Raw genomic sequence first — 144179 nt, forward strand, 5'->3', positions numbered from 1 at the left:
TACTGGGGTGTGAAAAGACAGCGGTAGAAGGCAGTTTCCTCCAAGAGCATTCAAGCTGTGGAGGTGTTTCAGAGGGAAGGGGAACAAACAACAAGCAGAAGAGCTTCAAGGAGCTGGGCATAGAATTGATATTAGAGAATAGAATTGATAGTAGAGATAGTCAGGTCAGAATAGGAGTATGAACCTGTACTGTAAGAGTCCCTTAGAATTGGATGTAAAAACTAGCAGAGGACAAATTCTGCTCTGAAGGAACAGTAACGCTTGTTCCCCTTATAAACCCACATCATGGCTTTTCTTTAATATGTCCTTGTAAGCTAATTGGGGCTAAAAGTTGTATATTGGCAGTTGGTTAAGAGGCCAGAAGAACATGGATATAGAAGCATGCAGCAAGAAAGCCCACCACACTCCCCTATCCAGGAGCTGTGTGCACTTCCCTGCTCTCCCCCGTTTCTGGCTGTCAGTTGCACCTAGTCGGATACAGTGAGTCATAAATCACCTTGGCAAGACATGTGTCACCAAGCAGAGTGTCTTCCGTGTGTCGAAAGCACAAAAACCTGCTTGCCACAGCCTGGGGGCACGAAATGAGGGGAAGCCGAGCTGTCCCGCAGACTGAGTGAGACCCAGGGTGCTGGCAGCATTGTAAACCTCCCCTGACCTCACACAAACCCAGTAGCCCAGCTCCATGTAAGAGATGCTAATGTGCATTTATATGTATTTATATAATAGAAATGATAAAGACCCTTTTCCTGTGCTTTTAACATCAACGTGGCTCTAGGACTGTGGCACACTAGGGAATTCTGTAACATCCCCTTAAAAACGGAATTTAAAAGTCTACAGAATGACTTTCTAATGAGAATTAGGAATAAAACTTCTCAAATGAATTTCAGGGCCATGGTCAGTACAGTGGAAAAGTACAATATACCATTATGATCTTTTTAGCATAAAAGTACTGTTAATTTACCAAAAGATATTGGACCAAACCCTGCAGATACCATGTAAGTTACTAGATCTGAGAAGGTTTCTTTGCTCGGTTTTAGTATTTTTATTTACTTAAATAACTGTAGTTTCTTCCTAAGTGCATCTTGCTAAATTTTCCTTCCAGTAGAGTGATTCTAGCTGAAATAAGTTTCATTACATTATTCTTTCACTTCCTTCTTTAATCTGATGATTCAAAGACAGGTATGCAGACTCTGACCAGCCAGGATGCCAGATACATGCTGGGGAGGACAGAATATCCTTTTTTCTCATCAGTTTTCTTATGGGGCCCACACACGCGAAACTCAAGTTGACAGTATATTTTTGTGGCACTTGCCTTTGGTGCACCAACTCAATACTGAGGTTGCTGGAAATGATAATAGTGAGCTGTACTCGTCCCATGGGTGGCATCTGCTTTCCCTTTTTGGAGGTAGTATTGCATAAACAATGAAGTGAGCCGAATTTAGACTTTGATACATAGACTTGCCATCTAATTGGTGGGACTGAGCCAAGATTAAAAAAATACAGACATTAACAGAATAGTGTGATTAATGGCTCTGGGGAAATAATTTTTAGAGCTGTCTCGGTAGCAGTACCTGAGAGAGAATTTACGGGTTTTCGGGTTTAATTATATAAAAAACCCACATGAAAAGAAAAAGACATTTTTCTTCTCTTCTGCATTGGGTTTGCCCATCACACCTTCCAATAGAGATGGTTGGATTTTGCCTTTGATTCCTGGAGGAATACACTGCTAATAACTAGAACCAAGTTTATCCTTAGATATGTACCCCAGGAGAAAAGGTTATCCAGGCTGTTTGCAGTGCTAGCAACTTATCACTGTATTTTTCCTTTTTATTCATATAGGCACAGACGTGAAAGATTTATTTCCTTCTTAAATGAAGATCTGAGGCTGGATTCAGCCCATATTTAAGTCTGTAACTTCTAATCCTGTTGATTGATTTTATTTCTTCAGTAATCCATGAGGATCAAGAGTCATGGAAAAGAGGGAAAGAGGATGTTTGTTAAACACAACTATATGTGCCTTAATACACAAACAGTAAGACTAGAAAATACTTTTCTTGTAATTAAATGCAGTCTTACGCCCTCCCCCGAAATTCACTGCTTTTCTTCAGGGCAAATATCTATGTGTAATACACACTTTCCTGAATCAGGTAAAGCTTCCAGTGGTGGTAAAGCAGAGGAGCTGATATGCAATGGACAAATTACATGTAAAATTAGTTTTGACAAGCTAAGTGAGATCACTGCTTATGACAGCCCACCTTACTGACCATACTGAAATTCCCTAGATGCATCCCTGAGAATAAAAACTGCTTAGCATAAGAAGTCTAGATATAGAAGCCCAACAAATCCCATGTGAGAACATTACTGGAGCATGGAGGATAAACTCATGTTTACCCCTGCCATGCAAAATTAAGCAACAGAAGTACCTGAATATTTTATGGGACAAATTCTTATGATGTATATTTATTCACGATAGCCAGAAATTCCTGAAGATATTTACTTAATCTATGGCTAAAACTTTGGGTCAAACCAGTGCTAAATTAAGTCTTACAACACTTCAGATGATGATGGGCAAATATTACCTGTACTTAATTTGTAGACACAAAAGATGTTGGAGGTGGTGGTAGAAGCAGTATATGTGTTACTTTTATTACAGTATTACCTCAATCAGAAACAGACCTTTGTGGTAGAAATTGCACAACTATCATTAGATACAACTCATACCTGGAAAATCAACACAAGTTAATTAATTCCACAGCAAGAGAGGCACATTTTGAGGTACACACTATGCCCAGAAGTTGCTAGAAACCTGGCAGTGAGGATGGACTCAAAGAGTGATGGAGTAAACAGCAGCACAAAAAAAGTATGGACTAGCACAAGAGAGTACGGCCTGAGGAAATGCTACTGGAGTGAACGGACTTCTGCTCTTTGGTAAGGGGACTACTAAGCAGTGTGCTGGAGAGGCATGCAGGCACCATTAAGGATCTGCCCCAGACCAAGTCCAGTGTCATAAATTACTGTTCAGAACAGAATCTAGTATTAAATATATGTAGCTTTATTTTTTCAGCCTGAGTGGAGTGAAATGTAATGCAGTGTTAATAGTCTCAAAGTATTAATAAAGAAAATTTAGATCAGTCAAACTATAATTTTAATAATTATTAAACCAGTTAACTATTGTACCACACAGTGAACAATTACAGGTGTCGTGTGAGACTGAATTCTTAGCAGACACCACAGATTATTGCAGTACAATTTCAGAATCGCTTTTTTAAAGCGTTCTTAATGAAACTGAATAACTGAAAAAGCCAGAATGTGTTTTAGGCTGCATAAATGGACCTTCATTCATGTTTAAAAAATAAAAGATATTGAGGTGATGCATAGTTACAGCAACCCTGACAAAACAGCTCAACTTCAAGCATACTATTTTCATAGCCAAAGTGATTTCTGAAAAGCCTTACAAAATAAAGGACATGCCAGTAAACCTTTCATGTTATTTACACAAATTATCATGAGAAATGAGCATTCACAAACTTATCTATATTTCAAATTAATTATGTTCTCTTTTGCAGTCAGCATCAGTATTTCATGAAGAAACTTGTTGGAACCAGAGAGTAATAATTTATAAATAAATGTTTAATTCATCAATTAAATGTATTTTTTTTTTTTTGTATTCTTAGTTGCAAATTACAGTGATAATAGGAACAGACCTAGAATATGTGCTATGAAGCCTTTAACCATGCCTTGCACTACTTACCATTCAGGACAAGCCTTTCAATTCAGAAAGTGCTATTCAGCATTCGCATTACCAGGCCCATTGTCCAAAACCTCTGCTAGATGTACCATTTGTCTCTATTGTGGTAATAAGGAGATTCCTGGCATTCTGGCATTAAGAAACCAGAAGTAATATATTAGTTTTACTTTTCCTCTGCTACTTAAAAATGAACACATGATAGAGTACATAGCTTAGAAGACTATGAAGACAGTATCCTATTGAATGACAGCCTGTCTGGTTGATTTACATGGAATACCAAGTGCTTGTATGAGAAAAGGTTAAAATTAGATTGACGAGCAAATGTGCTACCAGACTGCTGGCTGACAAATGGCAAAGTTATGCCAACGTATTACTTATTCTGGAGGCACCCAAGAAGCAAGCAGGAGGATAGTAATTCATGTGCTAGAATACATTCACATTTAGCATAAACAGAGAGTCCTCAGGGTCTGCAACAGGAACATATTAGCTATATGTAATTTATGTCAACAAATAAGTCAGTGGAACAATTTCATTATTAGATATGGAATTTGAATGACTTGTGTTTTCTGAAGTCAAGAGAGGGCTGCTCTACTGTCATTTAAATTAGTTCAGAATAATGCCCTGTTGAATGACTACATTAGTCTTCCAATAAATTGACTATTGTGCTACACCCTTCTTCCTCCCACCAGTCACACAATGAAAATACAGATTAGTCATGTAGCTTTTCACAGTGGTTCTTAGATTATAGTCTGATTGTTTCTTGGTCACTGTAAAGAGTAGTCTAGGTCAGTGGTGGTAATTCCTCTGTCTTTCTCCTTGCTTTTCAGCAAGTTCTGCTGAGATCCAGGCAGTCAGCTATAATAGAGCTTGTTCACCAAGAAATGTGAACTAAGGAAAAATTTTAACTTGCCCACCTGAAGGAATGTTCCTTAAAATCCAGCACTGAATATGCATCCCAAACTGGCCTTGGTGCTCTGGGCACTGAGCAGATCTGAAAATACAGCTCTATGAGAGATGGGTGCTAAAATCAATTAGTCAGAGAGGCAGGGCACTTCTGTAAGCATTAGCTTTAACAATTAGCAGCTAGATAATGGTGCTAATGTCAGGTGTGTCTCAATTTTGTCTGTAAACTGGAGATACCATTCTAAAGAGATAGAAACAAATTACTAGCAGCTGCTACTTCTAAACTCGTCGTATATGGGTTAATTAGTTTCTACTTAAAATATAAAAAGCTGTTGCTTTTTTTAAATGGACAACACAAAACTGTGTATTTCTCCCTTTGGAGATAATGGAAATTCTGCAGCTTACTCTTGTGGAATTGCAGGTTGGCTATAGAGTGAATTTTTCAATATGTGAACATGAATCAAATAGGAATTCACAGAACAGACAATATGGGCTTGAACCTTCATTGGAGCAACTTTTTGACATTTTGTTAATATGAAACTACACTAAAGCTTTAGCAGACCCAAACCCATTTGCCAACCTGTTTCTTTAGGGAAAAGTGTTCTTACTCCCTTTGAAATCGCCATGACAGACAGCATGTTAGGGGAGGGAGCTAATTGTCTCCATTAGTCATCACCTTGTCAGGATGACTGGCAGTCAGTAGCCTTCAGGCTTGCTTGAAAAGCTAAAGCTAGTTAAGATCTTTTTAAGTCTGGGCTGGAGAGACACCTCTAGACCCGCTGCCCCTCAGTGACACCTGAAAAGCTGGTCCAATATTTTATGCCAGGTCTTTAATATGTCTGGTAGTTTCTTCCTCTTCCAAAACTACTTTCAAGTAGCAGGGGAGGGGGGAAAAAAGGGAATTCAAGGTTTGAATGGCAGCAGGGTCTCTTTCCAGCCTCCTCCCCCTGCGATATTATTCTTGCAAGTGATTGATGACCAGGGCTATGCAGGAACAATTTGTTACTAACTAAAATAAACCACTAGAGTGCAAAATAGCCTCTATAAAAAGAGTAGCCATTACTGGAAAAATCTCTGCTTTTTAAAGCTGTGACGTATTGAATGGAATTTACCGTCAGAGCCTTTACAAGTAGCTGTTGGAAGCAGTTATTAAAGTAGGTATTAGGCTAGATTCAGATCTTGTGCAAACAGTTGTAGCTCTCTCAAACACAATCACACTGACAGGCTGGTTTCAGTCGTTTAGGCAAGAGAGAAGCAAAAAAGTGAGAGACGCTAGTAGAGCATCTGCTAGTTAGATCAAAAAAAGTCTGTCTTGTTGGCAGAGCTATTGTCCTTTGGTCACACCAATCCTAATTTGAGTCCTGCTTGCAGCAGCACATAAAACCTGTGACAAACACAGTCATGCTGACATTGAGGTGGGTGCCAAAAAAAGATAATCACAAGTACTCGAGACTGCAAAGAAAAAAAAAGATAAAACACAAAAAACCCCCACAGACCCAGCAGGTCTGAAATTAAATAAAATAAAATTAAAAAATAGGATGTTTCTTTTTCTCCCCAATCCTCATTCAGTATAAAAAGCAATCCTCAAAAATTGCAAACACACGCCTGGATCAGATCCTTTTCCAGAACTTCAAGTCTGTGTCTGTGCACTGTTTAGCCCAAGGCTAGGGCGTGTGCAAAACAGAGAAATACTTTATATCTCCAGACTTACAGTATTTTTATTCATGACTGTCTATGAACTCTCCTATTTGTTCTGGTTGCTGTTTGGGTCTTTTATTGTGCCTGACAGAGCAATTCGGCTTGGTCTAGAAGTGATTCATCTAATTACTTTGAAGAGCGACAAAATCCTCAGCAGAAATTAACAAATGCTTCTTGTAGTCCACATCGAAGAGCAGGATTGTGTAGGTCAGTTGCTGGCCTTGCCTGGGGCACTGATGAAGCAGCATAAGCATAACACTGAGTGTGCAGCAGAACCAGAGGTGAACACAACTGGCTAAAATGCGTAGGCAAGCCCATTCTCCTTGGCCAAAAAGGATGCTACAAAAAGCCTCTGAGACTTGAAGCACTGACATACTCTGTGGGTTACAGTTATTCATTATATTATTCATTATACAGTTATTCATTAGATTCAAGCTGTGCTACAGATAGAGACAAGGCAGCAAAAATAACTATTTCTGTTGTCCTCTCCTGCCCCATCTGTATTAGTAACCTGGATAAATACATAAGAAGTCATCTGTAAGGACCACTGAAAGCTCTTCTTGAATTAACTCTGCAAAAATATGCAGCCTTTTCTGTACCACCCCAAATATTTCGCATAGGTCTGTTTTGTAGCACAGATTTTTCATTTAGCTCCCAAGATACCAGTTTATTTTCAGAACTTTATTTACTTCCTGAAAAGGTATTTGTTTCTTTTACACTGTTTTGAATAAATGTATTTTCAACTGTCTTGGTGCTTATGAGGATATAATACTAAAAAGAATGCTGCCAAGAGTATATGCAAATAGACTGGCTTTGAGTTAATGAGAAAAAGGTTTCTTGGTCTGGCCTGGGTTGAATCCTTGCAGTCAGCTTGACTTCTCCAGAATTCTCTTGCTGTTTGGCTCCTCTTGTGTTCGTCTGTCACATACATGCTACTTGTCAATTCTCCCTGACCCTGCCTGGAGCACTTGTGGTTTTGGTGATGTTGTGGTTTTGATTAGATTAATTTTTTACTTCCCTCCCCCCCTTGCCTGCTGTGCAGTGAAGGCACCCTCACACATTGCATTAACCAAAAGAAAATGATGGCTTTTTCTTTTCCCCCTCTGAAAAAGACAACTCTATTGCTCTCTTAATGACGAGTAAAGCCACATAATTAGAAATGTGAGCGCTTGCGCTGCATTGTGCAAAGGCAGGATGAGGTTTTGCTTTTAATAATAGGTAATTATAAATGCACCATAATTAGATATTAAGGAAGGGAGTTCACCTTTCTTATTCCAGCTTATAACGAAGATGCCCTCTGGTGGCTCCAAGGTAAAATGTTATTTAAGCTCTTGGGTAAGGACAGCAGCAGCGGGACAGCTGTGGGCTGAGATCTCCCCAGTCTGTCCCCCCACCTGCACCAGCAAGCAAAGGCAGCTGGAGCAGAGAGAGCTCCTCTGAGCCCAGGGCTCTGCTCTGCTCACTCACCTGTGTGAGACCGATTAAAAAAGGATGGGTCCCAAAGGTTGGGTTTGCTGATGAGGACAATGCTGTTTAGGAAATTAATTGCAGCCTTGACACAGGGCAGCACGGCACACTGCAGGGCTGATCAGATGATCACCATCTGGAATAGATGAGCTGTGCATACACTTACTGTAATACATGAAATGGTATGGTTTGTCCCGAATTGTTTTCCCAGAGATGACTGGATAGTTTCATCTGCAAAATATTTTCAGGAGCGGAATTCCTGGAACTGCCTAATTCTGTCTTTTTAAAAATTTTTTAATAGCTGAAATCCAGATTTTTAACACTCTAGTACAAAATTCACTCTAGAATGCTAGAATGGAATGTAAGGCTTTGCTGTTCCTAGGGTCACTACAGCGAAGATGGAGCTAGATCACTCTGTTAAATACTTTACTAAGAAACAACTTAAAACCCAAGGGTTTCCACTCTTCTACTTCCACTACTTCTCTACTGCTGTCTTTGTTCAGTAAATTCTGTGATTCAAGAGCTCATGGCACAGTGGCAATGGGCTTTTTACTATGTGAAGCCTGTGCCTTGCTTGATGAGCTGCCTCCGTCCCACTCACGTATGAACCCTCTGCCTATGGACAGCTGGAACTTGTTGAACTATAGAAAGTGAGACGAGCAGAGCTGAAGGAGGTCATGAACTCAGAATACAAGCAGCTGGTAACTTCTGGAGCACTGTATTCTACCTAGCTGCACTTGGCCTCTCTTAAAGCTGTTTGAAACCTAGTTTTCATTCTGGCACAGTCAGCAGCACTTGGAGGTCCTGAATACCCACCCCTCCAACTGCACTTCACCAATGACTTCTTGGCACAAGGAAGACCTGGAGTACATCACCCCCTTGCTCAGTCTGTGCCATATACCCCCTCCCCTCTCCTGCAGCTGCAGCTGCCTCTGCAAAAAGGCCCAGCTCTGATCCAGCCCAGCTGCAGAATCCTGCCTCAGACTGCCAAAACAAAGCTGTGAGAAAGTCTGTGGAGAGATAAGAAAGGTAAAATTACAGGCGGAGGTAGAGCTGTTGAGACAGGGGTGCCAGCAGCTCAAGGATTTAGGAGGGAAAGCAGGTACAAAATCTAAAGGAAGAAAAGAGTGAGGCTAGTCAAGAAGCACCAGGTATGTTTGCTGGGGCAAGCAAGTAGTGACCACGGCACTGCTGGAGCTTGGCAGAAAGTGGAAATGTGGGTCTCCCGTGTGGAGCTGGGGAGAGACCCTTTCCCTCCTGCCTGGTGGCTGCCTGGCCTGCAAAGGCACTGCAGGACCTTTGCTGGGTAAGCGTACTCATGCTTAGCCTAATGGCTTGTGAAATCCTACTTTTCTTTGCTGTGAGCTAGTCTATAAGTAACTGGTTTATGCACCTAGTTATGTATATTCTGCTTAAAGATTATCTTTGAGACTGGCTAATGATACAAACTGATACAAAAGCAAGGCTATGACAAATACCTGTAAATACATTTGCGTAATTTTTACATTCCTTGGAATGTTAGGCTCTAAAACAATAAGGCTGCTTAGAAAGCTGCTTGAGCAGGTTGATGTGAACACCTGTAGTGTGCATGTGGGATGTTTTTAGGCTGCCACATACCTTCATTCTTCACGTTCTCCAAAGATCTTTCCATCCCAGTGAAGCTGTCGAAAGAGATCAGTTTATTCAGCTGCAGGGAGACCAACAAAACACAGCAGAATTCAGAACATCACTGATGTTAACTACTGAGCAAGGGGATATTGTTGAAAAAGGCAAGATAACTTCAACAGTTAAAGCTTGGCTGCTGACAAGCTGTCTTTTCTTCTTGGACATGGAAAAATACTCCAGTAGTATATTTTCCTGTGATATGACTTCTTCTTTACTACAGAAATGGGCCCCACAGGTTTCTGAGATGGTTGATGCAGTTAGAGCTGTCCTGAAAAGGAAAGACTGACTCATTCCACATGCAGGCTTTTCCACACTCCCTCTGGTCACCACACTGTAAATCTTTGCTGTTCTGAATTCAGCTTGGCTTTTCTCAGCTGGAGGAGAAATTGCCAAACAGAATAGGTTTTGTATATCCTAACCCCTATTCTGGATAGAATTAATGGACCAAGTCTGAAAGCCAAAAGCCTCAGATTTGTTTGGGTTAATCAATGCCAGAATTTGTTGGCTAAGGAATGACACAGATGATCTTTCACAGTTGAAAGAGTATGTCAATGTTGCAAGTGTTTTGGAAGGTAATAGCATACATGTCTTAAATGCCACCAAATAACACACTGGCTTTCACAAGATGACACTGCTGGACAGGATAGGATTGAGTATCTTATTCCAATGCATGTGAAAGTTGGCAAATGCTTTTGGAGCAGTTGATCAAAGCAAAAGGAACAAGTGCAGTGAAGTGTGCACAGAAGTAGGAGTACAAACTCATATAAATATTCTGGCACACAAAACGCATTTCTCATATGATGCTTCTGCAGAAAGTGAGGTGGCAGAGCTTTAGTCAATCATCAGGTTTGTCTGGATTGGTGGATGTACCACAGTGTAAATTAAAGCTGGGAGGAGAGAGAAAACCACTTTTTTTTTTTTTTTTCCCCCCCGAGAAAAACTGACAAAGAGTACCAGGAAAGAGCTCCACAAATATTCTAGCCTAATACATGTAAACAGTCATTAACAGGGCTCAGCTATCAACAGTACTTTGCCACTTTGCCACACTGCTGTTAATGCATCACTTGCACTCGTCTTGCACCTGTCTAGTGCAGAAAACAGAGAAGATTTTGTTCAGTGCCTAAAGAAAGGCTACTTTCTAATCACTAACAGCCAACAAGCAATAGGGTCTGTGCATGATCTTGCAAAGAACACTTGTACTGGTACAAAATCATCCTACAAGAAAATGATGCTTGGAAGTATTTGTTAATAGGTAAAAAAATTATTCACAGCATGTTTGCAGGTAGGGTTCAAAACAGGCTGTGTGCAACAGGATGGAGCCAATGTTTGAACAAGCCAGTTGGTAATAAATAGGAGCTTTATTATATATAACAAAAGTATATTACATGAAGACATTGCCTCACTTGGAGTATTGTGTGCAGTTCCGGTGTCCTCAGCATAAGAAGGGCATGGAACTGTTGGAACAAGTCCAGAGGAGGGCCACAAGGATGATCAGGGGAGTGGAGCACCTCCCATATGGAGACAGGCTGAGAAAGCTGGGGCTGTTCAGCCTGGAGAAGAGAAGGCTGCATGGAGACCTCATAGCAGCCTTCCAGTATCTGAAGAGGGGCTACAAGGATGCTGGGGATGGACTCTTCATCAGGGACTGTAGTGACAGGACAAGGGGTAATGGGTTCAAACTTAAACAGGGGAAGTTTAGATTGGATATAAGGAAGAAATTCTTTACTGAGAGGGTGGTGAGGCACTGGAATGGGTTGCCCAGGGAAGCTGTGAATGCTCCATCCCTGGTAGTGTTCAAGGCCAAGCTGGACAGAGAGCCTTAGGTGACATGGTTTAGTGTGAGGTGTCCCTGCCCATGGCAGGGGGGTTGGAACTAGATGATCTTAAGGTCCTTTCCAACCCTGACTATTCCATGATTCTATGATTATTGCAGATTGCCTGATAAAAATGATACAACCTTGTATCAGGTAAAGGGTATGAATCTGAAAGTATCCATTCTTACCAAATATACTTGGGGCTACAGTAAGAGACCTAAGTTTACAATATGGCCAATTAGAAAAGCAAATAGATGGCAAAAAGCCTTTCCAACCTGCATTATTCTGAATGTACTACATACAGCTTTTGTGAGGTAGTATTCATATTTAATTCCAAAAGACTGCTTATTGATCTGAGATTAATTCAGTTTTGTGGTGAACAAGAATAATGTAACAAAACCCTTTAAAAGTCTTCTTCTCATCCATTACATTTTATACAGGCAACACAGTGGGCCACTATTTAAATTATCATTAAATGCTTAAATTTTTTTCAGTTACAAGTCTAAATGTGTTTAATACCACACAGTGTGAGGGGTTGGGTTGCTTGTTTTGCTGGGGCTTTTTTTGCTTCATTAATGGTGAGAGCCATCATTATTCAGGATGTCCTTATTGCATAAGCTAATGTAACCTCTAAGTGAGTCCCTTTCACTAGCCCCACCGGAAAAACACGTATTTTCAGAGGGCTGGAGCACCTTTCCTACAAAGACAGGCTGAGAGAGTTGGGTGTGTTCAGCCTGGAGAATATTCCAGACCTCAGAGCAGTCTTAAAGTACCTAAAGGGGGCCTTACAAGAAATCTGGAGAGGGACTTTTTACAAGGGCATGTAGGGACAGGACAAGGGGGAGTGGCTTTAAATTGGGTTAGATTTAGGTTAGATATTAGGAAGAAGTTCTTTACTGTGAGGGTGGGGAGGCACTGGAACAGGCTGCTCAGAGAAGTTGTGGCTGCCCACCCAGCAGGCTGCCTGGCCTGTTGCAAGGTCAGTGGAGCCCTTGGTATACGTCAAAACCATGTGTATAGTGTAAAGGACTGTCTCTCAAAGGGGAAGAAGGTTCTCCAGGACAGCACAGCCTGCGGCAAACAAGCCTCCCCTTTGCCTATCCAGCACTGGTGGCAAGTCACAGGAACCCACTGGATCACCTAGCCATTGCTCTCTGCCACTGGGTGCACCCCTGACTGCCCAAGACTAGGTCAAAGCCCCTCTCCTGGCACACTCACCGATACACAGCTATGTTGAGGACCACACAGTTGATAAAGCATTTGGCTGAAGCAATGCAATAGTTCACATTTTCCTGTCTTTTTTTCCCCAAGCCTTACTTTAGGCAGAGCAATTCTCTATCTGACATACATCATCATCAGCAGCGATCTTGCCAAAAGGGTAATAAAAATCAGAGACCATTTTTAAAGAAATGAAGTGCTTACAGATTGCAGCTGGAAGGCAAACATTTGGGATCATTCTGAATTCCAGTAAAGCATCACCTCTGCTCTCCAGAACTGGGCATGCCACCCAATGCCACTGCACATTGGAAGGTGAAAGCACTTTCAGGCAGCAGTTCAGTGCCATGAACTACCGAAGTGACCTACATCTCCACCCTTCGAGAAAACTGGCCTGCATTTACAACTACAGTGTGCAGGCCTGGCTACATGTAACACTCTGTGCAGGCTGACACAGAGGGCAACACACAGAGGGCAACAGAGTTCCTGCGTTTAAATCAGGTATCTCATCATATGTTTTTCCTAAATCTTTTCATATCTTGTCTGAAAGAATAAGTGACTTGAATGTGGTTTGAGAGAGTTAAAATTTGCTTTTACCAAAAGGCAGGAGGGAAAAACCCAGACTGTAAAGCAGAAAGCTACTCCAAGCACTTCAAAATGAACACCAAGGTTTTACCACAACCTGCTGGGTTTTCCCCCAATAAAGGAAAGGCTGAAGGAAAAAGACGATGGATTTTCATTTTTTTGGATCTTTTTTATTCAAAAGTTTTCAAAGAAATAAAACAGAAAAAAGCTAACAATCTAATCAAATTTACAGTTCAAAAATGTCTTTTGGCGTTTAACAACAAGTCCTAGGAAACAAAACTACAGAGTTATCTTGAACCGGACAAATAAGTTACCACTGGCAAGTTTGTGGCACTAGTAAAACAAAAATAAAAAATTAACTCTCTTGATCATATAGATATCTCTATGAAAATCTTTTTTTTTTTTTCAATCTGTACAAAAGGTCTTTCTTCATAAATTAATTTTTTATAATTTAATGGCTGTCTACTATGTGATGTTTACGTAACTGATTATTTCTTTATGTACAGAGGTTAAATTTCCCAAATCTTACCCAGACAATGAGTATGGCACTTAGTTCAGACATTTCTGGCAGCAGCTCTTCCCTCCCTCTAACACAGCTATCATACTGCAGTTTTAATTAACGCAAAAATATCAAGTAGTGAGAGATCCAGGTTTGGAAAGTTACCAGATACAGGCAAGGTGCTGCAGGAAGTCTGGACTTTTACAAAGCAGTAATATTCCAGGGAGCATAGAACCAATAATACCACAACTTCTTAAAAAAAGAAAAAACAAAAACACATCTCTTATGACTATGTATTTCACTAGAATCTACACTTCTCAGAGCAGCAATTTACTTTTGAAACTATGAAATGTCACCGACATCTATACTCCAATACTCACACAAAATTTAAAAACTAAAAAATACTTGAAAGAAACAACTGCTTAGCCCTAGCTCCCGAGCTAGGATGATTTGGTCTGTGGAAACAGGGAGGGCCAGCAACCTGTCCCAATACAAAAGGAAATAAACTTTGAGGTAGATAACTGATCATATACAGCTGACCAGAGAAGTACACAGTTTTGGAAGACAACTTAATTTATCATTTGATTTAAAACATATGCAATTGTAATAAAGAGCTTTAGTAGCAGTGAATTATCTAATATGTGAAGTACAAATAACTGTGTATTTATGAATCAGGAATTTCATAGTTTCAAAATTGGTTTTCTTTACACTTAACACTTGTAGTGATGATGTAAAGTGTGGCACTGCTTGGATCCAAGTCTTCCTTCATGCTTTTGTGTCCATACGTCAATTAAAATTATAAAACCTAAATGCAAATGTACAAAAAAGGCACATTCTCCTAACCGCAAACTGGTCCGGCAAAAATAAAGAGTACAGAAGACGTAATGCTGAGACAAATCAGAATTATTGGTTACTGGCTCTTTGTTCTTTGGTAAAGTTACCTTTTAAAAGTGCCAAGTCTTTTTATTTTTATTTACCTACTATAGAGAGCTAGTACCCAATCAATTATGCTTCTCCTTACATCTCAGCGTTTTGTTTGAAAACAAGTCCTTTAGCTTTTGCCATTTTGCTGTAATAGCAACTTTTCTGTTTGCTAAGTCTCAGCACAATCCTCATCCTAAAGCACTACCATTAGTATAAAGGAAGGACAAAAACATTCGGTGATATCTCCACCCCAAACTCCCTACTCTACCTATGCTAAAACTAGAACATCAAGTTAGTTTCTGAAAAAAGGCAAAAAAAGATTTTACATTGCATCATACAGCAGAGTTCCTAAATCATTCAAACTACCAGAGGGAACTATTGGCATATGGCCTTACAAACAATTTATCCTATTAAAATTTCCCCAGTCAGAAAATGTGTTTCACACAAAACATTTTTTTCCCTCTTGCATTTCACTACCTTACATATTATGTGAAAAATCATTAAAAACACTTACTACACATTAAAAAAGCCAAATTTTCAGCAATTTTTATTGACTACCTTTAAAAGCCCTATGCTGCTGTTTTACAAGGCATAATAGACCAGCTCATTTGGTCGAAGCATTCTACACCATTAGTTTGGACTACTTACTGAAACAGCTACAGCATTGAAAGATTTAAGGCAAATTGGAATTTATAGAAAAGGATAAGACACTTCACGCTACATTAAAAGAAAAACAGAAAGCTAAAAGACCAGACACTATAATTGCAACACTGCACTAAAGCAACACTCACACACTGCAAGCACAGAACATCATCTTAGATGTTTTACTATTTTAAACTTCAGAAAACCCATTTCATACGATTACCAAAAAAAAAAAAAAAAAGGAAAAAAAAGAAAAAAAAAAAGGAAAAAAAACCCAAACAAAACAAAAAAACCCAACAAAATAAAAAGGAACCAAAACACAAATTCTGTCATGCACATGAATAAGTCTTCGTGGTCATCTGTGCATACCCAGAAATTCAACTTTTTTTTTTTTGCGTCATAACACTTGATAAAAATTTTTTTTTTTACTAAAATAAACCTGTTCATGGGAACAGCTACTAGATGAATTTAAGGTTTTTCTTATGCACCTTATAGAACTTATAGCAAAAATAGTTTTAGTTGATTTCATTATAAATAACATTTTCAAGAACCTGTGCAAAACTGTCAATAATTCCTAAAGCACAATTGATCAGTAAAATCCATGATTGTTTCAGCCTTTGCACCCTTCTCCAGGCCAGGTCAACACTGGACATCTGTAACACAGAAAGGTCAGAGCTAGAGCAGAGTTACAATTGCACCCTTTTTTTCTAATGTAGCTGTTGACAAAACTAAATAATTTCCTATTTTAGACAGCTGTGAGAAGACTAAGTGAATCCAAGTATAAATTTGAGAAGTAACACAGGTGGCAATAGAGCTGCTTGGCCCTTCCCAGAATAAGGGATATCTCTGCCAGGATACAGCCTGTATTGTACTTTCCCCCCTCTTATCTTCTATACCTGTTCAGCATGCGGAGTTCCCACTGGGGAACCCTGAGACTGCATTCAAAGCTATTCCCTTCTTTGTTGTTTTGTTATTGTTTCCTTTTAATTGACCAAAAGGGCCTGAGTGCGTGAGCTTACTCCCGTGGCATCTCCAAGGCTTTTGATGTCTGGAAAAAGAACACAGCTTTCTTTTGGCGCAGCCTCAGGGAGGCTATGTACAACAGCTAATGCAGAGACCGCTACTGTGCCTCCATCACTGCTAATACTTAACAGCAACTCAGGGCTTATTAAACTTGAAGGAAGACTTCTCAATTTACTGCATTGGCTTATATTGCCATACGGATTATAAAAAAATACACAGCTAATGAAAAAAGTTTAGTCAATTGTTGAATTTCTCAACACAAAACGAAGTCTGCTATTTTAAGGCTTGCACATTTATAGATGTATATATAATTATAACATGTTTTTCTTCTCAAGTCCCTTTGACTATTTTCACATGGCAACTTTCTGAAAAGAAGCTATAAAGTGATTAAATGTAGTTGACTAAGGAAAGACACTAAGTATCTCTGATTGACTCTATCCACTTGTGCCAATATGCTAGTTGTCATTTACTCCTTATTTATCGCAATATGCATATTGACTTTTAATAGGACATTCCCAAAAGTGCTGCATGTACATTTAGACTGAAGTTTCAGTTTGACAACAGTAACAAAGCCACAACAATTAAGAGACTGCAGTGTATTTAGGGCAAGAAATAACTCTCAATTCCCTCCCCTTCACCTGTCCAAAACCCGACAAGTACCAACATGTTCCAAGGACAGAAATACCAAATGCCATATTCTGAGGCTGAAATTAGCTGAGTAATATTAACCTTCCCCACATGCCCACTGCCATAGCCACTGCTGACATAGATTCCTCCGGCTTTCACTGCATATAAATACAGATAAAAGTACTTCGCTTAAGAATAAAATATATGGAGGATTGGCTTACAGCAAATGAACAGGGTTGCTCACAGAGCTCGGTATTCTACACAGTCGTACTTATAAAATGTATCTCAGATGGGAACACATCTCATCCTTTCAGGAGACTCTTGCCTGGTCCCAGTCTATGGGAAAGACACTGACAGACTGGGAGAGAGAGGCGGGACGGCGAGATGACATGCAGGATTACACTTCATCATCTACCACAGATCTCTACTGGTAAGGAGGTTTTACATGCCCACAGGGAAGACTTAAGGCAAAACAAATAATTCATTGAAAAGCAGCTAACACCAGCCAACAGCCTTGGCATGGGAAACATGCAGCAGCCATGATTTTAACACTAGGCGATGGATAACGGGAAGAGTCTGTGGCTTTGCTTTCTCCCTGCCCTGGAAGCAAATCAAGGATACGGGCTTTCTCTAGATACCAGCATTTGGCTAGACTACAATAATAAACACAGGTCATGTGTTGCACTGTGCAGACTGTTGCCTTCTGTTGAATGTGTGAAGTTTTCCCATTGGTTTGTTTTTATCTTTACATTCTTGAACATGTAAGAAGTTGCTCTGCCAAAAATGGGAATGAGAACATGGTTGTCAAACAGCACATCTGACCTGCAAAATCCAAGGTAATGCCAAAATGTGTGTATTGTTAGATCTATATATTTTAGGGAGAATATCACACAATTGGAAATTCTTCACACATAACTGGTTATCATTTTTTAGTATCTAATAAATGCTGTGAAAGCTGTAGAAACCCCTTCTTAACAGCCTCTGGCATACTATTGTAACTGAACAGAATTTTTCACTATGAGGTCTTGGAAATTTGATTAAAATGATTCTGTATTCAAGCTGCCTGGTTTACGAAGCACTCGGAAAAAGATGAGTTAAGAAAGAATTAAATTCCAGAATTTCAAAACATGGAGGATGTGGAAGGGAACAGTTAGTGCAAACAATACTTTCACACGCTGGCAACCTACAGAAAGCAAAAATTTTGCATGGAAGGAGTTCACATGAAGTTAATTATTGGTTAGTAAAGGCCACGCAAAACCGGAGCAGGAAAGTGAAACTCTGGAGTTGGAGCCAAACAAGGATGTGGATTAAAAAGAAACTGTCAAAATTTTGGATCAAACTGCTTTTTGCTAGAATAAAGGATGATCAGGGAAATCTGCAGGAGAAAAGGTCAAGCAAGGATTTCTCCCAGACCAGCTCCTTGCCTGTGGTCTGTAAGTCAGTTGCAATGCTGCTTCCAAATCTTACATGTACCACAGAACTAGAGGATATTATACAGTTCCCTTTATCATTGTGATTCTCATAGTTTTGCACTAATTCATTGTTATTCTTGTATATAGCACACTGCCAGGATGAACAAATTAAAATCCAACATAATCCAGTTATGCTATAGAAAATTATTAAAACTCTATGACTCATAATTCATTAACTCACTTCTAGAACCTGTGCTTTCCTTCCTGGCTTGTAACTCTGGCCAAGTTCAAATTAACCTCATGCCTGTCCTCAGATTATCAATGTTATTTATATGACATTAAAGAAAGAATTAAAATTCAATACAGAGCACTGTAAGTTATGAATTAAAGTATCTTTGAATTCTCATCTTTCATGTGACAGTATGAACCCCTACCTCACAGTTACTTATTTTGCTGATACGTATATGGAGAATGGTCACTGGACGTCTCTACTGTAACTTGTTGCTGACCACTGGCTTCCTGCAAATAAAAAGGAAGACAAGACATGAGACAAAATCAGGCAGCATAAGCTGCAGTCTGTATTTTGATGTGACTCATGCAATTAACAGTCTTCAAATCTAAAGTCTTTCTAACTTTTCTCAAGTGGGGTATTCCAAACTGGAGATGTTAATTTTGCACTGATTTACATTTCAGCAAACAAAGAAATAAAATGATCAAGCAAACCTTGTGTTACCTCAGCTGCCTTGATAACTAAAATAAACCACAAACCTTTAACATTATAAAAATAAATACACAGAGCAAGCAAATAACTACTAGTACATTTTCTACCTGAAAATGCTAAAGATCATTCTGCCCCTCTCCTTTTGAGGGTCAGTGAGAAAAATGAGATCTACTTACCACATGTACAAACACTGTTGCTTTAAGTACTGTGGTGTGACTGGCACTAGGCAACACAAAGAACTGTAGTTGGGACTTTGCACACAGACCCCCAAGAAACCAGGGAATTAATTCAGCTGATAATGCTCTGGCTTATCATGGAAATGTTTTTCCTTACAGGCTCTGGAAGAGACTATCTAGGACTCATTCTGAATACAAGAGCTGCAGTATACCTTGCCTAGCTCCTCTGTTAAAGAAGTACTGACCTATGAAAGGGTGTAAGATATAGCAGACAAACTATTGTGTACCATTTAGTTATGTTTTTCAACTGGACTTGCAGAGGAGCTTTTTAGGCAAATAGCCTAATAAACAAGTATCCTGAGATGCCAGGGTAAAAATCAGGATTCTTTGCTAAAAGTTACAATCATGGTCTGTTAGCAGAGACGTTTGCTCACAGGAAAACTAAATGAAAGAAACAGAACTACAGCATACCCTGAAGTTTTCCTATTGGAAGTTAGGCTTCAAAACCCAAAGTTCATTGGAGTTATGCTCATACGGAATACTGCTCCAAGTACTGTACTGCTACAAGTACAGGTCATTCTTTGTTATACTACTATTTATATTAGTAAAGAATAATGATATTTTATAACTTTAATATACCGTCTATTCACAGTGCACTCACAGTTACAATGTTAGGCTCTAAAAAGCAGTTTTTCTAGGAATAAAACAAAACCAAACCCCCAAAACCTAGTATCATATTCACGTCTCTCATCTTTGGTCTTTTATAAAATATACTGACCTCAACAGGAACCGCTGCTGTCTGGACATGTGTATATTGGGGTATGTAGGCTCCTTGCATAGCTGTTGTGGCTGGCATGTACTAAAAAGACAGGGAGTCCGTTAAGTTGAGTTCAAGCCCAATGTAAATTTAAGAGTACTCAAAATATCTATCATGATACTGTTTAACAGATATTAACTGTTTCCCTAAAGCACTATACATGAGAAAAAGACTTTTGTGTCTGACATTAACAGGCTTTTCAGAAAAGTGAGACACCTATTTCGAGAAAACTCAAATTTAGACTTCAAATACTGCGTGAAGGACTTTTCTTCCTCTGTTAATCCAAATCATCATAATTCCTCCTGAAGAGTAAAACAACCATTTTTTCCTTTCCAATACAAGTTTGGAGCTGTCTCCTAAGTTCCTTTCATTTGGTTTGATCTATTTTTATTTATTAATTTCCAATTTCTGATCAAATAATAGACTGACAAAAAAGAGCTGAATAAGATTTAAAAATGGAAGCAGTTATTAATATTTTGCTGGATGAAAGACTGAAGGACTACTTTTCCCTATATGCAGGCTGAACATGCATACTGTGATCTACATGCAGCATCTTCTACTTGTGTAAGTTCTAGTTTGCATTCAACTGCTACATACTGTTCCAGTACTGCCTAATGAAAGATGACTCATCTGCTGTGTCAGAGGGCTTATCATCGATGCAGGCTGTAGTGACATGGTGTGGTCCATGGAGGGAGTCAGTACAGCACCCTATTAAAAAACAGAGAAAGAAGGAAATGGTTGTGGCAACACTCGGATTTTAATTACATTTTGCATTTGAAAGTCTAAGTCCTTCCGATGTTATATACCACAAGAACTCTCCTTAGACCAAGACACTGACTCAGGGAGCAGGTCTGCGGCATTCTGAATATTCTACTTCAGCAGATGTGTTTTGTGCAGTTTGGGAATAGGTTAACAACTACACTGACTTCCTATTGAACACACAACTGAAGTACAATGTGCTGAGACACCTGCTAAAAACATTTTGTAAAACACGAGTTTAACCAGATGCTAACTTTACAGCAAAAATCTACACATGTTGCCATAGATTCACTCAGGTGAAGCTTTGCAATTTCAGGCTTTAGGAAGAGATTTTTATCTCATCTTTAGGAATGAAGGCTTTGGAGGAACACTTGTATTAGGAAAATTCTACCTGTCAAATGCGAAGTTCACATACAAGACAGCTGCTAACTTAATGGCTGGATTCAGTAGAACACATTCTGGAAGAGCAGGTTAGCAACACTGACTGTCTAAATACTAGCTACTGTGATGATTTTTATCACTCCTATACCATTTTGTTAACTTCATCAAAAGTGTATGTCGAATTTTTAAACACTTGAGATTGCTAAATATGGAGGGCACATTTGTAAGGTTTTCAGAGTTATCTGAAATGGAGGATTATCAACAAATTTCATTTTACGAACCATGCTCTGCAAAAAGATATTTCCAAATACTTTGTATGACTTACGCTTGCAGAAGTGTTGATTAAGACTGATGGAGGCTCAAAACTAACAGAAATAATTGCAGTGTACTGAAAGCCAGCACTCTGATTCAATAACTAAGCCTTGAAAACAACAAAAAGAAAAAAAAAGAAAAGAAAAAACCCCGTACGGAGTATAGCTGGAAAAACAACCATGTGATCAGTGTAGATTAAATGAGTCACAGGCACATCAAACACTAAAAGAATTTCCTGTCTGTAGACTGCAGGCTTCTCTGCAAAGCAAATGAGCAAGACAGCACCAGTCTTTGTACAGGCCAAAACTGAACTTAAGTCAGGAATCTAGATCTTCATTTTCAACTATGAAATCTCATTTTGTATACCTGTGAAACTAATGCACCTTATAGCATTATAATTTATCAACTTGTGTATTTCACAGCATGGTGTGCAAGATTTTGTTTTTAAGAAAATGTGTTGGCAGAAAAGTTAAAACCTGTTGTGTGCATGTGTGTTTAGCATCAAAAACCACAAATACAACAATTAAGCTTGCGAGAGGGTGTTCTGGTTAAGTATCACCTTCTCTGCATGCATAAGAAGAAAATGTTCTGCCAAAAAGATTTACATTCTATAATCTGCATGGAGAGGTTAATTAAAGTCAAGACAATATCCTTTCTATATCTGGAAACAGACTTGTTTGCTAACTACAGGAGAGCATATATTAAAGCTCCTGTTATTATTTGTAATACTCATCTCAAGAAACCCACTAAGTCTCAGATATTACGGTACTTAATTGGCAAATGACATAGATAAGAAGCAAAATATCATGGGAGAGTATAGATTAGAATGCCTGACAGTATGGTACAGATGTCACAGCCAAAAGTGTAGGGAGACTAGCATTACTCATGAGTGGTGAAGCCAGAACCAGCTATGCAGGTTTTCTCAAGTGGGTGCCCATAATGTCATCTATATCACTACATCCATCTGTCTTTCACAAATTATCCAGTCTGAACTACTCCAGACCCATTTTAAAACCTTGGGTCTTGAATTCCAGCTCCTGACAGGTAAACAGTATGTAAAACAAAGGTATTTGCAAAGTGCTTTTCATTTAATAAGTTTCCTCAGGATGCTGACTTGGTAACTCTGATTGTTCTCATCACTTTGATACCCTGAAGGAAGCTTTCTTTTTTTCCTAACGAAGCCCCAGTTCAGGTTACTGTCATTGTTTCTTTTTTATTTGAATCCATTATTTAGTCATGATGTAATTGTCTGGAAGTAATTGAGTGGGAATTGATCTATTTCCTGTTGCTTAAAGTATGCAAAGTGTTTATACAAACAGTAAACAGCAATGAAGAAGCATAGAAACTTACTGGGTGCTGCATTATGTATGGTTGAGGCTGCATCCAAGAAGGACTCTGAACCTAGAAAAAAAAGTAGTATTTTTCATTTTAGTCATTCTTTTCCTGAATACTCCAACTGAGATACAGTAGCAATTTAACAAATAATGTTAACAAGCCCCCTCCCTTATTTATTCACTTCTTAATGCAGTCATTCTGTGGAGCAACAATGATATCTATGAAAACTGTATTTATTGTACCTGTACATCAGAAACAAGATTTGGAGACAACATACCATATGCACCTTTCAGAACATTACACTATGTTTTAAGTGCAGGTCTCAAAAACTTTATCAAGTACACTGAAAGGGTTCAGACAGATCCATGAGAAAATTGTGATGTGTTAAAAAAGGACCATCTTCGAAATTCCTCTCGGAAAAGTAGCTAGGACCTCAGAGGTTACAGAATCATTTGCCTTCTAATAAACTATTGGATTTTCAAAGGAGAAAAAGAAAACAGAAATTCTGCTGGACTCTTATTCCAGGAACAAGGAGAAGATTTAGGAGATTCATTCTCCAAAACCACTGCAGTATGAACAGGAAGACGAGAAGGTTCTGATGAGCCTCCCTGCTCTTGAAGCTAGCATGTTTTCTCTCCACAACCACTGACTACCCAAATCCTTAAATTGGGGTAGCATGCCTCACTTTGCATGAAAAGGTAAAGTAAAAAGATTAAAAGGTAAACTACTAGGTTTCACGGTTACCTTAGTTTAAAAAAACCAACAAAACCCAGCTGATTGCAACAGCTCTTTGAAAAAGTGTGCTCCAAGAAATATTTAAAGCTAGGTATTAGAATGTTTCCTCCCCAGCTCCTGCAGGTGTGTAGGATAAGGCAGGATTCTGACCTGCACTACACATGCAGAACTAACTCACCACTGCTGCCAGACATTTAAAGCCCCTTAAAAGCCTCTACCATCATTCTCAGAGTTCTGGGACAGGACAGGCAGAGAGTCTTGAAAAAAATGCAGGTGAGGTATTTTCTGCAAAAAGAAAACATTTCTTCCCGCCTTTTGCTACTGACTTTCAAATCTGAGTAATATTTTTACTTCTTCAAACAGAAGAGCAAATAGGAGTTCGAAAATGGAAAACACCTGAGCCCTCCCTTTCCTCAGGCAAGAGCTTAATGGCAAAAATACTGGTACAGCCTGACTAAAGCTTTGGCTGATCTACTCATACTATGATAGTACCTGGCTTACTACTGTCATTTGGGTATACAGGAGTTGCAGAAACAAACAATGGCCAAAGCTTTATTAAATTTGTTTACCTTTAATAAGAATAAATCTAAGAACAGGTTATACCATGCCTCAAAATAAAAAAATAATAAACCATGCTCTTATGATACGTCCTGTTCTGCAGATGACAGAATGTTGCAGGTTTCAGTGAGAAGGGTTCAGTAACGAAGACGTGACTAATGCTCAAATTGTGAAACTCTTCGGGCCAAGAACCTCCTCCCTCCCCAGTACAGAATACTTCAGTTAATTCTCAATTCCTTTTACTGCGGCACTTCAAGCATAATGTTATTAATAAGTCCATCTACAATAATTCAAGCCCCATGCCATGTCTATTTAAATAATGCTAACAACATTCCTGCAAACATACAGTATTGTGCTCTATCTCATAAGCCCAGGAAAGTGAGACTATATTCCTAAGTACGTTTCCAAGTCAACTTCCAACTTTTACTTGGATTATGAATATCTGAGAATCTTATATTGATAATTTATATTTTAATAAAAAATAGCAGATAATTCTACTGGAATATTTTTCTGGGTAAGAACTCGCTGTAATTTTTGAGGCATTGCTGTACAAAGCAGAATGATTCAATATACTGAAAAATACAGTACTGGCACTGTCTGCCAAGAGCGAACATTGTGTTGCATAAGTCACCTCAGAAATTAATATAAAGTTAATTCAGCTGCCCTTTACCCCAGAGTACAGTTTTCATTCCTACCTAACACTTTGCTCACACAAGAAGGCGCTAGACCTCCAGACTAATTAATATTACACAATTCTTCCTCTTCTCACCTGGGATGGAATGGAAATACCTGCAAGGGAACGCTGACCAAATGGCCCATAGTGCCATTAGCCTTCTACATTAATTTTCACCCAAACCTACAAAACTTAGCACATCTCTCTCACTAAAAAACAAACAGTCTCTTCTCCTTCCCCTGACATAGAGAGGTAAGAATTTTCTAAATTTAATCAGTTTTGGTGATTTATCACCTGAATCACTGATTTTTGTCTATGTGTTAAATCATAAAATGCCAAAAAAGCTAATTATTTAGATTATACTGTGATAACCAGCATGTCTCAAGTAGCAATTACAGAGCATATGTCTGGGATTGCCATACTAGTTGCATTAAACACAAGTTATTTGTAAACTGAAATGTATGATGTCCTAAAATGAGCATTCTTAGGACTTGTATCCAACCGTTCCATACAATTTCCCAACATGTTGAACTGTTTGTCAATATCCCCTAGCAGGGACTCAAGATGCCATCTATCAAAATACCTTTCCAGGAAGCTTTGGACCAGTCCCCAGGAACAAAAAATGTGCATGGCTCATGTTTTAAATTATTGTTCAAAATAAAGTAACTTTTGGGTTAGAAATACTGTTCTAGGCTATTAAATGCCTTAGTCCTAGCATAAAATCACTGAATTTGAATGCTAATGTAATTTGTGCTCCGCACTCTTTTTCAGATTTCCTTCTCTACTGTCTAGCAAGTTTCCGCACCCTTCTTAGTACAATCATGTAATACATTATTGTTGGGCCTTCTTTTGCACTGAAAAAAACCTGGAGGAAAGTTCAAAAAGCATGGAGAAATATCTCTGAAAGAGAATTTAACTGAATCAAGAAGGTTTTAAGTAAAGAATAATTACTTTAAAGATTGATTACTGACATTAAAAGAACTTGACCAAGAAAAAATGAAAAATCATACATGAAAAGCAGAAGTGGCTACAAATATCTTGGCTATCAGCACAAGTCAGTGACTTTGTTTTGCAAAACACCATGTATCTCATCATATTGCTGTGCTTCCTGAAACAAACACACAGTTTTTAAGGCCATTTTTTTCATGCTGTTCAGCATAAAGAACCGCCTTCATCAAAATGAAGCATTATTGGAGAACTCATGAAACCAGATGTAGCAATTGATACATAAACAGAAGCTCCAATGAACCATTTTAGCTACTAAGTTCCAAATACAAACCTGGTATGTGGAAACCGGAGAAGCGATGTATGGTGTAATAGACGTCTGAGTGATCATTCTGTTTGCTGTAATACTGTAGGGTGACGGATAAAATCTAGAAAATTAAGAAATATTAATTAAATGCCAGTTCTGTGCATCTTTCATAATACAGACTTTTTTTCTTCTTAAGTGTACCAGTATTTAACATACCCATTTTGTAAAGCAGCTGTGGTTGGATCATATGTGAGTGTCATTCCAGCCTTTAATAAAGAAAAAGAAAAGTGGAAAAAAAGAGTTGACAAAATTAATTTTCATTGTAAATTATTTCTCTTACTCTTTCTTTAGTTGTATTTTTTAATTGAAAATTTGTATTGAAATAGTTTATTACTATAAGTTAGGGAAAGGTCAACAGACAAAAGTAATTATATAGTGAAGATAGTCAGCAATGTTGGCTATGAATACAAGTTTCCAAGTTCCCAGCATGAGGACAAAATGCAGTCTATGAAATACCTGGCTAAGAGAAAATGTGTGTGTTTGAGAGGCAGGGCATGAAGACGATTATGTGAGGGTGTTGCCTACAATATATTAACTAGAAGAACAAATGGGGAGTGCTGTTTTTCAAAAGACACATTTGAATTTTTCTGTTTCATATAAATGAGGTGTCTAGGATTGCTAACCACAGTAAGCCTATGAAACTATTATCTTGAACATTAAAGATGAAAAGAGTTGTGATTAAAAAAAAAATTACTGCTGGACTGCACTGGTATCCTATTTTAATCTTATGAAAGTGATGGACATTTCAATGCTGCATAAATCAAAGGACTGTTTACTACATGTAAATAAAGTTACGTCTCAGGTAGTTTTATTTGAGAAATATCTCAGGCATATTCCTGACCAAGTTGAAGGAGATTTTATTGTTCACTTTAATGAGGCAGGATTTAGTGTTTCACATTTTGCCTTTTTTCCTCTTAAGAAAGATACAGTATTTTATAAAGCTGCAAGCTGTCAGGTAAGAATTGCTTGCACATTTTTAATACACCACAGAGCCAAGCCAAGAAGTCTCAATGCCTATCATTTTCATAAGTATTCGTTATTGTACACCCACACTAAAGCTTGAAGGGAGGACTTACAAGTCTCACCTCGCCTTCTCTGTGCCATGCTCTTCCATTCTGTATATATTTATTCTGATTCTGTCTCTTTTTCTGTCCTCCATCGGCAAACTTGCACAATAAAGGTTCTGCAGGAACTGAGAAGAAGGAGAATTAGTTGAAGCAGTGTCCACACATAGACATTCAGTGCTTCAAATGAGGCATGGTTTTTAAGTTATATTCCCAATCTGAAAGTTAAATAACATGGACTCATACCACAGCATCAACTGTTCTGCATAGCACAAAGACAGCTGCCACACACGAAGAGAGCATCTGAAATGCTGTATTATCTTTGATTTAAAACTCCTGCTTTAAAACCTGTTGGAAAGAAACATGATCTATATATACATCCTGAGCATCCAGCTGTTGGTCTGGGGATGAATGAGAACTACCATCTGAACTCAGAGCTTTGCTTCTTAGGAGGTACATCTAAGGAGGGTGGAGAATAAATCTGGCCAAAGGTCTTTAATACATTCCCCACCCCATCCCTTGGAGGTTTCAGTAAGGTCCCAAAACTTAAATTGCTCTGCTCATCTAGAATAGTCAAATGCGGTGACACAGTACCTCCACTTACTCTAACCAGCAGGGTGGAGCGGGCACCTTTATCTTCTGCCACCTTGAACTGAAGAAATGCCACAACTGTCCATTCCCTTTTTACCTCTGCTCTATAAACAGCATGCAATGAACCCGAAATTCTTCAAGACTTTTCTTTTGTTTTTTCCATACTGTCTCGAAATGCTATCACCCTTTTTTTTCCGTAAGACTGACCATGACTTCAATTTATAACGTCAAAATTAAAGAAAAAGAAAACTTTTCACAGTATTCTTTCCCTGTTACTAGCTTAAACTGCAATAGCTTCTGACTACCTGTAGCTGAAAGCACAGCTCTGCTACATCACACCACACCCTCCCTAATAACAGGGTGGAAGCACTATTATGACTTGGATGTGAGTGCTACTCTGCCAGTAATTCCTGACGCATGAGCTGTCTAAGCTTTACCGTGACACTCCCCCAGTCATTCCCTGTTTGGAAACACCTTCATAAGACACAGCTGGATCTGAAAACATTCAAGATTCCAAATGCAGAGTAAACACATGCGGTGGGAGGGCCACCCACAAAAGAAAACCCCCAAGAAAAATTTTAATATATCTGTATCGTGCAGCAAAAACAGCTGATGTGCTCTTCACTCTGTATGCACTTACAAGAGATGACTGAAAACCTCAGAGACTTGTAACCTGGCAAAGAGATTGACTTTTACGATTTTGGCACAAAACCAGCACTAATGGCCAAGTCATCCCTGGCTTTGGATGGCATACCTAAAGCACTAGCTCTGGCTCTACTGGGGAAAAGGTACTGAATCAATATGCTGACGGATAATTTGACATTACTTTATAAATGCTAGATCCTAGCATTGGTCGTATCACACAGCATTTTAAACCACATACAATTCTGTTGAAGTAAGAGGAGAGATAATCTCAGATGTTAGTCAATATGGGCAGAACTGTCAGGGTCTGGTCTGAAATTGTTTTGACTCTCGATTTTACACAGTGGAAAAAAAGCCCATTTGTCAGAAAGGGAGAGCTGAGATCCAATACTGAAGTTAACTGCCTTAAAGGAAAAAAGTCTTCCCCAAGCTGAGTATCTCTGGCTACTTATAAATTATTTTAAACCTACCAGTACTGTGGGAAGCACGTGTGACTTCCAAAATACACACTATAAATTTCTGGATGAAGTTAAAAGAAACTGGCATGAGAATGGCTTATAAAGACGTCAGAAAACACCTAAAGGTTTTTAGCCCTATGATTCTGTATATAGCACTCACAGGTAGTAAATACTTCATTCAAAGTTGCATTATGCTTTCATGAAAAATCAGCACAGTGAATTGGATAAAACTTTTCCTGAAAGCATTATTTGTGCTTACATTTCCCACCACTGTCTCAAGACAAATATATTTGTTTTTAGAAGTTGGAGTAAACCTGTCCAAACAGTTAGAATAAAATGCTCACAGAAAAATATTTTAAGAATGTTTTTTTTCGGTGAGCCAATAACCGAAACCAGCTAAATTTTAAACGCTGAAACATCTTCTGTTGTCCTCTGTAAACACTCTCCTGATAAATTTAAAAAGGAAGAAAAAAAAGGAGTAAGAATTATTCACATGCATTGGATTTTGCATATGCAAAAACCTGCAGCAATGACAAAAATATTCAAAAGGCATTCATCTGTGATTTGCCTGGAGTTAGTGCTCCATCTTACCGAGCACAGATCTGATCATGGGAACCCTTGTTTTTCTTGTCTTCCAGCTTCTCTTGGTCTTCAGTGTCCATAAATGAAGCCAAATGCAAGAGCTCCAACTCACCTTAAAAACCACAACCAATCAAACAACTTCCCTCCAAAAAAACCCCATGAAGATCATCTATTTAATACAGCCAACTGCTGTGAAAAGGCTCTATAGAATTTGCCTTCCTTGATTCCAGTTCAAGATCTGAATGCTGATAGTAGGAACTGCTGCAACTAACTCCAATTTTTGGCTGCTCTTCGATACATGTGACCTGAGTACTACTGCGTTCATTGCTTTCAGAACACAATGACTGATGGTCATCAGAGGGAGGGTCATGAGAAGGAGATAAACCTTCATGGGAGCCAAGTATGACCTGTTGATCTCCCTCTCACCGAAGAATGAGTGTAGCCCTTACTCTCTTCAAAATCAAATCTGAAATTTATTTCTTCAGCTTACCTTCCCTCCTATTTTTCAAATACGTGACATACTTTCTCTTGCACATGCAAACATGTATATAATAGATACATAAACAAAAAACTCCAACAAGTCCTACAGACCAGTCAAGCAATCTTTTTTGTGGTGGAGGAAGGAAGGGAGAGTCATTTTTATTGTTTAATTGTTGGGAAGTGTGCAGGCCTCAGTGATGAAGGGGATCATTAATCATTCAGTGACTTGTCTGTATGTGCAAGACAGAGAGGCATTGTATAAATATTCAGAGTTGCATTAACCACTAAAAAACTGCTGATGTAAAAGGCTACAACTTAGAGCGGACTTACTTCTAGCTAAGCTAAGCAGCTAAGACATCACATTTAGAATGACAACTCTACTGACAATAAAAAGCAACAGACACTCTTAATGATTTGTAGATGTCTGTTGAGGTGCTGCTATGGAGGCATTCTGTAACCATAAGTTTGCCTGCACTTTAACAGCAGGTCAGTCCTTTAAAACCTGTCTTTGGAAAGTCCTGACCATCTCCTCCTGCCCCAAATCACCCTCTTCTAGGGTTTTTTTACGGAAGAAAGATGTGAATGAAGTATTTGTCCACAGAGTAAATACTTCTTGTCATACACACATGCACATGTGTAGAGCAGAATTCAGTCTTTGTTCAGTGTCTACCCAAATATATACCAGGCGATCACAGAATCATAGGATGGTTAAGGTTGGAAAGGACCTTAAGATCATGTAGTTCCAACCCCTGCCACAGGCAGAGACAATGATACATATATACAAGAAAAAAACCTGATGTTTTTATGTTGGACTTTACGTTTACACCCTTAACTTCACATGGCAAGTTTCATAAAATTCTCAATAAACCCTGCTTTCAGATATTAAACAAATACAACGAAAGAGTTTAAAAATAATATTGTTTTAATAAGTTCTCAACTAAATAGCATCTTTTAGTGACTTTCATTTCTTATTTTCTAGTGACAAAGCATATAAGTCTAATGAATTCTGATATTAAAATATTGCTTGAATGATAGAGCAAGCCTGTCCAGCTAGTAAACCTTTTGCCAGAAGCTGTGCAAAATGAAAAAGTTGTGCAACTCAAGATCTCAGTAGCTTTGTACGTTTAAAGAGAAACTAAATATATACTCTTTACCATTCTCATCATCACTTAAATGCAGTGCTCAGGGCCACATTTCTTTAATAATTCACACAAAGTTAAATGATTTGTCACAGGAGCATATTTTTAGTGGGTTGATGTAGTATTTTTCTATTCCAACGCTGCTTCTTAAAACTAAGCTGCAATTATGAACTATGAAAATTAGAGCAGTAAAAGCTTCTCATCTTTGATCTAATGTGCAAAATTTTGGTTTCTCTGCCTTCAGTGTGACAATCAAGAGTAACACCAGCACTGTGACCTCTTGATACATTTTAGCAGTGGTTTTCAGACTGCGGTTCCTGGTTTATTTCTAAACGATCTGTGAAATATAACTGAGAGATAGAGTTTATGGTCAAGTAATTTAAATTCACTATATAGAGATTTGCAGTGTTCTTTCCTTTTTAAAGGTAAGCAAATAGAAAACACTCAAAAATGACTGCCACAAAGTAACTACTTCAAAGCTCCATTTTACTCCTCTCCTGCAGTAGGATCAGAATAATTTCAAGCAGCAGTAGCCACCATACCTGGTGGCCCTCTTCCTAGCCTATACTCAAGAGAACAGGCAGAAGCAGGGCTCTCACCTGTCTTCAAATACCCTCCTAAAAAAAAATAATCTGAGTGACCGGTATCTTTACCATAAGTGGGAAGAGTGGGTCATAGATAACCTGTGCTTTTTGGATCATCACCATAACCCACCATTCCTGAAGCAAAAATGGTACGAGCTGCTCATCAAAAATGCTCTCCACCTTACACACATTAAAACAAAAATTATTCAGGTTATTTCTCAGTAAAAGAAGTACTAAATAACCCATAAAGGCTGTACAACAGGCATAAAACTTTTGTAGCTTTCAACCTTCTGTATTTTTCATTTTAAATGCAACAAAACCAAATACACTCAGACTTACAAATACCTTAGGTATTCTACAGCACAACTGCTTCATGTAATCATTTATATAATTATTCTCAGATATCATCATGCTGCTGTGATATGGAGGAGATGCCTTTCATGATTTCGCCCAGCGAAATCATCATTACAGGACCAACACAAGACAAAAAGACAGTATCATCTTTAATATCATCTTTAAGTATCATCTTTAGGGAAAGGAGGCTATGAATGCTGCTCTGCCCTCACTACTCATCTTCTGCCTCCCGCTCCCTTATACTAGCCTGGTCTGTTTCCTCCAATTCATGAGCTTCACATTTCACAGAATAGTAAAGCTTTAAATATCCCATTATTCACTGAAAACAATTCTTTAAAAAGTAGAACTAAACGAACTAAATGCAAGTTATTTCAAGATTATAGCAATCACGTAATAAATATACAGTTGAGAAAAGAATGAAACACAAAAAATCAAAGTCCTAAGAGAAATGGACAGAAAATCACAGTCCACAAAACAGAACAAACTATTACAATAACTTAGATAATGGAAGTACAAACCCCAACTAGAACAAATGGTGAAACTAATGCACCACTCCTAGGAGTTTTAGGATTACACCAACTTGCAGTGCATTTGGAATTGCTCTCTGAGCTGATCTTCCTTCTTCCTCACTGAAGACAAAGGATGACATATTAAGTATCGACTATATTTCATTAATCTACTATAGCACAGGGAAATAAAGCCTGAATAGTTTGTTCATCTGGGTTCAGCTTGCTCAGTATCATCTATGCCCAGTCACTCTCTCAATTCTACAGTCAACACTTCTGTGACCACCCCGTGCTACCTCTGTTCCTTTCAGATTCTCAGAGAGCTTTTCTGTTCTGTCTTCTCATGCTCCAGGAGGTTTCAACCTATGCTTCCTGTAACTGTGTTTAACCCATTCTTCCATTTAAACCCAAACTTGATTAAAATAACAAAGCTATATTATGAAAGCACGTTTTTGTTGAACAGATGTTCTTCCTCCCACACCTATTGCATTACAGGCCAGTCTCTCCTACCCTCCACATCCTGATAACAGTGTTTTTATAGCCAGCTCTCTTTGCTGATCTTAGCCAAGTTTCTATGACACAATGTTTGAAGTTAAACGTAGTTCCAGTTCTACGATTTTATTCTGCATTTATTTGAACTTGCTCCTCTACAACCCTGAAAGATGCTAATCTATTTCAAAACATTTTCCTCACCTTTGTCCAAGAGCTTTCCCACTATATCCACTTTTCTCTCTGCAGGTAGCCCAAGACCACAGATGCCCCATGACTGCCCCGCTTTCTGGCAAACTGCAGCATATTATTATGCATAAGCTGCATCCTCTAAAAAGACTGCATTATTTGACATATGCTTGTGATGTGGTGAGGAACTACAGAAAGAATCTGAACTCCGTAAAAGCCTTTCAAAGAAGCAATTCAGCTTCACAGCACCAGCATGGAAAAGCAGAGTTGAGGCTGTACCCTAATACAACAGAATTGATGGTCTTTAATAACCAAGGTTCTCAAAACACCCTTATGCACCTAATTATTTATTGCATTTTTCAGCACCATGGAGGTATGACCTATCTCAACTGACTTTCAGACATCGAGAGTCACCTATTTCTGAGCAACTCATCTAGAAACTCTTTGCAACCACAAGGACAGCTGACAGCAAAGACACATCAGTCTCTGGAGGTGTGTGCTGCTTTACCTATTCTAGAAAGAGAGCCTAGATGAGTACTTTGCCAAGTAAGCATTCGAAGTTAAAGTTCATGAGGTGGATTACATCTTGAGACCCTTCTTTAGTTTCCATTTTCTGACAATCACCAGTTCTGTGCAAATTTATTGTCCCTAATTAATCAGACTTTTCTGGTAAACTTTCCTCCACAATGCAGAAAGTGCTCTTAGAATTGCATGCATCGACTTTTTATCTCTGCCTGGTTGAACTTGATCATATAAGGGTGCAACTCCAACTTCAGCAACAGCCCACCAGAGACAGCATGATTAGCAATGACATGCTTGATAACTTGTTCATTGAGAACACGGTAATACAACTGAAAATAAAAATGTGCAAGCTAAAAAGCACTAATAGGAAGTTCTGATAGTTCTTTTTACTGGTTCTAATTGAAAAGAAACCCCTATATGTTAATTTGAATTCTTAGTTTCTCTATACTTTTTACTCGCATTTTATGTCCAAAGCCATAGCAGCACTATAAAACTAATCACAGAGGGTGGATCAGAGCGCAGGCAGAATTCAGAGAAAATTGTTCTATGATCTCTTTGCCCCTAAAGGGATTTTCCATCTCATAAAACAGATTGCTAAATATATGAAATAGCAAAATAAATGTTACAGCCCCTATGTATAAAAGAGTTTCACCTAAAGAATCTCAGCAATCAATACCAATGCAAAGGGTTTGCCAAAGCCAAGAGAGGGAAGTCAAAACCCTGCATTAGATTAGTGTTGGCGAAGGGAGTGGTTTCCTGTGCTCTGCAGCAGCTTTCCATCTCCACTGCAGAACAGACTGCCTCGAACTCGACTACTCTTTCAGGGATGAGGCATGTATGTAGTTTTACTAAACAAGCCACATTCTTGTCTGCCTGCCGAGGACCGCTCTCCTCCTCGGTGTCAGGGTCTGGCTGCAGAGAACATTTCACCAGCGGGATAAAGGCAGCTTCAGCAACCACATCAACAATGTAATTTGTAAAATTCCCACTTGGGATTCTCAGTAAAATGGTTACCGAAAGCTGCCTGGAATGTCAGGCATGTATTCTTTCCTCCTTTATGGTCCTCTTTTCTTTCTGTTTTACTCTGCTGCTCTGAATTTCCTTTCCTCATTTTTAAGTGTTTATAGAATATACATTTTGTCTCTTAGAAACAATGCTGACAAAGCAAACAAACTGATGAGGAACTTAGTGTGACAAAAAAAATTGCACTGTGTAGCTGCTCTGCATTTTGCCTTGCACAATGTTTCCAGAAGTAGCATTCACTGACCTGCCCTTCAATCTTCCTGAAGAATCTCAAAGACTACGTAGACTTGAGAGTCACAGTTTCCCAATGAATGAAAGTGCCTGGCCTTAAGGCACTGCTGCAGAATCTATGTTTTTTTAATCAAATCTTTTATTGAAAATTACTTCAAAAAATCAACAGATGGCAAAAGTAGTTCATTTTCTGCCTCTCAAAAAAACCCCAAACCAAGAAAATCCAAACAAAAAAACACCACCAACCCAAAACAGACAAGCAAAACAAAACAAAACAAAACCCCAAAACTACCAACCAAACAAAACCCCACCATACCTGTTCATGGACCATCAGCCAAATTCTGTTCTGATACACATACAACACACACTTGTTTCCTGACTTCAACTAGGATTACGTAGGATGTAAAGCTCTGCATAACTGGCTTAAGGCTTTCCAACCCTAACTATTCTATGATTCTATAAGGCATCTTAGCTGATTGTTTTTCTGCTACGAGAGAACACTACCGGATTCCTATAAAAGGTTTATAGAAGTGATATATTGTGTTACAAGTGAGCAAGCATTACAGTCATCCAACAAGACACAGCTTAATTTTAATAAGTCTGTTTCTGAATGAGAAGCCAGATAAACAATCAGGCTTCCACTCCACAAGCTGCAACCCATTCATACATCTTGTTAGAAATATATGCAACATACCAGAAACTCCTGCTGGTGTCTTTATGAATTTTCCATTAAAATGAGCAATCACTGCTTCACATTTTTCTGTTGACTCCATCCTAAGAAAATAAAGAATAATTTGCATAAATTAAACACTCATCCAGATTTCCATGTTTGTGATTTTTTAAAGCACATTTCTTGCCTTTTCTCGCTTCATTTTGTGGCTTGCTTTCCCATGTATGAGCAACACAGAGAAGATGCCTTCTAAGAATACACAACTTCAGAGAGGTAGAACTAAACTCCATTAACATTTTATGCACTCTGAGGCCCAAGTCAGTGCCAAACTGCAAATACAATACCCTTATTTACTTAGAAATTAAGCAAATCATAATTTGGACAGCTACAGTACGAAGTACCTATCCAATCTTGAAGGAAGCAAAGACTGATTCACAATCACCCACAGCTTGATCCTTAAGAGTCTACGATATATACAACAAACATTAATGCCACTTTTGCTAAGGATTCTGATGCGTGTACATGGTTTAAAAGTAATACACGCAAATATAAGCATGCCTGACTGCATGACCCAAACTGCCTTTGCAGTTTTTACCCTATAGGTATCATCCCAACTACCTGCCCCTTATTTAGTTGTCTCTAAGTTACCTTCAAAACAGGAACCAGTAACAGAGTATCTGTGACTGCTACTAAGAATTAATCCAGCTTGAACAGGTTTGTGCACTTACGTTGTGAAAACTAGACTTAACAGGCTGGGTGGACTACTGGTGAGCTACAGCTAATCTGGGAGTGGCTCCACAGGGTGCAGCTACATCCTCGCACTGCAGTGTAGATGTGTCAGTTCTAACTGCCAGCTTGGACTAAATTGCAATGGATGACTGAGATATGCAAGTGTAACAAAGTATATTTCAAAAGAATATATTTTGCAGCTGTCTGCAAGACAATGTTTGGATAATACTGACTGGGTATTCCTTTTTATTTGTTCATTAAGTTCTGTAATTCAATTCCACAAATTAGGCCAATGACCTCAGCAGTAAAGCAGCAGTACTAAAAATTATGCAGTTCTGGCACCATTTTAATTCTGATAGCCCTTCTGCACAGGTTGTCAAAAATACAGTCATAGACAGCAACCAAAATCATCAAAATGGCAGACTGAGCACGAAGTTTTCCTCATGGTTTCAAAAATACCTTCTAGGGAATTTTCAGAAGTTTTGGATTGTTGGATCTGCATCAAACATTTTTTTTTTTTGTCTTCCATGGAACAAACAATATAATTTAGCTTCAGACTCAAGCTTGGACTTGATAAAATACATTACCATTTATTAACCTAATAAAATGCTCCCAAAGGCGAGAAATTAAAATCTTTATTTAATGGCTACATGTTTCATGGGACAATTTTAACTTGAACTAATATTTACCCAAAAATATTCCAATACCTAGTTTGCAGAAGGGGAGAAATTCTTATTAGCTATGACAGCAAACCCTCACTCTATTACTTGTGTATGTGTGTGCATAAATATGTGTACAAAAATAACCAAGTTTATACATATATATAAAACAATGCATAATACAGAACCTATTGAGAAAATACTTACTTTAACCACTTTTAAAGTCTTTAATACAAGTGAGGTTTTGGATATACACAAGTCTTTCGGACTTCTACACACAATTTTAAAACTCTTCTGGTTACATTAGAATAAAACCATTCCTAAAATACCACTGATTCAAGACAGAGTTAGTAAGCAAGTTTAGGGAGAAAAGACTCAATGCCCCTATATTTGATGATAGAAATATCCAATCTAAAGCCTCCAAATTTTGATTGCCATGCTATATTTAAAGCAGGACTTAAAGAGAGAAAAATACTAGAAAGGCACAGAAAAGGCTCTGATCAAGAGATCCCAGAACAAATAACTGAGTTAACTAGAGAAAAAGTAAGCTCACACAGACAGAACATGTGGGAGGTATCTACTAATTTATAGAAAATACTTGTTCTTGTTGATTTAGGAGAGATATTTGACACAGCTTGCAAATATTTTAAGGTGAGATTTACTGTAAGTGAATGAAAATATTTTCTTTCCCAGATGACAACATGTTAATGAGCCAGAAAATTCGAAGGGCTGACATTCAAAGGGCAATGGTGAGTTCATTTTCTCAGAGGAACTAATGAAGGGGAAAAAAAAAGGATGGGGGTGGGAGGAAAGGGGTTCCTCCTTACAGTCTCCTGTCTCAAATTCAAGCCTCAAAAGACAGAACAGTCACAGGAGAAGTCTCTGCAAATCACTGCAATCTTGCTTATTGGTTCAGGGATAGACCAGAAAAGAGAAGTACAGAGAAGAGAAGGAAGTAGTAGAGAATGAACTCTTATTCTAGATTGTTGTCCATTAAGAGCAACAGATTCAGATTTAGCCATCTAAGCAAGATGAGACACAGCCATATTTGCCTTACCAAAGGAATAATTAACAAAACCCTGCTGGTACCTCCATCTAGATCTCACTTCTCTTTAAAAGGTTGATAATTTTCAGTAATTTCTGCCTTTTCCTCCTATTCCTGTCTTTTCAATTAAAGAAAAAAGGAAGAAAGCTGCCAGCATGCTAATGCCACTGCAATACCTTGCAAAGCCAACACCACGGCTTGTCCCACTCGAGTCCCGCAGTATCCTTGTAGAGATAACCTGGCCAAACGGTTTCAGCATGTTCTCAAGCTCCTGCTCATCCATTGAAAGTGGCAAATTGGAAATGTATAAATTAGTTGGGTCTTGTTCTTGTTGCTGAAAGAAAATGAAAGCAAACTGTTATTAATGCTGCCACTGGAAAGACATTTTGAATACAAGATATAACAACAATTACATATAACTACTACTGGCACAAATTTTTACTTCTCAGGCCCCTTTTTAAAAGGCTACTCTTTCCTAGAATTAGTGACCTCCATCTTCAATCACTCTCTACAGCATTCCTGAGAAAGCTATCCTCCTCCTATTACTGCTGACAACAACATTTTTAAGGGGAGATAAAGGTGAATAATTGACTAGTTTATAGTTCGTATTACACCTTCATCTTTCAGATTTTCCTGAAAGGAAAAAAAAAAGACAAAACCAGGAATTAGTAGACAAAGCAATACAAGAATTGTGGGAAGAGCTGAAAAATGCCAGAGCTAAATGAAAAAGAGAAAATATTGGAAACAATGCATCTAAGAGTATGTACATTGCCAAAATATTACCACAAGAATAGGCTGATACAGAAGTGAGTGGGACACTGTCATCGTCTCCCACACATAATGTTTTTGAGTTTTTACCTAACTTTTACATTATGCATACAGACAAAAGTTTTCCAAAACCCTTCTATAGAAAGACAAAATGACAGAGCAGGGCAGCCTGAAGATGAGCAATTAAGGAAGAGATAAAAGTAGTCACGTCTTTGTCACTCCCCTGATCTTAGGGTATCTACATTGAGTGATCTATGTATGCGCCATGAAATTCCATCTCAAAGAAACATTTTTTGCCAAAAATTATCATTTCCAGTGTTGGTCTACAGATTTTCCAGCTGTGGTGATTAAGCATTTCTCTCATACTGCTAAATGTTGACCATGCTATGTGATGAAATAGATTCTTAAGCTACACGGAACTGTATGACTTGGCCCTGACAGTTGTGCAAAACCTTGATGTCATCATTGTGGCTCCCGTACAGTTCAAGATGCATTATATTCAGAACTTTTTGGCATTAGGAGTGATGCAATCTGAAACAAACACTGTTTTGTCGGAACAGTCCTCAGCATATTTCCATTCTGTACAAGAGGGCTAACTCATTCACAAAGAAGTTCAAATCAAACAAGAAAACAAAAAACGAAACCACAACACTTGCCTACTGGAATTAAAGCATTTATTAAAGTGATTATAGCTGCACGGGTAATGATACCTTTTTATACAGATTAGGTATCAATCTGTCCTTAAGCTGTCCTTATATTAGTAATACCTGGACCTGTGCAAAGCGTTTGACACTGTCCCACATGACATCCTTGTCTCTAAATTGGAGAGACATCAATTTGATGGGTGGACCACTCAGTGGATAAAGAACTGGCTGGATGGCCGCACGCAAAGAGTTGTGGTCAATGGCTCGAAGTCCAGCTGGAGACCAGTAACGAGTGGTGTCCCTCAGGGATCGGTGTTAGGACCAGTCTTGTTCAACATCTTTGTCGGTGACATGGACAGTGGGATTGAGTGCGCCCTCAGCAAGTTTGCCGATGACACCAAGCTGTGTGGTTCGGTTGATACGCTGGAGGGAAGCGATGCCATCCAGAGGGACCTCGACACGCTTGTGGGGTGGGCTGATGCCAACCTGATGAATTTTAACCATGCCAAGTGCAAGGTCCTACACCTGGGGGGTCGGAGCAATCCCAGGCACGGCTACAGGTTGGGCGGAGAAGAGATTCAGAGCAGCCCTGCGGAGAAGGACTTGGGGATGTTGGTCAATGAGAAAATGAACATGAGCCAGCTTCAGTGTGCGCTCACAGCCCAGAAAGCCAACTGTATCCTGGGCTGCATCAAAAGAAGTGTCACCAGCAGGTCGAAGGAGGTGATCCTGCCCCTCTACTCTGCTCTCGTGAGACCTCACTTGGAGTATTGTGTGCAGTTCTGGTGTCCTCAACATAAAAAGGACATGGAACTGTTGGAACAAGTCCAGAGGAGGGCCACGAGGATGATCAGGGGACTGGAGCACTTCCCGTATGAAGACAGGCTGAGAAAGTTGGGGCTGTTCAGCCTGGAGAAGAGAAGGCTGCATGGAGACCTCAGAGCAGCCTTCCAGTATCTGAAGGGGGCCTACAAGGATGCTGGAGATGGACTCTTCATCAGGGACTGTAGTGACAGGACAAGGGGTAACGGGTTCAAACTTAAACAGGGGAAGTTTAGATTGGATCTAAGGAAGAAATTCTTTACTGAGAGGGTGGTGAGGCACTGGAATGGGTTGCCCAGGGAGGTTGTGAGTGCTCCATCCTTGGCGGTGTTCAAGGCCAGGTTGGATGAGGCCTTGGGTGGCATGGTTTAGTGTGAGGTGTCCCTGTCCATGGCAGGGGGGTTGGAACTAGATGATCTTAAGGTCCTTTCCAACCCTAACTATTCTATGATTCTATCTCAGTGCCATTGGTGGCATATTGTATAATTTAGTAACTTGCTATCCTGGATACCACCTCTGAGTTGGGGTTGGTTTTCCCTAGTTAAAAAAAAAAAAAGGAAAGGAGTTGGGGGCTAGGGGAGGGTGAGACTGCACCTTTTAGGCATAAAAATGAACTATCCTGTTCTAAAAACTAATGAAACTTAAAAATGCGGAAGCAAATTCTATGTTTATGGACCTTCACTATTTGCACTTTTACCCCAAGACTGAACTAGAAAAGGCTAATGTTCTGAAGTTTTCTGTAAAGGTTTTTTAAGGAATTTCAGGATCAAAGGACCTATACAAGGGAAACAAGCTTCCATTACATCCTTCTGATCTGCTTTGCCTAGCCACACTGAAATCCCACATACCTTAGAAAACACAAACTTTTCCAAGTGCCAAGTGTCCTCATCAGTCCCTCTACAGTCCATCGCAAATGGCACTTGACTACCATGAATGTTTTTCCTTTTGGTATCTACTGGAAATATTCCTCCTCCCATAATAATACTGAACCTATACAGTACGCACAGAGGTTTGTGATTTAAATTATCTTACAGTATCTGACTTCTTTTTCAAGTTAGAAAAATCAGCAGAAAGACAAGAAAATGGATTCATTGAGAGGCCCCAGCTGACATTAACACTTACTGCTGGGGAGTGTTCAACCATGAGGGAAAATCGATGTTACACACAATTCAAATTTCCTCAGGAAGGAATCTGAAATGAAGACAGCTTTCACATTTTTGGAATTAGTTTGTTGCTCAGGCTGTAGTAGCCAGTTTTGTTTTGCACCTTGAGATATGCAGGCTTACTTCCTTCTTTAATGAGCACTATTAGCAAAAGCTTTATAAGAAGCTTTCAGCCACGGGCATTATAAAATTGCATTTGTAGCTATAACATAATTTTATGAAACTCTAAATAGTATTTGAAAGGAAAAAATATTCTTTATTTTTTATTATAAGCTGTAAAATGCATTGCACACAAATATCTTAAAACTTCTCTAAATAACCTAAACCTACAAGCTGGGAAATCAGACCCCTTGCATATTTTAATATAATTTGCTCATATTTTTATTCTATAATAACAAAAGGTCTAAATTACATTATAAAAATGTTCTCATTAAAAAGCCTAACAACATTGGGAGAGATAAAAAAACCTGCCCCATTTTATTCACACTAATAAAAATGTAATTTACATGCAAGAAATAAATGCTTACATTCAGAAACACCTAACAGAGAAAGAAACTGTCAACTGCAGAATGTCAGAGCAATCTGTTTTATTTAGGTAACTGGGCAGATCACATTGCGCTTCTCTTGGGCTCCTATTCTATCCTAGGGGGTTACCACACTTTTGCATTATGCAGGCATTGTATTCAGGATGAAAGATCATGAGCTTTCCTTTCCAAAAGGGACAGAAAGACCTACTACAATTCATGGTTAAAACATTAAGATCTTCCTCCATACATGCTGGGAAGCTTAATTCTTGTACCTATGCACCTAGCAAAGAAAGCTTCATGCCATAAAAATCAAACAGCATTGTGTGAGAAGGGAATGCTCTACTTTGAAAGATCATTTTCAACGTTACCACTAACCTACATTGCAAATCCCTTAGGAATGGGGTGGGGGAGAGTGAGAAGGAAGTGCATCAGAGGAAATTGTTGTAAAGAAATTGCTTTCTCTGAACAGAAAGTATATTGTGATGGAAAAATTTGACTTGTGGCCCATTTGACAATCCATATTTTGCATTAGCAACTACTGGGTTTTGGTCAGGTGCATGGATGAGTAGCTGACTGGAAAGGACTTACTTTGCTTTCTTGACCCTTCCTCTATGTTACAGTCTATTACAGCCTGAATTCTACCAGGGATTCAGTTATTTCTGCTTTTGATCCTTTGACAGGGCATACTGACCATAGTGGAAAAAGTGAAGCTTGAAAATACTTTTACGTATATCCATAGCTAGAACCTGTAAGAGGGCAGACATGGGAGAAGAGGAGCAAAAAGCAGCCAGTGGATGAGGATTTCAAACTGAAATACTGGAATATGAGCTGAAATTTCATTCATCTGCAATTCTCCCAGGACAAAGTAGTTGAAATGTCAACAAACACATTCCACAGTGCAACAGGGTTGTATCTGCACTGCAGGAGCAAACCCACAGCCATCCTGGGGAGCAGCAGCAGTTCAGCTACAGGGACAAATGAGAGCCACAGAATATCTCAAGTTGGAAGGGACTCATATGGATCATCAACTCCAACTAGGTCAGGATAGATTAAATTAATCCACAATCCACTTCTTCGCTTTGCAGGGAAAAAGCTGTGCAAACGAAACAAAACAAAAAAACCCTGCCATCTCTAAAAAGCTCATTTACAACACTGGGATAGCACTGTTGGGGTACATCTAAAGCAAGGCTGAACTCTTTCGAGAGTGCATTTGAAATTTTATATAGTTTGGTAGCAGAATAATTATTAATGTGCAAAACACCTCCTCTTGTTAATTACTTACGTCACTGTGCAGCTTCTGTCATCACAAGACTACTAAACCTTAAAACAGCAATCTGGGTACATTTTGGGAGATCATAAGCAGCAAGCAACTTCCTTCCCCTTAGAACATGCTAGATTTCCAAGCTGAATTCCAAATGGCAACCACAACTAAGACTCCCCATGCATCTTTATCCTGTCATACACAAAAGGCACCGTACAAACAGATGTTTGCGTTTATACAAGGTTTTGGCATCGAAAATGGTTAAAAAGTTAAAAATTCAGGAAGTTAGGAGAGAGACAAACTCTCTAAACTTGTACCCCCATCTCCCTGGCAAACAGCAGTTTAATACATTAAGTACTGTGACTTCCTTCCTTACCGAAACTTGCCTCACCACAGTTTAATTCACATGGTTATTACAGTTCTGTTTCAGAAGAGAAAATAATTCCTTTGATATCCAAGTTTCTAATTCTTATTCTGGAATTCAACAAAAAAATGAAACTGGCAAAAATATCTGCAAACATAACTCAACTCAAACCTTACCTATACACTGTAATTAAGTGCTTTCAAAGGTAGGGTTTTTCTCCTGGGCTTAAAATTCATGAAATCATAGAAACTTCTTTCATCTTATAAATCTTGTATCCCTTGAAAATATCTGTACCATTTTAAGGGAATTATCAAAAAGAATTACTGAAGTCAGTTGAAAGCTTCCTACCGCAGGGTAGCAAGCTAACATGAAAATAGACCACTGAACCATTGAGGGTTTGGTGGTTCTTTATTTTTAATTCTACATTATTTAGGAAAATTGCTTATTTTGAGAGTATTCATAAGTCACGCAGGGTTTCCCCAGTTAACAGAACTTACAGCAGTTCCTGAAAGTTGCTGAAAGTGCTCAATATTTGCAGAATATGGGCAATGTCAGGGAATTTGTGGGCTACTGTAAGCATCCATATTAGTGAGAAAGCTAGGAAGTCTTGGTTTTAGCTATTCACATCAAGTTTCCATCACCTTCAGCTGTGCCTCCAGAATTCCAGCAGAACATAATAATATGAAGATGCAGAACAGTGCTCTTGCAGATTAATGCGCTTCTTTCTAAAAAGTACTTACAACACTAACTTAATAAGCTGACAAGACACAGTACTTCTCATAAAAGGGATAGGAATAATCAAGTGCTAATATTCATTTCTGTAGAAAGAGGTTATCAGGAGTCTTAAATAATGCAAAATGCTCTACCATCATCTGAAAGAAATTAACGAAAACCTCCCTGTGCGTGTGGAACCATTCCTAAACTGCAAGCAAGAAACTTGGCAAAACGATACAACATCTGTTTTCTCTTGCTCTGTGTAAGGTCAGAGTGAACACATAGCCATTCAGAAACATGTGATGAGGCACCGCTCACAGCATGGAGGATCCTGGTTGATAGGCATTAAATGCTTGTCTGCCTTCCTATAGAAACTACTTTAAAATTTACAATTGGCCTGTGTCTCACTGAAATATGTCTGGTTTAGCCACAGTTTTAATACTGCCTGACCACAGGCTGTTAACAAGACAATTCAAGGGAAAAATCCCTACCATAATCTTCACTTGTTCTCCAGGACTGCATAAACACTCCATATGATGAATAAACTAAACATTTTAATTCATTTTCATAGGCACATCTGTATTCCAAAGAGGGATAAGAACTGTATGAAAAGGAATTTTTAACTACAATAAAGCACCATGTTCAAATCTGCAATCAGACTACCACTGCAGTCATACATTCCCTTTTTAATCCTTGGTATTCTTGTTTTCCCTTTGTCAGAAGGGCACGAAGGTGCTCCCTGGCAGTTCTACATGTTGATCACTGACGCCTGTGTTTTTCACAGAAAGCTGAATGACGCCGCCACACTTCATAATAGGGCACTGGACCCTCATCTGAACAAGCCACAGCACTGCTTAGCAACTGAGATAAGACTGTGGGTTGAAGCTGTGTACTCAAGGGAAGTGGTTGTTACCTGTCTTTTTTAATACACATGCAACTCCTGAAATAGTCATTTATCCTCCAGGTAAGCAAATTTTTGATTACTTTTCATTTATTTTATAATGACTTTTAAGAACTTTTACAAATAAAAGGAGGAAAATCGATTGTTCTGTTAAAATTCTGTTACAGTAGGTTTTAATTCTACTACCTACAGAAAGCATTATAACCTAGGTGGAAAGAAAACTTTCCTTACAAGACAACTGCTAAAAAGTGCTTAAGAAATCTGCTTGCATTAGCTCCTGTTTGCCTATCGTGTTCTTTGGCATTCAGAAGCCCAACTGCAGAATAAAACAACTGCAATATGCCTACCTTCACTAGTTAGTTTAAGTGCACTAGCTACCATGGTAACCTAAACTTATTTTCTTATTTTACTCTGTAGAAATGAAAACCAGTACCCAGAAGGTTGCCACAGTGAAGACAAGTACAAAACACAACACAATATTAGAAGTCATAAAAGTTAGCTATTTCTCATTTTTGCTAACTCAAAACCATGTTGTTCATCAGTGGCATAAAGGAAGATTGCCTTTAAAACATTATGTTTCATAGCTGTGGAAAAGCCTTCATTTCGGTTACAGAGATGAGGACAAGTGGCTAAGCAGCCTTTCCCTCCCAAAAAGCTCCCAAACCTGCTGTGCAGCTCACACTTTATATTGTGGCATTCATCTTTTCCAAATACGCTTGGCAAAAGCATATGCTTATCTAAAGTAATTACAGAATATAAAAAGAATGCTCCTGCATTGAACTTAATTGGAAAGAAAGATCAAGCTACCAGCCCATGGAAAGTGCTTCACAGTTCTGCATTTGTAACCAATAGTAAAAAATACAAAGATTACAAATTCATGTCATCTCTGGGTTCTGGAGGATGAACAGAAACTTACGCAATGGGCTAATATTTATCACAAACTGAAAACCACCCTCACGTAATGAGTTTCAGAGTTTGATCTGTTGCTTTCAGGGCCAAGAGACTGCTCTCCACAACAGAAATTGTACCTTAAGAATGGCAGAAGGGTCAGTAACCACGGTACAACATACTTTGCATTGTTATTGCAGCCATTCTTCTGACACAATTTGAATATGAAACAGTTCTGAAGATGGCCCTAATTTTTTGCACAAACCTAAAATATCTGAAAATAGTGTTTTGTTACTGTGAAAATTTGTGATTTGCTAAATTAGAAAATTAGTGATTTGTTACTGTGGGAACTAATACAATATAAGCAGGAGTATATCTAATTGTGTCAGTGGAAATAAAGCCTTTAAGTAGGAGGAAATTGTAACACTATAAATCTGAAGCCCTGTCCTAAAAATGGGTGACTGTGGGGAAATCTTTGAACGCATAAACAATGAGTCTTTCCCCAAAACACACATTAGTACATGGAATAGCATTCCTTGGCTCAAATTAATGAGTTTCATTGACCACAGAAATCTTCCATGTCCACAGCCTACTATCATGGGTTCTATTATAAGTAGCATATATTTACTAAAGGTAAGTTTGTGCTTCTGTAGAGAAAAAAAAATTAGAAAAACACAAATTGGAAAAGAATGAATATCACTTAAGTTACAAATGATTCTGACAATCTTAAAACAAAGTTTTACATAGAGATGAACTAAAAATCTCATTGAGAGAGAACAGAGGAGACATGAAGGAGGGTAATGGCTTCAACAACTTAGTCTGGAGGATCAGGCTCATTGAGTCTTTATCAGTTGTGCTGACTTAGGTGGTTAAAGCATTTTAAAGGGAGGACACTATACCAATTTTAAGGACACGGCTGAGATACAGTTGTGAGAACACAGGAATGTACGTTAATCTTTCTTGTGATGCCCAAAGTACATTACAAGCTCTTTGAAAATATGGTAACTCCATATGTAGAACAGTTTTAGTGCAAGCCTTTCGCTATTTATCTCAGAAATCTGTTAGCCTATCACGAACTAGACAATATGGCTATACAAATGTCACTGCCACACCAGGAAGGAAGTTTAGCACTTGAACTCTGAGCTGCCACAGCCAGGCTGGTATTCTAGCTGGCTTGCATATCTCTACATTGCTGTCAGTACAACATATATATTCTCCGTTTGACTTTATTTGTGCTGCAAACACAATCATTCTCCTCTTGGCTTCAAGTCTGCTAGATAGAAATATTAGAAGAACTATATTTTTTATTAACTATTCTTTTTCAGTAGTTCATTTTACTTTTTATATTTACACATTACTTTACATTCAGAAGAACAAGAATGATATTCAACCTTCCATCTTAAAGGGCCACTTTTCCAATCATCTGAAACACAGTTACTTAAGAAACTACAGTGGAGCTCAGCTGCATACCATTTGATGAGGCAGAACAATGTCTGAAAACTAAATGCCTCATGTTAAGCTCAAGGTCAAAAATCCGTAAGAAATTAAATGACTCAGATGTCTACACCACTTAGACCTCACTATCTCCAAAACATCCCTTACAGATCCTCAGTTTTTTAAAATCTTCATTCAAAATGCCAATATACAATAGAATTTTTTCTGTGCATCTATCTTTCAACTGTAACAACTTTTCTACTAAAGAAAATGGGCAGAGCTTTTCAATACTACTAATTAAGCTTACCTAAGAATGCACATTCTGCAAAATAAGAGCTTTTTAACCCATTACTATTGGTTTATAATCAAAGAACTTAATTACATTAAAGAAATTTCAAGAAACTAAAATGAATGAAAATAAATATTAGACACTCACTAGTTACTAACTAGTTTAGAAATTACAATAGTCTTGCAAGACATGTATCTGCTCTTTCCGTACCTCATGTCTGTAGTAATATACAGGCTATTGGTTTTCTACTAGGTATTGAAGCAAGCTGGCTTCCAATACAGCTCACATCACCTCCTGATCCCTTTCTACTGCTCCTTATACACTCTGACAAGACTGAACACCGGTAATAGTCAACTGGAAGGGATAAGAAAGGCAACAGCCCAGTATTTCTATTTTAAATTTCCATCCAAAAGCTACTCCCATGCCCTGGCAATGCAGTATCATCTTATGTAAGCTCTCCGCAGCATTATCTGACCAACAGGCATTATTGCAGGCATTTCCCTTTCAGTGGGTACAGGAAGATACTGTTATACAGCACCGATCAAAACACTTCAAGTTGTTTCATCTTAGTCAAGCACTCTCAATCCAGATCCAGAAAAAGCAGAATAACTGATGAAATAATGTCTCCTGAGCAGGGGCAGTCGTCTGACACTGTGTGCTTTCACTGACACCATCATCATGACATCTCCTGAGGTGTCAACAACAGTGACCCCCCTGGAACAGATTTAGCAGGATTTGGCCTAAAGGCACATCTTGGGCCCCAGACCCTCCTGGTCTGCTCAGCAATAGCAGAAACATAGCGGCTGAGACTAGATTTTTCTGGAGTCAGATCAACTTGGAACCAGACTGCCAAGTACAGCATGATCTTACACCATGGATAGGGAAAGCTCACAAAGTAAAATATTTAAAGTTATCTCTACAAATGAAATAACAAAGATTTTAATATGTATAATCTGAAACACTTCTATTAAACTAGGATTTATAGATGAACTTGCTGATGTAATTTTTAACTGATTAACATATAGACATTTAAATGACTAACTAACAGAAAGACACTGCAAAAAGGGCTTTACAGCAGCCAGGGTCAGAACAAGGCTTCAGCAATAACATTTTCCTTCCCCCTCAGTTGTTGCAGGTCAGGGACTACCACCACATCTGGGAGGAGGGCAAGAATACTGAGGAGCCATGCTGTTGGCTGACACCCTGGGCACAGCATAACAACGACGCCTTCCCACAGACAAATCCTGCCAACAGGCATTTACTTCTCTTTGAAACTGAAACAGTCATAGTGGTCAGTAAGGAAATCCATCAGCCAGACAGCTGAGATACTGTCCTCCCAATCCTTTTCTGTGATACTCAGGCTTAAGCCTGAGCAGTTTCATTGCAAGAAGACCACTCATGGCACAGGTGACAACATGTAAAAAGACAGATTATTAAATATAGAAGTTAACTTGTGTTTGCGTAGTGTCTTGCATGTGAAAAGTCTAATTTGCTAATCTTGCCAAAACAACTGTAAGTGACTGACACTTCCCAGCCTGGAGCATCCAATTGAAGATGGGATTTTTCAAACAAAAGCAGAGCAGCACTGCCCAGCAGAAAAAAAAAAAAAAAAAAAATCCAATGGCTCAAAATAGACCAAAAAAAAAAAAAAAAAAAGCTCTTAGTCACTTGTGTTGTGACCGTTTGTTGTGATTCTGTTTATTGGGTTCTTTTTATTAACTCAAACACACTTTCAATGTTTAGAAGCAGAACAACAAGTTTCACTGAAATGCAAACTTTATAGTTACAGATTTCCCAAAGGTCATCAGGCTTGATACACTGTAAAAAAAAATCAACCAAAACTGTCAGGTATTATGGTGCACATTTTTTCACTAATGCTGACAGAAAGAAATATTAACAATATTGCAACACCACACATGCACAGCTGTCCTGGGTTCAGCAGTAGCAGTCATTTTTCTCCTTCTTAGTAGCTGGTGCAGCACTGTGTTTTTTACTTTCGGCCTGGGAACAGCACTGATAACACCCATGTTTTTAGTTGCTGCTCAGTAATGTTTAGTCTGACCAAGGACTTTCTGAGTCTCATGCTCTGCCAGGGAGGAGGGGAAGCTGGGAGGAAGCAGAGACAGGACACCTGACCCTAACTAGCCAAAGAGGTATTCCATACCACAGCATGTCATGCCTAATATATAAACTGAGGGCAGTTACCCAGAAGAGCTAGATCATTGCTCAGGTCGGGCTGGGTATCAGTCGGCAGGTGGTGAGCAGTTGTATTCTCTTCTCTTGTTATTTCCTTTATCATTATTATTACTGGTGGTAGCAGTAGTGGTTTGTGTTATACCTTAGTTACTGGACTGTTCTTACTCAGCCTATGGGAGTTACATTCTTTCGATTCTCCTCATCCCTCCGGGAGCAGGGGGAAGAAGGGGAAGGAGTGAGCGAGTAGCTGCGTGGTTCTGGGGTTGCCAGCTGGGCTTAAACCATGACAACAGCATTCAACACTGTCCCACATGACATCCTTGTCTCTAAATTGGAGACATCAATTTGATAAATGGACCACTCAGTGGATAAAGAACTGGCTGGATGGTCGAACGCAAAGAGTTGTGGTCAACGGCTCCATGTCCACCTGAAGAATGGAAACAAGTGGTGTTCCTCAGGGGTCAGTGTTGGGACTGAGCCCGTTCAGCATCTTTGTCGGCGACATGGACAGTGGGATTGAGTGCACCCTGAGCAAGTTTGCCGATGACACCAAGCTGTGTGGTTCGGTTGATACGCCGGAGGGAAGGGATGCCATCCAGAGGGACCTTGGGACACGCTTGAGAGGTGGCCAATGCCAACCTGATGAAGTTCACTTTGCAACGTCCTACACCTGGGTCGGGGCAATATCAGGCACAGCTACAGGTTGGGCGGAGAAGAGATTCAGAGCAGCCCTGCAGAGAAGGACTTGGGGGTGTTGATCAATGAGAAACTTAACATGAGCCGGCTTCAGTATGCACTTACAGCCAGAAACCAACCATATCCTGGGCTGCATTAAAAGAAGTGTCACCAGCAGGTCGAAGGAGGTGATCCTGCCCCTCTACTCTGCTCTCATGAGACCTCACTTGGAGTATTGTGTACAGTTCTGGTGTCCTCAGCATAAAAAGGACATGGAACTGTTGGAACAAGTCCAGAGTAAGGTCACGAGGATGATCAGGGGACTGGAGCACGTCCTGTATGGAGACAGGCTGAGAAAGTTGGGGCTGTTCAGCCTGGAGAAGAGAAGGCTGCGTGGAGACCTCCACAGCATAGACCTCCATAGCAGCCTTCCAGTATCTGAAGGGGGCCTACAGAGATGCTGGAGGGGGACTCTTCATCAGGGACTGTAGTGATAGGACAAGGGGTAACAGGCTCAAACTTAAACAAGGGAAGTTCAGGTTAGATATAAGGAAGAAGCTCTTCACTAAGAGGGTGAGGAGGCACTGGAATGGGTTGCCCAAAAAAGTGGTAAATGCTCCATCCCTGGCATTGTTCAACCCTAGACTGGACAAAGCCTTGGGCAACATGGTCCGGTGTGAGGCATCCCTGCCTCATGGCAGAGGTGTTGGAACTTGATGATCTTAAGGTCCTTTCCAACCCAAGCCATTCTATGATTCTATGAATATTGCAACTGTCAGAGGAAATGAGTCAGAAAAATATACTATGGGAAAAAATAAGAAACTATTAATCAGATTACTATGGTGAATTATTAGAGCTTCTCCATCTACTGAAGACAATTAAATCAGACCTCAAAGTTCATAAGTAAAATGAATTTACATGACTTCACATTCTCTTTTCTACCCTTCTACCTAGATATCTTATCCATAAGCTGGCAGACAGAGGCTTTGAAAAATCCAGCGTGTATTTTAATGTGATCACTTAAAAACTAAAGTTTAAAAGGTCTTTATTAACAATACATAAAACCTTATAAAAAGAAGGAAAAAAGAGAAAAAGAAAAAAACATCACACCAAATGTTTTCCAGTAAGCATATATGCTTGTGTCATGGCTGTAATGAAACATGCATTAAGTATGAAACATATGGTTTCCATTTTCTTGCCCTGGAATTCATCCAAAGACATTTATGTTGTTAGCTTAACTGTTCTCCTCAGCTGAGAAGCTGTGGAAAAATCTCTCATCTGAAAAAAATCTGTACCTAATAGCTGACTATAAAAGATTTGCTAGATCTGCAGCAGACTACTTTATTAAAAAAAAGCCTCTGAGATTACTAGTTAATTACTGGACTATTATTTTTTCAGATTAGAATATATTTTTCAAAGTAAAAGAAAAATTGCTTTAAGAGGTACCATGAATTACATGAACAGATTATGTTGGTAATATTTTCTTTATTTAATAAATTTGTAGCAGTGTTTATGGCACTGTATTGGAACCGGGCCATGTGACCTAACAAGAACACATAACAAAATCATTACTAATGTATCATCTCCCTGATTTTATAGATTTGAGAAACTTAGGCAGAAAAAGCATTGCTCTGAAGATCACTTTTTGGTTAATAAGCTGATTCAGAGGCAAGGGTCAGTAAAAAGGAGAGAAAAAGAAGAAAGATCATATTTCTTTATTTTTAATAATGCTTTCTGATACAGAAAATGGTTGTCAAAGAGTCAGATAAGAATTTCAAGACACCTATCATGAACAGCCAGATTTAGATTTTACTCACGAGGGGAAAATATACTAGAAAGGCTGCATACAAAGTCACAAGGTTAAATTTTGCCATGCGGTGCTTAAAAATTCATCCCCAAATCCAGAGGCTGATAACCTCAGTAACAACAAGCAGGCAGCGTATAAAACCTTTCATACCCTTGTGTTGTAAACTATTTGAGGTATTGACTTGCTTCAGGAATTAACATGCATCTAAACCATTAAACCTGCATTAAGAACTGTAGTTCTTAAAATTTATTGCTAATCTTTCTTTTGATGAAGCCAATGGAAAAATAGTATTTTAACCCACCTTCGCCATCTGTGCTTGGACTCCACTAGCCTTTAAAGCAGAAACTGCCTTCTGAGCAGCTGCTGGGCTGTCAAAGTCAACAAAACCATAACCTGAAATATAAAGCATACTCATTAACAAGACAGCAACCAACTCATAATGAGTTCATATGCTACTAGCATAGTTATTTAATACAATTTTCCTGTTGGGGAAGAGGGTCAACTTGAACTTCAAAGCTCTTCATGTAGTCCCCAAGAAAAAAAAACAATCTACTGAAGTCCTTCAACCTTGAACTGGTGGGGAGCTACCCACTAGAACAAACCAATTTCCATGCCCAATCATTATCAGGATTTTGGCCAAATTGCTAACAAGTAGCATGGTGCTTTGCTTCATGTTACCTGGTATGTATCATCCAAGAGCAAATGTGACATCAGTTTATTTCATAGAGATCAGAGTGAAGCATAATCTGTTAATCTTTCTAAACTAAATTCTTAGTCCAGTTTGAAAATAAGTGACAACCCTCCAAGTTACGTGTAATTTACTCAAGGCTGAGAGAAGAATTTAGTTTAAAAGATGCTTATCTACTGTATCATAACTCAATTTTTGGTGAATTACTTCATTGTATGTACATAAAGTTAAATTTAAGAAGAGAAAACCCAGCTTCAGTGAAAGCAGATGAGTTTTTCCATTGTTGTTACTGAAACCAGAATGCAAAAAGTTATCCTAAAAGCATTTTCTATGCCCTATAATGCAGTCTTTAAATGTTAAAGTAAATCCAAAGTTAATTGTTTATTTCCGTATAGTTGCAATAACTTCTTTTCTCATTCTGACCAACAACGTACAGCTAATGGAATCCAGGACATCTGAATAGCCATACACTTTGGCATTTACAGACACTGACCTTAGAGGCTGCAATTTTTAATGCTACTTGGGAATTGGATGCTCAAGTCTGACGAAAAGGCAGGAAGAGTTTGGAAGCTACTTCCCCTAAATGTTATTGCAAACATCATTCTGTATTTTTCAAGCCACTTCTTTCCCACCAGTGAACTCCCTCAAATATTAAACAAATCCCTCTCCAACATCTAAGTTGGGTTAAAAGAAAACAAAAAAAAAAACCAACTATAAAAAAACTCCACAACTCTGGGGGAGTAGAAAATTGACTTCTTTCTTCAGAAGGTAATAGCATTCTCTTATATATACTGAGGACAAAAAGGTTGTATAGAGATATAACTGAACCAGCTTTGAAGTCCTTAATTTGGGAAAAACAATTCGAGCAGCCTTGTACATCAGTGCTAGCTTATTTAACCTGCCAAGAAGCTGAAGAAAGCAGCATATTGTTCTGTGTAACACGTGGTGTTGTGGACTGTTAAATCTTGACATGAAACAGAGTGAATTAGCTCCTATCAAGTTTTGTGCTGCCAAGGCAAACTAACTTTCCATACCCAAAACTAGCTTTCCATACCAATGACAGCCCAGGTTACCAACACCACCACATTGCAGAGTGAAATACAGATGAAGTTACATACTGATACCAAGCATGCCATCGAAGCTGGCTTTGCCATCTTCTAGATGTTATATAAACTCAATTGCTTGTGTTCCAGTTAGTTCAAATTCCATGGTATGTTTTCTTGGCAAGAGACAGAGATGCTGTCAAATCTTTTGGGTAAATTCCAGTTAGATATTTGCATTCTGCCTACTTATGTAATTTTAATGACATGCAGTGAGCTTCCTTAAAGCCTTACCTTGCTGAATATTGTTTCAGCAGAATGTTAGTTACTGCTTTTCACCAGTGAGGCTTAAAATCTGTATTGGAAAAGTCAGCTTAAATCTCTTAATGTGAGAATTTCTGTATCACTGACAGAGCTATTAAAGCCTTCAGGAAAGGTGGGAGTGGACAGATTAAATCAGTTAAGTGCTGTCATAGATATTAATGAATTAAAATCATTGAAAAGGGCATCTCCTCTTTCCTAGTCACAATATATGCAGATGACATTCACATACAAACTAGGAAAAAAAGCTATAGAAATTTCAGTTTCTGAACTGTCAGAATCCCTTTAATTGCTTAAGATGAGGAGCAGAGCTGAGAAGCTATGCTGCTGCTTTCATGTTCTGCACAAAACCTCTGTATTAATGATGAACAATCCTCTCCTGCCTCTGCCTATCAGCTTTATTCTCATTCAGGAGCTTCATGCTTATTAACATTGCTAAATCAGCTGACTTAATTCTTCACTTTGCTCAGAAATTATCCTCTTAATTGTAGAAAGTCTGAAATCGATATTACCACACCTTCTCCCACCATGCACATTGCTGGGATACGATCTCACTACAATTGCAATGAGTGATGAAAATAACTGAACTGATGCATCCAGCGTATCTAAAAGAGTTCTAATTTTTTTTCCAGCTGCAATTACTGTGGTGAAAATGAACCCTCGCTTTGCTCCCAATACATTCAAAAGCATATAACAAAACACAATTAAGAGTATTAGAACATATAATTAAGTGCTGCTTTAAACTACTCTAGTCAATGGAGCTGATTTCCACAATGTGTAATTTTTTCAGATGCTTAGTACAGTTGAATGGTCTTCTGTAAGATTCCCTGGTTTCTCCAGGCAAAAGGGGGAAAAGCTGCTTTTAACTCCATTTTTGTTTTTAAAATAGAGGCGAACTGCCAGCCAGCCCTTTGCATGTCAGCTCCACTCTGGCTTGGCTGCACCACTGACACAGGCTGTCTGCCAGCTCCACTGGAAACAAATGTATTGAATAAGACTAGTTCAGGAATAAAAATGGGAAGAAGAAGAAAAGAAAAAAGAAAAAGAGGGGGAAAAAAAAAGGACCCACACAGCAGCACCACTTCCCCTCCCCTCCCCCCAAAAAAAGAAAAAAAAGGTTAAAAGCACTTAAAATATTTTACAGAATCAATTAGGACTTTCGGGCGAATGTAATATAAAGGCAAATATACATACCTTTGCATTTGTTTGTTGTCTTATCCAAAATAGCCTTTGTAGATACAATTTTCCCATACCTAAAATGTATTACACATATGTAAGGAAAATGAGGAAAAAAATGTCCTACTACAACAGATACCCAATTCCATTATTTTATATCCTATTATGCTTTACTTTTAACAAAATGGAACAATATATAGACCATATACTTCTATCATGAAAAATCATACAGAGATGGAAGTGACAAGAGAAACAATTTCAAACACGATCTTGTTCTAGTCTCCCTACCATCTCAGTGGCACAGCAGAACCACAGAACAAACTAGAGGAAAAGCTTTATACAAAAAAGAAACATCAATACAGTTAAAATCCTGGTACGTACAAGAAACCACATTTTAGACATAAGCTTGGACTTAGTATATATACAAATAAACCAACGTAAAAAACATAGCCATCTCTTCTGCCCCCCACTGACAAACACAAAAAGATTAAATACTCCTATCTTGAAGATGACAAGGGTGGACAGGTTTATGAAACCTGGTCAGCAAAGGTGGTAAATGATTTTTGGTATTTTTAAATGGAAAACTGAGATGTTTTACATCTCAACCAAAATCAAACATCCCTCAGGAAAGCTGCAATTTCCTTTTTCTCATTGCCTGTTCCTCAGCTTCTCCATAACTGGCAAGCCCAGGTGCCAACCTGCTACACAGTCCAAAGGTGTTCAACCAGATAGCAATAAAGCTTAGGAAACAGGTGGAGAGCAATAGGAATACAACTGCTGTTTCCAAAGTGCTCTGCAAACTTTATCAGCATTAGGGGTTTTGAGCAATTTTAGAGCAGAATTTGTCACTGCTTGTGAAAACTTGCAATTTTCCTTCAAAGTCAAATCCTAGTTTCATTCTTAAAAAAGCAACTCCCTTGGCCAGAATCAGCAGCAGAATTGGAAATGGAGCAATGGTTTCCCAAGTTCCTTACTACAGCCTCCTATTTTTCCTGTGAACTACATTTGATACAATGCTGGGAGTATACAAGGGAGAAATGATGCAACATGAATTTGTTTTCATAGAATCACAGAAGGGTTTGGGTCAGAAGGGACCTTAAAGATCACTTAGTTCCAACTTCCCTGCCACGGGCAGGGACACTTCCCACTAGAACAGGTTGCTCAAAGCCCCATCCAACCTGGCCTTAAACACTGCCAGTGATGGGGCAGCCACAGCTTCTCTGGGCAACCTGTTCCAGTATCTCACCACCCATCCTCACAGTGAAGAACTTCTTCCTAATATCTAATCTGAATCTACCCTTTTTCAGTTCAAAGCCATTCACCCATTAAACTATTCCTGCATGCCCAGCTAAAACATCCCTCTTCAGCTTCCGTGTAGGCTTCCTTTAGGTACTGGAAGCTGCTATGAGGTCTTCCCTGAGTCTCCTCTTCTCCAGGCTGAACAAGCCCAACTCTCAGCCTGTCTTCACAGGAGAGGTGCTCCAGCCCTTGAAGCATCTTTGTGGCCTCCTTTGGACTCACTCCAACAGGTCCACATCCTTCTTATGTTGGGGGCTCCAGAGCTGCACACAATACTTCAGGTGAGGCCTCATCAGCACAGAGTAGAGGGGGAAAAAATCACCTCCCTTGACCTGCTGGTCACACTCCTTTTGATGTGTCCTAGGATACAGTTGGCTTTCTGGGCTGCAAATGTGCACTGCAGTCATGTGGAGCTTCTCATCAACCAACACTACCAAGTCTATTTCCTCAGGGATGCTCTCAATTAGAATATAAAGTAGCTTAATATTACATTAACAGGTATACCTAGGCACTGTGTACTAAGGTATGATTATATGATTATTATATGATAAGGTTCTTTATCATCATGCAAGAACCCAGAATGAACTGAAAATTCTAAGAAATGTTATCAGCATAAGAAAGTGGAATTTGGGGAAGAATTAATTTTTCCCAGTTCACCTGCTAAATATAACTTCAACAGAGTGAATATAATTTCAAGAAGCTACTATTTGAAAAGACAACTAACTCGATTTGTGCAATAGTTGTATTAGTCTTAAAAGTTCTTCAAAATATATAAGAAGCTTAATAAGTAAAGTTAAGCTTAGATTATTCAAATGTTCACCTGCAAAGTGATAGGTAGTCAAGGATGAAGCCTATTTACAAAGTACTTTCCCCCTAAAGAACATTTAAATACATGTTTCAATATAATCATCACTCTCTGTGACCAGTTTCAAGCACCTTCTGTTTGTTCAATGAGTTACTGTATGGCTTCAAATAGTTGCAAAGGGGTAACCCTGGGACAGTAGATGTTTGCTTCCTTACTGCATCTGAAAGTATGAGCATCTACACTAATATAAAATAGAGCTATCCAGCTGTAGCCTAAAAAAAAAAAAACAAACCCAAACCAAAACCAAACACAAACATCAATGAAAACCACTGCACACCTAAATCTGCTATGCTGGAAGCTGTAATAAGGCAACAGAACTTGTGCCTAGTTATTGGAACAGGTGCTTCCTTATTAGTGCCACTTATTTTTGAAATATGTTAGTCCATTTAGAAATCTCTATTACCTGTAAGTCAAAACTTCCCAAACCTTCTCCAGAACTTTCCTGAGCGCAAACTTACATGAAAAAAGGCAAACTGTTCAGAACAGTGCTCTTTAAGATCCATTGAACTCTTGTGTCCCAAGTCACTTGGCACCCAGCATTACATTTAACAGCAGCCATTCTCTATATTCTAACAGCTTCAGCAAGTTGTTAAACTGAAGAGCTACATAACCCTTTGTGGCAAGAATCCCTGAATGATGATCTTGTCCTGCTACTGTTTCAGCTCTTGAAAGTGTAGAAAGCCATGGTGGTGGTGAAAAGCTACAGCACTTGGTATCCATGTGAACAAAGTAACTGCAGCCCTCCCACAGTTTGGTCACAGAGAGGAGTGAAAGGCTGGCTCTGGACTGGAGTGGCCCGTGACAGTGAAATACACCAGCCCATAAGCAAGTGTCTGCATGTCTGTTCTTTGCAGCCATTTTATGGACCATCTTCCTGTGTGCAAAATCACTAATGATTTAATTCACTGTCCTAGATTGCATGTCTTCTGCAAAGAGCTAGCTGCCATGGAAGACTGCCAAGAAGTTTCAGCAGTGTGGGTCTAGGAACAATTCAGAGAACCAGTATAACAATAGCAGCTATCACCAGGATTTCTCTTACGATTTTCCCTGTGAATACTCCTCCCACAGCATGAATCCTCACACCATGAAGCACAGAAATGCAGTTTCGCACCTGAGCCTGGGCAGAGGGATACATCCCATCCTTGCTTCCACCCTGTGGTCTGATACCAGGGGAAATTACTCCCTGCAGTTCCTCCTAAGTGCTTCCCTTCAAATGATGACCGTCATGAAAATCTACTTCCTTCCTCTTGAATTCTGCAGTCCCAATACTGCTGTTAAAACAGGCTTTTGTCTTCGACTGCTCGTTTGTTGGGTGCAACTGCAGCTAAGACCCACTGGCAATCAGTGACCAAAAAATCACATCAGTCATGGTGCAAACTAATGTGTATTGCCTGCTTACAGAAAGGAATACAACAAGCAAGAAAAAACTTATATTCGAAAGATGTCTATGACGTTAGGTCTCACCTGAAGGTCATCATTCCTCTCAAAGCTCATGCACATCTAGTTGTCTCAGGCATCCTGCTAATGCTAATCTGCTCCAAAACCTTACCATGTGCCTAGTGAGACCTGCAACCCCAGGCAGAGCACATCTCATGGTTGGCAGAATCATTTCAACAATGATGGACAATTGATCATTCCCTGTCCTTTGAAGCGATTATTTAAAAAATATGCTTTCTTTTAGATTAAGTGCTAATCTTCAGAGATAACTGCTAATCTGGCTGGTGACAAGCAACTAGGCATTCCTTATTAAGTAGGTTATTTTTCTCCCCAAAATACCATCAAATAACTCCCAGCAGCAACAGAGTTACTTCTTTGGGGTGGAGGGTATAGGGGGTGTATGTGATTTTGGTTGGTTGCAGGTTTTTCTTGTTTCTGTTTGGTTTTCTTTGAGTGCTATTAACATATTTTCTCTTCAGTCTGAATTATCTTTGGAGATGGAAAGACATTTTCAGCTTTGCATCTCTTTTCCACAGACACTTGTACCAACGTCAACTAAGGTATTAAGGAAGAGATGATATGAGGCAGGTGAGAAATTGCCAGAGTGTACTGGTTATGTGATTAAAAGGGCTATGTTCAGCAAGTCTGTGTACAAGCTATCATTATAGTACAGAACATCAATACAAACGTATATTTGTATAGCAGATGAAGAAACTTATTCAAAAGTCAAGTTAAGAAGATACACAGTACTGCCACTTAACAGGATTATGCTTACCGCTGCCCATTACATATGCTGTGTGAAGAAATGAAAGGGTAAGCCCCACATACTCAGCTGCTCTAAGAAGACCTACTGCCAGGCAGTGTGAATGTCAAAATACAGCACTATAGATTTGTCTTAGATACTTTTGAAGTGGAAGACTTGAAGCAAAGCATCACCTTATACTTTTAAAATACCATATTGTTCAGCAATGCAAACAAAGCCAGTGCAAATAATCACAGAGAGATTTATTACAAATAGCTGTTTTATTTATTAATAAAACAAAATATTTAAAACATCTCTGAAGCCTAATTTTAACAACCTCCGTGATGTTGAAAGAAAAGGCTCCTTAGAAAACTAAGTACATGGATCAAAATGAACCATTGTTTATTTTACTCCCTTTGTACATCTGCTAGTGTAACGAACATACTTGCAAATGTGAGGGTGATAAAATGCCATCATGAGCATGACAAAGAATGGGGAATGAAGTAGCTTGAAGTCTCTGCCACAAGTGCTATTTTGAGTGTTGAAAGAACTTACTATGTGTGCCTTAGGGGAGGTACAGTAAGAACAGGCAGTGAGAGGCTTGTCTGGAATGAATTGTTGAAATCTTCATCCACAAAAGCTTAACACAATATACCTCATACTACCAAGTTCACTCACAGTGCTTCCCTTTGCAGTACTTTCACACCGTCCTCCAGCTTCTGCTGCAAAGGGTTTCTGTTCCTGATGTTGACTTGGATATTAACACACCAGAAGGATGTGTCTGTATCTCTGCTACCATGAGAAGTCCTTGACTTTTAGAGCTGCTTAGGTCCTCCATCCTGAACTACTCAGAACCTGGTGTTGAAGAACAGTGCTCCTTCTTTGCCCAAGTCTAGTCCAGCTGTAAAAAGAGCATTCCTAGAGATCCTGCTGTTGTAAGCCTTGCATTACTGTGGTGCTGTCAGAACTCCTCTGCTATGCAGAAACAACACTGCATATCTTCTGTGTTTGTTCTAGATTAATTTTCACATCTTAGCATCTTATCACTGCCCTTCATGGAATGCTCTTCATTCCTAAGAGCCAGAATCATGTGGCAAAACCAGGCACGGATTTCATAACATATAAGTGGCTCTGAGTACATGAAATCACTTGTAAGGTGAAATTGTGAAAGGAAAAGAGAACCTGGCTGAACACAAAACTTTCAGTAGAGAGCAGATTTCTCACCAGATCACCCAAAGACAAGAGTGAACACAACAAACAGGCAGATCCAGCAAGAAGTGTCACACGGGATAGCAGATCAGCTAATACTAAAATACACTGCAGTTGCTGAATGGATCCACATCAGAATAAACCTCACTTTAGCCTAGGGTAAATAAATAGAACAAAATGGATAAAGCAAATACTTCCAAAACAATACCTGTACATTAACTATAACACTGAAAGGAACACATAGGTGGGGATGCTTTGTCTATAGATCAGCTTTAAAAAATAAATAAATAAAAAGGAAAACAACAACAACAAAACCCCTTCTTAGTCAAACATGGCTTTATTCAGTGTACAACACTCTCTGTGGCACCCTGAATGTGCTCTGAATGCAGCAAATCCCTGCTTGAAAGGGAATATTACGCTTCAGTATAACCCGAAATAAATGCTGTGTGCAACTTTAAGACAGCATCCTTACCTCCCCAAACACAGAGTATTCTATTTTGAACAGTACAACTCAAAACATTTATGTGAAATTAATGGTCTTAATAGCCAAACCCACACCACAGTCTATCTCACTTGTACAGCATGCAGAAGCCCAACCCATTCATCTCAACAGAGACCTGAAGAGAAGAAACCTGAAGAGGAGAAACCTGAACAGTCCATGGGAAGGCCTCATCTATGCTGCAGTTCTCAGCTCCTCTATACCACCTGATGTAAAAGGAGCAAAGAAAATCCCCTGTAACTGAGGAAAAGAGTCAAGGGAGTTGTCAGCAAGAGCTGACTTGGTACAGCTGGCTCCCATTCCTCACTGTTCTTCCAGTGTTCAGGCCACTTCTAAGCCAACACAACAGCCAAAGGAACATAATCAGCCCCAGCAATCTTTCCTGCTGGATCCAAAAAACAAGTTCAGAGCATTCTTTAAGCAGTACAAAAGGTTTTATCTGGCTTTCATACCTCCCTTTCTCTGCTTTATCTTGGGAAAGTGCTGTACTGAACCTTAAACTCCTCTTCCCTTTAAAGCTTAGATAAACACAAGGAGTTTTTGTTTCTCCATGTAACAAATTTTTCATTTTCCAATAAGGGGAATTTCAGAAAATATTTGTCAATAAAATACCGCTAGTCCTTGTGATAGCCTACTCTAATCCTGCTATTTAATTATGGGTAAACGTTCTTCTACAGAAACTTGATAAAGAAATGTATTCAAATCCAGCAGACTACCGAGTTTGGAGAACAGAATCAAACCATATGGTTTCCATTTTTAAATTCTTCACCACATCTATGCCCTAGTGTGGAAGGAGACATTGCTGAGAACATTTAGTCCATACTTTGTTTTCTGTTGTTGGAAGACACACACTGTTCTTTGAGAAAGTTTTTGGAATCACTCAGTTGCTTTATGGCCATCATGGGCCTAAATATTTGCTACCAGAACGTGATGAGTACTTACCACCAAAAGCTGGACCAACCATTTTTAGTGCATAATTATACATTACACAAAAAGTTGCAGTTGTATTTTTCTTATTTGCAGAGTTGATGGGTACGCATAATCTAACTTAGTACGAGTTGTGTTTTCAAACTGTTACAGATCTGGCTAATTTGTTCAGTTCAGCAAAATCTCCTTTACTAGCTTCAGAAATTGAAGAACTGGGTTAACTAACTCAGCCAGATGTGTCCCATTTCAGGCATCGGATCACTATGTGCAAAATAGAGCTTCCTTGTAAAGTTAAGTTAGAGTGCTGCTTTGATTACACACTGTTAAATGGTCATGTGTTTTGACATAAAGCTAGTTCCTTTCTTATTAATTGTTCCTTTGTCTCTCTGGTACTTCAAAGAGAAAGATGGTATTTTCAAAATATCCAAGTCGTTCTCATTGTCTTTTTGTATTATTTTAATTGGGAGATAAGTAATACCTCCAAATAAATTACAGTTTATTTTTATGGAAGCCAATACCGCTTTGACTGTTTTAAAATGAATAGTTACGTTTTTTCCATTAATGTAAAACTATTTTTGAGGAGTCAGGTCTGTGTACTTTAAAAACAAAAAACCCCACAAAACAAACGAACAAACCCCCCCAAAAAAACAAAACACCAAAACCCAAAACAAAACACACTTCACAAGAAAAAAATAAACCAAAACCCCTTAGATCCTTACTTTACCAATAATTCAATAGTCTCAACAGTCTTACATGTGGCTGTAAATTCTTCACAAGATCAACAAAGCTTTCTTCACAACCTCTCTATCTTTAAATCTTCATTTAAGTTTCGCATAGTTGTGCTTTCAATAAGAATCAGTGGATAAAAGCACGTACCATCATCATTACTGATAGTTACCAACATCAGCACAGTTCATAGAGTGGTTTGGGTCAGCTTCTCTGTAACTTGCAAGCCCAGGTGCCAACCTGCTACATAGTCCAAAGGTGTGCAACCAGATAGCAATAAAGCTTGGGAAACAGGTGGACAGCAATAGGAATACAACTGCTGTTTCCAAAGTGCTCTGCAAAGTTCATCAGCATTAGGGTTTCTGAGCAAATTTAGAGTAGAATTTGTCACTGCTTGTGAAAACTTGCAATTTTCCTTCAAAGCCAAATCCTAGTTTCATTCTTAAAAAAGCAACTCCCTTGGCCAGAATCAGCAGCAGAATTGGAAATGGAGCAATGGTTTCCCAAGTTCCTTACTACAGCCTCCTATTTTTCCTGTGAACTACATTTGATACAATGCTGGGAGTATACAAGGGAGAAATGATGCAACATGAATTTGTTTTCATAGAATCACAGAAGGGTTTGGGTCAGAAGGGACCTTAAAGATCACTTAGTTCCAACTTCCCTGCCACGGGCAGGGACACTTCCCACTAGAACAGGTTGCTCAAAGCCCTATCCAACCTGGCTTTAAACACTTCAGGGATCCACAGCTCCTCTGGGCAACCTGTCCCAGTGCCTCAATACCCTCTGATGTAAATCTACCTTCTTTCAGTTCAAAGCTATTCCCCCCTTTACCTATCCCTGCATGCCCCTCTAAAAAGTTGCTCGCCAGCTTCCTTGTAGGCCCCTTTTTGGTATTGGAAGGCTGCTGTAAGATCTCCCAGGAGCTTTCTCTTCTCCAGGACAAACCACTCCAGCTCTCTCAGCCTGTCTTCATAAGAGAGGTTCAAACCGGTATTACTTTGCTACAAACGATCTTTTAGTTATGCTCAGTGGGTTACAATTCCAGATTTCACTGAGAAGTAATCAGAAGCACAAAAACTACATGAAAATCTGATATATTATCAGCTTTTACAGTTATCTGTCCTTCGAAGAGCAGATGCTTAGCATAATGAACATATATAATTTGATGAAGTGTGAACAAATGCCTTCTTAGCTTCTTGGACAGTATTAACAGATAAGCAGCATTATTTTAGGAATATATATTTGGTTTACAGTGTACAGGATCTATACAAACGTAACTACTCCTTCTAGCTAAAAAGAACCAGAAACTCAAAGCCCTACCAAACAGCAAACTGATATACAGGAAGTTCTTGGAGATAATTTTTCAGCTACTTATTTTGGTTTTCTTAAGAGTAGTTATTTCCTGGTTTAACCAAGGATGAGGTGTGGGGACAGGGAAGAAATGCTTTTAGAATCAGGAAATGTTTGCTTCCTCTTGCTTTGCAGAGGTGTGAATAATATCTATCCATTCCTTAGAAGCTGACTGGAAGTCAAGGGGACGAAGCCCTGTTAGTATCCTACAGCTATTTTTATGACATTTTGAAAAGGTTTCTCGATTGGAATGCTCCTTCCTGCACAACAAATTGAGTATCTGAAAAGCATGATCCGCTGTACAATCCCTTTCATTCAGCACAACTGTCTTTTTTAGTATCTCTGAGTATTTCAAACAGTTAAGACACGTTACAGCTGACACTAAACCAGCACTCCTAATGTGGCTTTTTAGTGTGTAGCAAATGAGCAGATTCCTAACAACTGCCTGCAGAGGTGTTTTCTCTCTCAATCTTTAATCAACAACAACAAAAAAATAAAGTAATGGCATGTTTACTTAGTCCTACTTTATAAGGTTAAGAATGTTGCAACATGTGAGAAAAGCAGTTATTCTTTAGTACTATGATGACACAGTTGGGGGGGGCGGCAGAAATAAATAATCCATAAAGTTTTTCCCCCAGAGAGCTTTTGGAGATGGAGGAGAAGGCTCTTATATGCTTCCCTGGCAGGCACTGAGAATTCAGCTGCTGCTACTTTGAGAACAACACAACATCAGTAGGAACTGAAATAATGGGAGATTAAAACACATAACACTGAAAAAAGAGAGAGGAAGAGCAGCAAAAGTGGTAGAGCCAATTTCTTGCACTGCACAGACCATCATCTTTCATATTTCATAGACACTTAAAGATTCTCATCATCCTAATGATTCTTATGAAAGCCAGGATGCTAACAGAGTTTCAAGCAAACTGAGACAAACGATCCCATTCAGTGTTTCTTGCAGCCACTGCCCCTGCACTAACCCAACCTAACTTCTGACAAGCTGAGGTGATTTAGCATAATCTCTGAACCATCTGCTAGGCTATCTATCAGTTCAGTAGCCTTGTTACTTTACAGTTTATAGGTTAAGCAGGATAAATAACCTATTAGAAAACACAAACGGATTTGCCTCTGACACACTTTGAAGTGCAAGTATTGCCTAAGTAACCATAGCTTGCTTTCTTCTCTGCTGGAGAGGATAAAAATCACAGCACTGCATTAACCAAAGTGTCTGTTCTTTCAGAAAAGGAAATTGTTTATCATCTTCTTTACAGTTTATGAAATCAACAGTTTTGCAGAGCTATCTACACACTTCGTAACTTATCTTGCCTACACTTTTAGGAGATTTTTGTATTTACCGGTTTCAAAACTCACATGTGAAGTATTTTAAAAGGCATGAACTACACAGAATTACATTTCATTTTCAAACATCTGTATGCAGGAACACAAATGCTGGTTGACATTAAAAGTGTTGTTTCCTGCCAACTTTCTACTGAGTTTGATGACCAACATTAGTGAAAGACCATTCCATGGTTTTTTTTTATAAATTATGTAGCATTGTTCTTTGAGAAAAGTGTTTCATATTTGCATGGAACATGAAGTGGTGTGCATAAATTAGACTGAATGGTTTAGAAACTGATTTGCTACTATTCTACTTCTAATATAGTATATTGTAACTTACACTGAAAGCATTATAGAAAGTTTTACCATAAGACACCGAACCAAGGATCATTGATATGAAAACAGTTTATGCAGTTATTCAGATAGTCAAAACAATAAATCTCATAATTATCATAAATCAACTACCATAGTATATATTAAGACCTTCACATAAGAAGTTACTAGTAAATGCTACAGCATTAGGAAAAAAATAAATAAACAAAAATCAAAGACATCTGCCTCTCACTTCCTGCCTCACAAAGCACGCTGCACTTCATTCAGCATCCAGTTTAGCAGGGCAAAATCTGGAGAATCCTTATTTTACAAAAAGAGATAATTAAAAAGATATTTGGAATTCTTGGCTAACCCACTTCTTAGTACTACAATCATTCTTACTCAAGAAAACCAAGGAGGACTTAAGATTTTCTGCAGGAATCTGCCTGCACATCTACTGACAAGTCTATTCAGGTATATGGGAAGGGGCTACAGTTCCCTTACAGCTACAAGATGGAAGAACAAAGCCACGTTATTTTAAGAAAGCAAATGGTAAATGGTCTCACCCTGTTGTTTTCTTACCCTAATGCTACAGAATGGACACAAATTATGCCTGGGTTAAGAGTAAAGCACTGGGCAGGAGGCAGGCAATATGCATTTTACCTACAACTGAAAGCACAAACTGAAGCAATAGTCTTTGAAAACAAATTATCACAGTTCCTGTGGCTCCCAGAAAGATTATAAAAGAGACCACAGTTTCACATAGCCATGAAAGATAAAGGGTTTTTTAAAAAAGCATAATTCATTTGCAAGCAAGATTATAAAGTCCCAACCAGGTTCAAATTACAAGTCTAGAATATTAATTCTACAGTCTAGCAATTACTTTTATCCTTTTTCCTCATACTGAGAAAAGATCATTAATCAACACAATGATTTGGGAAGATGAGAAATTAAACCAGATGGATGCTAATATGTATTTATAAGCCAAGCTCATGGCAGGTCTGCAGACATGCATGTATTGATTTACCAAGTGCTGGCTGTTTTAATCTGAAAGTAAGGCAATATTTTTGCACCCAACCATAAATCTTTGAAAATCTCTCAGCCTCACCAATTTTGCAGAGCCTATACTAACAGCTTGAAAGAATAAAACTATGAAGACTTATGAGAGCAGTTCTTGTTATTCATAACTCCTTTCTCTTCCCTGTGCTAAACAGTACAGATCAGCTTGGAAGCATAAATTACTCTTTCTACCTGAAGACCTTTTAGTTTTCTATTCCTCCTCCTCCAGCCAAGGAAGCCAAGTTCAGCTGTTGTCAGCATATGATGCATTGTCTTTTATTTTGGCTTTTCCAAGCATATTTCTTTGTCTTGTAGGAGGGAATTAAGGACAAGGCAAGGGGAAAACAAGGTTATTTACCAGCACCTCCCAATACTTTTTTCCCTTGTTTTATTCAGAACTGTATAAATCAGAAGGTGTTATTCTGACTACAATTCTAACTAGTATGAGATTACCTCCTATTTGGATAGACAGTCACCTATTAATGCCACTAGCCTGTACACTTGAAGATTACTTTTTAATTTATTCTTGCCTATTAATTTCATTCCTAGTGAAGGTTGCTAACCAAGTCTTTTACCCTCAGTTTAAACAAATAACACCCTGACAAATATGCTGGCAAAGTCCTGAAAACCATGAACTGGAGATTGCCAAAGGACATGGGCACTTTCAGCCACATCCCATTTCCTAAGCCCTGACCCATCTGTCAACTCTGAACTACAAAAAAAATCTCACATATTGTGCAAGTTATGTATACACATGTATTAAAAAAATATATACCTATATGTACACAAACACACAATGCTTTTTTCTTGCATTTGTCTTGTATGGAAGATGCTTGGTCACTGGAATAGTGCCTGTCATTGATAATTTCTTAAAAATGCATGTTGAATATTTGCCTTCTGTTTTTGTAATACTAAAACAACATAAAGGCAACAGGATGAATCCAAGACCTGGCCTGCTGGGTTAAAATACCTTCTACACCAAGATACCCATTTGTTCTTACCTGCATCTTGCACTGACTTAACTCTCCATTTTGGAAAGTTCTGACTGCCTCCCTTCTGTCTGGAAGATGAAAAAACCCAATACATTCAAATAACGTCCAGTCTCTCTAAACTGCATTTTAACAGCAGTTCTTTCATGAAATACTCATAGTAGCATCCTGCAATTAACACCTTATAATGAAGAAACTGTACAATTAGTATTTGAGTCTGATCTGCCTTAATTTCTGGTAACTTAATGTCAGACATACTAGAACAGTATTAAATGAACAAATTATTCTAAATAATTGCTAAGCCTTCCAGAGGCCTTGCCCCCTTAATAGCACGGCATGTAGGCTTTATCCCTATTTGAATCTGCTTCTCTAAGTCTCAAGTCCCAGCTGTGCTGAATAGCAAATACCTCCATTTCAATAGGGAAAATGGTTGCACTAAAGTAGTTCTCTCCAGGGGTCAAAATACTTCAGAAGGGCATTTAAGTGTCTGTATGTTACTGAGCAGAAACATCACCTCACATATTATTGATTAGAACCACGTGGCTCTGTTGAATAGATGTCTGCAGCACTATTAAGTGCTGAGATAGGGACAGAGGAGTGTCATGCATTTAAAAAAATACTATCCATCTGTTGCCAAATTTTAGATACATGAGCAATCACAAGCTAACACAAAATCTGAAGTGCAACCTTTGTGGCTGATGCGTAAGGGTGATACATATTCAGTGACACTTCCTCAGTTTCACACTGCTTAAGACAGTCTTTTGAATATTGACTGAAGTAAGCAGGAGGCAGCATTTGATTTCTGCAGTCTTACAAACAGAATGTTATAGACATGTATATGAAAATTTGCTTTTGGTAGCTTACATATACCATTTTTTTTAAAGACACCGTTAACCTGTTCTGATCCCATCACTACAGGCAGCTAGCCAAGTACAACTGGAGCCTTCTAGATCCACCGCCTACTCTGGGCCCCAAGCTGCAGACGGACCTGTAGTGCATTACCAGATTGTCCTATAGAATTTACCCAAGCTGGCTGAAACTAATGCAATTCCCCAGAACCTCCTTTCCAGTGACTTTTGTGCAATTACTATGTCAAGTGACATCACGGAAGGATAAATCCAGTGCCACAGACTGAGCTTTGGCTGGTATGCTTGAGGAAGTACTTGGATTGATGGGCTTCACAGTAAAGAACACAGACAATGGAGCTTAATCCTGACCTAGCAGGGAAAACCCAACCTGTGTGCAAAGGGGTGACTCAAAACTGAGTTGACTGGGCTCAAAAAAAATTAGGATCTTCCATTTGGCTGTATCAACTGCATGCTTAAATGAAATCTACATTGAACAGAGCAAGACATAGATTCAAAGTTTCTTAAAAGGAACAGCTGTGGTGTTCACAAACTCAAGAGCATCAATACCCACAGACGGGACTACTCAAAAAACACAATCTCATGCAGAGCCAAGTGAAATTAACCAATCACTGCATGACAGCAAATCTGACAGGCAAGTCCAAAGTCAGTAAAGTTAGTTCTGTATCACAATCTTTCTTGAACAGATTCAACAACACATGCCAACAAGAGAGCTTGTATGACACAGTCACAGGGTTCCTGGGCTTTACAGCCCTGTTTTATTATCAAGAGCCTGATACAACTATTTCTTTGTCTGCAAGAGGGCAGCAGAACTAACTCTTCTCTTAGAAGTGATGAAGTATTACAACAAAAGAAGCTATAACTCAGGTATGAATCTCAATGCCTACACTTCAGATTTTAAAATAGTTCACTTACTAATTTCTGATCAATTAATCTAAACAAGATGCTTAAAACAGTCTAAATAGAAATCTTAAAATTTTTTTTTTTTATGAAAACCAGTCAGAAGCAGGAAAATAGAACGGATACAGCTATGACACAGAAAAAACCTGAGAATCAAAAGACGGAATAGCCATATCCAATGTGAGAAAGCCACTCACTAGTAAAGAGTTAAACAGTATCTAGGTCACTCTACAGTCTCCTGCACACCCTCAGCTCACTGCGTATCGGAAATGCTGTGTGGGAAGGCCAGGGAACTAAACTCACAGACCAAGTATGACTCAGACTGCAGTAATTTAATGATATTTTTTCTCTTAAATCATCCTTGGGATTAAAAGAATCCACACCCTCAACATGAAACCAAATCATCGTGAAAGGAAGAAACCTTCACAGATCTTTGAGTCAACAAAAGGCATCTAGAAGCAAATTGATTATTAACTTCAAAGGACCGAGACATTTCCTATAGCATACTATATGATCAGAACAGCAGAAGGTGAAGAATCTGAGCCCCAGTCAGATGTTCTTCTGAAAGCCCAAGTGGGGATGATCTCAGCAATAAGAATGTCAGAGAACTGCCTGCCAAAAAAATAAAGAAGTGCTGTCACAGCCAAACACTGACCTCTACCACCAGAGGAAAGCAACTTGAGAGAAATAGCCTCATTTCCCCCACCACTGCAGAAGCTGAACTCAAGATCTGTCAAATATCTTTGGCACAAGCATGAGTAGAAGACAACTGTAAGATCCTGGAGAAGGCAGAACACCAGTGACCTAGATCCAAACACAAACCCAGTTAAATCCCTGAGGAACAATTTAAATTTCTGCAAATTCTGTCCCACTGAACAAAGCAGAAGTTGGGAAAGGACACTGATGACCAGAAGATAACTCTGCCCTCAGGAATACTCCTTCCTGACTACATAAAATTACGAACATTTACTCTTTCCTCTGCACTTCCAAGCTGCCTCCCTCCTCTTCCCTTAAGGTAAGGCACTCCAACCACCACAAAAAGAAGAGTAAAGCTACAATGTCTTCTGTCACAGGAACTTGTAACTTTTAATCTACAGAAACAGAAACTAATTTCACATTTTTCATTACAAAGATTTAACTAGTTGTGCTGGGATGATACAAACAGCAATGAATTCCTTTTTTGGAAGGGTTTTTCTTAATACATCATAAAGAGCATAGCAATCTAATTATAAAGAATTGAGCATCTGGCTTTACAGCTATATATTTATATGTATTCTGCTTTGTTTCTAATTAAATTATTTAACTTTTTATCCCATAAGATAAAGAAACTAACAGTGTTCCCCAAACCTATATCCACTATGTAAACATCACTAGGACGCTCGGTCTGTAACCAGTTACCTTCGAAAGTAAAGTCTTGGTGCATCGCACCCTTCAGCTACAACCATGAAGTAGTTCAAATCCCTAATATCCTCCAATTAAGCAAGGGGTTCAAACCCAAATGAGTTCAGGTGAGGGCTTTATCTTGAGAATACAGCATCACTTTATCACTGAATTTTGAGTAACAATAAAAAGGGCAATATCCTTGACAGAAAAGACGAAAAGAGTCATCATAAATGAAGCAGAATTCCTATGTTCCGTCCTGACTTAATACTGGGTCTGCTTCCGGTCATTGCTTCAAGTGCAATTTACTGGTTAAATGGAAACCAATTAAGAAAAAGATTCAGTTCTTCTTGGTTTTCAAAAAGTAACCAGACTCTATCTACCAAAGAACATCTTAACTCAGGGCCTTTCTGTGTCTACTGAAACCTCTCTACTTTTGGCACCTTATCAATTCTACTGAATTCAGATGGCCAAAACAATGAGCCTGTGCTCCTTAGACTACCACTTCAATCTCGGTTCAAGCGTTAGATGGGAAACAGTTGATCAGTGACAGTCAGGTCTGTTCCCTCTCCCTGGGAAGGCCACTCTTCTCAAAATATTTAATGACATTTACAAAGCATAATTCAGAGTGAGAGTCCTAGAATTCAAACAGAATTAACAAATATTTAACTAAATAGGCAATTAATAAAATGGATGGAAAAAACTTCAGAATTTCTCATGGAACAAAGTAATACACAATTCACTAGGGAAGAACAGAAGACTGGGACAGATTACTGTATATTTTTATAATGTCATAGCTCTGAATATTTGGAAGATGTTCAAAAAGAATTGATCCTAATTTACATAATAAAAAGTACATTCATGCTGAGTCCTTGGTGTGAGGATGGACTTTTTTCAGCAGCCATCGTGCCTAAGGGTCTTTCATGCCTAGTACTGTATGTACCTCTGTACTGCCACATAGAAGCCCTGTAAGCTGCCACTGAGAAAAAGGAATGTGGAACAAGACTTTCCCTCCAGTACTTGAGATCTTCAAAATATCGCAGATAGACTTTTGCCAACAAATAAAAAAGCTTTGACAATAAAGTTAAGACAAAGCCTACCACACAATAAAAACAGCTTCAAGTGTGGGAACTGTAGGGGGTTTAATACAGACTCTCTGGAGGAAAAAAAAAAGCCAGATATTTACAAACACTCCATTTCAGATCACAGTACTACGAACAGCAGTGCAGGGAAGAAAATGCACTCTGCTACCAGCTCCACTGAATATGCCCACCATACTGATAACCTCACACCTTGCAATGAAAAGAGTCTCTCCTCCCTGCTAAATGGCTTCTCCAGGACTCAGCCAGGGCATTCAGACTTAACTAGGGGAAATTTCTGCCTTGGGGTACTACTGCACAGCTTCAGACTGAAAAGGATTAAAAACAAACAAACACAAACCAGCCAAAAACCCAATACCAAAGGAAAGAACCACGGAATTGATCTGGCACTGTGTAATTACATAGCTGAAAAGCTCAGCCTTCACTGTCAAACAAATCTTGAGTCCACGCTATGGAGTTCTAAGTGGTTTTAAGCCCTAATACTAGCTATACGAGTGGTGCGGTCCTGCAGGTACTCCATGCTTCCTAGGATCAGGCCTTTGCAAGCACACTGCAAACAAACAGCAGTCAAGCTTGCATTGTTTTAGGGGCATAGGTACACATTTCTGTGTTAAACCAGTTGGTTTCTTTAGCACACCATTTCCTTAGTGACTTGACATACACACTAAATAAAGTACAGTCCTGAACTGCAAAACTCTGCTAGTCTGCAGGCTCCAAAAGCTCTTCAGTTACCCTTTCAGCAGAGTCCTTGAAGCCCGAAACAAGTAGCTTGTCTCCATTTTGGGTGTTTAGATAATTTTATTTCTGACATTTAGGGTTTGCATGTACAAGATTTGAGATTTTTCCAGTAATTTGTATTACTCTGCATGAAGCAGGTTCCTTTTTTCCTTCTGGGTTTAGATCTTCTATTAACATAACAGTTATTTCACTACTGCATTCACTCAGACATTAAAGTCCTTATTAATACCAGAATAATTGCTAATGTTTTGATAACTTGTGAAAGCTTATTAGTGACTATATGTAGGCCAAAAAGCTTCACTAAGATTTGAAATATTGATAACGTGAAAGGCCTAAGTCCACAATGTTCTCCTAGGCAAAAATAATGATCCATATTCTTGTCTTTTAAAGATAGTATGTAAAATTACCCAACTGCACAAGTAAAGCTAACAAACATTTAAAAAGAAAACATGTTTTGGGCTAATATATTTCAATTAAGATAGCCAAAATGACAAATTCATTAAACGTAATTATTAATACCCAAAACTGAAGTTTCACACAATGTTTATCTTGGTGGATTTCTCTTGAGGCAGAAAAGCAACAGATTACAAGTTTCTCCTCTTTGGGGAAAATAAATTAAAGTAAGTATGAGAATAATCGAAATGGAAGGGGAAATAGGAGTACAAATCAGAACATGTGTCTTCCACCCAAATTGATTGTTACTGATTAACTCAAGTCACACAGGTTATTTCAAGTGGAATATTTGTACTAGTAAGTGCTAAAACAGACCCCAAATCAAAGTCTTGTTTGTGTGTGTGTTTAATGGTGATTCTCGCTCTGTGTCCATGTATCAACATTATCAACATTGAAATTATTTTACTTTTTGCCTCAGGTACTGCACATCTACCTGCAAAAATCAGGATACTTACATGACAAAATGTTAATTCTTCTCTCAGCAGCCCTTTACTAATTTAATTTACTACAGGGTTGTTCTGAGTCCTGAGTAAGGCACTACTCAAACTAAACTGAGGCAGTGGATATTTTTTGAGTGTCAAAAGAGAGTAGAATGTTAGCCAGTTGTGGGAAAACAGTTAAGAACCAAGGCTTAACATTTTATGGAGATTTTTTAAGGATAAATACTGTTTTTTTCTCCCTATTACCTCAATTACAGGTTTCATTGGAGATAGCAGGATCTGAATTGTCTACCTATATTTGCTACTGCTTTCACTCTGCAGGTAAAATACGCATATTTATTATCTGGGTTGCATACTATTTGGGGGTGTCAGTTTCTCAATCCTAAATGCAGCTTGGCAACAACATCAGGAAAAAAGGTTGAAAGGTTACAAAAAAGACCGGTCTTGTAATGTGTCAACATCAGATGGCTCTTTTTTGTGTTGTTTCAAGGAGTTAATATTACAGATATCAGAGGTAAGCGGAACTAACCTTTAGCAAATAAAGTTAAGACTTCACAAGATTTCTGAGTTACGTGAAGCCACATGAGATACTAGACATTAGATATAAGACTCTGCTTGCAATAACTGATCCTGCTTTCTACACTGAATGGTAACCTGAGAAAAAGTGCAAGCTTAATGTAAGCGTGCTAGGACAGAAATCAGCTTGGGCTGTAAACTGATTTAATCTGAACTGGTTTCCCAGACACCTGCCTATGCAGTCCCTTCTAACAGAAGGGACAGGTTTTGGCACCATGGAACCCACTAAAAAGCCACTTGATCAGTACTTGTTAACATTTTCAGTAGTCCACTAAAATTCAACAACCCCCTTCAAAATGTTCTTGAATTACTGGTTATTTCAACGAATAACTGCGCTGCTATCACCTTCCATCTGAGTCTGGCCCCTGCCATCAAGGAAGCTGGGGACCAGGAGCCTGATCAAAGGCATTCCATCAGCTGCCACAGGACATTTCTTTCCTGCAGCTCTGTGATATGGAACAAGGATTGCTTCTCTGTACAACAAATATCTGCAGATTTGCAAACACTCACAGATTTTACAGGCCCCACACTATCAAATCAACTTTTTGTTTTACAACAAAAGAGCTTCCATGGCGGTAACTTTTACCAATTTGTTTTCCTAGTGCTTCTTTTACTAGCAGCTGCAGCTGAAACATTCCTTCCACTCTCTTCTCCTCCCTCGCCCCCACTTCCTAAAGGAAATTCCATGGGATCACCTCTCCTCCGGCCCCACACTGCAACAAAACTCTCATCTGGAGATGGAGGAGATGGAGGTTGTGCAATAGCTGGGTCCCTGCAGCATCTGTCACCACAGCGCAGACACAGAGTTCCTCAGTGCATTTATATTCAGATTGCTAGTTTTTAACAGGGTATGCTGAGAGGGAACTGCTCATTACTGTTAGGCTAAATGAAATACTAAGTTTGAGAAACGTCAATCTCTGCTTAATCACAAAACAGAAAGAGAAAATTCAAACTATATTTGTTTTAAATTCAAGGCATCTCAAGAGACTGTCTATAGCCAGAGGACAGGACTTTAGAAGACAACTTTTTTTTTTTTTTTTTTTTTTTTTTTTACTTTTTTTCTCAATTAAATTTTTCCCCAAAATACCTATGGGTCCCTAATGACATTCTACAAGAAGTCATTATTGCTAAAAAAGAAACCAAACCCAAAAATCCCCCAAAAAACCCTGGAACTCCTCCAAGAGGATTTCATTTGATCTTCAATGAAAAGCTGTCTGAATTTTATTTAATTAAAGTGCAAATATTAAGGGGCAGATAGAGAGTCTTCTTTAACCCCATACCAGGCTTGTCACTTCATAACATAACTGCTGAAAGCAGTTACTAAAAAAATAAAGGAAATGACTATTCAAACCAAACATCATGTCTCCAGGCCAATCGCAATTCCCATGGCATACCACGCAAATGCCTCAAAACTGACTGTGGAAATCAAGTCCTAACAAAAAGGACCATTCCAGTCTCCATGTCAGGCCTACATCTCTCCAGTGTATCTGCCAAAAGAGACATACAAAACTGAATATTGTTTCTTCTCTGTAGAGAAGAAATGAGATAGTTAATTTTGACAGTAACCTCTTCAAAGATCATCAGCTAACACAGAAGTTAGCAGACCTGATTTACATACCATGCTGGAATTTAAGAAAGACCAAACCATGCCACAGTCCTTAAAGAATAAAGAGAAAGATGACACTGGTCCCATACAATATAGAGATGAACATTACAAATGACATATTGCTCGACTGCTAAAGAATCTACCTCCTCCTACAACCAAATGCTGTTCTGTAAACCTGGTATTATTTATTCAGAGATGCATGCAATAATACTATTTTTTTTAAATGCACGCCTAAACCTCTAAAAGAATTAATCTGTAGGGGCCAAAGAAAGAAGGACAATAGATACAGGCTTTTGCTCAATACATAATAACTATTAATACTGATCTCAAAAGGAACAGTTTCAGAGACACTGACATATCACACTTAATTATATGACATCAAATCATATTCTACATAATTATGAATGCAATATTTCACTGCAGCTGACAAACCATGAAAGAAAAATGCAAGGAAAATGGAGAATATAGGAGAAAGGAATTAATAAAAAATACTTCAAAAAAATTGGAGAAGCTGGGTTTGAAATCTTCCATTCCACTTTCCCTTACCTACATCATCTGTCTAAAGGCATTGCATTCATGTAGTACAGATATTTCCTTAGTGACCTGCTCAGACCACTCTCCCAAAGAGTTAAATCCAAAAGACAATTAGACTACTTCCTACAGTCCAGACATGTCTTTTTTTCTAATGAGATGCTGACTAAAATTAGCACATTTCTTGCTCTTAACTGACTGCAGACAATGACAGCTTCCCATTACAGCAAATATCTGAGCTCCAGTCACCACTTCTCAGTCCTGAGTGTGTTTGAAGGAGATGGGAAACAGCATCACAAGGAGAGGTCACAATTACACAGCAAGCAAAGAACATGGAAACATTAATATGCTGATAGATGTCACATGACATAATGAAAATGTGTTTTATGAAGAGTAGGTAATTGAAACAAATTCCGGGTGCTCTTGCCACAAAACAGGGAAACATTAGAGTATGGAACTATAAAAAAATAAAAGTTCCCATGCTGTGGAAACAAAGCTGTATTGCACATCTGGCTCAAATGTTTCAAAATGACCATTAGCCCACCATTCATTCTGTAATGCTGAATATTTAGGAAGGAATCCTTAAAATACTCTTTCAACATGATACATGATTTCCTAACGCATATAAGCAAAGGCAGTCACCACAAGGTCCTGTTGTGTTCTGACCATCCTAGTACAGAACAATGGTCTGTCATTCTAATTATATAATTTGATATCCTTAAGGCAGCTGCTTTCTTACTTGTAATCCCACAGAAAAACAGCATTATAACCATAAAGCGATAACTTAAGGGGGAAGGCCAAAGTGAAACTGTCCAGAGCAAGAACAGATTTCAAAAATATCACACAGACTACAAACAGCTTGATAGAAGCAGCAAAGGAAGTACGAGCAAACAGCCTGGAAAAGAGCACACCAAAGGGCAGGCTGGCAATATGATTTATGCCCAGCTGAGTGGGGGAGACCTGGGTTAAGCCTCAAAGCTTGAAATCTCACCATGGGACTAAGGATTGTCAGGAGGATGAAGGGTGTGCTGCACCATCCTCATTTAATGATGTAAATGGCACAAAAGGAGGTCTCTGAATAAATTCAGTACTACAGAGATGCCATGCTGCAGGCTAGGAAGTAAATCATAGTGGGACAGTAGAAAGCACAGTGCTTTGGAACTGTATGGCTCGGACATAAAGATCATCCACAGCAAAGCACAGAGCTTAGTGAGAGTCTGGAAAGAACCTAGAAAACATGTCAAAGCAAGTTACAAACTCCTGGCTGAATCTCCTAAGACCCAATCATATAAGTCTCTAATTGCATAAGCAGTCTCAACAATTTCAGTGAATAGCTGGCATGGATTTAATCTTGCCTCTTCAAATCCAGATATTAAATAAGCTACAAAAAATGACTGTCTAACAGCCACCAAATAAGAAAGTACCATTAAAGCCTAAATAACATATTCATAAATCCAACCCAACAGCTGAAGGGGCACATCAAGGAAGTACTGATAGCCACATCAGGGGAAGGGAGTACAACCAGGCTCTAGCTACCACTGTTCCAGCAATCCTGTAAAACCAGCTCTTCATGGCAGAGCTTTTGCTCAGTACAGATCCCATGCAACAGCACTATGTGGTTTGGGAAACGAAACTGCACAGCAGAGTCAGGCAGCTTCCTACAGGCTTCCCCAAACCACGCTCATCAGCTCCTAACTCTAATTTCTTCTTTCCTCTGCTTTTGTTCTTCTATTTAGCTGATCGCTCCTGTTCAGCCTCCCACAGAAAAGATAGTATCAACAGGACATTGCATCAACTGCTTTGCCTACCCTTACATACCTGATGAAAAGCTCTTATGGTCAGGACTGACTCACAGTGGTGTCCCCTTAACACTCATTTTGGGTTAGCTGTTACAACATCCTTATTATGTGACAAACATAATACCTATACCTTATTCTTCCCTACACTTCTGCCTCTGCACAACCGATACAAAGAAATTTGCTTTTGCAACACAGAACTGGAGTAGCAGGCTCCTGTTTGAATGAACTATTCAAAAACATGGCAGCTTCATTTCCCACACAAAAGCAAATAATACTGTCAGAAAATAGCTGTACTCTCAGGTATGCCTTCACAACAAAATTATAATACACTCTTTTCATCTTGGAAAAAGAGGAGAAAGCTTCACCTAATAGAAAAACTAGAAAGAACCAAGCAGATGAAGGTGGAGAGCAGATCTGTAGAGATGCATATTGGCAAGTTGCGCTCTTGCCGAGAAATTACTTTTCCACTAAACTGGTGAACATTTGCTAACTGTGTTTGTAAATACTGCACAGCTGTGCTAAAACAGGAAAGCAAACCCAACATGCCTATCATTTGATAAGAGGTTTCTCTAGTGATTCACCAAAAATAATTAATCAAGATAAAAACATGGCCAAAATTAGCACTGCTAGCTGTCATGAGCAAAAGCTAAAGGAAATACACTGACTAAAGCAATTCAAAGTCACTGTACAACCAGACCTCCACAGAAGAACTCTGTAGATTCTTCTACCTTGTATTCTGAGGGTTATATTGAAAGCAGTATTTCTCTACAATAACCACCACTGAAAATAACTTTTCAGTACAGTGTATATGATACAAGTCCACAAGGATCAGAAGGAAAATCTGAACAGATGGGATGTTTCTGGCATTTGTAGTGACAATGGTGTTTTAAAATTATTTCCTGAACCCACAGGTGTTTTTCTGCCTTGCCTGACAACAGCCAAAAGATATAAAACAAAAGCCAGTAATCTTTTCCTGTACATCCACTCAAAACAGGTTATTGCCAGCCAGCAAGATCATTTCTACAATATGTAGAACAGTCTTTCTATCCGTTCTTAGCATCAAGCACTCCAGTGGATGCCTTCTTAGGATAGCAAGATCCACTCCAGATCAGTAAAACAAGCTAAAATTACTCTAAGGCCTCCCAGTAAAGTCTTAGGCATTTGGACAAAGCTAATGAAAACATTCCAGATCTGGAGTAAACAGTAGTTTCTACACTGAGTTCTGTGTCCAAGATTTTATTCTCTACTTATCTGGTGGTGTTTCAGCTTCAACAACGAACGTGGCAGATTCACTTTCACAAATATCCTATCCTCTATGTCCTAGAAGTTTAGGCAGATTTTGCATCTGAAACTTTCCATGGTTTATAAAAGTGGATTACTGACCTTTGAACAAGGAGAGAATGTTATCATTTCTACCTTACCGCAGCATCAAGTTAGTTGCTAAAGCGCTATGCTGGCAAAGAAGCCTTAAGGCTCTTAATAGATTGCCCAGATTTTTGAAAGATGTTCCAAGGCTAAAATTTCTGGACATCTCACTTAGTTCCTCAGCACAAATGGAAAATTTTGAGACACAGCCTCCTTTCCTCCCAAGTAAGACATTTAGGAGAGAAATATCTCGCAGGAAGAAACGTCACAGCCTTCCAAGTCTGTAAATTCACATTTGATTTAGTAACTCCATGGCTGCAGTTCTTGCCTTTAGTTGCAAAATTCATGCTGTCCAACTACAATTATATATTGAACATCGACAAAAAAATCAGGATCTGTGGCTATCCAAGTGGGAAAGGACCAGTTACAGCAAGGTATCGAATATATTTTTTTCTCGAACATTCATGCATCGATGACATCTAAGACTGTGCAAACCAAAATGTCTTCAGAAAGAGATTAAGAAGCTATAGTAACCACTGCACAAATAGCAGTTACTAGGCGGCTCCAGTGCAAAATAACCTCACAATTGTGTCCTAGCATAACATGAGTACACAGGCCAAAGTTTCTTCATCAGTCTGAAAAACAAAAATGGGATGGAAAAATCCACTTCTGTAAAACATGCATTTGCCACTAAAATGCAAGTGAAGACGTCACTGTCACATGGGAAGCTGTAAAAGTGTTTAATTTATTAATGAATCTTTTCAGATTGATAATCTGTTCTCTTCTCTGTAAAACACATGGATTTCATTTGCTCTTGGGAAAATGACCAAATGGAAAATTTTTTTCTTTAAAGATCTGAGAGCAAGTTGTTTTTATTACAATACTTAGATGACTGATACGTGGCTAAAATGCTGAAAATCCAAGTTTTGTTTAAAAAATAGGAAAAATAAAAGAAGAAATCTCCTCTATAAATTATGTACCAAGTGGTAATTTTAAACAGTGCATAAACAACATAACTGCAAGTCTCTGGATTTCTGACCCACATTTGAAAGTAACTAAAAGGCGTGTGCTGCTGTAAAAAAACCTCACAGACAAACAAACAAAAATCTCATGTTAACAACATTGCCTGAAAACCCTCTGCTAAGCCAAGTTTACCCACAACTCCAGCCACCAGAGAGGATTATAACCCGGATCAACCATTTCTAATGATAACCATAATTATGCAGTAATGTACAGCCAACAAATTGGTCTGAATCTATGGTAAGCATTCAGATGCACACTGTAACATACAGTGATGCAGAACAATTACTTGAGGAGTTTGTATCAGCGGATTATCTTAGTAGTGAACAGAGGAGACCCTCTGTTGTGGGTTCTTGATAGCACGTTTCACATTCAGGCGTTAATTTTCATTAATCTGCGATTTCAACACCATCAGGCAGCAGTATGGGTGATTATAGTTTTTATTAAACCAATAGGTTGCTTCTGTTCAACACTTACATTTAATTTTCTTAGCTTCTCCGAAGTGACAAACGCGTTCTTTTTCTTCTGATTGACAGGGAAGTTCAAACTTGCCATCACACTATAGCATGGGGATTTTTATTTACAAATCTGTTTTTCTTCCCTCATAATCCAAACACTCATTCCAATTTTACTTTATAAGCTTTTAAGGTATGACTTTATAATTTATATTTAAGTATAGTACTTACGGTTGGCATAATTTTACCAGGTCCTGATCAGTGGTGTTCGGAGGCAGTGCTCTGATGTAAAGGTTTGTTTTACTTAATTGATCCCATCCTGAGTTGCTGTTGCTACTACTGTTGTTATTACTGCTGGTGGTGCTGGGACTAGGAGGAGCCATTGGGTGGGCTGGTACAATGGACTGCTGCAAAGAAAAAAGCATGTTAAAGTAAACTACAGATAGCACTTGCAGTATGCACATTAGCTCAGTATACAGTAGCCTGTTCACTATTTGCAGCTCTGTGTTAAATCAGTACATAATTACTTGTGTATTTTAAATATACCTGCTTTCACACCATGTTTGAGACAGGACTTACAAGCACATTAAAGTATACCCAACCACCATGTGAAGAACACTCGATGCATGACACAGGCTCAAATTACATATAGCTTCTGCTGAATATTACTCATAGAATTTTGCGCTCTTCATTGTGGCATCTGATGTGAATATGAAATAGGAGATATTGTTCCTCTAGGTTCCAGCAAGTGTAAACCAAGTTTACATCACTATGACTATTTCACATGTCCATAAATGAATTCTTGCAGCAGACATGAATAATACGCTATTTTCTTAAACTATGCAGAAATACAGAAATAAGCCTTTTTTACATCTCTTCATGCTCTTAGTACTTCATACAATACTGCAACTGTTTTTTTTAAAGATAGAGTGACCACAGACATTTGAATTAACTGTGTGCTTTGGCAGAACTATCATCTTGCCACTGATCTCAGTATGCGTGGATTATTTCAGTGTCAAGAAAAAAAACTATGTATAATGGCAATTAAAAAAAATAAAATAATAAAGTTTCAGAAGTAGATAAGCACATAAGCACTTCTACCTAGTCTTCAAGGCATTAACGCGATTGTTCTTGAAATCAGACCGTAATGGAACATAAAAACATCCTAGAGAAAATCTGCAACAGAGCAGTCTTAATCACTTGCATTAATAACAGTACAACAGGACACTGTACAAAGTGTTATGAATAGGTCTGCTGTGTTGTCAGAGGAATACTTCAACAAATTACTAGAGAACTAAAGCTGCCAGTAAAAGTCATGTGACTACAAAGTTTTCACTGACAAAAAGAATTGGCCGCATGCAGCCCCCGTCCTGCAAAAGCCTGAATGAGCTTTTACGGCTCAAGAAGCTCACAGCAAAGAACCACCCTGTGAACTGCAGAGGGAAGGCGGGGGGTGGGGGGGGTGGTGTGTGTGGAAATCAAGTGGAATATGAAGTGAGATGTCACTGTAGACTCACTTGTTCCCGCCCTGGTGCCACCCTCTTCTTTGGACTAGTACAAACAGTTGTGTAGCCACAGCCTGAACCAAAAAAATTATCTTCCCTGATCTGGTTCACCACATGTGGCTTTGTGCTACGCAAAAGCTTTGGCTGTCACAAGGCAGGGAACAGGAATATGTAGGCACAGAGGATTGCAGTTTAGCTTGGTTTAAAGCACCCATGAAACTACAACTTTAATACACAAGAGAAGTGAAACTATTTTAGAGAGAACCTCAGGAAACTGGAATGAAATTGTGAGTGGGAGAGAAGTACAAAGGCATGCCTTCTATCAGAAACCTCATGATAACTATGCCCTTCTTCTTTGTGTTTCCCTAAGAAGGTTTTGAAATCTTCCAGTTCAGCATACTGCAAAGTTAATTATGCAGCAGTAATAGCCTGGAAAAAGAAAACTCACTGTAAAATCAACACTGATATGTAGAAACATTGTTGTTGCCTAATTTTATAGAACTGAAGATTACAAAAAAGAATGAAATATATTCCTGATCATTTAACATTTCACAAATGAATACTGGTATTTCATTGCCACAAAGTTAGAGGGGCTTGGTGTTTGGTTTTTTTGGTCGGTTTTTAATTAAGATTTTTAGAAACATCAAAAGCTTTTCCAGAAGATTTATACTTCAAATTGAAGTGCTGATCTAGAATTTTTTCCAGGCGTGATTTAAAATGGGAAAAAGATTAAATCCTCCCTCCATATTTGTAATGGAAACATTGACGGATTTTAACTATAGCAGTGCAAGTCGGGCTGTCAGACGGTTCTGCTTCCAGTAACGCCAGGCAATTATTTTTAGGGTTACAAGCAATGCAGAATGACAGAGCAACGACTTTCAAAACATCTTCATAACAAACTGAACAAACTTAATCTGGCATGGTGCTGCTATTCTCTTCAAGAAGCCTTCAATGGAGTTCTCAAAATGCACACAGTGATCAAATACACAACTGCTCTGCTCAAACTTTTGAGACACAAACTTCCCTTTGTGCATGCACAGCTGCCATAAAAGTCAATGTACATGTACCAGTTTTCATCTTAAACAGTAATTACTACAAGAGACTAAGAGCCTGTATTCTGTATTTCAGTGTCTTTGCTTTTTTTTTACTTCTTACAGCATTTTTCCCCTTAAAAATCTTTGGTTTTCCACATTATGAAGAACCAGGGCTTTGTAAAATCTTGTCCCCAGCTGGCTAAAGGCAGCAGAGGAGAAAAAAAACAAACCAAAAACGTGAGTGTGTCTCGAGAAAGCAGGAATCTTAACTCTGCCTTCCTGTAACACATAAACACTCCATTCTGAGAAATTTAAACTTTTACTTAAACATGAAGATGCTCTCATGCTAGTGGTCACATTCAAATATGATGGGAATGGAGACGTGATTACAGTTGTCTTCCTAAGTTTACAGATCGGAAGTTTTTCACTGCTTCCACAGAAACTCATACCTCTACCAGCCTTAAAGGCTTTACAAAACACAGATGCTGGGGACTGCAGCTCTCAAACCCTGCAACCCAGTGACACAGACAATCATTAAAGGGACAGTAACATCTTACAGCTGTAAGACTTAAACACATTTTTTACACTAGAACTTAATTTGAGAATCTGAATCACTCTTTCCACTCTGTTCCTCATGGACAGCTACTTGTAAAAACTAAATTAGAGGGGTCCCTCTTTTCTTTAAAGGGGCTTTTCTTTCCCAGTTGCTGCAAAAGGCTCATCGGCAGCACAGAGCCTCGCCTCTGGAGCTGTGCTGGCACAGCCTCCTACACTGACAGCCCATGCCAAGAGAAGAGTTTTTCTGCTGGCGTAGTTGCATAACATCCCCAAACGACATAAACTAAGCTCATAAAAAAAGTTCTCTTCTGCCGCCACAGCTGCATCCACACCTGGGGTTTTGCCAATGTATCAATGTCAGCAAGGATGTATGACTTTTTTCCACACCCCTGGCTGATAACAGTGCTCCCTGGCAAGACATTCTGCAGTGGAGACCTGGCCAAAGTTTGGGGGTTTTTGTTTAGAAACAGCATTCACAAACATGAACTGAAAGCTTTTTATAAAATCTGAAATCAATTGTGAAGAGTTTTGCTTTGCAAACTTTAGTCTTCACTGCAAATCCGTATCAAAATCTGTTCTTAAAGTCAAATCATATGGACTTCACAACAGTTTGCAATAATGTAATGTACACAAAACCACATTCAGTAATTTTCCTTTTTAGTAATTGCATCTTAAATTAAAACACAGAACAAAAGTGGAGGATGAATAAATCTAAGTAACAGACCATTATTTCTTGTGACAATATTGCTGTACACAAGAAACACCACTGTCACACTGGTTTGCCATTTCCTCCTTAGTCTTCATTCCCAAAAGTAATCAGCAATCATTCCTTCTCCTCAGCAGTTTCCTTCCTGTCATCTTCAACAGCTAAGCAAAAGAGACCAGTGACAGAATAATTATCCCATACACTGTATGACCACCCCATCCCACTCAGAAGCCAGCTGTGAGGAGCTCCCAACACCCTTGGCCTGGTCTTCAAGGGACCTTCCCTCCAGCCCTCCACAGCCCAACCACAGCAGTGGCAAAACCACAGGCACTCACTAGAAAAAAGAAAAGCTCAGTGACAGAAAAGTCCCCGTGGAATGCCTTAAACCAAGGAACACTGTCAGCCCGTGTTTTCTTCTCAATATAAAATCCAAACAGGAATCGATCACAAGTACTGAAAAACAACTGGAGAAGATACCCATCTTTGCATGAACCATTCCTGTCTTTCTTATAAACCACTCTATACTTAAGGACTAGAAAGGAGTCAAACCAGGATTTTGCCTGCCAAGGAGAAGTACCTCTTTGCTGTCAACAGGAAAGAGCCACATGAAAAAAACACAAACAAAAACAAACAAAAAAAAAAAAAAACCACAAAAAACAAAACAAAAAAAAGAAAACACAAAAAAAACAAAACAAAACAAAAAAACCAAAAACAACCAGCCAAAACAAAACGGAATAACACTGAGAAATTCCTCTGGCCTGGGAGCTGAGAGATACTAATCCTTGCTGCCTTCAGACTACAAAAGTCCAAGGAAACTCCAACAAGCAGAAGGCAACTTGGGTAACAACTGTCTGGAAAACAAAGTTTGATTATTATGGTAGCATTCCATTTAAGTCTCTAACTTTGTGTTATTAAAAGCATGTCTATGAAGTTATACATCACACTAGCATTTAATTATGAGTTCTTTCACTCAGCTAAGATTCCTGATGGGAAAAGTACCATGACTTAACAACAAAGTTCTCACACATCTACTCAAAATTCAAACCATAAATTACAGCACACATTAACTATCTGATTTATCCTGAACTGCTGCTTGGATCATCTCACAGTTTCAAAATCTTGACATCAGTGTTTGCCTAGCTTTGGTTCAGGTGATTAAGCTTCAAGCACCTGCTTACACTGCCTTGTTTTGCCTAACCTTCCTGATTTCATTAAGTAGCATTTTGAAACAGCACCTTCAGTAACTGGGAGATATAAAAACTACCACACATTTTTGCAGATGTGTGTAACTGTTAAAAAGTATTAAATTACATTAATTTGGAAAAAAAAAACAACTAAAACAAAACCCTTTATTAAATTAGGGGGTGATTTTTTATTTATTTATTAATTTACTTAACACAGAACTTTACATGTACAATGAAAGCGAGAGCTCAGGAAAATAGAAGATGCCACACATAGTGAAGCAAGACACTGCCATATTCAGAGCACAACTTCAGAAACAGGAGGTTGTTTGGAATAAAATCACGTCCTGAACAGAAAGAACTCCAAATGTCTAACAGAAATGAGTATTCACTGATGAAAACAGTTGCATTATCACTTTCCTATAGATAAGGAAACATTAAACACTTAGTCTAAGCCCGCATCTCTCTAGCTAGCGGAGGTGCCATTTTCAGTGTCCTGCACTATTCTATTTCACGGTTTCCATCATCATGTCTGAAATGTTACGGCAAGCAAAATAATTTCTGAAGGCCTCTCCAAGACCAATTCTCAGTGGACATGAGTCAACCAGTAGAAACAGAAAGATGTGCCACTGCTGTATTCACATCTCTTGCCTTAGGGTAGCCTCTCCGACTGCTGTTCTTCAGTCAATCAGCCCTTGTCACAGCAAGATAAAGCAAGTCAGCTCCTTTCTAAACATTTTCAAGATGAAGTGTAGGGGGCATCTCAAAAGCTGGGTCCCTCAGACTCCTGCTGAAAATCTCCTTAGGCAAGAAAACCTGAGACTTGCTCCCTTTTCATCCTTTAAACCACCAACCCTAACTTCTCTTTGCATGGGTAAAGAACATGGTCTTATCACAGTGATGCTGCAAGAGTCAACAAGACTATTCCAGCAAGGGCTGGTTTACTGCACCAGGCTGAGACCACAGATATTATGTCTTGCAATCATACAGAGCTATTTGCACACCCAGGATCCAAGCCTATTCCATCTTCCTGGCTCAAGCCACGTGGAGCAGAAACAACCAGTTGTTGAGAAGAGGCAGGACCAGTGGGTAGAAGTTGGCATCAAGCACAGACTCTCCCAGTTACAAAATATCACAGACAGCCCAGGAGCATCTGGAGATCCACAGCACTGGGTTTCTCCCCAAAAGCTCTCTAAACCTTCTACATCTTGGCATGAAACAACTACACTCAAAATACTACAGCTGCCATTATGATAATGATGGACTGCAATAACCAGGTTGAAAATCAAGTACTAACAAAGAAATATATATATATAAAAAATAACAAATTACATTGAACTAGGGGATAAAGAAAAAAAAGTAGCCCCTTAGCTTTAATTTTATTTGTTAACATATAAGTTAAGTTCTATCATGCAAAACTCCTCTTAAAAATAGAGGGCTATGGTAATTTCTCTTGCCTGGATGTTATAGCCAAGTCCATGAAAACTTTGACTTTATTTTTTTATTATACTGTCTTTCTTTTCAAGCCCATTGTGTTTTAACTACTTTAAACCATCCTGCCAGTAAGAACATTTTTCAGCAAAATCCAGGAAAGGAGTCAATACACTTTTTTTTCTGAGCCATTTAAGAAGTCCTTCCTTGAAATACAGAAATCTAAAAGTGAGTAGGTGCTTTTATCAGCTTCCTTTTTAAAAGATCTTCATGAAGAGTGGCTCTATCAGCAATGATATAAGACAAAGTCTAGCATAAACCCTTAGCCACAGCACAGAGGCTCCTAAGAATTTCACCCCTAGGTGATTTTGGTTATTCTCTCCTCACTGGCAGCTATTTTGCTTCCTTTCCCTCAGGATGGTGAGAGAACAAGCCATCCTCCACAGTGACATAGCAGGACTAAACTTGTTCTCACTAGAAAGCTACGATTAAGAACAAAAAGTACAGAAGTAAAACATTCCAGCTTGTTGACAAAATGTCACATTCCCGTATTTTTTATAGGAAACTGAACCAATATTGTTTAAATTACACATATTAAAGTTTAATATAACAGCAATCTTCCGCTAGCAATGAAACAAAGCTCTAAATCTATGTATTTCCTTTTTACTAAAACACTTGAAAAAGTGAGAGCATAATCCTGGCTGCATTGCAAGTACGTGACAAAAATCGACGCTGATGCTACCGAAGAGTTTTGTTTTTTTTTTCTTCAAGGATAAGCTGGGGTTCTTTTCATTATTATCACACACAAAAACCTCTGACTTGGAGACAGCAGGAGGGGCTGCTCTCAGGTAGCTCTCAGTGATAATGAAAAAGCTTCAAAGTTCCCAGGAGCTCAGCTACTCCCTTGAAACTAGCCACAAACGGGAGAGACAGGAGTGCTAAACAGGGCTATGTCCTGTTCCTTTGCAGATGCTATCAACTCTTCTCCCTTCTACCTGCTCATCATGAATTGCAGCATCCCTCTTCCCTTTCACTTTTACACCTGGATTCCCTGGACAATCCTCTGACAAAAAAACACATGGGTCCCATGCCCTAGCCATGACACAATTACAGACAGCTAAAGCAAAATATTTGAGGTTTAGGTTCTGAAATTCAAACAGGCTGCAGCAACCCAACATCTAGTCTATATTAAAAGAACGTAAAAAGAAAGTCAAGATGCAAAGTACCTGAAGAAAGAGAGCCTGGTACTAAGAATGGAACAAAAATAAAAAAGAAAAAGAAGCATGTACGTGTTTTTGTGGTTAGCTTCATTGAGCAATAGACACAAAAGAATTCACTGCCAACTTCCTTCTTGACTCTAGTAAATACGCAGACCTATTTCCTTCAGTGAAACCAGCCAAAGCTTTTGATCAGGATCCAGAGAGAAAAGGGTACTTGAATCCCTACACTATGTTAAATTTTTTGTTCCAGCCTGAGGATTCAAATTACAGTTAGAAGAAAACACATTCATTTTCAGAGAGGCTTAACGCACATACTAATGGGTTTATGCAAGCCTCTGAAAGGTAGCAAGTCCAACACATGACACTGAACACAAGTCATTTCTCTCTTGCATTACACATCTTCTGGTACACATTAATAGCAGGGTATAAAATCTTACAATGTCCTCTATAACAGGAAACATCCAAGATACCACTGGTAGGAGAAATGCTTCCACTGAAAGAACAATTAACTTAGAAACTCCTGTGCCATGTAGTAGGTAAGACTACACCAAGAATGATCACATTAGAGCTGGCAAATCACACAACAGCCTATAGACTCCAAGCAAAAACGACTCGATCGGCTTCTTATGTCTCAGGTTGTGTGATGGGAAAGGGTGAACATTGGGTCATATGCCAGCAGGAAGGCCTCCTATGGCCATGTTTCCAGTGGAGTTCATTAAATGCTAGCAATAAGCACATAAAAGACGTCTTAGAGCACAGAAGGCAGCAGTTTCGAAGTTTCAGGGGAAACCTACAGAAATGAAGCATTTGCATATGCCTCTTGGACAGGTGACTATTACAGTGCTCACAGCGCCAAGAGGTTCAGAGATCCCTAAACTGAAGGTCATAGCGGTCCCTTCAGGATTCTGCTTAAACATTCATTAAACAAGAATATTTCTACTCATTACCCCATTTAAAAACTCTTCAGGTGTTCTCCCAAAACAGATCACAAATCAAAAAAAAACCAAGTACTCAGGCAATTGTTGTACTTCATGAAAGCCGTAAAATTCCCAGAACATGAAAAAAGACATCCAGCCAAACTGCAGCTGGCACATACAGAATTACCATAAATAGTTTCACTTCTCCATCAGCAAATGTCCTGCAACTTTTTTAAGGGGAAGAGGAAGACCCAGGGAATTTCACAGCAGTCAGCCCAACTCCAATTCCCAGAAACACTCTGGAACAAATTATTGAACAATCATCTTACAAGAGTCCAAGAAGAAAAAAAAAAAAAAAAGAAATAAAAGCAGACAGAACAAATACGCCAAAAGCAGATAACATCAAAACAAATGTAATTTTCTTCACTGCCAGTGCAACCAGCTTAGAGGGTAAGGCAGAAGCAGTAAACACCTAAAGATCTTGACCGAGTCTTCTGACACTGTCCCACGTGACATTTTCATCAGCAAAATAAGGAAATACTGCCTAGATCAGCAGTTCCCTTTGTACAGCACTCTCTAGCAAAAAGTGAGGTGTGAACTGCAGTGGAGCTTAAGCTAATAAAATCATTAGCTTCTCAGCGTGCACTGTCGTGGGAGGGGAGGAAGCAGAGCAAAAGGCACATTGAAAGGCATCACTGATCCTATCACTTCCCCCTCCTCTCCAGTCATTAAATTCATGGTGCTTCTGATACACTTTGGTTTTAAACACTGCTTAGTAAGTAAAGTTATCCAAAATAAATCTGAAGATGAGAAGGTGCACTAAGTAATATCTCAAAGTAAGAAAGTTCCTGGTTTTTTTTCTTAAGAAAAAATAAAAACAGACATTTCTCATAATAAAAAAAATACAAAGGAAAAATGGAAATTATTTTTTTCTCATTCATGGAAACTGGAAACAAGTGTACTGCAATCTCAAAAATAAATAATATGTATTATCTTCTTACCACACTGAAGAGTGTAATGGGAAGAACTAACTAAGCTGTACCATGAGGTGGGACTTAAATATATGGAAAGTAAGAGACCTGGATTTATCTGGGTATTTTTTGGCTCCCTTGTAGGAAAATAAGAGCAAGTAACCATTTCTCTGAGTGAATCCTGCAAAACTAAGCTCAGGCAGTGAGACTTTCCTGTATCACACAAGGCAGTTACTTCTGCACAGAGGACAGACTCTTCTATTAGAAGAACACCAGTCTCCAGCTCAACTGTTATTCTGCTCACCTCTTTTGTCATGAGGTGTCCTGAACTTCTGCCTCCAGTGCCAACAAATGGGGCCACAGACAATATCCAATGTGATCAAAAACTTACTGTTTTCAAGTACTTCTACTTGCAATGTTAGAATGCATATTTATGGTACAGGTAATTAAGGTTTTAATTTCATAAAGTTGTAAAAGTGCAATGTTCATGAGGCCATCCTCTTTTCTTACCAGTTAAGGATGCCACCCATCGTTGTAGTTTGGTGGTTAGTCCATCTAGGTCCATACAGCTCATGAAGCTGCTACTGATGAGTGTAAGTATCATGTTAAAAACAGCACAGTGCAGACACATAGATACTCACCTCAGCATATTCAGAGTAGTGCTTGAACAGCTGTGCTACAAAGATTAGCAGCCCCAGTGAAAGAAAAAAAAAAAAAAAGAAAGTACATTTGGTCAATCTCTTTAAAATAATAGAGAAGTGTTTTCCTTTGAAAAGTTAAAAACACCACAGAAAGGTTTCTGAAGTTCTATTTATTGTTCTTCCATCCTGTATTAGACTTGAGATTTCTGATAAGCTCTTGCGAGCATTGTTTCACTTAAAAAGTGTCACAGGTTTCATGAAACACATACAGTAGTTCTGCAGTTTTTTATTTCAGCTTTTTCAAACAATTCTTTAAGTGTTTCATTTTTAATTTTTATTTCTATTTCTAAACTCCTGCTTTTCCAAAAAAACTACAATTTCATCCTTCTGCTCATCTGGCTACCCTACCCACCCTCCCTCCACAGACAGCAATTATAGGATAGAAACAGCACTGCATTGAAGATGCATGTCAGAAGAAGCATCTGCTTTTCTGGCAAACTCCACACTGTGAGTGGCATTGGAATTACTGCTATACTGTTTGTGACAGGGTTAGACCACAGATGGCTCTTTTGGCTGACATGGGATCCACTATGTCATTTTCTGTTTATGCAAGTTAAAAAAATAAATTTAAGAACTTGTGCCTGACCATGTAGGAAGGAGTCAATTCCTATCAAAATCCCTTTGTCTACGTTGCTGGTTCCTTATGGGCAGCATATTACACCCATCACAGTAGCAGCATTGTTACTGTGCATCCCTCCACTTTAAAGCACAGAATGTACGTTCTTTTTGGCAATACAACCTTTCTATTACACCAGTATTTAATAAATAAGTAGCCTAGTGCAGTACATCCCAGCCTATTCTTGCTTCTGCTGCACTCTTTGACAACGCAGATGGGACAGTGCAGACAGCTGGTTCTTTCTTCTACATTGCTAAATGTTAACATTTTTCTGACAGACTACACCCACTTCACTGCAGCCAGCATCTCCAGCTGGAGGAAAGGTGGCATGTCAGGAGAAAACAAGAAAAGAATGTAGAAAAAGAAGCTAGGTTTTTAAGACTTCATCATAAAGCCCGAATCTGGATAACCCCATGAACAGGCTCTTTTGAGCTGCATGATTTATGCTTTAAAGTAGAGATCAGTTCAGATATTTTATCCTTCCTACTCAGTTTGCAAATGTTTTTTCTTTTCTAATTATCTAACACATTACTGTGTTTCCAGGCCTAACTACCACGGAAGTACCACTGAAAAACAAAACAGTGTAGATATGCTTGCACAAGTACAACATAAAGGTTCTTGTGAAACTGACACCAAAAAGGTTCAACTCGGTTGCTCAGCAGTTTGCTATGTGCCTAGTCCAGGTTACAGTTAAACCGACTTCAGTGAGAATGGCAGCATCTTCCATCGTTTTCCATGGGAATGAATGACTCCTCCAGGAGCCGGACAACAGGGAAAATATACTCAAAGCATCACTGCTCTTCCTAGTTACTCCATTGCAAATACTCCATTGCAAGTATTTCCGCAGTCCCTTACAGTATTTGCCATAGAAGTAAGGCCAGCAAGATCTGTGCTAGGCTGAAAGTTCCTTTGTTTTTTTGTTACTTCTGCAATTTCAGCAAGCGCCCTTATGGTTCTTATATTCTGCAATATGATAAAATGCAGCAGATACAATTAATTATGATTAACACAGAGGAAGAGGACATAAACAACATTGCTGATAAAGTATTAAGACAAGTCTCAGGTATAACTAGGAAACCACATACCTAATTCAAGAAACACTAACAGTGCAGATTAAATACAACTTCAAGACTTTATACCCCACTGCCTTCTGTACACTGGAGTCGCATAAAAGGGAAGTGTAAGATACTTTTTACAATTATTTCAGCACAAGCCAAAGTAAGAGCTTGTGCTAAATTTGCCATGGTATTTTGACATTCAAGGAGCCCATGGCTGAGACCATATTGCTAAAAGTGGTGTATGTACATACACATACACACACATACATTAATACAGGGTCTGACACTGAACTTGCAATTCTTTAGGGCAGGGTGACCACATCTCTATAAATGTGATTCTCCCTCATGGCAAAACCACTGAACTGAACAGAGCAGCCAAGTATTATTAAATTAGCAATCCAGCCATTTTTGGAACAAGACTGAGATTGGTAGCAGCTCTTTAAGTCAGATTCATTATGTGAGGAGTTGTCAGTTTTCTGCACTTGCACACATCGGCCTGGTTCCACTCTCACCCGATGGTTCTGCATTCATTCACGCAAGCTGAAAATCTGTCCAGGAGTTTTATACATTTCAACATTGTATAACGCTGACAGACCAGAAGACACAAGTGTATAATGTTGGCAAAACTTTTAAACATAGGGCTTTTCCACAGAGACCAGGGAACAAACTCTGCTCGGTTTGCACGCATACCGATTTTTCTTCAGATTTTAATGAGAATGTGTCACGCATATGAGACTGCAAATTAAATTCCTGAAGTCTTCTAAATGACTCTCCAGACTCTCCATGGTTTCCTAAAGTAAAACATAGAAGCTCAAATCTCATTAAGGAAGAACTGGAGTTGAACTTCATTGCTTTTAAAAAACATTTGCCTCTTGCATCGTTTCCCACACAGGAGGGGAGTGTCGCAAACACCATGCAAGCTGCCCACAGCACGGGTGAGACATGGCAGTAGTACTTAAAGGTTTTCATTAATGCAACTACATTAGTGCAGTTACATGTGTGCTAACAACTCCAGAATGGACAAGCTGTTAGCTGTATTCTCATGGAAGGCAATGAATACCATAATGATTGAAGCATGCCTTATACCCAGCAAAAGCGACTTAAAGCCAGAGCTGAGAAAAAGCTGTGTGCAGGAAGACCTGAAGTTAGCATCACGGACAACTGTTTCTAAGTTTTTGGGGCCAATGGATAACAGTCAACTTTTGACGTTTCTCAGACATATCTTGCACTATTACACAGCTACACTAAAGACCACCACATCTAGCCTTTTTGGCCAAGTGTTCACTGGAGCATATTCATTGTAAGTGGCATAAAAGGTCCATTTTCTACATGTGTATGACATAATACACAGTCACACACAGGATACCCTCTGCTCTTCAGGAAAAAAAGACTGGTCTGTCATGCCCAGGATGATTTGCACAACTTCCCCTCACGTAACACATGGAGACTTATCCATGCGCAGGCACCACAGAACAAATTACAATCCGTTTGTGACATGACAAAAGCAGCTATGTTTAACTCCTGGGAAAGACAGAAACACGAACAGCTCATCCGGTTGATGAGCAGTTCAGATACCAAACAATACTTATCTGTGGCTGCTATTACTACAGAAAATGATGCTAAGATGGTACGGACAACTTAGGATGGCCTCGGCTGATCAGGAAATAGTAGCAAAAAATATAGCTTGACATAGCAAGAAACTATGAAAGTTTCTCTGAGTTATCACCACCCTGCCCTTTTGCCCTTAAAAAGTCTCTGTGTGAGTACACACACATACAGCTTCTACTTTCTTTTAGATCTGAGTGTCCCATCTACTCAAATCTTGAACCAAACTACAGGTTGTCTGAACACTGAGGACTAAGTCAGTATCATGCACTTTTCTACCTTCCCCTTCCACAAGCTTTTATGACCTGCTTTCTTAAAACTATGTACTCTGAAGAGTACAAGGAAAATGTTGACATTTGGACAACTTTCTCCTGGAAAAGATGACAAGAAGTCATAATTCTCATCTCCAGATGTCTCCAAATTCCTAACCTGCAACTGTAGCTTGGTTTAGTTTCCTAGAACTTGAAGGGAAGCATTTTCTTCTCCTGTTTCCTATCAGCATGCCAATTACATCTCATAGTACTCTGTGATTATGCTCTTCAACATCTTTTTCCTCTCCCCAGCTAAACAATTTTATGCACACAACTGGAAAAAGAGCACTTCCTTTGTTTCTCTAAGGATAGTTTCAGATGTTACAGTAATACACATATAACTTGTTTCATTACCGGCATGCTTAATGGAGAGATCACTTTTCCAGCACAATTTGAGGAAACGGGGACTAGGATACCCCAGAACACAATGCTTACTACAGTACAAATACTATTTAATTCCATTCAACTTGGATCCAGCAGGGCTTGTTGGCCTTTGCTCAGCATCAGTCTCAACAGATCCAGGCTGTTTCTAGCAAAACTGTTCTGTTGTTGTTTGACGAAAGCCAGTTCGGGCAGCACGTCTACCCCCACCACCCAGAGACATTGACTTTAGAAGTCTGTTTAAAGCACAAAGTTGCTGAGTACCGATTTAAGACAATCAGTGGGTGAACTTTTGAATTTTAAGCCATAAATAGGAACATAACTCATTTTAAATTAAAATTAGTAGTTAGAGAACTTAATGAATTAGTAAATCAATTCCTCTTTATGTGAAGTTAATTGAAATGTAAATATCTTCCTAAATGCAAGAGATCGAGGGTGTACACATGAGGAGCAGTCTTTTTATATGGCAAACTGCCTTAAATTCACCACAACGCTGTGAACACAACTGTTCCATCAAATCCACGGACTTGATAAAACATAGCAAGGAGTTTGCAAAGATCAGCATAGCAAAATCCAGCATATGAGCCTGCTTTTATAAATAGTAGTTTGCTTCTCCTTATAAATTAGGAAACCAGTATTCCTTCAGTAGGATGAAATTCTTGAAGTTGCAAAGGTAGGCAAGATTAAAACTGAAGATTCATACCGAAGAACTAGGGCAAGATTTCCAAGGGTAGGTAATTTTTGCTGGAGCTTCCCAGTAGGTGATTAGTTGCATGTAAGCGATGATTTGCCTGTGCTGACCTTTGATGATCTGAACATGGCATTGGGTCAACTAAGAACAGCACCAAAAGCTGGAATCTTTTAACTGTTATTGATAGGGTGTTTTAACATGGAAAGCCAATTCCTGATAAAGTTGTGAAGTAGAAACTGCACTTTGAGAGATTTGGGATGTGCAGATAGGGAAAAGGAAAAGGGTGCTATAAGAAAGTCAAAAAGCTGTAACACTGGTGGTTAGATCTGCTGGTCTGGTAAGCTGGCTTTGGTAAAGAACAAAGATGACTTTGCTGGCCCTGTTGGCAGCTCAGCTTTCAAGCCAACCTCTTCCACAGTTTGGAGAGGAAGACCAAAGTGCAATGGAGGCAACTGCTCCCCTATGTGTCTCAGTTCAATCAGCTCTGTGATCTGGATTGCCCCAGAGCTGCAAGTGTGAGAGAAGGCCGAAGGGACAGGAACAAGGTAGAGACATGACTGATGATTCAGAGTGCTACTTTTTACCATTGGTGCTGACTCATTAAAGTGGTAACAAAACAGCACTAGGCTGTCAAGCAATCAGGAATTAAAACAACTTTGCTTTTTCATAAACAATACTACTGCAACAAATACATGTAGTACCTGTATCTGTAACTAAGCCTTACAAGTAAGGCAACAAGCAGCAAGCACAAACCTGTCTGCTAAACTTTGGTGAAAACCATACCACATGCAGCAATGCTGCTCTGACCTTAGGGTCAGATTTTCCTTATCTGAAACATACCCAGTCAGTCTTTTCTCATTCTTTAAAAGATTGTGTTTTGGTCGATGCTTATCACTTATTAGATCCAATACTTTCTGACAGCTGAAAACATTCTATTTTCTCTTTACAAATTACAACCTTCCCAAAATCCTTGTGCATGCACATCCAAGAAAACATGTGTGCTTATGTATTATTTGTCATTCCTTGTTCTCCTTGAAATCTATAATTTATATTTGAATAATGCAATCAGAAGAGCTATTCTAACTCACTCCCACAATACTCATCAATTTTCCTCACATTTTGCATTCTAATTTGAAACTTCACTATTTGGTTTGAACCAAGAGAGAAACTTTTCCTTTGCAAACTACAGTTTTATCTCATGCACATAGCTTTTAACTCTTAAGAGATTTTTAATTCTGAAGTAAAAGTGGGCTTAAGTGGTGAAGAATAACATTCAGGTGTCAAACTCACGCAGCACAATAAAAGCAACAACTTACTCTAAAATTAAAATCATAGTCCACAATACTTAATGATTCCTTTTCCATCCAGAAACATGGTTCTAAAGGTAAGTTACAAATGTTTAGGAACAGTACGCTTAGCAAATGCAGAATGCCGTTCCTTGGTGCATATTAAAGAAAGCAACACTCCAAATAGCTGCTGGGTTGAGTGTCTGACTGCAAAAGGAATCATTTTCATAGATGCTACAGATCACTTAATTCTGAAATGAAAAAATACAAGAATTAGGTAACACCTCAGAAAGCTTCCAAATATACTACTAATACAACATTTTAAATATATAAGGAATTCAAGTGCCAAGATGAACTGGTCCTGGCAGCACAAATAATAGTCTCAGACATATAAACAGTTATAGCTAAATTCACAGAAGTGACGCCAGCACTGCTTACAGCAGTCATCAATGACTTCAGAAGCCCATGCAGTCAGCAGGGCATATGCATGAGCACAGCTGGCACATACAACTGCAGCACCTGCATTAGAGAGCCTCCATCTCTGGAAGGGGAAGGGACATTTCACTTGAACCATGTCTAGTGCTATTTATGCCTAGAGATGAAGAACACTATGTAAAACACTAGTCAGGAATAAACCAGTTCAGTTGGGCACAGAGCCCAACTCATCCACAGCTTTATTAGTCATGTTCTTGTCCCTGGTACAAGAATTCAACTGAGGAATCACACCTCTGAACACATTAGAAAGTTACAGATAAAGGAAAATACTTACGATAAGTACACTTGGAATTGATAATTGCCTTTAAAACACTGCAGTGAAAGAGAATCTGCCTAGCTAACAGCTAGCATTTTGACATAAATTAATCACTTGCCTCTACTCACTGCACAACTACAGTCCCTAGCAACTGCCTTCAGGTTTGTCCTACACTGCGGCCATTTTATATTTTTTAATAAGAGCATTCAGCTACACTTTTCTTAGTTACAATCCTACCCTTGGAGCTTACCAACCTGCAACCACTGGATGTTTAACACTAATACTGCAAGTCACCATTAGCTTGCTACAACAATCATAGTAAATGGAACTTGAAAGACTACACTGCATTTCCTAAAAGGATAAACTAAATATTTGAATTTATACAATTTAATTGGATTTCAAAATTTAAATAGGACAACAAAATCTTGGAATAAGGACTTCCCAGAGGGGGGGGGGGGGGGAAAGAGTTAATTTAGTAGGAAAGATAAGGCCACAAAATCACTAAAGCCATCAAGATAAAAATTCTGCAAAATCTAGGCCACGGAACTTCAGAGTTATTCCCATTTCGAGTAATATTTTCATGGTTGAAGTCTGCCTTTCTGCACACTAAACTTCCACTTAGAAATAAAGACAACCATTGCTAACAGAAAACCAAAATCTACTCGTTTACAAAACTAGAGTTCTAAACAGTTTTACCAGTCCAGTTTCCTGCCAAAACAAACTCTACCACTGTTATTAATCTGGAAATATCAGTAATAGTATTCACATGAACATTCTCACAGACAGTAAAGAAACTACTCGCCCAGTAAATGACAGTCAGACTCTGAACATTAAGTTCTAGCATTCTGAATAGTCTGCTCTATCCTGAGCTTTAGAGGACAGACTTAAACATATATCATCTCTATACGTGTGCATGTGTATATATATATATATATATATATATTTAAGATATTTAGTCCTAACTGCTGTAATATCTGACCCACTTCCAAATGTTAGTACATTCCTGTGCAAAAATCTATGGGATATAGGAAACTATTAAATACCTTTCGAGGAGCTAAACCTAAACAATTTACCTAAAATTATCCAAAATATTGTTGACAGCACAATCTGAACTTCATGTCATCCTCTTAATTCCTACACTGTCCTTGAATGAACTTTATAGGTGTGGCTGACCAGGGACCTTTATTATCACCCAAGACAATGACTCAACACAGCACTTATTTCAGGGGAGGAAGAAGGTGGAGATGGAAACCAGCTCTGAGGATTCAGTAATTTTGAAAGAGGGTCACTAGAGAAGTGTCACAGCAAAAAAAAATGGCCTTTTCATAGAAGAATAAAAGACACAGCTAGGCTAGACATTTCATTCTATATTATATACTGTAATGCAAACCCATATATCAACAATACTAAAACAACAATGAAGTTGCAAGCGAAACGTTAAAACAGAAAGCACAAAATGGTCAGGAGCTTCAGAGAAGGGAATTCCTAGCAAGCCACTGGAATATGTAAATAGTGGTTACATCAAAAGCCACAGCACCTTCCCTAATGACTAAGCCAGTCTTTAGCCCTTAGTGACTTCCCCGAGACCACGACACTCTACACCTGACACATCTAAGAACAGTATGTTTGTTGGCAATCTGACAAAATCTAGTTCAAAAGTTAACCTGGTTTTGTCACTATAGCAATTATAATATCAACATAATGCTGGAACAATTAATGACTTCCTCAATCATTTCCATCTTGCATTAACATCCATAGGATCATGGAATATTGTAACTGCAAATGGAGGCAGCTCCTAGGGCATTTCAGAAAACCAAAAAGCCACCGCACTCTTCTGCTGGTGCCATGGTGCACCCTAAATTTCACTAGCACCTTTAACCAACTGTAATTCTACATGGTGAATTACATCTTGGTGTTAATTGTCATAAAAATCACTCAAGCTTTCAAACATATCCTATAGCTCCTCAGTACTGCAGGATACTTCTGGTTTTCTCCTTTCAAAAGTTGTCCTTAATTCTGGAATATTTACATGCAGACGTGTGCAATAGAAGCACTGTTGCCGAGACAATAAAAGAACAATTATTTATCTTTTTGTTTAAGCTAAACACTGCAGAGATGCTTTTTTAGAAATCTAGTTTTGGTAAGCATTAGCATCCAGAGCCACATCTCCTGGAATGCTGAAGAAAATCCAAAAACTGTCCATGTTACAAAGGTTACGTATCGAATACAACTGCTCAGCTACTAACTAATGTTTTTTCCCAAATTATGCAAAGTATTTTTAAATAAGCACAAGTACTGTCATAATGATGATCTGAAGCCAAGTAGATTAGATGAAATATTAAAGCAATTTAAATACCATTTGATTCTGCTGAAGGTCAGTCTAATTCCAGCCCTAGGATACACCTACTAATCATCTCAGGTTTCTCATCAGGGAAATTCAAGTCTTCTTGTTCTCTTGTCTAAATAAGTACTTATTCATGTCAGTAGTCTCACCACAGGCAGTGGCACCACTGGGTATGTAAATATGCACTGGCATAAGCAAGAGTCTTAAAAGTCAGACCCACATTTTCATAACTCTTCTTGAACTCATCTGGAAAACAGACCACTGAACACTTCAAAGGATCTCCTCCTGCTGGTGCTTTTTTTCATACTGGACAGGAATCCGTGGAATTGTGTGCCCAGCTCTCACGAAGACCAGGTTTATCTGGCACAGGTGCTGCCTCCCTGGGCTTGCAGGAGGCATGATCCTGGCCATGCGATGCATTCAAACATGCATGGCATACCCGCTCCACCCGTCCCCTCCCACACTACAGCTGCAGCGGGTCAACTTAACACAAGCTTGTACTGTACATTACTTCTACACTACACACTTTAAAGTTTTATGTCATATTCAGTTATTTAAAACCTTAGCCAAGTGAATAGCTATGCTAAGCCAGAAAAACGAACACATGTAAGCAGCAATACAAATGGCTCACAATGGGTCACCATTGCCATCCAGAAAGATGGGCACACAGGCTATACCTACAGCAGTCAGAGTAACAGGGTCTCCCCCACTCCAGTAATAGCCCAGAGAAAAATCTGTTGCACAACTCTTCAAAGCATTGTTAACAAATTACACATATAGGTAGAAGAGAAAGATAAACCATCACAAGACTTGAAGTTCATCCATCGTAGCATGCAAAACCCTTTGCAACTCACCAACCATCTCTTTAGTGCTTAACTGAAGAGCACTCCAATGCCTGGGCAGGCAGGGTCACACCTGGTGATGCCCAAGAGACACTACTACATCCAAAGCAGGAAAAAACAAACTATGACCTGATGAAAGAAGGTGGAGTGAAAAAGGCATCACTGACTTCAAAAATACAAAAGGAAACCTCTAGCCCTTACCCTCCAAATGCGTTAAGTATAAAAGTAAATACAGAGCCTTCAATCAGAGTCTCTTTGAAGAAAACCTGAGGCAATAGGGTTGCACAACAACCAGTCTCCCTGGGAAGACCGGAGATCATCTGCCACAGGGTTACACTCAAGTTAAAGGAAACTTTCAGCTCCTGTAGCACTGTTTTGGGCTTTTTCTGTTTGGGTGGTTTTTGGTTCTCCCCTCCCTCCATCCCTCAGTTTTAAAAAATGTCTACTTCTGTTTGTGGATTTGTAAACAAGGATCTGGATTTGATTCTGCCCTTGCCTGCCTAATGTTATGAGTGGTTTCCAATTGTTGCAGACTGCCAGGTATGAGCACAACCTGATAATGTTCCTGTGAGTCAGACATACCCTAAACCAGGATTCTAAATCGCCTCAGGAGAATTCAAACATCTACAAACATTGCTTCAGATTGTCAAAAGTAACGATACTCCTCTACTAAGCTGCAGCAGCCTTCCCGGGAGCTGCTAACATCTCAGGCATGAAAGAGGTGCCCTGCAGTGACTAAAACTTCTGAGAAAAGCTCCCTGTAACACTCACCCATACTCACACCTGAATCCTAGATTTCACTCCCTGAGCACACTAAAAATGGGAGTGCCACACACACATACCTCAGATATCCTAAAGTACTGAATTCTAACATTGTTATGCCATAGTACCCAGATGACAGAATATATGAGCTGTAGTTAACTTAAGGAGTCATGTTTCCACTCTCCTGAAGCAAAGAACCATATGGCGTAGAAGATTTGGATATGAAAGAACAGAAAACAACGGAAGGTAAGATAAGAAATAAATCCCCTTCTTGTCTAAGTGGAGAAACAGAAAAAAAGGTTAGAATAAGGTGTGAAAGTGCCATTGCCAGTAAGAAACAATGCATTATAAAATTAAAAATTACATATATTTAGTTGCTCTAAAGAAGCATTTAATTTCATTCCGCAAACAGGTGAATGTCAGGCTAGACTAAGCCTGATGCTCACCTTGCCCTGCTGTTTCTGCTGTTCTTCAACCAAGAAACTAAGGAAAATTAAGCCCAAATGAGGCTCCCCAGAACAATGTCTTATTTGTTTCCACTGCAATCTCAAAGTTCTACAGTTCTACCAACCAAGTACGTAAAATCAAAACACCTACTTTATTTGACATACCATTTTTCTAAAGCAGAATATTTTAAACAAATAAGACACACACCAGTGATTTCCTAAACTGTTATGGCTAAGTGAACAACACTGCTTTTATGAAGAGAAACGAACAGATAAGATATTATGTTTTATACTCATATTTATACATATCTGTAATTATCAGCTTTTATTTTGCAACATACCATGGAGCTGATATATCTTCACACTACATCATAAATTCAGAAAAAGACTCTTTTGAAGTGTTATAACTATATTTCTGTTTTAAAGAGCTTACAACACTTCAAAACATTTGCTAGATATTTTTAAGGCAGCGCATCTTAACTGCATAGGGTTAGGCCTTAAAACTGGTATAAAGTTATTGTTAAAAATCAATCTACATAAACTGCAATAAATTTTACTACATTTAAACTACTACAAATAAACTAACTCAAACTGTCATGAACCTAGCTCATCCTGAATCTGTTTAAAGTGATCCCTCCCCAGCATTCTATTCCTTCAACTGCCACTTAAGACTACTTTGTGTGTAAACACACAGCTGCAGCTACACTGCTTTAACTGCAGTCTTTTGAGTAAAACAGAGCTAAACCTATGCTAATCACAGTAACCAGCCCCTAAAGCATACGATTTTTCTGTTGTACGTATGTTTCCTAAGTTAGAAGGCTCGTGCTTATCTAACCCATGGTTCCTCCCTTCACATTTCTCCTCTATTTGTAACTTATCCCTTCCCCTTCCTGTTGGTTCAGGAAGCTGCAAATACAGTGGCTTCTGCAGGGCTGTTATAATTACCACAGTACACTGCAATTCTGAAATGTATGCAAAATAACCAACAATTACTTCAACAAGCTTTCTGAGAGCAGAGGTTCTCTTGGCTTTCTGGAAAACTTCTGACCAACACACTTCATCCAAGATCAAAACACCTCCATGCAACTTCTCCTTAGGACTACAGCTTCACAAGCCTTCACACTGTCCCCTAAGTAAGCTATTTTAAAAATAATCTGAGGTAGAAACAGAGAAAAACATTCATAAGATGCCGGAAACAGAAAAACATTCATAAGGAGCTGGAAACGGAGCCATGAGGGAAAGCCAGTAAAAAAAGTTCCTATTCTCCACTGACTTCCTTTGTTATACACAATCTCACGCAATAAGCAAAGACCAATTTTAATGAAGACTTTAGAAATGGGGGAGAAAAAAAATAGGCCAAAACAGCTATCATGTCAAACAACTATAATTTTTATTTACTTGGTTGCAGCACTGTGCAGATGTGTTAGGAGCCATCTCAAGCTCTCAGGAAAGGATTTTCCCCTCCCTTCCTTCCTTCCTCTCCCCTCCCTGCCAATAATCCTAGTTTAAAGGATCTAACCCTTCTGAAATGTGTTAACTTAAGCAAATTTTTTTTTTTAACAGTTGGAAGTTTCAGGAAAAAACGATGAACCCAAAACAAAACAGCAGATGTTCAAGACACAGACTTTTATTCTCTCTTCCATGTGAAGCTTCATGGCAAAGACACATACTTTAAACAATAACAATTCCAAAGATATAAATATATATCGTTCACCCTGTTAGAAATACTAAACAAAGTTCGCATTGCTAAACACAGATAAGACAATCATATCACTTTTCATAATCTGTAACATCATGTCTGACAAGATAAGATGCTTCCTTTTATTTCTTTCATGCACCTTTGTGTTACAAGTATAGAAACCCACTGACTGAGCAGTTTTACTCCCTTGAGAATAAAGGAGAAAATCACAATCTGATAGATGCACTTAAAAATATTAAAATAGCCAGTACTTAATGTAAGAGATTTGTTAAACACAGGTAGACCTTTCAACATAGTATGCAGAGTAAAGGCAAACCTACTCTGTCAGCACAAGATAACGATACAAAATGATATAGTTCTTGTAGTTCTGAAAGAAAGGAACAAAGATAAACTAGGCCCATTTATTTAGGTAACCAAAGATACCTATCCAATCTTAAGCTCCTCAGCCTCCTGCCACAGCACCATCTACACATAGAAGTGGTACAATGTCATATCAGTCTGGTCACAGACTGCGCTGTGGAGCTGCATGGTTTGAGTTATGACCATGCTCAGGTCTTGCAAGTTTAATGAGGTTCCTCCTCACACACATACAGACATCATACACAGCACCAACCGGGAAATAATAAAGTAGAATTACAGGTGTAGCTTCTTGATACGTTAAGCCTGTAGACAGAGTGAAAAGCTAATCTACATTTTTTAGTTTAAGACTGGCAAAAAAGCTTTCTTAACAATCATTAGAAACCTACCCTGATGTTCAACTTTTAACAAAACCCAACCTGTGACACTGCACTTGATGATAACAGAGCTGCATGAACAGATTAATTAAAAGCTTTGTACAGCCTTTTTACACAGGCCAAACACCAAATCAGTGTTAAATTCCTCACGTGCAGCTACGCCCAGTTAATCTGCTCGAAAGCAGCAAACTATGTAAATCCCCTTACACTGGCGAGATAAACATTACACTCATCAAAACTTAACAAGAATCACTGTTACTGGCTAGAGCTGTTAAAAGGCAAAGACACGCTGGGCTTCCTGAGCACCCAGGCTGGGGGAGGTGGGATCCCAGGCTCTCCTCCATCCCCGGCCTCCAGAGCTGCTTCTGGCTTCGTCTCAAGAAACCCGAGAGCAGAGAAACATCCCTGCAACAAAGCCATTTAAAATCCCTAATCAAATAGCTGCACTAGCTCTGTAGATTCGAGGAGCAGATGGCAGGAGAAAGCTTAATTTTCCATTTACGATAATTTTACAGAGTGTAGAAATATTTACTTCGGAGGAGTGCCTCCCGATTTGCATGAGAATACCAAAAGTGGGAGGAGGGACTGAGAATCATGATGTTCTCAGCACACACAAACTGAGAGCTAAGAAAGCCTGTATTAAGCACGATATTGTATGTAATTTTGTTTCCTTTGCATTACAGATGCACACATCTGCATTCTTTGCATAGCTCGAGTAACCTTGTTAGTAAAAATATTAGCTTACACCTGCCTTTTTCAGATAGAATGCATGGCCACAAGCATTGCAATAGGTTATTACTGCAGCTACGGTACAGCTTTCAGTCTTTAACTAGACCTGAATACGCATTTCAAGCCAATTCTGTGATGAGCGCCACTCACTTAAGGAACATCTAACTTTTAAGCCTGGTAGGAGTATTTTTAATATGCCACTCTGCCCATAACACAGTAAATTGTTTGAAAATACAACTTCCGAAACCATATTTCAGTATTCTTACAAGTACCAAAAGAAAAGATTAGGCAGCACCCAACTGAATCTGACCTGAAACTGACGACGTCGACTGGCTCCTATATGCTTGAGTTATACACTGAAACAAGACAGAGCAGGTAATAAGCCTAACACTATAAGCACAGATTTGTTTTTAGAACAAAACATAACTCTTTGGGAAAGCAAAAAGAAAGCACAGGCAAAGCTCTAGACCTACTTTAGCTAACTGGTATTTTGACAATGTTCTAAATGCAAGTATAATTTCACTTTACATTACAGTGCCTTAAAAATAAGTCAAGAGAATATCACCTTGCCTTTTACAAATAAATCACTCATCTTTTCACCTGAATCTGTCCTAGACTCTTAAAAATTAAACAGGACAATACTAAAACTGAAATGCACTTATACTATTCTGATTCCATATATATTATAATACTAATAGAGACACACAGCTACTCAAAAGATTTTAATTTTTAAGTGGGTGGGGTTTGGTGATTTTTTTTTTTCAGCTTCATATACTACATGCTGTTAGCACTCGAAATATAGTTTCTCTTTTAAGAGATGATGGTAGACAACTTTTCCTACACTAATAGCACTTAGTGTCTCTGACTAAAGCACTATTATAATTCAATTGTCTGAATATGGGTTACACAGAGCATGGAGAGACTTAATCTGGACTACTCTTAATTATCAGGAGCTGAAAAATCAGGCTCCTAACACTCTTCAGCACTGCTTGACATCAGCACACCCCTGCAGATGAAGCCCGAGTGAAAGGGAGATCAGAAAGTCAATCTTTAAACGACCTCAGTCTACATGAATGAAGTTAATAGCAGTTTTCCATGGACTTAAACGGAGAAAGGGCAGGCCCTGGCTCCTTATGTAGGAAGTGTTTGAGTGAAGAATAGCTACACACTAACAAAAGGAACCTTTGGTACTCAGGGTCTTAAGCCCACATAATACCCCCGTATTCATTTCTTTCACTGCCTATTGGGGAAAAAAGGGTCTGTTTGTTTTTCTGATTCAGTCGGCCTTTTAGCTCTTTGAATCTAAGAAGTGCACTGTGAAAAGGAGAGCATCTTATCAACCTGCTCCAGACCAGCCGGCGAAGAAGTTCCCTCCCTGCCTCTCGCAGGCACAGCAGCTGCCCCCCGTCCCTCCCTAGCCCACCCGCGGGCACAGCAGCCCCACGGAGCCTTCCTTAATTCATGGTCCCTTCAGGTAAGGTGAGAAAATAGCATCTCCTACACTAGCTTCATTTGCAAAGTATGCAGGAGCCTCAGACAAGATCATCACCGTGGGCGGACCGGGGGCAGTTACTAAACCCGAGCCCGCGCACACAATGAGCGTGTTTTATTACGCACGGACTTGAACACGGCGAGGACAAGATGCACAGATAACTCAGCGCGCTGCCGGGCAGCATCTGGAGGGCGGTGCGGAGATAACACACCAGCGATTCCTATCGGGAAGATACGGCTGTAAAATGCGGGAGGACGAGAAAGGAAATGGCTATTTTGTGTTTAAGCTTCAAGAAAGCGAGTCTCACTCGCAGTGTGGCGCAGGTCGGCCCCGCAGATCACACACCAGCCCAGCAACGCACCGAGAGGGTTTTAACATTTCAAATATTCCCATTATTTCTACGCAACCCTTCACCGCTTGGTAGCCCATCTGCCACTTCCGCCCTTCATGAATTCTGACCCATAGCAAAACTGGACAGAGCTCCCCCAGCACTGTGAATCGAACCCGTCCAATTCCGTCTTCCAGCTGGAAAGAGCAGCAGACGCGGGAGGATTTTTCCTCACCTGGGAAGAAGCCTACCACAGGATTTTTGGCCCGCTTTGTCGAGCCGGGAGCTTGTTGGTGACCTCTACTCCATTTACCCTCTGGCACACAAACACACAGCCCGCTTTCCGAGGAGCTTAAAAAGTCACAGTATATTTTTTTTTTTAGTCAAAGACTCAATAATAACACGCTTTGCAGTAAATAATGTAACCTTAATGCCAACGTTTTGAGGGGCGGAAAAAGCGAAGAGAGCAGCCAAGGAGACAACGGCCCGGCAAGGCTGTGCCCCGGCTATTTCAACTAGTTTATTTCCAGCGACTAAACAAACAAACAAAGAAATACCTCTTTCAGCACAGCTCCACAGATGCGAGTGCTCCGAGTTTATCAGAGCGATCTGTCTACCCATAAAATGTCACACAGGATTTCCCTTGTGCACCTCGGAGGGGAGAAGGGGGGGAGTTAGGGAGGGAAAGGGGTAAGTCCGAGCCGCAGCGGAGGGTATGTGGAGAGCTGCTCGAAAGAAAGAGCGCGCCGCTGCCCTGCCGCTCATCTCACGCCGGGAAAAAACATCCAGCCCCAAGTTTCGCTTCGCAGCCCGTGTGGCAACATCGGATCCTTTTTAACTTGTTGCCGAGCTCGGCAGGGCCGGCAGCCGCCCGGGCCTCGGCGGCCGCACGTACCACGCCGAACCGAGCCGCGCCGTCCAGTAAGGTCACCCGGCGCCGGCCGCCCGGGCAATCGGCAAGGTCACGGCGCAGCTTTTCGGGGCGGGGGGCGGGTAGGGGGGGGGAGACGCGACGGGAAAGTAGTTTCTTTTTGCACATCCCAGCTCTCGAACAGCACACAGGCTGCAACTCAGGCGAGTCGCCACCCCTTTCCCCACTCCTCCCCCAGCACCTCGGGAGAGGGGTGTGGGGTGTAAGCTGGGGTGGGGAAGCCACAACCCCCCCTCCTCCCCGGCTCTTACCTGCTTCCGATAGGGGGTCCGGCTGCTGCCCGCCGCGCTGCTGTTGCTGCTGGGGAAGATCATCGCCCCGCCTGATTGCCGGCTCCCCCTCGAGATGGGGAGCAACTTTGGCGGCCGCCGGATTGCGGCGCGGCGGGGCTGCAGGGCACTCCCCGCCTCCGTGCCTTCTCCGCCGGTTGCGCTTCTTCGCCCCCCTCCGGCCCCCCGCCCCGCCCCACTCCGCGCCGACCCTACCCCGCCGCGGCAGTCCCGGCTGCCATCAACGGGCTCTCATTGACCGCCGCCGGCTTCCCCGGCCCAGCCCAGCCCAGCCGATCCCACCTCCTGCCGGCCTCAACCACCACCCAGAAACAGGGAGGGAAAGAAAGAGCGAGGGAGGGACAAAACGAACACCCGCCGAGCCGCAGCGGGGAGTGGGCACAGCGATTCGCGCCCCGCCCCCATGATGCGCGGGGCGGTGCGGAGCTAGGCGCGGGACCAGGGGAGGAGCGGAGCCACGGGAGGCGCGGGGCGGCGGACACCCCCGCGGCGCTCAATGGTTGCGCCTAATCGGGGGAGGAGGGGGATGGCGACGGCTCCGCGGCGGAATGCGCGTGCCGCGCATACCCCCGCGGGGTGCGCCCTGGGCTGTGCCGGCCCCGAGAAAGGTCTGGGCATCCCGCAAGTGCCCGGCTGCTGTGTAACACCCCTTCAGACCCCCACAAAGCGCAGGCGGGCTGCTCTGAGCGCAGCACACAGTGTGGGGCTCAACTCTGCAACTGAGAGATGGGGAGAGGAGGAGGAACGCCCGGACAAAGCCCTCTTCAGCGCCTAAAGGTGCTCTCTGGGAAGCAGGGGGAAAATCTGTCTTTCCTCCCAAAATCTGGGCCTAGGAAATGTTGCTGTTCTGAGGCAACAAGAGTGGCGCACAGGGAGAAAAGGAGGTTCAGTTACTACTGCTCTGCATTGTTTACATTATTACATTTACATTACCTAGTGATGCTGGTAATCTAGTTTTTACAAAGTCCAGAGTTATAGCTCTGTCAAGCTTCTGAGTTTCTGATTGGTGACACTGCAGAAGACCTTCTAGTATGGACATGCATCAACAGGCACCTTTTGGTCTCTCTTCCTCTTTCTGCTAATATTGCAGCCCAAATTTCATGTATACAAACATGACAATGGGAAACAGCTGGAGAGAAACAAAAAGTTGCCAGGTAGTTCATTATTGAAAGTCCAAGTAACACAGTGCCATCTCACGATGCTGACATCTTTAAACCATAATCCTCAGTTACTCAGTTCCCTAGAAATAACCACTGAGTATTTTGGTATCTTAACATATTGCCACCACAGGTCAGAGCCCATCTGAGTAGAACTGACACTAAGACAGCACCATCAACGGGTAGAACTACACTCTGCATAACTTTTCTTTTTTTTCCCTCTTTGAAGTCCTAAAATGGATCTTATTCAGTTTGGCCTTCACTTGATAACACAACTTTAAGTGCTGCTAGTACTGGATGAAAAGCACTGCAGCCACATGGTGATCACTGCCACTGAAAAATGTCTGATGGAGTAAGTTTGTACCAGCAGACTTTATGCCAGATCAGTTACCATCCATCTGTACTACACTGGATTTGTGTTAAATCATGGGTCATTTTTATTCCCACTGCTGGCATAAAGGTAGCACAGAGGCTTAAAGCTAGGATAAATTCACATTACCTAGCCTGGTTAAGGCCTTACACTTGCTTTACAACATCAGTTGGTATCACTGCAGAAAAAAAGCAACTGTTCAGTAGCTGATTGTGGGTGAATCATTTTTTACTATTTTCTCTCTCTGATCAGGTTAGTTTTCTTCCAGATCATTTCCTTTGTGTGCCTGTGCTACTGCTTGTGCAAGCGTAATGAAGGAGGTAGCATGAGAGCAAAAATAGGCAGGGGCAAGAGGGTGGATATGACTGCTCATTTTGGCAGCAGTATCAGATTATATTGGCTTAATGCGTTCACGTACCTGTGGCTTAATTTGACAGAAATGTAGCTGTGTGCTCATGCCTTCCTGAGATGTACTACATACAGTAGGCGATCTGTGCTCTGGTCTTACTTATTATGGCCCCATGGTCACAGATGAAACAATCAGATTCAGTGCTGAAACGCTGTCTTAAAGCAGTAATAAACTGTAATGGTGACAGGCTACTTCTCCTGCTCAAATCTGTATTTCCAAGCGGAAATTAGCAACAATCTTTTTCTGCACAGCGTTCCGGTCACCAAAGGCGTGACAAAGCTTAGGTCTGCTACACCTACAGGAGGGCTTTGTTAGCTGGAGATGCATAGAGTGACCACACCTTCCCCTCGCAGGGAAAAGCTTTTCAAAACCCATCAATCATCCCTCCCTTCCTTCCCTCTCCTTTTCCTGCCCCATCCCCCAGGGAAGAGGCTGGAGGGATGTAAACACTATATGCTTGACTGGACCTATTCTCAGTCACTGTCATACCAGGGAAGGCACTCGAGTATTCCAAAGCAGTATCTGAAACGCTGCCATTTTGCCCTCTCTGCTGCCACATGTCCCAGGAGCTTCCCATGACACATTTCCCTCCATTACCATTACTTTCTCTCCTAACATATTAGGAAAACAGACAGCAACAAATATAAACCTGTAAACATCTACTAGACCACAATCAAATGGTATCTGCATGTTTATTGTTATTAAGGAAAAACACATTACAGAATTTTCTGGTAAGAAAACCTTGATGTCTTATTTTAAGTGTTAACCTACTTACCAAAATTTTCTGTTCTTTTAAAAAGGCTTGAGTAATCTGTCTTCATTTTTGTCTCAAACGGGGAAATAACTGCCTTCCAACAGCTGTGACAAGGTTATCAAGAATACAGAGCCAGACTCCTTACAGCAGTGCGGCTGGAGGGATGGGAACAGCAGACTTAAAATGAAGTGAGAGTTTCTGACTGGACATAAGGACAGCCAGGCATTGCCCAGAGAGGCTGTGCAGTCTCCATCCTCAAACATTTTCAAGACTGCATACTGCCCTAGGCAGCCTGACCTGATCTCTTTGCTGATGCTGCTCTGGGCTGGAAGTTGGACTAGAGATTCCTGAGGTTCCTTCCAACATGAACGTATGCTCATATGAAAAAGCTGCTTTGTTCTTACTCCGGAACAGAGACAAAATGATTTCTGTGTAAAACCCTGTATTTGAGATTAAGTTGATAAGGCTTGAGATAATTCCCTGGACTTTTTAGTACACGTACAGTGATATATCGGGTCAAGATACCGATAACAGTTCCCATATAGATTTTCTGGGATGCAAGAGGCATGCCTTGTTTGCAAAGATCAATTTCAGTCTTACTCAGGTAGTAATTCCAAACCTGAGACACCTAATCTATAAAACATATTCAGATGTGATAATTTCAATCATCTTTTCAGTAACTTTATTATTAACTGCATACAATAGGTGTGAACAGACTTGCAGATATCCAGGTATCTCGCTGCTTACAGTTATAAATGAGCAATTCCTTTTGATCCTGAGTGAAAATGTGACCATAGGGTCTAAGAAAATCTAAGTGTCTGCATAAATTATGTTCAGAGGTTCTTTAAATTACCCAGAGTTGCTTATTCAGAAAAACGAAAACTTTCTGGGCAGATCTGGTGCATTTTGGAGCTACAATGCTGTATTTACATGTTCTGTTTTGTTTGGAGGGTTTTTTGAGTACAGCTCAGAAATCTAGGTTTGCAGAGAGACTGCGTAAATACAGAAAAAAGATTTCTCTTGAAAACCTGGAGACAACCAGAAGCCCTCCAGAATCTTTCCAGTAATGTTTTATCAATCTTAACAAGTAGTAGATTGGCAAAACTAAGCCATTATTTTAAAAATAGTTCTACTCACTTAAGCTGCTACTTCACCATTTCTGTTTTAAATCAAATCCATGGCTTCCCTTATTTATTTCAAAATTCAACCAAAGTAGCTATTTCCCCTTAGGGCATTCAGCGCCTCTGTAGGACAGATGGTCCCAGGATCTGCTTTGAAAGGGACGATTTCAGTCCACTGTAAAACCCTGTGAGTCCAGACTGGACCTTCTGAATTTCATCATCAGTCGTGCTCTCCTGGCCACTTCAGGGCCTCCTGAAGACCCACGAGGAGGGGAGTGATTGTGGGCATCTCATTTCCGTACCTCGATGGGACCTAAAAGACCTATGCACTTTCCACCACAATGCTCAGTTCCCTGAGGATCCATCCTCCCATCCCACCCAGTCATATGTGGAAAGATACTAACCAGAGTAGAATGAACTACAACAATGCAAAAATAGTTTGAAATACCCTATGCAAGCCAAAGAAACAGTATGCAGGGCTTAACTTTGAGAGATATTAAGCATTTCCTTGAGAAGTGATAATAATGGGGTGTGGGAAGCTAACTATTGTACAGAAGTAGATTTTTAATTTTAGGCTTAAGTACATCTATTCAGAACTGAAAGCAAGAGAAGCATTTATTACAACCAAAGGAATCAAGTAAACTTCATTACATGGGAAGCTTCTTTAGAGATAAATAATCTCATAATTAGCTGGTTTTATTATTATTTAAATATTCCCAGTACACAGGTAATGAAATAAAATCAAATCTCTATCTTGCTAAGTGAGGATGAGAAGGAAAGATAGAAATGGGACACAGTAATGCCATGAACATGCAAAACACTTTCTGTATAAAAACTTCTGTAATTTCTTTTCTTTTAGAAAAAGAATATCATTAAGAAACAATTACTTCTGCAGAAGTATATGATCTACTAAGAGTGAGATATTGCACACACAATGAGAAGCTGTTGTTTAAGAATGCCATTTTCAAAATAATTACAAGAACATATTCAACAATAAGAAAGAATCTCCATGACGATCACAATCAAAAGGGGAAGACAAATAATCTGTTCCAGTGGCATCTTTTCAAATATTGGTATCGAGATACCAAATAACTTATATTCTAGATTAGAATACAAAAAAAAAAAAAAAAAATGCCATTTTATCGTTCATTATAAAATACCTGTGCACAGTCACTATAACAGATTTCTTTCGATTCAAACTCATCAATTCATTCTCTCTGGGAATCCTCCAACCTGTCTCTGATTTTCCCATCACCTCTGCTGTGGATCTTTTTCCCTTAAATCCAACAGCTCCCTGTGAAAAAAGAGCAGTGCTCTGCTCCCTTCAGTGCACATGCAATGCCTCTGCTGTGGCCCCTGGGTTTGTGCCTCCCATGACATGTTTAGACTCCTCCTATTCATTTTAAGCTTGCAGTTCATTTCTTCCATACTTCCTTAAATGTTCTTGGAAAGATGCTTTATAAATTGCACAATTATAAGTCATTGTTGCCATTCCTTCACTGATGACTGGTGTTAAGAATATGTACATAGAGAGCAACACAACCTCTTGTTAATGCCATGCCAGAATTCTGTATTATGGAATGCATTATTTATTCTTTGAGAAACCCAACAAGATACTCTCTTATAGAAGTATTTCCACTGTGAAACACACACTCCCTTCCTAAATATACTCTGTATATTCTAGGAAGCCCAAATATGAAATAGAATTACTGTAAAGGATTACTATTTTAACGAGGGTGTTCATAATCAGTAATTAAAACACAGGGCAAAATCCAATCTTGATTTGTGGAATTAACTAAAATGACTCTAAAAGATCTGAATTCTGCCATTAGCTTGATAATGTCGCCAAACTCTTGTTTGAAACTATAAAGCAGTCAAAGCCTATAAACAGTTGCCAGATTTACTGTAGAACAAAATAATAAAGTCTGTCTGAAATGACAAAGTATTGTTTTTTTCTGCTTTGTTATTAACTATGTAGGAAGTTGTTCATCATTATATTAAAACATATTTATGTTTTAAGTAAGAATGCTAAGAAGAACTCACTGTTTCAACACGCTTTCTTGACTGTATTTTCTACACTTTGTGCAGAATAGATTTATGAAACAGTAAAAGAAGAAAGTGAAAATATTTGCTAAATATTTCCTAGGAAACAATGATTCAATGCAGCTATTTGATTTTTTATATATTCCATATATTTACATTTTAAGGCAGTTCAATTTTGGTGTGCTGGATTTTCTTGGATGAAATTTTTCATTATGTGGGGCAGGCTTGAACGGTTGCTACTTTACTAGAATCACAGAAATAGGAAAGAAAAGACATTAAAAGACTCCTACAATTAAAATACATTTAAAGATTGAGAACAGTTAATGACACTGAAAAGATAAATGATTGTGCAGTGGTTAGAGTGGAAGGTCTGACAGAAAATCAGCCAGATAAAATTTTATTCCTTATGTTATTCCTTTGTATGCTGTTTTCTTGTAGTCCAAATCCACGGAATAGCTTCAGATTTGTCAGTGCTCTGTGGTTATGGAAAATAAATTAAGAAAATCAAACCTTTACCTGGTCCTTCCACATCTATAAAACAGGACATATACTTTGAAGCCTTGAATGAAACATGCAGTATTTGCATTATAAACAAATTTTGTACTAGAGCTATAAGGAGCAGGCTGGAATCGCAACACATGCTATATCCAAACTGGGTCATTAAGAGAAAAGAGGAAAAAGGCAGAAAAAGGCACTTAAAATATAATATGCCAAAAAAATATGGGAGTTATTGTCACTAGGGCAAAACAAGGCTTACCCACTCAAGCTACGGGCTTGAAGTACATCTGAGGAAAAAAACAGACCAGATGCCGCTCTGCTAACCCCTGCTGCAGATAGCAGTCACACTGGCAGGAGCAACAAGTCAGACTGGAGATTGTGTACAGCAGGCGTACACAGGTGGTATCTTGGATCAAAACCACAAAACAACACTTTTTCTAAACAATGTTGTTGTCCTAAAGTGACTTTTTGCCCTTTGTATTTCCTTATCCTTCCCTGGAACCAAGTCCAGTTGAGTTTGTTCGACAAATACTAGTGGTGAAGTGAAGAACAGACAGCTCTACCTGCTGACAAGCACTGTGTAAATTTTTCCTGTCCTCACACACATTGCTGTCAATTAACCTCATTTCTGACCTGCAAATGTCTTTACAGTGCTCAAACTCCCCTGAGTACACTGACAACACTGTACTCGCTCTCTGGTATCCATTTACATCATCTCAGCTGGAGTGTGAGAAACTAATTTCCATACTGATTTCACAGGGGCACATAAATCTTATCTGTTTCAAAATTATAGCCTTTACGCTCCAAGTTTGTTTTATAATCACATATAAACAGAGAGACATTTGTTTATAATACACAATGACCTAATTTAGAGTACAAAGAGAAGAAACAGGATCATGTGGCAGAAGGTAAGCAAATATTCAATAATGAGTCTGAATCTTATCTCATGTTCAATACCTTTAAAATAAAACTATCCCATAAACCTTGATAGAATTGTTCCTGAAGTACCTGGTGTAGCATACTTCTCTGACAGGCATTATGGGTTTCAGTCTACCAAAGAAGCTATAAACTGGGGTTTTTTTCCCTAAAAATGCATGCTTTACCCCTCTGAGTTTTGAAATTGCATACTTGTTACATTTGTAGCACCTACACAACACCAATGTAACACAGAATAAAATCATCAATGGATCAAATTTCAGAATAAGAATTCTTCTTCCTGTTTAAATTCAGTACTCGTAAATGTCATCTGGTCAGTGGCTATGGCAATGGCAAACCTTTACCAGCACGGTTCTCGGCATCATGGAAGGCTCCCCGTGCCTTGTGATTGTCTACAATTTGCAGAGCCCCACTCTCAGAGATGAAATGAGGACATTGCTCCTGCTGATGCAGCCCTTCCCTGAAGAGCAATAGGATCCTATACCTGAAGGTATAAGTTAGGGCTGACTCACTATAGACAGGTGAAGAGCAGGAGCAGAACACCAAAGTCATCTTCTGACACACTGTACAGCCATCGGCTGCAAACAAGGGTTTTGCCACGTTCACCCCAAGCTAAACCAGCCACAAATTCATTGCTATCCCAAGTCTGTGTCTTCATGTTCATCATTTCAGTTCCTGTAATTTTAAATTCAGAGATGATCTGAATATTTATGCTCAGTAATCAGTAAATTAATCAAGATGGTTAGGACAATTTATTTCAGGGAGTAATTCATGGAGTTATTTACTAATTGTTCTATACTAAGTGTCATGGGCTGGCAGCAGCACAAATCATTGTGGGAAAATATTTCATTGCATCATAATTAAGTTTTATATTTATTTAGGTAAATAGATTCTTAAAGTTGTTTTCAACACATTCTCTGGAGTTGGATTCAAAGTATCTATCAGATACTGCACCATCATATTTCACAGGTCTGTTCTTCAGTATCAATGCACACAAAGATAAAACCTGGAATGAAATCCTGGCCTGGTCAATAGGAGCCTTACCAGCAAGTCCCTGATTTCAGTCATAATGGAAGCACTTACACTGTGCTATTGTGATCTACTGAGTGCATTTAACCACTCAGGGATGCTGAAAAGGAGGAAATCTCTGCTCTTTTTCCCCTTCCTGCTTTGAGCCCTCTGCTTGATCCTCTGTTTCTTCTGCTTGCTGATTCAACTCAGTAATCCAGCAGAAATCTTTCTGCTGTCCTTTCTGCTGTGACAGGGAGTTGACTTGGGTCACTGAAGTGTCTAACAAGTCCATCACAAGTTAAGTGGCAGGAGCACAAAGCTAGGAAAAGGCAAGGTGGGGAAGGCGTGGCTTCCGTGGGAGGTGCTGCTGGCTGTGTGACTGAGTGGCATTTTGGCTGTGTGGCTTCTCTCTGTCTAGGGCTCCCCCATAGAACTTTACATTGAACATTTTTAACTGGCAAGCATTTTTTTAACCATACATTAAAAGTGAGGTTATTGCAACAACCAGACCCCAGCCATTTTGTGCAGATGTGCTGCAACAGAGCTGGGTGAGTGAGTTCGGATAACGCAAGAATTAGGTTGAACTTTCGCCCCCAGTTCCAGCATTCTTTGAAGTTCTTCACTGCCTTGGCAACTCCTTCCCCTGTCTTCCACTGTTGCAGACTCTGTCAGAGGTTCCGCATAGCCAGCATTTTCTCCCTTCTGGGATCTTCAAAAAGAATTTTGCACTAAGCTCCCCAGGGACCAGATCTTCACAGTGTTTCAGTGCTTGCAGTACAACTCGCTGCCCTTATTTCTGAGCAGAGCAAAACTCTCAAGCAGTGTTTGCTGAACGGGGCTCTAAGACCAAAAGGACTTCAGCAAACAGCTACGAGAACCTTCTAGAACTACTATACTGGGAGGAAATAGATGAACATCTTTAGCGGGAAGCACATTTCAATAATTCTCTCTACAATATTTTAACATAAATCTATGTAAACATAGATACATGCACATCAGATTTTTGTTACCAGTCCATCAAAACTACCAAATAACTGCCCACTTCTGATCCAGTTGTTCCCTAATGTAATCCAGAAGTACATAATAAAGACAACTGGATAGGACCATAATATTGCTTCTGACTCTAAGACACAATTTACCCCCCACTATTCTACAGATCATTGAAAAGTTTTCACATGAACATTCACTTACATAATTATACATTTGTTGCATTTTCCACAGTTATCTGTTGGATACATTATTTAACCTGACTGGCTGACCTGCAATCCAAAATATCATCCAAGTATATTTGGTGAAGCACACACAAAATTATGTTTGGAAAACCAGACGGATTTTGGAGACCCACAGATAACAGTGCTGCAGAAGACAGGCTTAGGTACTCCAGAAGTTAGGAGAGGGTAGTGGCTTGGAAAGGCAAACATGCTTGCTTCTTATACGTTCACTATAATCAGTTACTTTACAGCAGACAGTCTCATTACTATAAATTGCAACTAGAGGCATTTTTGCCTTGCAAAGGAATTCATAAAAACATGTCAGATCATGTCAGCTGAGATGTTATATAAATCATATCCTGCACAAAATGAAAACATATATTTTGCATCCAAGAAATTTGTTTTCTGAGCAGAGCCCACTGCTTCACAACTCCAGAATTTTTATCAGAATTACAGACATCATTTAAAGACATCATTTAAAAGACATAAAAAGAAAGTTGAAAATCTAAATATGCTTAAATGCTTTCATTTGAATCGCCTTGTTCATTATATTTCCACTAAAGTTGCTACTTCATTCCACAGAAGGGTTGTTCCCAACACTGCCTCAGACCATTTCAGAATATGCATTAGCTCCTGCACTCGCATGTGTGCAATCTAGTGTCATTACCTAGAGGAAAAGAGTGTTCTTAAATCAACTACTAACATACTGACAAGAGGCATGAGTAAAGAAAAATCCTCATGTTGTAATGCTAATTTCAACTCCTGACACCAGTCACTAAAACCTGTGGAAACTAGTAACTTCTTTGACATTACTAGGTCTTTAGTAACTTGAGAATGAATAAACTTGAGAAAGAATAAACCCTTCTTCCTAGCGACGACATACAATATGACAGTTCACATGAGTAAAACATGCAGGCACATGATTTTACAGGAACTAGGCCAGAGTGAAAAAAAGTCAGAGAGCTGTATTAATCCCTTGGTGACTACATTCAGTGGGCTCTGCATTGGCTACATTGGATTTGATCAAACCGTTCTCACAGAATGAGAAAGAAAAAAAGGAGAAGCTAAAACTTTGAGATATGACTTCAACCACAAAATAAAGTCCAATCTGAATCTTCATTAAAAAAGTGTAAACAATAAATTACATATTTTGTATCAAAACACATAAAATCTGACCACAAATACATGCAAGCAGAATCACACAAAACAAGTAATTCATGTTGAGTGAGTTTCCTTATTGTAGTTTTTACTAGTGTCATTGTGAAATAGAGAAAAAAGTCGTCTTATTTTCCATTAAAAAATTCAGGGTAAGTCTTTGAAATGTCACCAATGTAGACAACCTTTAATTTTTTTAACAAAACAAAAGGCAGTTTTGAATTAACTAAAAGGTTAATTCTAGAATGTATTACCATAACATTTCCATGCAAAATAATACATCCTTTTCTAATCTGCATTTTAGAGTCCTCAGCTACAGTTGGTTTAAATGCTTAAAATTGTCTAATTACTGATTTTCTATTATGCTTGGCTGATAAAATTCAAGAATTGAATCAAAACTGTGCTAGAACTCCTTTGTTAAAATGTTAAAACAACCAGGCAATTTGCCTCTCATTAACTACTAGCTACTTCTTGATTGTCACTGCTAGGCAGCTTACCCTGCAATGGAAATTATTTTCTGATACCTAACTATGGATCTTTGTTTGTGGTGGACTACAAACTGCTCTTTGCTCCTTTCAAGAACTGTAAACTATAAAGTAAAGATACTGAAAAGACAGAGAGAGAAAAAAAAAAAGCCATGCTTTTCCATGCTGAGAAACTCCAGGCCTCAGGTGACATATTGTACTTAGTGCTATTTACCGTACCACTGCAATTATTTGGTAGCTGATCAAACTGAAAAACATACTATTTAGCAGAGTGGGTACTTGTAGTGAGTAGCTGTGAGCTCCTTCATTTTTTTTTTTTTCACTGAGACTTTGCTAGTTCTTTTGTATCAGATCTGATTTAAGAGATGTCTCTCACTGCCACAGCATTCCCTCTCCACATCCATGCCAGCCATTTATTGCACCCTTCAGAGCAGACATTACCACAATCCTTAGCTGGACTGAACCAGCTGTTCATGTGGGTACGCTATGAAGTAAAAAAACAAACTGATACAGTTTAAATCTACAGGAACACATATATATACTTTTCCTAACTGGTTAATTTCCCAATTCTGATGCTGAGAGCAGCTTCACATGTAACAGTCTTGGCCAGATCCAGCCACAGAGGCAGGAACTTCTAAATCCCACCCAACTGCTGAGGGAACACCAATGTGGAGATGCAGTCTGCCTGCAGAGCCCTGACCAGACTCCAAACTGAAAGCAAGCGGCTACTCAGAGTTTTACGTAGCAGCACATAAAATATTTTCATTTCAAGAGCCATCTGCAAACATGGAATTGGTTTTGTCTTCAGATCTCAAATTTGCAAATGAAATCATCTTTGTTTAAAAACATACTTTAGCGAAAACTGCAAGATACTATATGCTTGGAAACAAATTAATAAAGCTGCAAAAAGAGAAGGAAAATGGAGGGATTTATCCATGTGAATATCAGTAGTTTAAAAAACAAAGTGGAGATGTTGCACATTTAAAAAAACCTTAAGTTCACAAATTTCCTCACGTGTACAGCAATTCTTTCTTTAAAAGCTGAAATCATGGTTACAGTAACTTCCTATTCAGTCATTTCCTTAATTAAAGCATTGAACTTTAATGCGAAATACAGCCATTACAAAACCAGAAAGGAATCTGAACAATAACAATCCAGTCAAATGGGCAGTGCAATAACCAACAGCAATGTCAAGAACACTGGCTGATACTTTTTCATCTGAATCAATTATGCTGTGATTCTCTGAGATACAAAATGAAGTTCTAGGGAATTCTGTACTGGATCAATGCTGCACTAGCCACGTGATGTGATGCAGTGAATACTCAGCACAAATGGGCTCCCCTGGGTTAAAGTTATTTTAAAACCAAGTCGTATGTCATTTTTTTCCCAGATTTTTGAAAGGTGGTAATTTTAGTCCAGCAATATGTATGCCTCAACACAGTCTCGGATAACTTTACTGCTCTGTAACTGAGTATTACCCAAACAGAAGCATTTTTTAGTCCCTTTTTTCCTTCATTCTACTGCAACATCACAATCCCATTGATGCCCCAAATGTCAATGTTCTCATTTTAAGCAGCCTCCTTCCCTTGGATAGTCACTGCATTCATGCCTGTCTTTGCCTTCCACAAATGACCCAAACTCCCAAAAAGCCAACACACCTTAGCGGATGCTGGTCACCCCTGCTTAACCCAGGGCAGTGTCTGCTGCATTAGAGACAGCAAGGCTATTCCTGTAGCAGTGCTGGAAACCCTGCCTGGCTCAGGAGCTGCATTTAGCGGAGAAGGAGGGCACCAGTACAGGAACACTGCCAGGAGCTCCAGGCAGGCTGCAGGTATTGCTCACCCTTACAATCATTAAGCATTGCACTGCGTACACTGCCTCAGCAGCAGCAATGCAGCCCATGTGTTCTTGTACCTGATCTGAACGGCATTTGCACAGCCATACAGTCCCACAGGGCACAGATCTGCCATTAATGATCATGGGACCACAGTATTAGGTTTTGACACTATTAGGTCTTTCCTGTTGCCCAGACGGCAATAACTTTGCCGGTCTCTGGTTACACAGCCAGCTCATGCTCTGGGTAGGTGCAAAGGGTCACAGAGTCACTGCAATGAAGGGCATCATCTGTTTTTCAGGCTGGTTTATGGTGCTGGGGCATAGTGTCTTCCTGAACATGCAAGGTCACTTAGCTGATCAAAACTGACAGTTTTTGAGGGACTGGTAGAGTCAATAAGAGTTAAAAAAAAAAAGTTTACAGAACAAATGCTATCAAAGTTCTAGTGCCTGCTATCTAGAATCTAGCTACTCTTACATAAATCCTTATATTTAATCAGGATGGGTTTGGTTGGTATAATCAAAGGGTTTTGCAAAATAATTGAAAATATACACTGACTCTTTTTGTTTGTTTGTTATATATTTTACACCTCGTAACACTGAAGGGCATGTTAGGTATCTGTAACTGTCGGATCCCCTGGATCCACGTCTACCATATTCTGGTTACACTATGACTTTAAATTGGGCTTAAGAGACAATGTTTTATTTTTAAGTGCAAACCTGCTTGCACAGATTGACTGTGCAACAATCACTCACACAGTAAATTGGGCACAATGAAACTTACAACTTTTCCAGTTAGCACCACACCTCCAGGGATTTTTATGGTTTTTTAAAGAAAAACAAAACCAGACAAAACCTCAGAGTTAAGAGATTACTTCAAGAAGACAAAAATTTGTCCAGACTATGGAGTAAGACATAACGATGTTCTCTCCTCTGCCTTAAACAGGGCTTTTCTAAGTATTTCTCCTAGCTGATTTTATTCTTGTTAAAAAAACTCCATAAAGGTAAAAATCAAAAAAGTACCTCAATTATGCATTTTAAAGCATGTTGTCTACAGTTTGATCCAGCTCCCAGACAGTGGGATTTTTTTTTTTCCAATTGAAGGACACTGGTCAGGAATGGTAGGTATCACATTGCTAACTTCAACACTGCAATCTGATTTCTGCAGGCCAGCCCAAGCGGATAGCTACTGGTATCAGCTGGATTCTTTGATGGGTACAAGATAAAACTGTACAGATAACACTGAAGATTGAGTGCTACGGGTAGAGCCTGCTGATTTATCTCATTGGCTGCACTCTCGTATCAACAGAGCCTCCTCGGCTTTGCCAGCAGAATGCTGCACAGGAGCAGGCAGTGGGTGCCCCAGCACACACTGCAGGACCCTGCCTTTATCTGGTGCTGGAAATGCCACGCAGCAAGGTTTCTGGGTAGACAGAACTCTTTATTTTCACAGGTGTGACTTTTTGGTCCAGTTTACACAACCTAATTTGGAAAGAATCCTGGATCTCTCTTGTCGCTAGATGCCTGTAAAACACCACAAGCACCGATGAGTTAGTAATTAAGTAATAATAGCCATCATGAAATTGCGAAATTCATATTTACTAGATAAGACCGTAATCCTGCTGGCTGATATCATGATAACAAACTTATTTTCCCTTGAAACTAAAGGCAAATGTAGATGATACTTGGTAACATGCTAGTATTAATACTGCTTTTATTACAAACGATGAAGAGAAATATTTTTCAGTAACTGTTCAAGAAAAAAACTTGTATAATGACCCTGTTAAACAAACAGACTGACACAAGGAGATACTGAGGCTTTGTTTGTAATGAAGATACTTTATTAAAGGGAAAATAAATCTGCTTCTGGGCTGGATTCTCCAAATTGAAAGGGATTTTCAGGTGATGGAAGTGAGCATTGTGCTGGGTCTCCAGCCTGATTACTTCCTGCAGGGATGGTTTTGTCATTGTGCCACCACCCCTCCCCTGCTACTCTTAAACAACCCAGGGTCACCATGTCCTCACTTTAATTAGTATCTCACTGCTGGAGGGAGGGTAGAATGTCAAGGAAAAAAAAGAATGAGAAGACACTGTAAACAAAGGTCCTCAGGGGCATCTTAACAATCTGGACAAGGAATGGAAAAAATGCTCAGTTCTTTTGTCGGTGATAAAAAGGAAGAAACTGGTTGGGGTGGGCAGAATTTAAATGTAGCTATATGAATTTGGATAAAATAAACAGAAATCATGCTAGGAAGGAATCTAATTTTGTTCCCAAGAGGGCTTTATCGTAAAACAGATGAGCATCTAATCTGCATTTTACAAAAAAGCCAACTAAAATAGGGTGTTCCAACCATAAAGCAGCCAAAGCCCTAAGGTATACTCTGCTTCCATAGGAGCCATAACCTAACTCAAGTGAGGTGAAAGCAATTATTCTTATTTGCATTAGAACTGTCAATGTGTACCTTTTTTTGTGCAAAAGTATTTGTACTGCAATAAGTAGCCTGTTGCATTACTGCAACTTACATTTTCCACAGAAAAATACAGATAATCCAAAAATAAAGCAAAATGGCATATAAAACAGTAAGAGAACCCCACCACTTCACACTAGATAATTAACTTGTCCTCAAAGTTCTCTAGGCTGATGAATCATAAAAATAACAAACATTACTAATTTTAAAGACTGTCCTTCTCAAATGGGCAATGTTGGGCATATGAGCACACGAACATTTACCTTTTTTACTTTCCAGAATCCATAATATGACACATAGGAGAAATTTGTTAGCTAAATACAGCCAAAGATCAGCATTTACACAAAACTCAACTTTTCTTAGAATTTAGAGTATTTTACAGATTTCAGATTACTTTTTTTGTTGTTGTTGTTCTCTCCTGGTAAATCAGGAAGGAAAACTTGATTTTAAAGCAAAAGTCCTGCTGAAAGTAAGGTTTCTCTGTAAAGCTGACGGCACAGGAAGTTAAATGACAGTGTGTCAGTCACTTGGCTAGCTATCGTAGCACATAGTAGGTGGCCTTCCCCCTCCTGGAATTTCCTGCTCCAAGGTAGGCCCTTAGGTTACTCATGCCATGAGAAAAGGGAAAAGGAAGAGAAACCACACATGCTTCAGAAGAAAACCATACATGCAAGGAGTTGCAGAAAAAGCATACATTTGGAACATCCCAGTGGAAACAAGAGCCCTAATTCAACCTGGAGCCAGTACTCGCACCCTATCTTAGCGCCTGCTGCCTTGAGCATTCAGGAGTGGATCTCTCTCAACTTCTGCTACGTATGTGGTCACCATATATGTAAATTAATGAAATGCTAATAAGGAAGAAGGGGAATACACTCTAGCCTGTGGCTATGGCATAATCCCAAATACAAGAAAACCACATACGAATCTTTACCTTATTTTCTGCTTCCAAGCTACTGAATGAAGAAGTACATACAAAATACATTTAGATACTTAGGTACAAACAGAATTACGTGCCAGCTAAGGCAGGACTCCAATGACTGAGTCAACTCCTCAGTCCCTGCAAGGATTTAAACATTCTATTCCTCTATTTAAAATCTGAATGCAACTGAGCAATTTCAGTTTGGTGTGTTGGTCTTTCTGGTTGTGTTCTGAAGACCTGAATCATTAAGTCAGAAGAACGTCAGACCTATGTCAGCAATTCTAACATGCAGCTTCAGTGCGTGGATGCTTTTGGTTATGCTTTGCATTTTGAAGCCCATGCACCCTGAGCAGTATAGCCTCCGCAAGGTGGGTTTTAGCTTCACTGGCATAAGTCTGGCTGTGAGCTGAGCATTATTCTGTGGTTTTAGTCTAGACCACAAGAGTGATGCTTACCAGTATGCAGGCTAGTTCAGTTTCTACCTCTGGATTGCAGTATAAATACATCTGGAATCTCACATTTCATCTTTAATATATATATATGTAAAAAATACAGAATATCTCCCACCCCTTCCGTGTAACAAGCAATGTTAAACTGAAGAACTGCTTGATTTTTAAATTACTATTTTTTACAAAATCAGATGCAGCTTTTACATACCTGTCTTTTATTAATCAGTTTCATGATTTTCATGACTGGATTTATGATGCCAAACACTTAGAGCAGGTAAGAGTGCCATTCTTTGCGCCGTAACTCCTCTCCTCTCCCACCTTGCACAACCACAGCTGAAAATTCTTTGGGGAAAAAAAAAAAACCACCCAAAACCAAAACCCAAAAACAACCCCAGCAAACTAATGCACTCTATGGGCGAGGGGAAATAAAAAGCACATTTGAAAAGGGTGAATTTTAGCTTTAAAAACACTGACATTGATTAAAGATTTCCATAGTGTACAATTTACAAGAAATTACCTCAGCAGGGTAAATGGATTCGGTTTCCTAATCACAAAGTTCCCTAATTCCATGGTATTATATTCCAAGCAAGCTTGTATATTAAGTTTAATTTCATTTTTTTCAGGAAGTGATTTTACTCAAGATTGAATACAGCTGTTAGGGCAGTTCACTGTTCCAAAAATGCTTCTATGCAAACTGAAATAAAAAGACATTTCTGGAGGTGAGGATTCACATCCTGATTCTGAAACACAGAATACTTTGGAGAAGCCAAGCTCCACTACCAAAAAATGTTACTGAAGAAATAACAGACTTTAAATATTTAAAGAATGGGAGAGAGGTCTGTGTAACAGATTTGATGACTTAAATGAATGGTTCAATCTTCATTGACAATGTATAGATCTCGCTGGTTTAACAAAAAGAAACACGATGATAGATACACTGCTGTGAACTGTTTTGTTCCAAGCATTAATATTAAAAACCTACTTATTGAGGGTGGGGGGTGGGGGTGTAGTTTCATTTACTATTTCATCTTGATTCTGTTCTTTTAATATACACAGAAATGTATGCCGGCATACAGAACAGGGCCTCTGCAGAGGAAACGCTGCCAGCTAAAAACACAGGATGTAATCGAGACCACAAGAGACACACACTCAGTTAAAAATGTAACTACGCTGGAGGTATGGGAAAGAAATAAAAAAAACCAACCCAAAACAACTCTTATTTTTCACTACCAGTTTTAATTGTTTCAGTGACATTCTCCCACTCTTACTTTGTGTCATTATAACGAGAGAAAAAAATAATCTAATTTAATTACTTTTGCAGCTACGATAACTGCAGGATTCAGCATTCAAGAGTCCAGCCATTCACTTCTTGAAGTAACCCACAGTTTGTTTTAAGCATATCTCAGATGACATGCACATATTCTTCTTGCAATGCAAACTTAGTGGGACACTATCTGGTCAAATTAGCACCAAATGCATAAATAAAACCCCTAATTAAAAACCCTATCAAAACCCCGTAAAAAAAACCTAAACAAAACCAAACACATATACCACCCCCCAAAAAAACCCCAACGATCTCCAAACCTCTGAATACTACCAAGGAAAAATACTACCAAGCACACTAAAACGCAAGACAAGAAGAAATACACGGCAACAACCAAACTCCCCACCAGGGTTTGCACTCCAGACACTCCAGCTTTCTGTTACAAGAACCAGGAAGTAGAACAGACTGAAAAAAAAGCTAAACCAATTACTTTCTACAACGAAATGTTTTCTCTAAAAGCAACCGAGAGTAAGCGAACTCCCTAAAAAGCTCTCAGTTTTAATAATAAAAGGTTTTCATCATATAATGCGGCTTAAGACTGTTAAGATTTGGTTTCAGCGAACGGCCTAACCCACGCGCTGAAGGGGAGGCGACCGCGGGGCGAGGAGCCCGGCCCCAGCCCTCGACACACAGCCGGCTACTCTAGGGCCAAGCCAATTCGCTTGTCGTCGTGCCCCGCGCTTCCTACCGCAGCGTGGGGATACCCCGAGGCCGGGGCAGCGGCGGAGGCTCGGGACGGAGAGACCTCCCCGGCGGCCAGGCCGTGAGCGAGCGGGGCGGCTCCTCGAGCGCCTCGGCGGGAAACTGCCGGCAGCGCCGCGACACGCCCTGCTCGGCCAGGACCGCCAGCAGGGCGCTACCGGTCTCCCTGAGACACGGCCGCCGAGGGAGAGGCAGCGCGGGATCCTGAGCAATGAGCCCTGTCGGGGCCCCCACTCTCGCACAAACCGGGTGGTACCGGGCGTATCGCACGCTCTGTGTAACTTTCCCCGTAACTTCGCTGAGAGCGGCGGCAGGCGCAGGCTGACAAGAAGCACGGAAGGATTTTAAATGTCGAGGCTCTTGTAGCCTGTCAGCCATCTTGTCTGTCGGCTGTAAACTCTCCGAGAACAAACCCGTCAGGAAAGCTCATACGCTGCAATTACCCACTAGAGGGAGCCCATAAATCCCCGCGGTAGGAAGAATAGAAGTATATTCAATTAGGGAAATCGCATTTTTACTTATTCGGAAAGTTTGTGTATGATGTATTTAGAACACTTCACCACCCACCCGCAGCCTCCAGCTCTTCAGAGAACTGCCTCTTCTACATTGCCAGCAGCCTCACTGACTCATGGCAACATATTAACCAACCTTGAAGTTTTGAGGCTATCACTGTTACGTAGTATTTATATAAACTCACCAGTTCATAATGCACTTTAAAAATAGCATGGAAGTCAAAACTCTCTCTAAAATATTTCGTATGTGTGTATGCTTAGTCTGAAAGGCAGATACATGTGCATGCACACATGCGGAATGCAGATCACAAACACCCGTTTCTTCAACCCTAGCAAGGCTGCACTGGCAGATGTGGTGGAACAGGGGGTACATTCTGGTTTTGTTAAAATCATCAGACATTTTACTTCTGAATCCTGTGGCAGCAGATTTAGCTCTAGATGCAGTGAACTGGAGGGGTCCCTATGCACTGCTCCAAACCACAGGCTCTAGGATTTCCCATAATTTACAGGAACCAGGCAGCTCTTGGGCCAGGCCATCAGATATAAAAGCTGTTAAGAGATGGGTACCGTCCTGGGCTGTATTTATCATCTGATTGCCAGCTGTTCAGCACCTTCGCAAAGTGGAGTTTGTGCAGAAGAGATGAGTTTTGCCTTTAGCAAATGAACTAAGAGCGTAGCTAGAAGTTTCTGCCTTTACGATTCAACATTGCTCCTTGGGAAATACAGTTGCTGTAAGAAGGGAAAAGAAGAGAAAACCACTTTGCACAAAAGCTTGAAACATACATTTGAGCATTAAAAAGGCACTCTTTGTGACAACAGATGGGAGTCTATTCACATCAAGTTTGACAATACATGCTTTTATTTCAGCATCCACTGAGATCTGTATTGTTACAGATTTGCTTAAAACTTTAGTAACAGCTTGCTGATATGCTTGGAATATCATTTATAATTTTAATTGAGTATCTGTTACTCTCCTGTTACAGTTTACTACTCCTCAGATTCTAACTTGTACACTAATTTTGAACTTACCTTCAGTAAAAGGACTACAGTACAATTATCCAAGTACCCAAAGCCAATACAAAAGTGAGGTGACAACATACATAGTTTAAAGGTTGTCCTTTTGAGCCTCTCAGCAAAAGGGGTAAAGAGTTCTAGTAATCAATACACCACGCTAGGATACAAGAGAGCTATGTAGGTTATATTCTACTTCTGTCACTGCATGATTCCTCCACTGTGAACTCATTCCTCTGTAGTAAGACACTCATAATCCTGGGATTGTAATTTAAAACTATTTTGAACCTATCAATGAAAAAGGAGGCATTTTTTTTTTGCTATTATATTGCAGCTATGTTTGCTCTTTATCTGCTGCTACTTTTCTATTCATACTTGAAGATTTTTAAAAAAGCCTGTTACTGCGTACACTTATAGCAAAATTTTTTTTACCTTCAGAATTCAAATAGGATTTGATGTACTTTGACCTTTTATTCAATCCAATATTGGTTATTAATATTGACTTTAAAGCAGTTCTGCTTGAACAGTTGCAGCATGACCCAAACAGTATAATAGCTGATAGTTTTATCCATGTTTCATGTTACCTGTTTGTAATCTTGATGTTTTCCTTAAAGTAGTTGACTCACACCGTATTTAGATCAAATTCAATCCTTTTCTCAAGCCAGTACTGCTTTTGATCTCTTCATAACATAGAAGAGCGAGCAGAATACTTACAGTATTTCAAAAACATCACTGACTATTAAAGAAAATGACATCTAAATAAAATGTTATTGAAATGTGCAATCAATAGTTGTTCGACAAGCACTGTTTTAAGCATGATCAAGAAAGCCACTAAGTCGAATGATGTTCCAATTCTTTTTCCAGTATCGGGTTTTGAATATCTTAACCATTTAAGAACATCAAAACTGCATAAACCAGGTATAAACACAATATAAAGTAGGTTAATAATAGTCTTTTGGTGATCATGATAGAATGCCCAGCACCCGTAGTGATTACCATCATCTGATCCTTACTGTAGTGTCTTAAAACCTCTGTAGTCAACATAGGAGACTTAGGTAAGGTACATTCAAGTGGGATAGTGAAAAGTTCCTTGCACTGCACAGCTGAGTGGAGAAATGGAGACAGTATTGTTTCCTTCACACAGATTACTGTTCAAACTTTTATATGCTGATGAATTGGGATAATTTATTTTATGACCCAAGAGTCAACAGAAGAATCTAAAAGATTATAGAGGTAACACATGAGCAAATGAAAATGGTGGTGATCTGTCATTTCATTCATGTTATGTTGCTGGTTTTAACTGGGAGAAACAAAGGGAGAAAACAGAAATCATGAGAGTCATGTAAGGAAAAGTACATTTTTCTATCTACCTTGCTGAAGTGATCTGGCAGGTTACTACAAATATTATGAAATAGATAATGGCTATATGAAATACAGAAAATGGAAATATGGAGGCAGTCATCAGACAGGAAGCTGTGCATTTGCAGCCTGCAAACATTCATAATGGGTATTAGATCTGATGTAAGCATCTGATTCAACAAAAGATATATATATATATATATATATATTGGTGGACCAATACAGATTTTTAGTTTAGACAAGAGAACTAGACATTGTGTTGACAGGCCAGTCTTGAAATAGGAAATCTGGCCCCTGTTTGAAAGCAAATGCAGAAGTCAGGATTTATTTCTTTGAAGGTACAAAAGGGTTTTAACTAAAGGCATGATGTAGGAATTGCGGTGTTCTGGGAGGTGTCCCTGCTGCTAGACTTCCTACTGTCTTGCATTCTTGGATCAACCTTTTGTGCTATTTACAAACTACCTAAGCTGTCCATTACTGGCAAGCTGACGACAAACAGGTAGCCTGGGAAGGAGGTGATCTGGGATCTGACTCATGAATTCCTCATGCTCTGGGTAGTCATTCATTATAGTGTTAGAAGACTAATGAAGATTTGATTTAGATTTAGATTTAGATTAATTTGAAGGCTGTGAATAACAGACATGCTCACTTTGTTTTGCTATAAATACTTTCATAAGAGGCAAGGCAATGAAGAATCACAGCCTCTGTCCATCCTGGTTAGGAACACAAAGGAAAAACATTATGATCATCCTATAATAATAAGGACATTCCTTGTTTTCTTTTATACTTGGGTCTCAGGGAGGGGGAGGGGGTGTTCATCAACACAAAATATTGCTTTTTTAACTAATTTGTATCTTCTTTTTCTTTCAGAGGTATTTGAATGGATATAACTAATTCTAGAGATAAAATGAACAACTCCACAGTACCACTTTCTTCCAAATTTGAAGACAAGTTCACAGCATAAAATGAAGCTGACTCTCTTGATCTATGTATAGATTCCCTGCTCCCTTAGTCATAAAGAGCAGAAGTCAGGTCAGAGAGAAGGAGAATTATGGAAATAATTCACTACTGAATTGGAAATGGTGGCTGAATAGCAGAGACGGATTGGATTTAAAATGTTATCCCACAGTGGCTGCTATCCTAGACAGTTTAGGATGCATTTGCCTGTTCTTTGAGAAAAAAATGGTGCATTCAGTTGCAGAATGCAGACCTTTCCTAAGAGAAATAGAACTTTGCCTCATGTAAACAAAAACAGTGACATGGATCCATACGGAAAGAGGACATTTGAATTTGATATAGATCCTTTTTCCACTTCCCCCCATCCCCAGCCTGTGTGTTTGCCATCACTGTGGAGCACAGAGCAGGAATCACTCTTAGGGAGGAAGAGATTGTTGCTGGAGTCAGGCACAAGGTATTTCCTGAATTCGTTATTTTCGAGTAGAAAGTTCTGCAAGCCTGTTGACAGCAATTTGTTTCCTCAGTATTTGAAATGTCAGATCTCACTGTGCAACTAGAAGTTGTGCTTTGCAGAAGTTGTGCCTGTGTGCAGCACTCAGTACACAAATGTTTTAGAAAAATTAAAATATATTACAGTCACATATGGAAATATTTTAGTTCCATAACTCCATGCTAATGAATGTGTTGTCATTTAATTATAAGACACCCATTAATTTTTACTCAGTTTTCACAGTGTATAAAAATAACAATCCTGGTTTCATCTTTCCACAAAAGATGGACCAAAGAAGGAATGGCAATTTAAATTTTGGCTAATGATTTTCCAATCTAATTCATTGAGCATATTTTTCTATTACTCACACAAACTTTAATTACTAATTGGATTTATTTAACACTTTTCATTCTTGAAGCACTGAACAAATAATGCATCTGCTCAACATTATTACTACTATTAATATTTGTTGTTGTTGTTTACTATTACTAAATTCTTCATTTACAGATGGTGGAACATCTGTAACCATCCTAGGGAGCTATCCTCAAAAGTAAGCAGAAGACAGCAAGCTTTTTTTTGACAAGCTAGAAAGTTGGGGCTGTTCAGCCTGGAGAAGAGACGGCTCTATGAAGACTTCACAGCAGCCTTCTAGCATCTGAAGGAGGCCTACAGGGATGCCAGAGAGAGACTCTTCATCAGGGACTGTAGTGATAGGACAAGGAGCAATGGGTTTGAACTGAAACGGGAGATTTAGGTTGGATATAAGGAAGAAATTCTTTACTGTGAGGGTAGTGAGGCATTGGAACGGGCTGCCTAAGGAAGTCGTGAACACTCCTGGCAGTGTTCAACGCCAGGCTGGACAGGGCCTTGAGCAACCTGGTCTAGTGTGAGGTGTCCCTGCCTGTGGCAGGGGGGTTGGAACGAGATGATCTTAAGGTCCTTTCCAATCCAAACCATTCTATGATTCTAAAGACTTTTCCCCATTTGTGCATCAGTTTTTAACAGCCTGTTCAGTAACTCAGCATCAAGTTGAATATTTAGCATCTTAACACCTTCACAATCAAATCTTTTGCTCATCTATGGCATGTTCAACCTCACTGATGAGGGCCAGCAGATAAATGGCCCCAGTATTAAACTTTCCTGACTAAACAGGGAGTAACTAACAGCTCCCAGGTTAGCTGTAGTGGATCATCCCAGGGTACCAGTGGTATTCTATGATTCTATGAAGCAGTTTTTTATTGTCAGCCTCTTTACAGCCTTAAAACTTACCTGATGACCTGTATTTTTATTCTCTTTTCACTGAGCATGATCCTACTTATTGCCTTTGAAATCTTAGGGACTGGTGACAAGACGTTCACAGAAAAGGTGTTCTGCATTTGGCCTGGGCCCTCGCTTATTGCCCCACAGCCAGCACTGCATGATTTTCACATTAAATCTCAAAAAGCTTAGTTTTGGAGTTTGGGGTTTTTTTTTTTAGTTAAGGACTTGCTTAAATTTGAATTAAGACATTAATCTCAAAGTTAAAACTTAAATTCATCTTGAAGATAAACATGAAAGCCCTTCCTTGTCTCACTCAAAGCTAGTTTAGTAGCTCTGGAAATTACAAGATCCCAATTTCCAGAAAAGCATGTACAATGTGGGCAGTGGGAGAGCAAGCTTCCCCAACCTGCCCCATGGATTTGCTTCAATCTTGCTTTTGAGGTTTTCTTTTGAAAAGAAATGAGGATGCAATGATGCTTTAATTCTCTACTGAGCATATGAAGAAGGAGGACAACTGAGACAGTGGCCTCTACAACAAACACAGCTTGAGACCAGCATCTCATTTCACATTACCAACAAACAGCCATTGAATGCTGACAACTTTGCTCACTTCTTATTAGCTACTGTGTCTTTAGACAGTTACATCAGGTTGGAAATCTTTCATGTTTTAGGGAATTAAGGATTTTTTTTAATCACCTGTGGTTGGAATGAAACCATGTCAACATCATTCGCACCTTTATAAACTATATTCTCATTGTCAAATCTTAAACATCATAAAATAAGAGACAATTTACCAGATGTAAAATAAGTGAAAAATGAACTCTCATAAACTATGTAATTTTTTCTGAAGTACTTGCAAAATCTGTGAAAAGCAAAAGCAGCAAAAGGCAAAGCAAAAGGAAAGAACAGCAGAGGCAGAAGTTGATTAAAAATTATTTATCTTACAGCAATGTAGTTCAATCAACCCTTTTATTAGCCAGGAAGAAGATAAAGGATATACCCCTATCTTCCAGAAATCAGGACATAGAAATAAGGACAAGAGCTCTTAAATATACAGGGAAGCGTTTGATCTGGAAGATGGATGAGCAAGGAGGGTACAGAGACAATACACCAACAAATCTGAGCTAATTTTGACATTGGCATCAGGGATGACAGCAACAATAATAAACCTCACTAAAGTTATTTACAATACACCTATTTACATAATTTTAACCTTTTTCTTATTAAATCATTAAATATAAAATTTCAAAATTATCTCAATTTTAAATTAACTTTAAATGTATTAAAAATTAATTGGGGCAAAGAATTGTTATTGTTTCACTGAAATCTCTACAAATGTTACAGTTCAGGTGGATGATAAATGTATTGTCTTTAACACAAAAAAAAAAATCTTCAGATAGTTCTTATCACGTAAGCGTTAGTCCCCCTAAACTATCCAGTCTTTTAATCCACTTTATAAGGCATAAAACCCAGACAGATAAGGCTATGTTTGAAACTATTTAAGAGAATCCTGCTTTAAGACAAAATAGGCTCCTTCAAGGTGTTGGGATGTTAGAAGAGGTTGGCAAAGTTCCTTGGGTGTGGAAAGACCTTTGCCTTTGGCACCCTGCTTCACTGCATACGCAGAAACACCATCATCTCAACACCCAGTCAGTCGTTCTCTGCTGTGTTTCTCTTGTTTGTTTTTAACTAACTGCAGATATGAAATATAATGTGGCATGCCCTATTTACATGAATCAAAAGACCTATTTACAAATACATCAGATAGGGTGCCCTAGCCTTTGTAAATCTGATTTCTCCCCAAATATAGCATGCTTTTCTCATTCCATTTTCACTTCATGAGCTTATTTCATGACCTGTGGTATGATTTCACCAGTAAGAACAGACTGACTGACTGGATTATTTTTTATGCTGTACAGCAGCAGTCATTAATCTCTACTTGGAAAAGGTAGCTCATTTTTCCCCTATTTCCATACTTCGAGATTAAATTAAGTTCCTAATTTCATTTGTAGTAATGAAAATAAATATCTATTCTTTATATATACCAATTAGCCTTTTATCATGACTATTAGTCTACTTTATACCAAAGACTACAAAATCTAGCATTAAAATATTCTGATACTATAGCACAGGACTTTATCTAGAAGCTCCCTAATTCTAGTCTGACTTTCACAACTACTTTTAACTCCACTGTAACACAAAAACAATTTTTAATATTTAATATCTGTAACCCCTTTTTTACTTATAGATTTTACAGGGGGGGCCTTAGTAGGCCACATTTGCCATGGCAGTAACATTTATGTAATAAATGAATACTAGTTTACATTTTTATAAGATATGACAGTAAATAGTAATCACAGTTGCTCTTCTCATACTGTTAGGACAGAGATCTGATGTTTTGTTTTGCACATCATCAACTGTCATTTTCTCCAACAGTAAATGAGAATTCACTAGTGCAAAGTTTCTTACATTTCTTTCAGCAACAGTGCTAGCATAAACATTTCCCCCTTATCCTCCTTGTTCCTGGTATTCATTTTTGCTGTTTATTTTTAACCTGGACCGGTTCCCAGATCTATTTCATTGTATGGCCCCACTAACAGCTCTACCGGCATTGTTGATGGGGTAATGTGGGGAGAAAGAATAGCTGGAGACAAAAAGGAATGCTTAAAGTTGGTACTGCTACAAAAGAATACATCTGAAAACACAGCTTTAGTTTTACAATGCATCTTCTGTATTATAGGATACTGATCTGAATTGAGCTGCGGACCTTAGAGCACAAATTATGAGCACTTAATGTTCGTCTCCCATTCATCTCCTTCAGACCCGTCACTTGCACCAGCTGCTTCTATTGATACCATACAGCAATGACTTTGTTGACTACTGGAGAGCAGTGAATGTTCTCACCACAAGTTAGGCTTTGGCAGATCAGCATTTACAAGCCTTCCTCTAGTAGTCTGAGGTATTGCTGCCTCCAGGTGTCCTTTTTGCTCTTCTGCCAAAAATGCCTGACTAGCAGTAAGCAGAAGGGAATGCTTGAGCCTCAGCTGCTCCAAGTACGACACGTGGTACCTTAGCTCAGCAACCTTTTCTCCCCACATCTCCCCATCCTCCCTTACCATTAGGGTTACTTTCCAGGCACTCCACCTCCTGACTGTGAGAAGCATTTTATTCCCATAGGAGAGACTGAGGAGGAGGCTGGAAGATGAGCTTTCATGAGCTTGCAAAGTACTCTTTCTGCTTCTGCTTTTCTTTATTCCCTTGGCTGCTGTGTCCCCATCCCCTTTCCCAACTAGATTTTTTTCAATGCAGCTCTATTTCAGTCCCAGATGTATTCCTTTTTCACCTACTGCCTACAGCAAACTTTCTTCTCTGCTCCCAGGCAGCCTTCTGTAGTTACCGAAGTAGGGAACACCTTGCTTCAAGAAGCAGTGTTTATGATGCATCAAGGAAAGTAAACTTGACTGGTAGTGTCAAACTCTGCAAGGCAAGACCAGAGGCATCGGCAGATGTCCCCTTGCTGCCTCCACTGGGAAGGTATATGAGTAGGGAGAGCCTAAGCAGGGGAGGGAGTGCAGTTAGCTGGTGAAAGTAACATCTGAAATATGTGCAGCAAGATTCACCAGAGTTAATTTCTAACCCCCCTTAAATTATTGCTTGCATAGGAAGAGTTTAAAAATGCATTTTTCTCATGTTTCTCCATTTTGTTTCTGATCCAGAGTCAAGAGGTTTGTGGTCAGGATTAGAAATAAGGAGGCACAGCCCACTGCTGTTTCAATGTTAATGGCATTTGTGACACATCCTGAGTTATGACTCTAACAGAAGAAAATGTCTTATGACCAGAGTTACTTGGGTGGAGCCTCTAGCTAAGCAAAAGCTGAAAAACAGTTGATCAATGCATTCTCTTGATGATTTAAAGTTGTAATCTTATTATGAAAATTGACCTTAGGAAGGCATCAAGGAATTTCCAGCTCGGGACTGTTGGTAGAGCCTGCCATGGTTCGGCAGTTAGATACTGCAGTTTGTAATAATCCATTTGCAACTGTTGATTATATCATATTTAATAGATAGGACTCTATACTCCTATGTTATTCCTAACACAGTTGCCATCTCTTGAGTTTTACTGTCGTGCTCTCCAGTTCTTTCCTCAGCATACCTTAGACATAAGGTATGTCTACACATAGAGTATGTCTACACAGCCTTCTTCCAATAGGCCTGGGATTACACAGCCTGAGCCCTTGGACCAGCAGCCACCTTGCTGACACCTCAGCAGGACGTTTTAGCTCAGGTTAGGCACTGCCCCACAAGGTTTCCTTTTAGCTCAGGGCTAAGACAAAGTGAGCTTATGTCAGCATGATAAAAAAACCTATGAAAATACCTGCAGATATCCCTTAGAGGGTATTCACAGCAGCTGCCCTGCTAATCAAGGAACACCAGGGGACCTTAGGAAATTCTGACTGTCCACCCAGAAGAAGGGTTGCAACACGTTTCCCACTTACTACTCTCTCTCTGCCCTTTTCATGTCAGGTAGGCAGCAACCACTTCCCTTGTTGGTTTTACTGTGAAATTGGAACTTGTCAGCTAAATTGATGGAGAAGACCCCTGCTAAACTAGAGGGCTGTTAAAGAAGGATTAATTGCATTTTCTCTTAAGAGGAATATACCCCAAGGAAATATAAAACAAAAATGTAAGAACCCTTTTTCTCTCTACTGAGAGTTGCACAATTAACTTTCCTGGACCAAGCTTCTCACTGCCTGGGTAGGGCTACTGTAATAGATTATAATAATAAAGTTTAAGCCTTTGCTGCCTCGCATCATCTGCCATTAAAGTCCACTAAAAGGCGACAGGCATTTCATTTTCTGCTCAATCCATTTGCAACATGTACTGGCGCCGTGCTCAGGGCAGCAGGAGCTGAGGGTGCTGGGAACACTCAGCAATACCCAGGACCTGGAGCTTGTGTTTAAGCCACAGCTCCCTGCCAGCTGGAGACACATTTAACATTCCCTGCATGACTTCAGCAGTTCAGCCGCTTTCCCACATTCCACAGCTGGCCTCCCACCACCGCTCAGACTGCAAGCACACACCACACCAGGGTCATATTCTTGCCATCAATTCTCAAGTAGAACTTGCTAGTGAAAGCACCAGAGAGTTCTGCTTAAAATGTGATGGCACTATAAGGCCCAAACATCCTAGCATCTCCAAAGTGGCAAGGCTACATATAAAAAAGTACTTGCCATTCGCTCTTCAGCTCTTGTGTTTTATGAAAGGTCTGCATATCTTGGGAGCCACAAAATGGTTGGGTGGCAACCCTGTAAAGTCCCAGAACAGATCCTTACTACTATGAGTAATTCCAGTGCTTTACAACAGGACACATTTTGAAAGAAAGTCCTTCAGGACTGCATTTGTGGAGGTTTATTGTTAATAGTCCTTGTTTCTGACTGCAAATTCATGTTGCTTCACAGGCATGCCAAACCCATTTTTGTCCTGATGCAGATGTTAAAAAAAAAAAAAAGGAAGCATAGAGTCTGGAGATGTTAATTTTTAATATCATAATTAGTTTAATGGGTTACAGTGGTTTGCATTTTTTGTGTCTTCTACAAGCTGAACTGGCTTGTGCCTTTTTTGTTAAGCTTTTTGTGACATGAAAAAATAAACAACAAATTTCTGGAAGAATTGATGAAGACATATAAATTCACTAAATAGTGAGACTTTATGACAGCAACATTCTAGCAATTCATACTTAGAATTTATCTATTGAAAAAAACCCACAAAACTATTCGAACAATTTATAGGCTAAGCACCAAGATTTTATGGGGAAACTGACTAGGAGGGAAACCTACTGTATGATTTGTATCTGGATTCTTCATTTATCTAATCCCAATCACATCAGTGGTCATGGACTGTGCAAATAAAGAATACTTGCACAAAATGATACCTGCGCATCGGGGTGTGTTGGACAGAAAGGTCTACAAATGCATTTTAGTTTTCACTGGAACAGGGAATGAGACTGAGTAAATGTATCATTGACTTTCTGAGGTAAAACATGCAACTATTAATTCCACTGAAATCATGATTTGCGTAGCTGAAGTGATCTTGACATGGATGTATATCAACTGGTGTTTCAAGTCTACTGAGATAATCACAATAGCTGTGAAACTCATTCATGGATCTGGACAGGGGACCAAAGCAATGTTTGGGCATTACTCATGTATCACTTTAGGCCTATTTTGGGACATAAATAGGACCTCATCTTTGTGTAGCACCTTACACCTTACATGATTGGGATTCAAACATGCACCAGAAAATACCTACCAGAAGATACATCTTACTTTATCTTTTGATAATTTTTTTAACACTTATGTTACTGTTTGAATGACAGTCTTAAAAAATTCAACCAGCCATATTATCAATATAACATAAAGACATTTGGACGTCATGAAATATCACGTAACAGTCTCTCACTTTAAATGGCAATTTATATCAACGTTGAAAGCAAATATCACTCAAACAAGATGCTATCTTCCTTTTACAATTAAAAAAACCCCCAGAAACGTATTTTGTATAAATTATTTTCTATAAACTCATTTTATTAGAAGTCCCAGTTTATAAGTGAACATAACAATATACAGGCTAGCTCTAAACCTATCTAATACAACTTTATCATAGAAGCAGTGACAACCCTTTATCTGCACATGGGATGGCTGGCACCAGTACACAGAGGGACTAGCTACAAATGCATGCCATTAGATATTATTAGAAGAAAACTGTGCTGCCAGTGAGGAGAAGGTAGAATTATATTAGCAGACATTAAAATTATCTTAATACAGAATTATTTACAGGCACAAGAGGTGCAGTGTAGCACAATAGTCTTACAGTAAATGTGGTAATTGCAATTGAAAGTGAACTAACTGTAATGGCTTTCAGAGTTTCTCTACTCATTAGGTGTAAGCCCATTCAAATTGGTGGAAATACAGGTGAAGTTACTCATAAGTATCAACAAAAAATGCTCCCCACCTAAACTAGCAGGCGAGCCTCTACAGAGGACACAGCTGTGACTTTACTGATTCTTACCAGCCATGTGCCTTTAGGTTTAGCATCTTCTTTTACTGCCCTCAGCCTACACCACTAAAACCAGTCACCATCTAAACCCAGAGTGTACCCACAGGGTGCTGGTTTCCAGCCTACAAGCACAAAGCTGTGTACCAAGCGTGTGTAGCAAATGACAAATTCCTCTCACAGTCTACACAGTTACTTTCCATTGATTTATGTACTTAAAGCACCAACATATTAATTGGACTTTGTAATCCAGTGACTTTCTTTGGATTCCCAGGACATACAAAACCCCATCTAATTTAAAAAGCAAGAATTCATCAAATATTGAAGAACTTTTTTTGTATTAAAAATATGAGGGAAAGGTACTGGCAATAGCTGGCAATGTTACGTCAATTGCATCGGCACAAAGGCCTAATTCAAAGGAGAAAATTCATTTCAAAGTTAATACAGTTGCTGTATATTCACAGACAAAAAAAACTTGTGATAGGGATTGCTTGGAAAAGCACTTTCTAACACTGTTAGCTGGCAGGCTGCAGGACTGCTAATAAAATTGTTTATTTACTACTCATACAAGAACCTGTGCACTGTTCCCACGTTCTGGATTTTTACAGCAATAATACTGGCATACATAATACACTCTCCAGCTGAATATCTGTCCAGACAAAGTAGAATATAATTATTTTATCATAACTGCAATAAACTGCAATTTCAGACAATAGTGTGAATAAATTTTGGTCAATGAGCAGTAAAAACTTCTCAGTGAAAGTGAAGAGAATGTCTAACTTAAACATTTTAACTTCACGTCTACAAATACTACAAAAACCTAGTTTAATCTCTGATAAGTGAGTGTTGTGACTATCTGTAATTGCACAGGATTAGTGTTATTCCCACAAAAGCAAAGGTGAAGAGGTCTCGACTGAAAAGAAAAGAATATTTGAAAGAAAACACTGTCTATTTGAAGCATTTATGCTTATAATCTGTTCGTAAGCTTTGAACTGCTCTTCTGGATGCTGGTAAAAGTTCAAAGCATCTTTCATATTCAGTATAATTAGTGTTCATCTTTCTGCAGTGTCACCAACTGCACCCAACCTAGTTAATTGTAGATTTAAACACCTCATATATAGCACATTTAAATTCATATCCTACATTAACTTTCATTTTTACATACAGCCATTAACAGTTTTTCATTAAAAATGTTCATTTATATATAGTCTGCACATAAAAATAAACAGTTTAATAGAAACTGAGTGCAGCAAATTAATGAGATAACATTTGTTACAAGGGCTACAAGAACTATTATAATGCATGTGCATGCAAAAGTGGTATCCAAAATAATTTCTTTTAAAATAAAATTTAGAAATAACTAGAACAAGTGTGAAATCATGTAGGTGATTCTGGAAATCCCTACTGTTACAATGTCAAACACAAGTATTTCTGAGACTAATGACAGTTCCAATTCAGATGATCCGCTTTCAAAGTGTACCAGTTGGTTTGTTGTTTCAGCTTTCCTTTAGTCCTTCAGTAATTTGTGTTTACTTTTCTTGGGTTACTATACCAAAGCAAAGATGAGTACACAGATGCTTATTAGTCACAGAAATAGAAGTGCACAGACCCAATCAAAATTAGTTTTGCAGTGTTAAATAACTATTAGTCCATACTTGCAACTCCCAAATTCAGGTATAAACACTCACATATCAGAATTGAGTTCATGTTTTACTATGGCCTTACCACTGTTTTGTATCTCTCATTTACTTCTGAAGCTGTATAGAGTAAAATGCAGTTCTGGCCCTTCATGCCCTCAGCTACCATGGGATAGAATTACAAGTAAACGTTCCCTACTCCTGTTTATGTTGTAAGTTCCAAGAATTACTATCGTATGAGTACAATGGAGGTCGTTTTAGCAGTACACTGACATAAAAGAAAAGTTCAGCTATGCTGTTTAATTGTGTATACTCCAGTGCTAGGCAACTATCCAAACCTTACTGTAAACATTGTTTAAGGTTCATCCAGATCAGAGTGATAATGAAGCTTATGCTCTTTACACTTGGCTTTAAATGACAATTGCTTTTCTTTATGGTTTTATATTTACCTGTACTGAAGCACAGTTAGAGGCATCACACTGGGCTGACCTTTTTCTTCTTCAGAATGATGGGTTGTCCTCTAAAGCCCTGGTCTAATATTCTGTTTACATCTTGTTATTTTCCTGGACAGAGAACTGATCTGTTATCTTTTGTTAGCTTGTCTGGAGAACCTACTCATCACAGCCTAACAAACAGCAATATTAGATGAATAAGAAAAAAAAAGTGCATATTCAACAAACATGTTGTTGAATACTTGAATGGAGCCAAAACCACTTAATAGTTCCACAAACTGTATGGTTACTCTGAAAATATCATTCATGTCCTAACAAGTATGCATGCACATAATAATGCAAAACTGGCACCATTAACTCTAATGTATAATCATTACGAAGTTATTTTTGTTAATGTAAAGACATCTTCCACTACAAAAATATACAGTTGTCACCAAAAATATAGGACATGTGTGCTCCTTCAATGGCAAGTTGTTCTTAGAAGTGCAGACTTGGTGTGTGTAGGCAGAAAATTATGACACAAAGATGATTACATTCCTAAACTTCAGTTCAGTATAAGGAGAGAGTTTGTTTATTGTTCAAAGTACGTAACTTACAGCATTGCAAGTTTCTATTTTATAAGTGCTTCTGTATTTTGTGCTCAGCAGGGCAGTGAAATTTCACTGAACAAATGGCCATTAGATTTCATACAAATGCACAGTCTTCATGTGAAATCCCTTTTCAGGGAAAGATGTGCTTTTTGTAACTGGCTTTTATTTTGCAAAATAACAGTATAACCAGTGTAGTGTTTCTCCAACCCCAACTACATGTGTCTAAAAACTTACACAAAGTTCAACACACCTACATTTTTATCAATGTGTTTGCTTGAATCTGGACAATTCTGAGCTATGATAAACATGGGCAAAATACTTCCGACCTGATCTGCAAAGGTCAGCGAGCATATCAAATTTTTAATCATGTGAGTATTCTTAACTACATGAATAGTTCCAAATGCTGTTGCCAAGATTAAGCATTTTAAGTATTGTGACACAGAGCTGAAGGTTGTACAAGTTACTGTAAAGGAAATATTAGCAAAAAGTGTCTCACTTTGTTGCAGCTGAGGTGTATATACAATTCTTTTGACAATGAGATTAATGTGTTGCTTTGTTCTTTATCAGGAGTTCAAGGAGTCTGATATTATCTCCCTAGATTTCCCTAATAAACTATTGAGATTTCTCTATTAGTACCCATTAGTTACAGGGTATTGAATGCACATTAGGCAACAGAGTTTCCAAAAATGTCTATCTTAAACCCAAAGATAACCAAACAAAACACTGCTACTACCCAGTTTGTTTATAAGCTCCTAAATCCATTTTGTCTCCTGCGTTTCATTGAGACGTGAAAGGCCTCTGTGGCAGTCACACACCTCATGTGAAGGATTCCTGACTTGTGTGTAGGGCTTCTAGGGTGTTTTAACAATATAAAGA

General features: G+C 39.2%; 1 protein-coding gene across 1 annotated transcript; it reads right to left on the reverse strand.

Moving 5' to 3' along the window:
• Positions 1-14496: 14496 nt before the first annotated feature.
• RBMS1 (RNA binding motif single stranded interacting protein 1) lies at positions 14497-109220 on the reverse strand. Its single transcript, XM_080621698.1, has 14 exons — positions 109099-109220; positions 81849-82024; positions 55655-55713; positions 52713-52804; positions 38135-38292; positions 35550-35629; positions 27087-27193; positions 26158-26207; positions 25969-26062; positions 22739-22789; positions 20534-20644; positions 19898-19978; positions 18657-18741; positions 14497-15813 (listed from the first exon to the last, which is right to left on the reverse strand). Exons 1-13 carry the CDS (start codon positions 109159-109161, stop codon positions 18664-18666), a joined length of 1200 nt encoding a protein of 399 aa, XP_080477824.1. The 5' UTR covers positions 109162-109220; the 3' UTR covers positions 14497-15813; positions 18657-18663.
• Between the last annotated feature and the right edge of the window lie 34959 nt (positions 109221-144179).

Source organism: Psittacula echo (assembly GCF_963264785.1).
Source record: "Psittacula echo genome assembly, chromosome: 6".
NCBI classification, from domain to species: domain Eukaryota; kingdom Metazoa; phylum Chordata; class Aves; order Psittaciformes; family Psittacidae; genus Psittacula; species Psittacula echo.

Coding starts and splice junctions, on each gene's coding strand:
- RBMS1 (XM_080621698.1), bottom strand. CDS start 109,161: ATGATCTTCCCCAGCAGCAACAGCAGCGCGGCGGGCAGCAGCCGGACC. Junction 35,630..38,134: donor CGTGGTGTTGGCTTTGCAAG/GTATTGCAGTGG, acceptor TTATTTTCTTAG/GATGGAGTCAACAGAAAAAT. Junction 27,194..35,549: donor GACACCAGCAGGAGTTTCTG/GTATGTTGCATA, acceptor CCTTCTTCTCAG/TTCCTGCAGAACCTTTATTG.